Source organism: Calypte anna, chromosome 19, assembly GCF_003957555.1.
Source record: "Calypte anna isolate BGI_N300 chromosome 19, bCalAnn1_v1.p, whole genome shotgun sequence".
Taxonomy (NCBI): Eukaryota; Metazoa; Chordata; class Aves; order Apodiformes; family Trochilidae; genus Calypte; species Calypte anna.
The window spans coordinates 2,631,013-2,732,368 of record NC_044264.1 but is presented as its reverse complement, the minus strand read 5'-3'; the positions used below and the strand labels follow the sequence as shown (position 1 = coordinate 2,732,368).

Genomic DNA, 101,356 nt, shown 5'->3' with positions numbered 1-101,356 from the left:
CCGGGCTCCAACAGGACCAGGCAGCCTCCTCCCTCAGGGGACTCTCCATTTTCACACCCCTCGCTTCTCCCCCGCACGGCCCATCCCGACCTCGACCTCGGCCCCGGTCCCGCGCAGCCCCTGACCGGCAGCTTTGTGTCCCCGGGCAGCGCTGTGCCCAGCGGCCGCTGGAAGCCCCCTCCAGCCCGGCTGCCAGCTCGGCTCCTCGGCTCTCCTCCGGCGCCCCAGGTGAGCGAAAAGTGGGGGCCGTGGAAGTGTTGCAGCCCGGCGGAGCCGCTGCCAGCGCCACTGCCATCCTGCGGTACCGGCTCGGGGCCCCGCCACGCTGCCCGCCGGCCCCGCACCATCCCGCGGGACCAGCAGAGCCTGAGCTGCCCCAGTAAGCTGCTGAGGCTCCGCAAGACCCCAAGGCAGGCCCGGCCCAGCTCCCAGCAGCTCCCGCACCCAGAGCAGCCGTGCACGATCAGCGGCAGCGGATGGAGCGGCAGCCGGGGCTGTTCACCAGGGCCGGGGCTGTTCACCAGGGCCAGGACTGTTCACCAGAGCCGGAGCTGTTCACCAGAGCCGGGCAGGGAATGCCTGGGGCCGGTGGGAGGGGGGGGGGGGGGGCAGCTGGGGCTCCTCCATGGCGCCCTCCGGTCCCTCTGCCACTGCCTCAGACCCGCCGTCCTCCGTAGACCCCTCAGCTCCCCAGGTGTCCTCAGACTCACCGTCCCCTCAGCTTCCCGCTCCTCTCACTCCCCTCTGCTCTCCGGGTGCCCTCGGACCCGCCGTCCCCTCGGTCCCTACAGCCCTCGCAGCCCCGCAAATCCCCCTCAGCGCCATTGCCCCTATGCAGCTCCCGCGGTGGTCTTAGCGCTGACATCGCCTGAACACCGCCGCCCTCCTCAGCTCCCCCAGTCCCCCCTTCCTTCCCTTTCACCCCCCGATGCCCTTGGCAGCTCACGTCGGTGCCGGCAGGGAGCGGGCGGCTCAGCCCCGCAGCTCAAAGCGCTGCTGGGCACGGCTCCGCCTCCAGCCCGCAGCCGGGAGCTCCCGGCAGCCCTGCCCCAGGGTTACCCCGACAGCAGCCCCGAGCCCTGGGGAACGGTGACAAACGGGGGACGGCGAGAAAAGCGTGTCCTGAGGAGGACCCGGACAGACACCCCTGGGGGTGCGGGGCCGGGTTACATCACAAGAGTTCAACTAAATCCCGCAGAGGAACGAGCTCGGGCGGAAGGTGCTGGTCCCGGGAACGGCTCCTGCAAATCGCCCGGGCTCCTGCAAGGAGAGGATGTTCTTCATCAGCACCCCGAGGGATGTGTGCTCCTCAGGACAAAGCCACAACTTGTCCCTTTCGGCGCCAGATCACACAAGACACCATCCCACCACAGCTGGGGCAGGAGGTTGACGTCGTTTGAACATGAGGAACTAAAGCAGAAAAGCTTTCAGATTCTGAGAAGGGCGGAACAGAGGGCTCCATTCCCTGCCATCCCTCCCATACTCCATAAGCTCAGGCAGACCCCCGTCCCTCCTCTCTTTCCCCCCCGCTCCGTGCTTGGCTGCTGTTCCCCTGCGCTCCTTTACCCCCCGCTGCCGCCGCTCTTCAGAATCCACATCCATCGGGTTCTGGACAGAGCCCTGGAGCCCCCTCCTGAGTCGGCCCTGCTGCAAGGGGCCCTCAGGCACCCATCCCTGCCAGCATCGAGATCGGGTTGTGTAGATCCTTGTACATACTGGTATTTCTGTTCTTTATCCGTTCTGTTGCCTTTCTCCCGTGCCCTCTGTCTCTAATTGTTCGCAATTGTTCGCAATTTGGTTTTTGGTCCACCCAAACTGCTGAGCCGTGATAAAGGTACAGCAGGAAAGAAATGGCTTCACAGCACTGTAGGAAGCTCCCGTGGCTCTCCAAGCTGGGCTGATGATGAGAAGCAAGCTCTCTTTCCTGTAGCTCTCTTGGCAGATTGGCCTCTGACCTGCCCCTGCATCAGGCTGAATGCAGGCTCCCTAGACATGACTTCCCCTTAGTAAAGCCATGAGAGTGCTCCTGATAAGCCTCTTGTCCTTGATGTGATTGGAGATAGCACCAGGAGTAATGAGGTGTTCCATCACCTTTCCAGGGATGGAGGTGAGGCTGACCAGTCTGTAGTTGCCTGGGTCCTCTTTCTGGCCTCTCTTGAAGACTGGGGTGACATTTCATTGAGGTGATGCTCTGGTGAGACCTCACCTGGAGTACTGCATCGAGCTCTGGAGCCCTCAGTACAAGGACATGGACCTGATGGAGTAGGTGGGCCACAAAAATGCTCAGGGGGTCTGGGACACCTCTCCTGTGGAGACCGGCTGCAGGAGCTGGAGTTTTTCAGCCTGGGGAAGAGAAGGCTCTGGGGAGACGTAAGAGTGACCTTCCAGCACCTGAGGGGACCTATAGGAAGGCTGGAGAAGGACTGTTTGCAAGGGCTATGGCTTTAAATTAGAGAAAAGATTTAGAGTGAATGTTAGGAAAAAAATTGTTTACCATGAGGGCAGTGGAACAATGGCACAGGTTGCCCAGGGAGATGGTTGAGGCCTCATCCCTGGACATGAGGTGGTGAAGCTTGAGGAGGCTCTGAGCAACCTGATCCAGTTCAGGGTGTCCCTGCTGACTGCAGCGGGGATGGACTGAATGACCTTGAGAGGTCCCTTCCCACCCGTATTATTCTATGAATCTATGATTAAGATCCTAATGTACTTAAATCAAGAGAAAAAGGTAGCAAGGAACAGCAGCCTGGGAAGCACTGTGCAAGAATTCACCACAAACTAAAGAATGGATCCAGACACAGCAGCACTAATATAGAGATTTTATTTTACTGTATTGAGTTGTACAGCACATTTTGCTTGTCACAATGCTATCGAACTGATTTTAGAGTTTTTGGCCAGCACATTGTGACGCTGACACTCACAAGAGCTAAAAGCAGTTTGGACTAATGGCCTGAACAGAAGGGCCAGAAGTACCTATTTTCAGGCTTCCTTCTTGCTTGCAGTCATTCCATCATGTGCAAAAACAGGTGCAAATCCAATTCCTTCTGCCAGCCCAATGGTCACTCATCCACGTCTGGCAACGACTGCAAGGTACAAGGCAGGGGAGAATCTGAAGCAAGGTGCCTTCTCTTCCCAAGCCATGTTGGTTGTTCCCAGTACAGAAAAGAAGCAGAGTCCAACTAAGTACAGGGTCTTCAGACAGTGCTAGCTTTGCTTGAACTATTGGGATTTACAACACCAGAGGCTGACATACCAAAGTGCAGGAAAGGGTCATGATTCCATTCTCTCTGGCAGAGATGACAAACCATTAGCAAAAAAAAAACGGGGAGATCACAACAGTGTAAAGTACTTTGCCTTGTTAGTACACAGAGGGCCCTCACGGGTCCTCCACACACACACACATGAAGTCTCAGGTCATGAGGTGCAGAAAATATCTGACATTTTCATTTAGCTGGAAGGAAAACCTGCCTTTCTGCAAAGAAATACCCCATGGTCAAACCCTTCTTCCTCACCAATATCCACAGATTTCTTTGAAAGGAGGCAGGATGGATACTCCCAGAGTGATCTAGGGAGTAAAAGCCCACCTGAAGCCCCTTTTTTCCTAAACCCAGTTCCTTTTCCTTAGAATGCTACGTGATTCTTGGCAACTCTGAACTTTGACCGCTGTACAGGAGACAAAAAAAAGAAGCCAAATTCAAGAGGCATTTTAGGTAGTGAGAGTTAGAGAGCTTGTTTCCACCACTGAACAGATGCCACACATCATGTCTACCACTGTAGCTTGGTGGTACATCCTCAAGTGAAAAGCACAGACCAGTGTCCATGCCCTTCCCCACCCCTGTTTTGGTATCAATGCTTCATTCTCCCTTTCTTGGGTTACATTAAGTGCACAGAAATATATAGCAGCATTTGGACTGAAACCCTCACATACACCAGACAGCACATTCCAGGAGGTAAAACAACACATTATGGCCTATACCCTCAAGGTATCAAGTTTTCAGGATAAAGAGCAGTAGAAGTGGAGAGCTGAGGGGAGGAAAAGGGAGGAGGAGCAACACAGGAACATAAGTTCTGTTTCCATGCCAGGAGAGGATCAGGGTGCCATTCCTGTGTTAGCACCAGGCTCTGACACTACAGCAGACAAAGCAGGTGGGCAGAGCAGATGTGAAAAAGCCAATCTCCCATCTCCCCCCAGTGTTGAGAGGCAGGGGCAAAGTCAAGTGTGCCCATCAATCACAGCAGAGCATGAAGATGGGCGAAATCTGCTCGGCATGTTCTCAGCCAGAACTAATTTCTCTTCAACACTCAAGAGAAAATCAATTAGTGATGGCTAATGAGTCTTGTTCACCAAGCTGATCACAAATCACACTCATGGAAAGAGAATCTACAGAACTGCTCCAGGATGAGGCCCTTCCAGAGCACACGGTACCACCTAGAGCCTGCCCTCTTCCTCCTGCTACAGCAGCCTGCCTTTTAGGGGATGTTGGTTCTACACATGCCTTTCTATTGCTTTGGGGGTACTTTGCACAGGCTGTATCTGTGAAAATGCTGCTTTCCAGCCCACAAAAGAAAGAGGATGCAATCCCCTCTTCAGCCCTAGGTCATCAAGACTACAATGTACAGGCCTGGCAGTACCAGAGCAGGGACACACACCACTCTCCAATCTGAGCTCCTCTGCTCCAGACTGACAGTAAGACTGCTGAAGACAGTGCATTCAAGCTTGGTGTTCAAGTGTTGCACCAACGGCCTTCACAATTACAGTGGAAGCAGAGTCACCCTTCAAACCCATGAGAGAAAAGGCTGGGGTTGGACAGGTCCCTGTCTGGCATTCAGCTGGAAGCCGTGGCAATCGGTTTCTTCAGATGCTGGCTCATCAGCTCCCTGGCACGAGACACTTGGATGTGGTCAAAACAGGAGTTACAAACAAGAACAGGGTCATACAGCTGCTGATCAGGGATGGGCAACTTCAGGTGGCAGCAACCAGCACAAAACACGTTCCCACAGTTCCTGTCAAGAAGCAAGAAAACCAGTGAGAAGACAGCTGGGAACACAGCAGGAAAACTCCAGCAAATGCAAAGGATCCAGTTCATGGGCAAAGTACCAGCATTCCTTGGGACTTGTCAACATGTTTCTTAACACATACATACAGTCTTCAGTACAAGATGACTGGCTAGCACTCAAAAGGAACTAATTGGCACTACTACCCAAGAGAAGGACTAAAGGAAAAACAGAAACAAAATCAATGTAGAATGTAAATCTGCAAGGAACTTATGAGGCCTGGCAGCTGAAGGAAAGACCTAAAGCTTTCTCCTGGGACCTCTAGGGAACAAACATTGCAGGCAGGCATTTTGTGAGGTTTGTGAGAAGCAGACTGAGAAGAGTGGGACTACAAGTGAAAATATTGTTTACCTGCAGTGATGCCTCCGTTTGGCCAGCCAGAATTCACAGTCACAGTTAAAACAGTGCGAGGCCATATGGTCTGGAACCCACCGTGTGACCTAAGGCAGAGACCTCATCAGCTTTCAGTTTGCAACAGCACAAAGGGCCAGGTCCCAAAACCTCAGCATGGGTTTAGCTGTGGGGATTTGGGTCACAACAAACTAGCCCAAAGCTACATCCCACAGGTCCCCATCTATCAGACACAGCAGCAGAGGTTGCCTTATAGGACAATGGTGGCTCCTCTCTGCTGTGCTTCCAGCCCAGTCTGCTGCTATAACCACCAAAGCCAGCTGCCAGGAGAGGAACATTCTCTCCTGCTGCTGTATGGGGTCATGTACCTCTGTCTCCTTCTTATCAACAGGCTCCCAGCTTGCTTCTGAGAAGCAGTCTTCGCTGTGATTTGAGCAGAAGTCCTCAGTGTCGCTGCCATCTGATTCCTTCAGACATGTCTGCAAAATGAGACCAAGTCACAAATCTCTTCAGCTGCCTCAACAGCAGAGCCAAGGCATTCCCTGCTCTGGCTCGTGAGGGGCAGCTGGGTGGCTCCCCAGCTCCCTGCACAATGAAGCAAAGCACTCAGGATCACGTAGGAGCCATTGCTTAGCCCTCAAGAAGCAGGGAAACCTCTGGGTGGCTTGAGGACAGACCACGTGGGCGGGATGGAAATGAGGCTGAAGAAACAACCCTACCCACCCACTGCAAGAGATGGAGAATTGTAGGGGAGTGCAGGGAGCACCGCTGTTGGAGCCCCATGGCCAGACTCGGGGTTTTAGAGGCAGGTACTTACAAAGTCATCCTCGTAGTCCATGGGGGGCTCAGCAGGGGAGGCAGAGCAGTGGCGGATGTCGAGGCGCAGCTGCAGTTCCCTCACCTGCCTGCGCAGCTGCTCCACCTCCTGCTTGTACCCTGCCTCAATCTGCCGCAGCCTGTGCTGGATCACATCCGTGGGGAAGGGGAGCCCGTCGTCATCCAGGTAGAGAGGAGGCACAGGAGAAGGACATTTTGGTGGCAGATGCTTGGGACCAGACCCTTGTTTCAGGTGGCAGGGCAGCCACGAACAGCTGGGCTTCCCTGCAGGGCCTGACAAGTGTGTGCCAGCGTGGCCGGAGCAGAGCGAGGGTTTTGCCCCTTCCCTGGCAGCCCACTGGCTGCTGAGGCACAGGGCTGGTGCCCGCAGAGGTTTGCTGCTCAGCTTCTTGCTACAGCAGCCATAGGAGAGGAGGTGCCTGGGGACAGGCTCCCCACCGGGGAGGGATGTCACCATTCCTTGAAAACTGTCCCAGTTGGACCCCAGGAAGGAGAACTCACTGCTTTGGCTCTGGGAAATAGGCTTGCGCCATTGCTCTAGTGGGACTCTCCCTGGCTGGCAAGGCTCCTCACAGGGCATGCTCTTTCCAGAATCACCTTTACTGTTGGCTTCAGATGGGCAGGGGATGCCTGGGGCAGGGCCTGGGATGTCCTGACAAGGGGCACTTGGTGCCAGGGACTCCTGGCTGGGAATGTCATGGCAGATGGTGTTTCGCTTGGGGCAGCCTCCTCCATTGGCCGTCATGCCAGTGGCCTTCAGAGGTTCCCGGGGATGGGTTTCTAACTGCTTTCTGGAACTGGAAGAAACCTTGTCAACATTTTTCTGCCCGGAAGCATTTGGAGCTGCACATGTTCCACCCAGTTCCTCTGGGTCTGTTCCAGTTCCCTTCTCTGCCTCCAGAGAGATACTGCTTGCTGGCACAGAAGCCCAGCTGCTCAGTCTCTTGCTGTGCTCAGCATGGCTGTGACAAGCACTGCCAGCTTGCAGGGGAGGGCTGTCCTCTTGCTCCTCCACTTGCTGTGTCTCTCCTGAAGCCACCACGCTGTCTTCACCCAAATGCAGCTCAGCTCCCTCAGGGGAGGTGTGCCAGGGCTCCAGGCCCACCCGGACCTCCTGACAGTGGTTGTTCAGGTTGGGATCACTGGATGTGCGGGTCAGCGGGCTGCTGGAATCGCAGGCTGAGAGCAGGTCATCCATAGATCTTGTCTTTGGTAATCTAGAACCCAAAAGCAAAGTAAATCTCACAATGAAACTCCCAAAACTTCCCTCATGGAGGGAAGGGAAATGTTCCTAATTACAGATGATGGGGCAGGTGGGGAGGAGCAGTGCAGCAGCTGGAACTGAGATGCACAACACTACAGCATGGCCTGCACAGCAGGGAGCTCTGCATGATCACCAAGTGGCTGGGGAAATGCTGCAGAGCTCTTACTCTCCACAGGAAAGGTGTCAACAACAGATAAAACAGAAGACTACAATGAGCAAGGAGGGAAAAAATGCTGTGGACAGGAAGCAACTTAGGTCTGGAGCTCGAGGCTCTTACCGGTCTAAAGATCTGCCACTGAACTCCTGGCTCTGAGATCCAGAGGGCAGGTAAATGTCCATATCATCCTGTCCCAGAGGATGTGGTGAGGAAGCTGGGAGATAGACTGCTGTCCACACATGCAGTGCTCTCACGTGGCAAACTGGATGCAGCACCTGCAAGCAGCCACTTATGGTAAGAGACCAGAGCCAGAGGAAACACCTCCAAACCTTTCCCCCACACAGTCCCTGGTGCCTGGCAGGCACAGAGCCTGGAAAGCTGGGCCAGGGACTCTACTCACCTGCTCAGACCCTGGCATATAGAGAAGATTGTGGAAATTCTTATTTCCAGCCCGTAGAAGGGACCACACAGAGCAGGTCCTCTTGTAGATGTTATGCATCTCTCGCTCGCAGGGGCTGTTCCCAAGGAAGGTCCCATAGAGGCAGGAATACGTGTGCTGTACCAGCTTCACCTGCAGCATCAGGAGGGGAATTGGGAAACTGTCTCCTGTCTACAAGGGACACATTTTCCACTCCTCTGGGCTAGCTCATGCATTTCCAGCCCAGTTCATGACCCTACTGCTGTCTCTTCTGTCACACGAGGCAGGAGAGAGAGGGAACAGCAAGAGGAATCACTTAGATTGCAGTGAAATCCACAATCAACTGATACCACACTCCCCCTTCTATACCTCTAACCTGTATTATTTGATAAGAGAGATTAATAGCTATAATTTCCCTCGTTTTTTTTAAATCTTTCAGACTCATATAACTCCAGATATGCAAATCAGGCTTTCAATCAAACCAGTGCTGCTGAGGGCATCTGAATTGAGTGGGCTTGAAAAGACACAGAGAAGAAGCAATTCCCAGGAACCAGAGACTATAAACCCTTCCTCACTCTGCAGTCTGCCTGGTGCTCTGAGCTTGCAACACCCACTAGGAGGGGAAGGAAACTGGGAGCAAGTAACATCACAAAGACAGAACCAGGTCAGAATACCAAAACTGAAGGGCAGGGCTGGACCCACACAGTGCAGGTATGTCAGGAATTCCAGCAAAGAGGCCAAGTACCACTTAGTCACTTTCCCATTTTTAAAGAATTCTATCTTTGCTTTCTTTCAACTACACCACTGTAAAGTATTGAAACTTTTGCATCATGAAAATACCGTAGCAGAGGCCTTCACTCTGTCTCTGCTCACATCTGGCAAGGAATAAAGAGATATTTGCATGCATGTTTCTTACCAAAAAAGCTTCATTAAATTCAAAGAGGCAAGGAAATTGCTTCAGAAGTTGATGAACAGCATCCAACCACTGAAGGAAAACTGGGCACTGCTCGTTCTGATCTTCAACCTTCTCCTGGTGACCACAGCGATCACCAAACTTGTGACCAAAATCCAACCAATCTGATTCAACAAGCACCTGGAAGCCCTGTGAAAAAAACCAAACAAACAACCCACAACTGTAGGCACTTTGCTGTAGGCATGCAGCAGGACGAGGCCAGCCCCAGCTGCCAGAAGGGACAGGCAAACTCAAGACTCCTGAAGGGCTGGAGAGGAGACTGCACCAGTGCTTGGTTTGGGAGCAAAGCTACCAGAATGCCAGAGGTTTCCAAACACAAACACTTGTTCTTTCTATACAACAAACAGCCTAGAGAACATACACGAGAGAGTAAGAACCAACTCAACCTCAAACACAAGAGGTTATTTACCAAAGCTGGGCAGAGGAGTGAGGGACAGTTCACCAAAAACAGGCAGGAAGAGAGCATGGAAGAACCCAACACCCACAAAGTAACTCTGAAACACCACAAAGCTTATTGCCAAATATGATCCTGCTCCTTTCTTTGGAGACTCTGAAACAAAAGTGGCTTTTAACACCACTAAGACCAACTAGCAGCATAGCACAACTCATACCTCCATGGTTCTGTAGTAAGGGTCCAGAAGAATCTTTGCCAGAGCTACAATCTGTGGAGTCCTGTCCCAGCCATCTGAGCAATGAACCAGCACGGGACGTCCTTCTCTGTCAACTGCACTGGAGACCAACACTGCTGCCTTCAGCATGACTGAAAGGTGCTGGAGCCACTTGGTACTCTCCAGGGCTGAGAGCCAGCTAAGAGGTGTGCAAAAAAGCAAGAAAATGGCTGCTTACATCTCCAGTGGAAAAAAACCAAAAACCAAACCATATATATATATTTTGTGCTAAGTCTTTTTGGAGTCATTAAAATATGCTCAAGAGGAGCCAGCCAGACTGGGAATAAGTAGAAAGAATCCAACCCCTCATTTTATTTTTTCTCAGATACAGTTACATTTTAAAAACCCTCAGAGGATACAGACTCAGTGCTACCGAGGCTGTGCTGCAATCCCTTCTGGATTCCCAGGGAATAAGCAGCATCCAAACACTATGAGCACTTTCCTATCCCTCCATTTTCTGAGGTAGAAACCAGTGGTAAGAAAAAAGAAAAGACAGGGAAAATCTCAGGACACTGACAGCTCTGGTGTCAAGCTCAGCTAGAGCAGAGCACTCACTTGCTGGGGTCTGGCACCTGGCTGCAGACAGCACGCAGGTACTGGAAGCTGTTGCGGATGGAGTGGATGTTGGCCATGCCCATGAACACAACTTCACAGTTTGGGTAATACTCTGAACAGGAGAGACACAAACATTCAGAAAGAGCTGCTCCACACAGCAACTGTCTCCTTATACTTGCTTCAGCTCCCCCCACCCCTCTCCCAGCATCGTTTCTGGTGTCCAAGCAGGCAGTTTTTCTACCAAAGCCTCGCAGGCCGGCAGGGATATCCCTGGGATCATGGACTCTGCATGAGCAAAAAGTCCCAGAGACTGAGCATGAAAGTGCTGGCTGGACCCCCAGCTGAGCTATAGGGCCCACTCAACAGAGCAGGTCCAAGAGGACAATGTTCTGGGATGGGCTTCACCCTCTGTACCTTCACATTCACAGCCACCTCCCTTTGCTCTGTTGGCCACAGCCGCAGTGTAGGACCTGGCATCAAGAATCAGCAGCTTCTGAGGAGTTCCTGCATTTTCCACGCCTGAACAGGCAGTCAGGGATGAGTCTGCAGAGACAGCATGGACTGAGCTCCCAGCACCTCCCTCACCCCCACACTAGCCCCCAGAGCCACCCTACCCTGCCCACGTATGAGCCCAGAGACCTGTCCCACACACTGCAGTTGAGGTGTGACAGGGCCAGGGTGACCCATCTCAGTGTCAGGCTTAAACCTTGCCTTGCATCATCCCTCTGGGCAGCCCCAGGGGAGGGGAGGCAAGGGGAGGCAAGGGGAGGCAAGGGGAGGCAAGGGGAGGCAAGGGGAGGCAAGGGGAGGCAAGGGGAGGCAAGGGGAGGCAAGGGGAGGCAAGGGGAGGCAAGGGGAGGCAAGGGGAGGCAAGGGGAGGCAAGGGGAGGCAAGGGGAGGCAAGGGGAGGCAAGGGGAGGCAAGGGGAGGCAAGGGGAGGTAAGGGGAGGCAAGGGGAGGCAAGGGGAGGCAAGGGGAGGCAAGGGGAGGCAAGGGGAGGCAAGGGGAGGCAAGGGGAGGCAAGGGGAGGCAAGGGGAAGGAAAGGGCTAGGAAGCCTGGGGCAGGGTAGGAAGCCCAGGGTCAATCACAGCTCATTCAGCTCTCACCAAAGTCGGTGTCACAGGCCTCACTGCCATCGCTGCTCCCGTTCTGCAGCATCCCACCAGGCACCTTCACCCCGGGGTTCAAGGCACATGCTTTGGCAATGGATGTCACAAGGTACTCGTCGTCAGCATTTCTCCAGCCCCACCAGCTGATTTCAGGCTGGCTGCAGCGCGCGATCACCGCCCCGTTGCGTGCGTGTCTGCAAAGGAAGCGACAGCCTCGTGAAGCCCCCGGAGGGGTGAGCAACAACCCACAAGCAGCAGCACCTGTGCTACCCCCTCACTGCTCCATCTACTGCCCCTCCTCTCAGTCACTGCAGTCGGGTGGTGACACAGGGCAGGGCACTGCAAATGACCACATCCATAACAGCAGCCACGACACGGGGGCTGTGACCCGCGGCAGTGAGGACCAGGACAGGAGGTGGCTGAGAGCAGCACAGAAATGCTGAAGAGGTGGCAGCAGGGACTGCAGAGGAGTGGGTGGCTGCTGGCAGGCTGCCAGACAGAGCCACTGCCAGGGGACAGTGACAGCTCCTGGGTCAGCTGCAGCTCGCAGGGCCTCAGTTCCAGCATCCACAACTCTGCGCTGGGACCCGACTGCCACCAAAACAAATGGGGAGGCTGCAGAGAGGGGGAAGCTGCCAGTTTTTAAAGCCATTACCATGCTAAAATGTTTTCCTTACATTTCCCTAAAATGTTTTTTCTCACAATAGTATATAAATATATCCATATCGTTTATATATGTAAATATTAATATATTAAAATAGAGAACTTAAACTAGGGTTGCACTTTATGATTTCATGATACTGGCTGACAGGAGTATGAAATTCAGTATTAACAAAAGCATTTACAGATGATCAAAATGTAACTCCAGCTATTGATAGGGAACAGCTCTGTACAAATCAGCTGCCAAATCTGACTTTGAAAGTCACTGTGGAGCTCTCAAAAAGCAAGAAGAGCAAAAAGGTTAAGAATGTTCTAGCACTTATTCAGAAACTAAGGCAGAGAACATGATGCTCCCACACTTTCAAAATAACACCAATTTCTAACTAATCCACCTCAGAAAGGGTAATGCAGTATTCAGGCCTCTAGAGAAGGGTGGCAAGGATCAGAGGCTCAGAAGAGTTCCACAACAGTAACAACTTAAATGAACAAGGAAACAACTCCCCAGGATGGCAGAACAAGAATGGATAAGAGTCATAAAAGGTCATGAATAATATTAAAAAGTGAGTTTGGAAAATTAGGCTTATTTTTCTCCAGTAGAAACAACTGAGCACTGGAATGGTCACATTTAAGAAAAACAAGAATTAGTTTTTTGAGAGTAGACGTAATAGACAGCAGACTTGCAGCCAGAGTGTGATGTGGAAGTATAAACTAGTTCCAAAATGCATTAAAGTCATGGAAGATGATCTCTTGTAGGAAATCCAAGATACTGGCTCATCCAAAGACACACTGAGGTGGAACATCTGCATACCTGTCCTGTCTGGTACACTTCCTAAGTGTAACTCAAGGTGCTGCTCATGGTGCCTGTCCCTTCTCAGAGACAGGATAATAAACTGGGCAGCCCTGCACCTCAGTGCTTGCCTCTACCTACCCTACCACCCCTCATGTATCACCTCACTGAAGGTAAGAGTAAGAACAAAGGTGTAAATAAAGTGACTAGGAAACCACAAAGTTGTTGGTTTATTTTGTTTCTGGTTTTGATTTTTTGTTGTTTCTGTTCTGGTTTTGTAGCTCAACACCTCTGAAAAAGTTGCACTGGTGGCCAACTAGGGGAGGTAATGGGCTAGACTCTAAAGCTCACCAGCCCAAGCCTGAACTCATCATTTGGGGTCTATTTAGCTGCCAGTGAAGGGTTGCTGAAGGTATCTGTTTTTCATGACCTCAAGGAATCTGTTTTTCATGACCTCAAGGACAAAGAGAAGCAGGAGGCAGCAGGCAAACAAAAGTCAGAACTGAGCTTGCAAGGAGCTCACCAGGTCAGGGGAACACCCATACCTTGACTCCTTGCTAATCACCTCAGCATGAGCATACGAAGCATTTCAGATCTCTTCTTATTGGGGACTTTTGTTTAGGTTTTCCTCAAATTAAAAAAGCTCCTTTCTTGAAACTGAAATGGCAGAAGGTGCCATTGGATAAAACTGTGCTTTAGGGATCCTCCATTTCGTTTTTGTTACTTGAGACCCTTTCAGAATCAAAAGCTGGAGTATGTGGTGCCTCAGTAGTTTATCAGTTGAGCTTTTCCTCCCAAATTCATTCAGAGCACAAAGCACATCTGGTATTTTTAGTACATACCATCTAAGACAAAGCAATCACCCAGAAAGCATCTCTCATCTCTCAAGTCCCCTCTCTGTTATTTTCTGGACATAAAAGCACTCGTCCACTATGCAAAGTCAAGCTGCTTAGCTTAAAACACAAGAAAAGAGTTGAGAGAGGCTTTACAGAGCTGTCACCTAAAGGTTTCCAACTGAGATGATGCATGTCTGTGAGTGCTTTTATTTCCTGAGCTCTCTTGCTAACATAGTCCCAAGGTCTTCTGAAGGTGGCTGTGCAGACAGGGTACTACTGAGGAGTGCCTGGAATACAGTGCCTGTCTGCCACTGGAGTCAGATAAATAATTAATTGTATCCTTTGTGTTGTTTTAAAAGTGAATTGTGCCTGGAGGCTCCTGCATCTCTGCTGTGCATCTCCACTGGACTCAGATGGAGACCTGAATTTCTGCTTTGCTTAACAGCTAAAATACATTTTTTTTAAAGAAAGCTGATAAAGTGGTACCTTTGGTATCAGATTTTACACATCTGACTGTAACCAAATGAATTTAGCCTTGTTGACTAAAAGCTCTGAAGCCTACCAAACACTCCTGTGGTTACCATGTCCCTGGGATGCAGACACCTGAGCCCACTTGTCCACTCCCTCCTGAAATAAATGGGGGGAGGAGGAGCTGAGTGTGAGCCTTTTCATTTCCTCCTTTCCCTTTCCACACAGCACAGGGCACTCCAGAAGCAGCCATGGCCCTCATGGACCCTCTTGGCCAAAAGACTTCAACCTTGAAGGCTAAAATGTACAGGCAATTGAGAAATACATATGGGCAAGGACTTCTCATCTTTTAACATCACTCATCACCATGTTCTAAGCTGATCCCAGACTGCTAAGGGTTGGAGCTTAGCTTATAAACTACTGGGTACCACTGCAGTGATGTTATAAAGTGAGGAACAAAATCATTAGAGTAGCAAACAGACAGGGCTTTGCCCTCAGCTGGGGAGGCACACTGGGACAGTGTTTTTAGGAAAAGTAATCACAAATACAATTAGCCAGTTAGCTGACTTGGCTGCAAAGGGGGAAAGGCTCCATACAACAAGCAGTGCTCACAGTAGTTTAGAATTTAGTTCTTCTAGAAGATGAAATTCACTGTGTTTTGCCACCACCTAATAGCAAGTCCTACAACAGGAAGATACAGAGTTAAGGGACATGAATTTCACTGGGTTTGTTTCCTGGATTTTATACTTCCCAGAGCTGTCCTTTGCTGTGCTGCTCTGATATTTTCAAAGCTTTTTACATTGGGATTTAGTAACTGCTACTACAGAGTCTAAGGTTAGAAACCATTATGTCAGACTCCTATTAGACATTTTTGATTAGAAACCACCCACATGCCTTGAGAAAGCCAACTATTTGCTGCCTAACCTCCTGCATCCCCCTGTATAGATTATTTCTGGGAGGCTGATGAGGGGTAAGCACTCTGTATATTTGCCAGCTTTTGACTCAATGCAGTTCAGACACGTGCAAACTTTTAATTCTGTTGCCTAAATAATGTAAAAATCTCAGAAGTCAAAACAGAATTTTGGTCATTTTGGTCAAGGGTTCTTTTCAAACTAGCAGCTGGAGAAATACCTATCTGTGGAAATGTTGTAAACTCAAAGGAAGAGAAACATTAATTTGACATTAATTTGACATCTTCCATAGGAGGAAATTCACCCACACCTTCAGATCTAACTGAAAGCAGGGAAGAAGCAACAGATACCAGAAGGTTGCTTCTGCCTTCTGGAAAACATAGAGAATCACAAAATTGTCACAGTTGGAAAAGACCTCCAAGATCACCACGTCCAACTGGCAACATCCCCTCCATACAACAAAAATCTATACACCTCTTTTTTATCAGTATCTCACTCACTAGAGCATGTCCTGGAGTGCCTCATCTGCATGGTTTTTAAATCCTTCCAGGGATGGTGATTCCACCACCTGCCTGGGCAGCCCATTTCAGCACCTAACTCCTCTTTCAATAAAAAATTCTTCCTCAAGTCTAGTCTAAACTTGCATTATTGCACACCCAGAGGTAGATGTGTGTGCTGGGAGGGGAAGGAGTCGTACAAGTGGCACCTTTTCAGGGGGTAGGAAAAGGAATGCACATGATGAGGACCAAAGGCAGCTCTGGGTGTCCCCCCCCCTTGCTCCACATGCTCTGCTAACCTGACTTCACAGGAACAGGACAGTTGTCACAGGCTCAGGGGAGAGCACAGCTTTGGGTTTGTATTTACCTGTACACCACCACAGGGATCCTTTTCCATGATCTAAATGAAGCCACGTTCTCAAGCTCCTTATCGGTGATCCAGACAGGAACCAGCAGCTTCTGGGGGTAACTGGAACAAAGCCTGGGAAAAAGAAAGCACCAAGGCAAAATGAGGACTTGGCAATCAAAAATCTGCACCAGGGAAGATATGCAGAGATGACTGGAGGAGCTCATGTTTCCTCAAGCTCAGCATGAGGATTTGGACTCTTGATCTTCACACCTGTCCCAGTACAGTCTCAATGTGGGGAAAAGTGACCCAAAAAATGCTGTCAGGAATGAGCTGAGAGAACATAACCTCCTTTCACCACAGGCTTCATCTCCAGACCGATACTCAGTACCCCAGTACTTCCAAAGACTGCCTTTGGAACATCCTCTGAAGTTAAGAATTCATGAGGGTTTAAGGAAGCAGTACTTAATTCAGGGGTTTGGTTTTCTTGCAGCCCCTGCAACCCCAGAAATACTTCTGGGAGATGAAGATCTGCCTTGCAGAAAATGGGTCACCCCTGATCAACTTCACACATTCCTCTGCAAGGAAAACAACTCATTGTAGCTCTGTTGAAAGGGCCCTGGGGGTCCTGTTGGACAAGCTCAATACAAGTGAAAATGTGCAGCAGTGGCACACTAGAAAACCACCAGGATGCTGGGCTGCATCCATTAGGGAGTCACTAGCAAAGATAAGTAAGTTATTAGCCCACTCTGCTTGGCCCTTGTCAGTCCACACCTGGAACAGGGTGCTCAGTTTTGGTCCTCACTATACAAAAAAATATGGACAGGGTCCAGAGGAGGGCCACAGAGATGATCAAAGGGCTGGGAAGCCTGCAAGTATGAGGAAAGGCTGAGAAGTGCTGGGTTTGTTCAGCCTTGAGAAAAGCAGGCTTATTGCCACATTCCAGTACTTAAAGGATGGTTCCCAAGAAGATGTAGACTCCCTTTTTACACAGAGTACCACAGAAAAGATGAAAGATGAGGGGTAATGGCTTCAAGTTACTCCAGGAAAGATCCTGACAGGAAGCAAGAAGAAAATTTTCCACTCTGAGGACAGTATTCCAATATATTATTATTATTGGAATAATCTCCCCAGGGAAGTGGCAGATTCCCCAGCCCAGGACGATTCTAAGACTCAGCTTGACAAAGTGCAGGGACATCTCAGCTAAACCATGGTCCTACCTATAAAGGTTGGAGCAGATGATCCTTGAGGTTCCTTCTAACCTGGCATTCTATGAACTCTGCCCAGAAAGAAGGCAGTGGTGATTCTGTGTAAGCTGTAACAAAATGACAGGGGGAAGATCAAAAAGATCAAAAGATCACCTTGTTTGGTGGGGTGCCAGAAACCAGATTCCTGATACACAGCTGAACATATGCCAGCAGTGAGGGGAATGGGATGGGAAAATCCCTCCCAATCTGGTTCCAGAGAAGAAACTCCCAGCTAATCCAACTGAGGGAACCCAAGTGTAAATGGAAATTCATCTGATGGGGAGTGAGGGGGGAAGTGAAGAGTCCACAAGACTCTGAATGTTTAAGTCCAAAGTAAAATGTTAAAAAAACAACTGCAAGTGCTTCACCAGCAGAGCTAGAGGGGAGCCAAGGGAAAAAGCCAAACAGTGTGATGGGGAGAGAGTGTTAGGAGCACTGCTCGGATGCTGAACCAGCTGAGCTCCAACAGCTCTCCAAGACAAAGCAATGAGCATCAAAGAGCAGCTCCAGCTCAAAGCACAACATTTAGAAGGAATGTTTCAGAGCAGATGGGAAGCAAACTGATGGGTGTGAAACTCTACTGTAGGGAAGCTCCAGAGGGTGGCCTGGTGGTCCCCTGAATCCAGACCCTCCCCCTGCCAGCAGCAGGCACAATCCAGTGCTTAGTACTGTTTAATTTGTGTGCTAGTGGGGGCCTGCCTGCCATGTCAGAAGGTAGCACTTCACCTGGTGTCTAGACAGCTTCTCAGAAGGCCCCAGGCCAGGCTGATCCGTGGGGATGAAAACATGAGGGTGCAGAAGTGGAATCCAGGAAGCAAAATTAAAGCTGTCAGGTAAGATAAAGACCAGGACATCTGTGGTAGGTTGTCTAGTCTAGGACATCTCTGAAATGCCCCAGATTCCAAGGGCAAAGTTGGTCAGGAAAATAAGAGAACTTGTGGAATAGCTGACTCTATCCAAGATGAATGGGCTTCACTGAAATGAACACAGAATCAGTTCCCATGAGCTTCAGACAAAACATTACAGATGTTGAACTAAAAATTAGGTAGAGTCAGCACAGGAGAGGTTCAGGAGCACATCTAAGAGCCAAGCCTCTAAACCTCTGTAGCCTTAGGAAAAGAGTAAGACAATAAAATTCAGGTAGGAAGCAGGAGAGCCTCAAGAAGTTAAACCAAATTTAAGCAGGGTGCATAAAAGCAGGCAATAAGGTCAAGACAAACCTGTGTGTCTAGGCTAGAATTTTTAAAAATAAATTAGAGGGGCTGAAGAGCCAGGGCAAATGAGTACATTTGCTTAACAGCATCTTCTGAATGAACCTGATAAAAGGAAGATTATTAATGGTAACCTAAAATTCAGAGTATGAGCTTTTCAGGAAGATTGGAATAGGTTGAGCATGGTGTGTTCCAGGAAAATATCAAGGTATAAAAGCATGAGGAACATAAAACACAAAAGCATCACAGTAACACATGAGACAAAGGTGACAATTAGGATCAGCTGCTTCTTGGTTCTACCAGCCAAATAATACAGACATAGATAACACTTCCTTTGGTCCTAAGCTGCTCCAAAATTGAGTAACTGAAAACCCACTGTGTTACAGTATTCATCACACAGTATTTTTAGAGAGGACAAGCCTCCCACAGCAGTAACAATGAGTTCCAGAACAGGGGAGGGAGGGAAGCTTGCAGATGATATGATTATTTAAACATGCTATTAATATAAATGCATCAGAAAGATCAGAAAGAGCTGGCAGAGTTAAACAGTGCACAAAAGAAGGATTTTAGAATTAAAAGGACATTCTTCAAAGAGGGGAAATGCTTCCAAAGGACATAAACCTGAGAGGCACTAAAAATATACCCAATTTTTTTTTCAAAAAGACAGGAAAAAAACCCCAAAACAAAACAACAGTAAAAAGGAGACACATCATTCAGTTTTTGAGAAATGACCTGTTAAAAGATCAAAACTCCAAAAACCCTTTTCAAACACTCTGGAGGTTTTTCCAACCACCCTAAAGGTATTTGAAACACTTGCTACTGAATCTGAAGGTTTGACAGCTCAGCAAGATCACAACAAAAAAAATCAAAACTCTGCTCACCAGCACAGCACACAGGGAAGCTGCCAGAACCAACCCTGCTTCACCAGGGCAAGGCACAAGAAGAGATTAACATCAAAACTTCTGCAGGGCAAGTCATGGAACAATCTGCCAGGAACCAGGAGCAACTGAGCACCAGGACCAGATAATGCTCAGCACTTCTAGAGCAACCCAAACGTGCACAAGGTGAATGATTAACTGAGATGTGTGAGCTGTTGCTGGCACTGGCCTGGGTGCCAGAGGAGGGAAAGATGGATGATATGGCATCAATTTTGCAAAAATGTTCTGGGGGCAAACGTGGGAAACCACTTCAGGCTGACTTCTGGGCAAAGAAACCACCTGGCCCAGCTCGTGCAAGGGTAAAGAGGGGGCATGTGGGAAAGTCTTCTGTGGGGGGAGGTCACAGACCCCCTTGTTTGCTGGAAACACCACTGAACAAGCAGCTCCAGCTGATGGGCTTGACTGGATTTAGATTTTCAGTTGGGTGTTTTAAAATTTTTTTTTTGGTGGTTTTTCTTTACAGGTCACTCTCTGAAGACTTGAAGGCATGGATCTCCTCTGATGAAACAGTAACTCTTGAAAAGATGAAATATTAGAGAATTTGCAGTTGTCATTTTTCACAGCAAAGGAATTCCTAAGGGGAATCACACTTGTCCATGGGTTGTGCAATGTGCTGTCCTGGTTTGGGCCTGCATAAAGGTGATTTTCTGTCTTGTACTTTTGCTTTTAACTGAGTCTCTTTAAGTAGTTGCACTTGCTGAAATTAACAGCAAGTTTCTCAGACAGTGTGTGCATCTAGGATTGATAACACTTGATGTTTATAGTTACTACTAGAGACTGGTGTGCAGAGCCAAGGACACTGCTCAGCTCTGAGGAAAACATTTTACTGTCCAGGAGGATAAAGAGGTCCCACCTGAGCCCTCCTTTGGGGAGGAAGGGACAAGAGAGATGCCAGAACTGACCAAACAGAGGATTCCATCCCATATACGTCACACTCAGTATAAATTTGAGGGATCACAAGGGCCAAGCCAGACTTCTGGATTTCCAGATTTCCTGATTTCCTGCTTCCCTTCCTTCACCCGGCATCCTGGAAGGATCCCATCCCTTCCTCTGCCTGTGCTCCTGATCCATCCCAGCCCATATCTGTGTGTTCCTGCCTCCAGCTCCCAACTGCTGCTGACCCCAGGATTCCAGCCTGGACTTTCCCAGGCCTGCCCTGCAGCCTCGATGGTGACATGAGAGTTATTGGGGGAAAAGGGGGGAAGGAACGTGGGATCAATTTTCCTGTATATTTGTATAGATTTAGTAATTTTTCCTATTTACCATTACTGTTTCATTAAAGTTGTGCAGTTTAGTTTCCAACCCATCAGTCTCTCTCCCTTATTCTCTCTCCTTTCTTTATCAAGGAGGAGAGAGACATTAATAGAGAGCTTCTGTTATTCAGTTTAATTGCTGGGCCAGTGTTAAACCCTGACATGTGCTCACATGGCATGAGAAGAGAGAACAGCAAAGATCCACGGGCCATTGAGGGCTGGCCTGAAACACTGCTGGGACCATGCTGACCCAGAAGACAGGATGAAATATTTTTGAAACAGTGAGGTTTGAGCCCAGAAAAAGCAGGCTACACCAACACAGACACAAACTGACACAAGGATGTGCCAGATCCCTACAGAGCTGGGCTGATGAAGTGTCTTCTTACCATGAAGACCTGGCCTTGCCAGTCCAGCAAGAGAGAGGGTCCCCAGCAGGGTGCAAAACCAAGGGGTTTATCCCTAATGGCCCTTGTGGACTTCATGGCAAATACAACCAATAACACTAATGTAGTGTGGAGACATTAAAAATTAAAAATTGCCTCTTGAATCAGAGAAATTACATCCAAGCTGGCATGAGGCAGCCCTGGCTTAGTTTACTCTTAGTTTACTCAACAAAAACCTGGCTCCCTGGTTTCTGTTTACAGTGTTTAAAAAGGTACCAAACTTATTTCCACCACCAAAATCTCAGCAACAGACTCCCCCACTCCTGTGTCAGGACTAAAAATGTTATTAATACTGGCCACAAGACATCTAATGCAAATTGATAGCAAACAGAAGAATTCCAGGAAACCTGAATACAAAGGGAAGACCCACAGCTCCCAATCTGCAACCTCTGGCAATACCTGATGAAAAGAAGGAAGTTTTTACTATATAAAAAGTCATAGGAAAAATGAGAAGTGAAATCAGTGGGGAGAGGAGAAGAGAAGAAGCAAGAAAACAGGAGCAGAATGATAACAGCCTAGGAAAATGGAAAAGCTTAATTGCTCTCTTTCTATCCCTAATAGCCCTTTTCCCTGGGGTGATTAATTTGTTTTAAAATCCTGTTCTGTCTGGCACCCACTATTAACCCTTTCCCAAGACTTCTTCCAAAGGTGGTGTCATTTTTTTTCCCCTGAATAAACCACTGTCATTTGTTCAGACCATAAATCTGGTTTACTTTGCAATTTGTAGCTTGTGCATGGTCAGTGGCTAATATTTCTTTGCAATATAAAATATAATATAAGTATTATAAAATTATATTATATAATTATATGTTTTATAATTATAGTAATATAAAATACTAAGTTATGGACTGTGACACACTAATTATCACCTTTCCCTTAAAAGCAAAGATTAACACTAAAATTGGGAGTGAACTGTAACAAAATATGACAAAACATTAATTTAGAGCACTGACAGAAAGGAGTAGGAAACATCAGCTGTCTAAACACAGAAGCTCAGACAGCTTTTTCCTCATGAAGTTAAAAATACAAAAAACCACACTTGTAAAAAAGGGTCAGGGCTGAAAACAAGCATCACCACAGAGGAACAGTGAAGGTTGTTTTCTTTTAGGAGGAACTGTGTATGTACCCAACCCACCAGCATTAAGGCTGATATGAAACAACTCTTATCTCAGCATGGGTGCACCAGATGGGGAATGCCAGAATGTGCTCTGGGCATGCAGATCAGCAAAGGTGAGAGTGCTATGGAGAGATCAGTAATAATTATATTGCCATTGTATGTTGAAAGAGTACACTACTATCAGGACCAAAGGAGTGGCTGTTATATGCTTGTATTGTTCTCATTTTATGATGGCTGTCACTAGGAACATACTGGTTTCCAGATAGGGACATCTTGGAGCAGACTTGAAAGACAATTAACAAAGCCATTAACTTGGATTACCCCGTCTCTAACAACACTGTTTAGCCAATGCTGGGAAAGAAAAGATAAAAGTACTTTAAACAGTTAAATAGTAACCAGCTTCCTGTGAACAGAGGCAGGTGTTAATGATCAAAAGACAAGGCAGAATTTAAAGACACACTCCCCAAAGCAGCAAGAGAGAACTGGTTTCTGAGTTGCACAAGCAAGTTACACCACTCTTGAGATCTCATGATGTCTGCAGGAAGCTGTGACCTGACAGGATCTCCAGGTAGCAACTTTAGCAGATGAAGGAAGTAAAACCAGCCCTGCACGCAGCTCGTTGAGGTTTGTTTCAAGTTCTTTCTTCCCCAGTTTGATAGGACATAAAACATTTGTCTTGAGAGGAGCTGGCTAATTGCTGTGCATTACTGGCCAGGATAGTGCAGAGATAGTGCATCTGAGTTGAATTCTCTGAAGCACTCAGAACCACATCCCAAAACCTAGCAACAGAGAAAGCCTGACTGCTCTCAAAGACATGCAAAGACCCTACCCAGGGCAGGGACCTTCAGATTGTACACTGGAGAAGTGAGCAGTTCAGGAAAACCATTTTAGGTCATGTTAACAGTCCAAAAGCAGTGATGCAGTCAGTATGGCCAAGCAGAAACTGCAAATCAAACCCCAAAAGTAGTGCTTGCTGTCTAGATTGCTAGGGATGTGAGAGGTGATCAGGAAAACTGCAAAAGTCCATTGGGATCTCCCTAGGCTGGGGAGAAGCCTCCCAAGGCTTCTCATGGTATCCACAAGAAACCAGGTGACCTGGAGCCATTTGATCTACAGGTGATGGGGATTACTCTGAGACAGAAAAAAATTGAAGGAAACCAAGCATTTCAAGAAAAGGATTATAGGGAATGCAGAAATCAGTACATCTGTCAAAGCTTAATAAAATCCTATTGGCTTAGTGCCACCTGCTGCAAAGAATGCAGAAACACTTCTTCAGGAGCTCCTGTGCCCTTCTCTAGGAGTGGATGACAGGTTAGAACCACTCATTTACACGTGGGAAAGGCCTTCTAGAGATCTCCATTCCAACCTCCAGCTCACAGGGGACCCACTTCCATCAGCAGAACACTTGAGACTTGAAAAGCTGTAATGACAGAGAGCCCCATCCCTGGGGAGCCACCCCAGCACAGCACTGTACTCCTGGGGAATGACTTCAACTACTTCAACTACCTGTCTGTCAGAACAGTTTCACTCCATCAGTTTTGTAACTACCCCTCCAGCAGCTCCAGGCTGCAAGTAGATCAGCCTTTAGCTGCTTCTGCACAAGCCTTGCTCCTTCCCCAGATTTCTGAGCATCCCAATCCCCACTGCATTGCCCACACTTTTTCAGAGCTGAGATGCCCAACTTTATGAAAACTTTGTATTTTTCTTTTTAAACAACATAAGCATTTTAGAAAGAACGACTGATGTGAAAAGCAACCCTATGATGGACAGTGCTTGCAAGACTCCAGAACGTCTTCAAGAATGAGTTATGGCTACTAGATCAGAAATGGCCTTGATCAGCATTTACAATTGCTGCTACCTCTGATGATTGGGCTGTATTTCTTCCCCAGTTCCACAGTGTGGAAGGCAGAAAGAGGATCTGGCTCATATGCTGCTCTGCCTGAGGGTTATCAAGGCTAGGACAGAGGATCAGCTGAAGTCTGCCTCATCCACTGCTCTGCACAGGGGTAGCAAAGGTAAGAAGGTAAGGAAAGAGGAGTGCAGGGAGAGCCTGGTGGTGAAACACTCACTTGTAGTTGTTGTTGATGTCAGAGACACGCCAGACATTCTGCAAGTCAAAGCCCATCCTCACCAGCTCCATTTCAAATCGGAATCTCACGTGGTCTCCTGGAAGAGCAGAGCACAGGGACATTATGTACATCTCCAAAGAACTGATGAAATCTAAACATGTTAGTAGCAGCTCCATAGCAACTATCAGAGGCTGGAGAGAAACCACAGGACAGCTGGGTGGCTGGGATCTTGCTTCAGCCAAACAGATCTGTCACATGGGTTCCTCTGCCTGCTTTGTCTCATCAGATCACCTCTGAAGTCTGGGGGCACAGAGCAGCATGGGAATGGGATTCCTACAGCAACGGGGAGTGTGGAGGGTTAATTTAATCCATGTTGCCCTTCTGACAAACAGGGCTTCCAATGGATGTCAGGAGCCCCACAGCAGAGTTCCCTCTCCCAGGCTGTGCTCTCAGAGGCTGACTCAGGGTTTGCTCTCTTCCATTTCAGCCTCACCTTACAAACCCTGGATGTCTCTGTTGCTCGAGTGTCAAATGTTAATAAATACTGCAAGGCTCTTAATTGCATATCCTGCAACAACAATTTCCACAGGTAAGTTTATTTATATTAGAAAATAATACCTTCTCTAAAGGAGAGACAGCAAATACCTCCTAATGCTGGTGTCTGGGACAGGGTAAGAACAAATCATTTCCCTTTTCTCTACCAGCTTCTTTTCAGTATCTTTTTCAGGTATCCCATTGCACCCCATCCCTCCATCTCAACCTCTGTTGGGATATTTCATTCAAGCTGCTGCTTCTCTCCTCTAATACCAGTATATTTTTAAATCTAAAAACAGCTGCCAGTGATTTTAATCCCCCATTTATTCATGCTGAAGCTGTTTAAAACCAAAGCTTTGTGAACGATGTGTTCCTAGAGAAGGGAAACTTCCAATCCACACAAGAGCACCAACCCAGCACCAGTTTTCTCTTTATGGATTCAAAGATTTTATTTGTGCCTGTGTAAGGACGATCCAGATATCTCTGCAGACCTGATCACAGAAAGGTCACAGCATTTCTAGGAGATGCAGAAAAAAGATACAGATGGATTCATATCAATTATGCTGCCTCAAAGTTGATGATGTTTACCATCCAAGGAGAAGACTGCTTGAGTTCTCTGTCATCATGATAGAAGTACTAAAGTATGGGCTGTTTTCTTCATTCACAAGGAGGAAGGGAAAACCTGCTTATGGTTGCTGGCTCAGGAGGCTCCTTATTGTACTTATTACTATTATTCCTTTTAATGTGCTTGCTATCCAACTGCATCTGGCTATCAGCCTCATTTCTAGGCTAGGCACATGATGCCCCTCAGCAAGATGAACTTGGGTTGTGGCTACAGCAGAGCTTGAGACATAGTCAGACATCAGTTCAGGGACAAGCTGGCAGTGCTCTGCAGTGCTGCTGGAGACAAGCAGAGCCAGGGAACAGGCAGAAGCTCACCTGGACGGCAGAGATGTGCATGTTGGTCCTCCTCATCAACACAGACTCCCAAGCACCAGGCATGGTAGGCAAATGCAAAGAGGTCCTCAGGCTTAGCAGGGCGGGCAATGGCTCGAGTTAGCCTCTTCAGCCACTCCTGGCACTGCTTAAAGGTGGAAAAATGGCACCTGCCAACCCAAATGCAAACCACCATCAGTGGGTACATCCACCCAGCCAGGATACACAGACAGGGAGCTCTGTTACACTTCATCAGGCAACGGAACAAAGCACCAAGTCTTAATAACCATGAAAAGCTCAATCCCCATGGCAGCACAGAGGGAGACACCAGAGCTGACCATGGCAAGTGGCCTGCAGTGACATCCACAATACAGCAATGAAACAGATACCTGATCACTTTGGAGTCCTTGCAAATGATGTGAAGCTGGAACATATCCCGACACTCCACACTTTCCATCATCCTCAAAGGCACCTGTGAGAGACATGGACAAGACATAACACAGCAGACATAGCAGCCTTGCCTGCAGGCCCATCATGTACAATCACTGCTTTACCAACCATCACAAGTCTTTAGTTCAAACTACAAACCTACCCCAAGGTTTATGAAGCTTCATGACCCAGAGTAGAGCCTCTACTATTACTATTAAAATCTCTGTCCCTGATCAGTGTGTCACTTGGGGACAGTTCCTGACCAAATCACACCCCAGACAAGCACAGGTAACCCAGCCTAACAAAAGCTGCACTGAAAGATGGGAAGTAAGGAGTGAGAGAAAGCCTCAGGCTCCCACTGTCTGCCTCTTGGTTGCTGGTCTCCAGGTAGGATCACTCTCATTAAAGCTGGCCTGCACAAAACCCAAACAGTCTTAAAACTGCTTAATCCTTGAATTTAAAGAGAACAGCAAAGAACAGCCCTAATTAGCATCCAAAGGAAAACCTCATCCACATAAAACAGCATCTGCATGACTAGCAGGAACTACAGACAGCACAGGCACAGTTCCCCTGCCACAGACCACAGAAAGGGCTTATGCTTTCCCCGTGCCCCCCTCCCAAATACTGCAACAGATTGTTAGGGTTCAGGGCAGAGGAAGAGGCAGACCCAGACTTACATTGATCACAGAATCCTTGAATTTGATGTGAAGCCTGTAGTTGGAGATGGCAATCACAGCATCGTTTGCATGGCCAAGGTACTCCACCCCCTCACCCTGCAACACGGTGAATGGGACCTGGAAAGAAGACATCACAAATTTAGGACATATGCAGAGTACCTTGCACACCATAAATGCCAAGAGCCACCTTTCCAACTGTCTGGACATGGCATCTCCTGCAGGAAATCATCCACAACAGTGTGGTCATTGTTCTGCATGGGGACAGAGGGATTTATGGCCCTTGCTTTTTGGAGAGGTTCAGTGCAGCCCTGGCACAAGCAGGGTAACACAGGACACCCCAGGCACAGCTCAGACACAAACTGGAGAGGCTCTCTCCAGCCAGAGCCTCATATGATCCGTCTTCTGTCCCAAGGCAGTGTCACATCCATGATCCTGCTGTAACATTTAAATGAAGGCTCTGAGCAGCACCATGAGATGTACCTGTAGCCATCCAGGTAAGCAAATGAATCAAAGTTTTGCCCCATTTCTGCTGAAAAGGTTGCAAGAGAATCTCTGTGTGCAGCTATTTGTATGACTGGGGAAACTGGTACGTTGCTTGTGGTAGAAATTAATAAAAAAATAATCCAGATAATCAAAAGTCTTTCTGGTTTTCCCTATCAGCCCAGACACCCCGTGGCTATTTTTAAAACACAGGATCCTGGCAGAGGGCCAAAACTGACTTTTTTTTTCTGCATTAAAAAGAAAAAAAAACAGGGCAGACCAGCCTAAAATTCAACAGGCTCCTTTTTCCTCAATGCCACCTTATATCAGGTGATATTGGTAAGCAATTATGCAAAAATGTCATGAATATTTAAGATTTAAACCAGAGCCTTTTACTTACCAGACACAACATCTGAGGAAACAATTCATTACACTGTCACTAATACAAGACAGACCACCTTGTCTTTATTTCTAACCTGTTTCCACAGCTTGTGTATATGCTGCCTAAAAACTGAATTTCCTGGGTATCAGACCTCATATGCAAGTGACTAAGAACTTAAATTACTTGTGAGAAAGTAACAACCTTATGCTGGCACCTGTCTGAAAACTCTTAAAATGTTTATTATTTGACATCAAGATAATGTACTCTATTTTTGCAGTGCCTTTATGCATGCTTGCAGAGCTGGTTTTAGTTTACATGTGTTTCTTCTGCTTCTGTGGGTCTTTCACACAGCAACAGAAGGTAGACAGATTAGAAATAGGATGGTAAAACTGCAAGAACTGACAGAGGGAAATCCTGAAATAAAATTATGTGCCCAAATACAGCTTCACTTTATGTTAAGAGAAAAAAAAATCCACTGAATGTAAATTACCCTTTGGGAAAGGTGAACTTTATGGTCCTCCACAGATAACCAAAGCAGATTCTGCTCTTCTCCAGGTGGTCTCAGCCCTGAGTCATCTCAGCAGCTTCACCTCTCAAAGGCCCCAGTGCTGCAGCCTTGACCCTGTGCATCTCCTCAGCCCATGTTCCCTCTTTTGAGTCAAAGCCTCCCCTTGCTTCTATCAGCACCATTTACAAAGAGGATGGCAATCACAGAGCAGAAAGCCCTGAAAACATACAGCATGGGCCTGGCTCACACCACAGAAGGACAATGAGCACTAGGACAAGGTGGCAGAACTCAATGTTAAATGAAGAAACAAAATCCAGGAGGCCTTGGCTCCCACTGTTCAGAATACCACCCTTGTTGCACAGCAGCAACAGTCCCTGGGTCTCTCTCAAGGGCTCTGAGGCTGCTATCTCACAGGGTTTTCTCTTCCCAACAGCTCTGCAGCAGGGAGATGTCAGAAGCAACATGTATGAGGGCCAGATGAGCCACTGCAATTGCATGCTGTGGCTGCAGAGAGCTCAGCCTTGCCCTGATATTCAACTTGTCCCAGAGAGCATCTGCTGCAGAGCCACCCAGGCAGTGTCACCATCTCTGTCAGCACAGGCAGAGCATAGGGTGTACCCAGCATGGCTCTGTTGTGTCACACTCCAGCCGTATTTCCAAGCAGCAGATGCAATGCTGTGCAAATGGCAGCATCTTGGCAGGGCTGGGAAGGCAGGGCCAGGGTATTCAGAGGTGCTGTCAGCAGCCTGCATGGCCGCAGGACTCACAGGTCCAAATGTGACCCCAGCCCCAGCCTGTGGCCTCCAGGACATGGCCTGGGCTGCAGAGCTGCTCTCAGGTTTCACACTGCCAGAGAAGAGGCAGACACAGAGAGAAGTGGATGGTTTTGGTTTTCTTCCTTACCTGCAATGACTCTTCCTCCTTCACAAGCTCTTTTGGGGGGAACAAGTCCTTGGCCTGGATATACTCCAAACTGGGTGGGCCTTCCTCACCCTGCATTGCAAACAAAACACAGATTGAGACAGGCCCCAGCCACTACATGTTATGAAAAAGCAAAAATCTAAGCTGTTGGATACTCTTTGACACCCCAATACCTTGAAGATCTCCTGGACCTGTACATGGAAATGCCTGTGCATACTCAGCATTGCAGAACCACAGCAACTCCTCTGGCTGTTGCAGAGTAAGCACAGCACAGTGAAAATCTGAGACAGGTCTCTGAGTTCCATCTTTTCCAACTGCTTGGTATTTGGAAAGCCAAGCAGAAACACCTTGACCATCATCCACAGGGCTTTAGACTGATGTGACAGTAATTTGTTGGCCTACCCTTCCCCCTCTTACATCCACAAGGACTGCTTTGAGAATTTTCATTTTTGCTCTTAGTCCAAAGAAATCTTAGAAGAACTTGAAACTTTTTGAGAATATGTGAGTGTGAAACATAACCCTGTAATAACTGCATCTCAGTGCAGGATATTCATGACATGAGACTGGTGACAGAACCCAAGCAGGGCATTTGTCTTCAGGGCAGCTGAAGGTATCTAACCTGCTCAGAAAATAAACCCTGGAAATCACATGGAGGCCTTGGAGAGGTGGCCTGAGAGGATACACAGAACCTGGACATGCCATCCTTGGAAAAGTGAAGGGAGTGTCTCAGTCTGGGACACGAATCTCCAGCCACTCACTAAATCTCAGTCCTCCTTTTCACCAATCCTCACCCCACGCTGCCAAACCACTTACTCACTACACGAACCATCAGCACCCAGACATTCAGCTGAGGATGCTTGTCTGCTGGGAGCCCAGGATGGTGTTAATTCCACAGCAATTTGGAGTGGGAATGTTTTCTGTTTTCTTCAGAATACCTCTTGCTACTGTTCCTCTATGCTCCAGCACTTATTAGAAAATACTCTTTTAAATTGAAATATCTTTCTGGTTAAGTCACCTGAGCTGGAACCCTGAATTTTGAGTGGAAGAAATGAGAACCCAGGCTCCTCTCACTCAGCTATATTTAAAATCATGCTGAATCCCCTTCTACTGCTGAGGGCTGCCCAAGGCCCTGAAGCATTCCCTGGACAGCACAGCAGGAGCAACCAGACCCAGCAGAACCCATCTCACCCCTGGGTGCAGAGGCACCTATGCACACCCTGCCCATGGCAAGCACAAAACCTGCAACAACTCCAGCTGGAGGCAAAGGCTCTGCTCTTCCTCACCATCCACCAGGTCCCTGAGTGAGGCTGCCAGGGCCATAGAGCACACACAGCCTGTGCTCCAGCAGCCACCAGGAACTGGAGACCCCGGGGGGCTCAGGGGCTTCTCCAGCCCATGGTTCACTACAATGCTGAGGCAATCCAGGAGAGCAAAAAGGAAAGGTTTGCACCTTTGTGTGCTGGCGTGGGAGCTGGGGAACAGATACCTTTCTCTCCCATCACCACTTTGCAGCTTGCAAAGAAATCCCACTGAGCAGCAGGAACTGGAACAGGGCAGCCTGAGCTCTCCACCACCTGGGTGTCCTTGAGTCCCTCCTTGCCTGCAGCACGCGATGGGCAGGAGCTGAGCATCTCCTCCTGCCATGGCTCCATTCCATCAGGAAGGCAGGGGAGGTGTCAGGACCTTTCTCTCTCCACATGCCAGCCATCTTCTGAAGCCCTCAGAGCCTGTATGGCCACAAATCCCTCTTGGGGGTGGGGGGCCTTTCTGCATGAAGAGGCATCAGATGTCCTCTGAGCAATAAAACTCCATTCCCCAAAGGTGTAAAAGATGCAGAGCTCAGGATCCCTCCCAGTACAACCCCATCCTGGAAGCACCAGCACAGGAGGGAGCTTCCCCACCCCTGCCTTGATGCAGCCATGGCAGGAGCACAGAGCTCCCCTGGAGCCAGCTGCTCTCTCAAGGTAATTTTCTACCTCCATGCAGGGACTCACTGGAGCCCGCCTGATCCGGTCCGGTCCGGCCCGGTGCTGCCGTGCCCTTGTGCCCGAGCAGGGCGGCAGCCGTGGAGGTCACGGCATCCTCGGGCTGCAGGCGGGAGGGTGGGGAGGGGATCCCCGTCTGCAGGGGGGCTGCGGGCCCGGCCGGGCGGATCCCGGGCAGGGGGATCCCCAGGCAGCCCGGCCTCAATGACAGAGCTGACCCGGGCTTACAGCCCCGCTTGCAGGGAGGAGAGGAAGGGGGGGCGGAGGGGGGGAAAGCCACACTTACAAAGCAGTTGAGCATGGAGCAGGAGACACGGCCTGGCAGGCTCATGTTCATTTCCCAAGGCAGCAGCCGGGCTGGGCAGGCACAAGCAGCATGTCCTCCCTCCGGGCCTCCGCTCCCGCCGGCCGCGGCTCCGCTCCCGGGGCACCGGGACTGCGGCGGCCTCCGCGCTCCGCCAAGGGCAGCAGCATCCCCGGGCCCGGCCCGGCAGGTGCCCGCCGCGCCGCCGACAATGGCGGGAGGGAGGGAGGGGACGGGCAGACTCCACCTCCCTTCCCTGGCCGCCGAGCAGCGCTCTGCCATCCGCGGGTATCCCTGACAGCCCAGACAGAAAATGGAGACGCGGGCGGAGGGATCAGCCCTCCTCTCCACACCCGTCCCCGCTCGCAGGGCCTTCCCTGCCCTGCTAGGTCGCGGCTTTCCGGGAGATGCTGTCCCGGTCTCCCCGGGGGATGCCATCTCGGACCCGCTTTTCTCCTGGCCGGCCGATCGTGCTGCACCGCTGGCGCGGGTGGGAGCCCCGGGAACAATAGCAGCCGAGAGGCTTTGTGTGCCGGCATCCCGCAGCCCTCCGCCCCGCCTGATGCTTTCGGATGCTCAGCCTGGAGCCTCCGCTGCCTGCGATCGTCTCCCCGGGCTAGCGGCTGCCAGCAGCCCTCTGCCTGGTCTGGGAGGGGAGGACAAACGGGCTGCCCTGATGCTTCCATACTGGGAATATTCCAACGTCCTCCCCCCCCCCAGGAGCTCCCATGCATGCGGGGAGCAGCTGCGTGTCTCTGGCTCTCAGCCTGTGCTGGGGCTTAGCCCTGGGGTCACCACTCCCCTCGCCGACCTCCCCGAAGGTTGGCTCTGGCAAGTTTCATCAGCTCCTGCTTAGCAATCCTTGCAGACATCAGGGAAACGCCTCGGGTGAAGGAAACACTGTGAGCTGTGCACCCAGCTCCCCAGGACCTGACTTTACTGCCTGTTACTTGTCAAGACCACAAGGAAACATCAAGATCCCCACCTCACAGCCAGTCCCAGAAGCCACAGCTCAGCAGCCTCTCCAGCATCTCCACTTCTATCACCATCTTCTGCTCTGTTCTCATCATTGAGCCAGTGACAATCTCTTAAAATGCAAAATTACAGTGAGAACCTAGCCCTTCGTTAATCCTCCAAGCATGATTTTGCTCAAATCATACCAGGCTCTTTGCTCCTGGACCATCAATACACAGCACAGTCTGTAACCATTAAGCTGCCCCACAGCCACCAGAGGCAGGGCTACCTACAGCATCTCAATAGGTTTTCCTTATGCTAGATGAAAAATTTGGGCATTTTTCTGCAAAATTATTAAGGTTTAGATTATTTTGAGCTGCTTTGACCAAGGGGCAGCTTTGTAAGGTCCAGACCTGTTGGCTGTTGTCACTGCAGCAGTGCCCAGGCAAAAAGCTGTTCATGAAGCAAGCACACAGGCCACAGCTACACTGGCTTCACTCTTCAGGATAAAAGCCCTAGAAGAAAATGTGGCTGTGCTTGGAGATAAGCCATGAAATCCCATTACCACAGCTCCATCCCTCTCAACCATTTAGCTGGTGCAAGGTGGGTGAACTTTAGGCATTGCCCAGCCTCAGGTCAGCCAGGTCCAGGTGGCACCCACAAACTGAAACACATTTGCATTACAAAGTCAACACAGTGAGTGCAGAGGGCTATGGACAAGGTTACAGATTTGTTTTGGCCAAACCTGAGCAGCCAGACAGATATCCAGCTCCCCAGAGGTTTTCCTCTAGGGTAATGCCAGTGGTCTGCTGAGAAACCAGAGCAGCAAAAGGTGGAAGAATATCAGGAGATGAGCACTGAAACATCTGTTGGTAGCAGCTGAAGCACAGAAATCTCTTGGGCAGAGTCAGAACATCCATCACTGTTTAATGTATTAAGTGCCTTCAACAGAAGACCAGTATTTATAACATAAAAAAATGTGGAAAAGGCAGGGAAGAAGTCTGCTCCAACCCACAGTGACATTTCTAGGACCAGAGCTCAGTTCAGGGCCTGGCACAGGGACACTCCAGCTCAATTTGCAGAGGACTTTTACAACCCCAAGCTGCAGCTGTGCAGTTAAAAGGTGCTCTGGTCATTACTTCAAATTTTCAAGCTAATACGACCTGAACACCCACAAACAGATCTTCTACCACTTTCACTGAAATATTTTCTACTTTCAGCTTTAGAAAGACTCACACAAACTTCTGCCCAAGAGCTGAGCCTGGTGCAGAGCAGAAGCTGACCTTACTCTGAAGTTCTGCAGTTCTCAGAGGCTCACAGATTTTCAGGAGGAACCCAGATTAAAATTCCACCATTCTCACCTTTTCCTGCTCTCAGCTCCATGCAATGAACCAGAGCAGGACACGAGCAATGGCAGTGAGACCACTCAGTGCCGGGCACCCTGGGTGACCACGTGCAGGAACACTGAGTGCTCACAGCATCCTTTTAGATTTCCTAAACCCCCCATCAGATGCCTCCCTGGCTGGGATTTGCTTCATTACCACTGACCAGCACCAGACTGAACAAGGAAAACAAGGTTATTGTCACTTAGCTGGGTACCTTGGAGTGTCCTGCATATGAACTTTCATGTAGGGGAAGACAGAAACCTCTCTCATTTTCTCCAAATTACAACAATCCTAAAGGTTTTGTGTGCTTTGAGGAAAAGAGGAGGCAAGTGCAACACAGGCAGCATGTTAAGACCAGCAGTATTTAGCCCTTTTTCCTACCACTAGCAATGAGCACTGTTTATGCTGCAAGTGGCTCTATCCTGGGCTGCTCCTCCCATCCCTATTTCTCTGCTTGCATACCACAGGTAAACAGTTTGCAACTTTTCTTTAAGATCCAAAGGGATCTGGAGGCTCTAAGATAGTTCTTGGCAAAGACAGGACTGACACTCAAAGGGCCATTCTACAGCCTCCAAGGGAGATGATATTCCTTACAGATTCAGACAGCCCTTCATGCACCAGGAGCTCAGCCTGGGGGTTCACAAGGGTTCCACCTGCCCAGGGAATCCCTCCTGGTACCACTGAACAGCCACCAAGATGCTGAAGTCTCTCTTGGCCTGCAGCCAGTCAGCACCCTGAACTGCACCTTTTTGTCACCAGATACTCCAGCTTTCTGCAAGAGACAGAAGGGTGGTTCCAAGAGCAGCTATATAGGAGTATACACACACCAGTGGTGACACACAGGTGCTGCCTGAGTCCAGAGTTCCACAGAAAGGTGGAAGGAAGCAGCCAAAGGGTGAGAAAAGGAAAACTGGTCCATTGCAGGGAGGTGCCACCACCAGCATCATGGACTTGGACTTCTGAACAGAACACCAGGCATGATGTATCTTTACCCTCCATTTCTTTTTGGCACCACAACTAAAATGACTGTAAATACTCTTTCATTAAGCAGAGGGCACCATTTCCCTTCTAGATTTTAAGGGTGGGCTTTTCATCACAATCCTGAAGATGGAGAGGAGGGTAAGGAAGGGGCTATGGCCATGGATGAAAGAAAACTAAACCCACAGCCCCACCCTGGCAGTGTTTCCATTGTACAGACTGCCCTCATCTGCCTCCAGCTGGAGAAAAAATACTGGAAAATTGGCAGGAGGTGACTGTCCTGGGCAGATACTCCAAGAACATCAGAGGCAAATCACAGGAGCCAGGGCAGCTCTGCCTGACAGTCACCAAACCCCACCAGCTGCTGCAGGCTGAGATACCCCAGGCAGCAGAGGGACTGCCAGGGCACTCCAGTCCTGAATATTTTTGATGAAGATTAAGGTAGGATTGAGGTTATCTAGTTCTTTTTCCAGGTAAAGAGGGGGAGATATTTGTATCACTTATGCTAAAAGTTAAGATTTATCCTCTTTCTGCTTAGCAGGTACATACATCAGGGTAAGATGCACTGCACTCAGATACAGATTTCCATTTCCCTCTACATCTTCATAAACTGATGCAGAGAGCTGACTGGCTGTAGCCAAGATGACTTCTGATTCTGCCTTCACTATTTTTGTTGCTTCAAGAGCATCTTTGTTTCAGCTCCCTCTACAAAAATAGTTCTTTCCTCAAAATGTTAGGAGATCTTTGGGTTAACTGAAAGGCTGCTGGACAGATATGTCCTCTCAGAAATAAACCCCTCAACTTGTGCAAACAGAAGTTACTATTTTGTCCCTGGTAAATCAGGGCTAGGATGATGAGTGCCATCTCTTCATCTTTACAGGATGCCAAAAGAGCTTGTTTATCTGTAATACTGCATTTAATATTTGTTCAGAAAGCTGCCCATGGGTAGGTAACAAGTATGAAGCAAGAAGCCTTTGAGAAAAAGGACAAAAGAAGTCTAAGGCTACCAACTCTATACCTGCAAGAGAGTGAGGGATGGCTTTACCTACAAAACCTCACCTCAACTAACAGCCCCAGTCCCCTCCAAAGGGTATGAAACTGTGGAAAACCAGATGCCTACAGTCCCAGTATCCCCAGCAGTAAGAAGAGGGAATTCTGCCATGGGAGTTGTACAGGCTGTGCTTAGAGCTGAGCCCCAGCAGCACAAGGGCTTGCACCCACTTACCAGCTGGGTTAGTTTGCAGTCATGTGTTAAGGTGCAGGGTGCTCATTAAGACTTCCATTACCCAGAGTTAAGGATTAAACCACCACCATTGCTCTCTCTTCAAGGTCATTTTCAGCAGCAGGTTTGTGGGGAAGAAATGAAGACAGTCTTGCAGTCAAACCAAAGCTCTTAGCAACACTAGACCAAGCATTCATAGTAGCAGAAAGGGGAGAGCAGCTGGTGATCCACATCTGGGGTGCTGCTGAATGAGGTACAAGGCTTTTGGGCATGCCCTTGCTAACCAGAGGGCAAAGGTGCTGCACCTTCTGACAGCAGAGATGGTGGGTATTTAACTAAGCACTCAGGGTTTCCAGACAACCATGCCAGAAGCTGGCTGAAAATGTCCAGCCCCAAGGTGCCCAGCAGGCAGCATCCATCTATCAGCTCCTGACCTCCATCCCTCCCTTCACAACCCTCCAGACAGTCCCAAAAGGACCCTAAGCAGGTTGTCAGCAGTTTACAATACCTCTCTACCTTCAACTGCTGACAGAAGCTCAGGTAAGTAGGTGGAGGCAAGTGCTTATTTCTGCAGCTCACAACTATAAGTTGCTTTCTCTCCCTTGCTATGGGAAAGAAAATATGTATACTCTCTTCCCAAAGCAGTGGGTGAAGAGGTAGGGGGTTTTGTTGGTTGGTTTGTTGGGGTTTTTTTCCCCAAAAAGAAAAAAAAATCTTAAAAAAACAAACAAAAAAATATCCCCAACATGGGAACATTTTAATAAAATATGAGAAACCCATAAATCGTTTTCAGAAGGTCCTTTGAAACTGTAAAGTCATCTTCAGGTATTCACAAGGAACAGAAGATCCTCTTATCTAGAAGAAACCAATCTATGGCTACACCTAAGGGTGGACCAGGTCAGAATAAATATCTCTCAAGACACAGGAAAAGAGCACAGTGAAAATCAAAAGCTTCCATGTTTTAGGAAGTCCAAAGTGCCAGTCTATGCACCCCAAAAAGAATACAAACACAGAGAGAGGTGACAAAGATTAAAGACAGCTTCTCTAGAGAGAAGGCTTTAAAATTCTTGAGCTCTTCAGACATCTAAGGGGAACAGGACAGAGACCTAAATAACTCCCAAAGGGCACAGAGATGCTTGCAGGCAGCACCATGCCTTCCCATTGCTCCCAGTACGCAAGCTGGGGACCAGCAACCTAAACAGGGCAGATTCAAAAGCAAAGCAAGATGGGCACAACACAGTAGCTCAGATCCTTGCTGCCCATCACAGCTGCAGACCTTTACTTGGTTTTGAAAAGCAGCTCCATGAATTCACAGAAGAGAAGTTTACCAAGGGCTCATGAAACGTGAATACATTGTTTGGGGATGAGCAGGTTGCTGATCCTGACAGGTGAGGGCATGCAGCAGAGATGTTCCTCCAGGCTCTCCCTGCAGATTTCACTGGGTATCTCCCTACCCAGACCTTTGGTGGATCCAAACCAGCCTTCTCCATGTTACCTGGAGGGATTATTGATACATTTTCTATGTGTTTTTTCCCCTCTTTCCCCCCCCACCCCCACCCCTCATATCTGGATACCTCTGCATCACTCTCATCTCAATCCCACTCAGAATTGTTGGGTCTTTTCACTTCCAGTCTGACTCCAAGGCAATTCCAACTTGAAGTGCAAGGCACTGTCAGCTTACACCCAGGGCATGCTTTCATCTCTCTATCCCACAGCATATTCCTCAACCTGAAGTGTGGCAAGAAGTTCTACCAACAGAAAGCACAGAAGATCTTGAGGCAAAAGCAGGGAGCATGAGGATGAGGATTACACCAAAACCAGTGCACACCTAACTCATAGTGCTGACAGCTGAACTGAAGCAGAGAGCACATTTCCCTTTTCTACTCCAGTTGCTAATTGATCACAGGGGACAATCCCAGAGGACACATCACTATTTCCTTGAGAAGTCTTCCAGTTTATTATTATTATTATTATTATTATTTTTTAAACACATTAAACTAAATTTTCATATCCTCAATCTGAATTTCCAGCCCTTTGACTGTTTCTGCCTTTCTTCTCTGTTCCCCTTCCAATCCAATGAGACACTTCTGGCAGGGGTGAGCACCAAGCTGATGAGAATACTCAGTTACTACAGCAAAACTCCAGCTCCCTGCCCACCCACAGCCCAATCTGCAGATCAACACCTTGCCTTCAAACCCCAATTCAAACTACATCTGTAAAGACACTTGCAGGGTATCTTCCAACATTCCTGTCTCCAGCTTTCTTTGTCTCATCAGATCATATGTATTTTGGGTTACTGCTTGCTGGAGGCATTGGAAGCACTTGATGTGAGTTTATCAGCAATCTGTCTGCTCTGGCTATGTTTCAGTCTTTCCAGATTCTTTTCTAACATTTTTCTGTGACTGAGTATTGTGAAATTTCTGCTACTTTGGCAGCATTAGAGCATGTTATTAACATGGTGTTAAATCTTCATTGGGAGGTAACAAAAGAACAGAATGAGAAAGTCCAGCATTAACTTTTAAAGTAAAAATTTATCCGTTTCACAAAAACTGGATGACTGTATCAGTAGTCCAAGAAGGCAGAAGGAGATTCCAATCTTATTTATTTCTTCCCTGAGTATATTTCAGGAAGACATTTAGGGGTAAGCTTATCCTACCAACAGGATCTTGGCCACAGTAATAAAAGCTCTGTATATCATAGTTATATAGTATACACAATAGTATAGCATTCCTTTCCCATTCTTGTATTTATTCTGAACCATTTAGCAGCACTACAAGAGCTGGACACACACAGAAAGAACAAAATGACCCACAGAGGACAGAGGCAGGCCAGAAGGTGTACTCACCATCCTCAGACACAGTCCAAAATCTCCTGGTTCAGTCACAGCTCAGCCTCTTCTCCTTCTCCCACTAATCTCACCTGCAACAAAAAACCCAGAGCAGAAGTTCAGATCAACAGGAATGATACCACAGGATGAACATAGAGGGGTAAAAAAAAATAAATAAAATCCAAATCCCAAGAGGTCAGCACCCTGTTCCTATCACTGCTAACCTCTCTTTAGGGCTTTTTCTTCTAGCACTGGAAATCAGATGCAGCAGGGGGATCACAAGGGAGACAACAAATCCTTTTAGTCAGCCACTATACACAGCATGCAGGATTTGTACCTCATCAGCACACACCAACTAGTACCCCAGAGGTACAAAAAAATCCAGACCTCAAGGCAGCAGGGGAGGGAGCTGAAGAAAGATTTGATTATAATGTTCAAGGACCTGGGATCAAGATCTGCCTTCACACCAAACTCACGTGATTGGAGGAGACTGCTGTGGTCTTGGAAGGAAATCACCTCTAAAATGAAATCTTGTCCAGGAGACAGGGCAGGGTAAAAGAGCTCAAAGTGTCATGCAAAAGCTAGAAGCCCCTTCTGCCAGCTTCCCCCCACTAGCAGGGGGACTGCTCACAGAAGGCATTTTATAGGAGGGGTAAAAGTATGCAGCAAAACTTGAGCAAAGTCTTGCTCTGAGAAGATCCAAGGAAGAGACCATTCCTTGAGGTTTTCAGTATCTCCAGTATCAATCATTTTATCACCAATATTTGTCTCATCTGTCCAAGCTCTGCCTTCTGTTCTGCTCTTCCAGCTCCACACATGGGACTGAAGCCCACACATTGACAAGTTGCCATCAGAAGCAGGTTAAGAGCCCCACAGCTGCTCTGGCCCCTTCTGGCCCCAGTGCCACTCACCCAGTGGTGTAGCCCCTTCCCTCTATGCACAGAGGTTTTTAAAAAGAACTATGTTTTCAGTGGGGGTCTTCAGTATCAATATGCAGCCTCTGAAGATGGCTTAGAGCTCATCAATTAAAAGATGATTTCTGCCAGTCACCAGCAGCCTCTAGCACACCAAAGCTCCAGGAAGGCTCAAGGTCTTTTTGTCACCATTTATAGTGACCTTTTTTTCAAATGTGAAACTGGAGCCTGTCCAAACATCTGACACTACATACCCTACCTGACAATTACTGCTCCTTCTGCCATTGGGTCAGCTACAGAAGAGTTTCTGGACACCTACTCAAGGCTTTTGTTCTACTCAGGGATGTCCTTTGCTAGCCCAGAATTAAGTGAGGTTTGACACCCCCATGTCAGAAGGCCAAGCTGAATGCCAGCATTAAGGAGTCATTTTTGAAATACAACCTTCATCAGGAGCAAGCAGCACACAAACCCTTCAGACTTGCTGCATGTGTGAGTGGGAGCTCCTATAATGCCCCAGAAGTGCTGCCAGGTAGGAATAAATACCCCTGAATTTCCAGTTAATTTCCCATGTGCTGCCATGCATTTGATGAGAAAGGACAGGAGAAAGGAATGGGAGTTCAGAAAGAACCCAAAACTTGTGCACTACATTACCTTACATTGAAAAGTAGCTCATTAAGTCTCTAGAAAGTATGAAATATGAAAAAAAACCCTAGGAAATCAAAAAAGCCCAAAACTGCAGTGTCTCCTTTCAAATCCAAACCCAGCTTGTCTCTTTTCAGCTATAAAAGGCTATTCCCCTACTCTTTAGCAAAATGACCACACACCAGATTTCTTCTGCAGAAAAAACCCCAAACCCCCTAGAAGTAGCTTACCATGCCACCAGGAGGAGCTGCTGCTAACTGGGAACTTACAAATGAGGTGAAAAGCACAATTACCAAGGGAAGTCAAATGTTAAGCAAGCTTTGTTGACTAGTCTGAAGATATCTGAATTATTGATAACACTAAATGACACACAAGTACTTTTCCTGCAGTATGCTTCGTTCCAATTTATTTAATCATCACTAATGGCTACTACAGTCTCTGCTTCCTCACCTGTAGAAGTTGTTAATTGCTAGAAACTGCAGCTCTCTTTGCTTACATCATGTTTCAGGATCTTCCTCCTCTCTCCCATCCCCCAAGCTATTCTTGAAAGCCAGTTGCCCAAGAGGAAGGCAGTTCATGCAGCCAGGACTCCAGCAGATGCATTAGCTCAGCCTGCAGGAATGCTGCTGCTCCCCTGCCCCTGAGGGCTTCCTCATCCTGGCCAGAGCAGGGAAGAAGCTGAAGGGGCTCCTGAGGAATTATGGGGTGAAAGGGAGCCACGAGGTACCATAAAAAAACCATTTGCTACTTGTAACATCAAGGAAAGCCTTGGTCTCCAGAGCTACCCGAATTACACCTGTCCCAACCCACCCATCTGCTGGCATTTCTGCTCCTGCACTTGTGCAGCTCCATGTGCTCCTCTACTAGCATCCCAAATGCATCCCCCACTTCAGGGCTGGCAGTGGTCCTCCTCCTTTCAGTGTTCATCCTGCTCTGCTGCTGTGGCCTCCAGCCAAGTGCTCTGCAGCACTCGGGGGGTGGGTGGCAGCTGCCCAGCACACCCAGCACCCCTCACCCAACACTGCTCTGAGCTGGCACCCACCACCTCTCCTGCAGAAGTCATGCATGAGGTTTTGCAGCTGGTCAAGGAGCTGCTTGCCACGCAGGAGGTTGGATTCCCACAAAATCCAGGTCAGAAGCTTTCCTAAAATCTCAGTTACAGGGCTGGCCACCTGCTATGCCCAGCCACGGTGGAGCCTGGTGCTGCTGAGATAAACAGAGAGGGGAGCAGAGACAGAAAAAGACAAAAAAAGATGAAACTGGAGAGAAGACACAGGAGCACGATGTCTTTTCAGAGATGGAAATGCTGGCTCAGAGCCTCACCCTGTGTGGTCACAGGCAGCAGGCAGGGCCATGCCCGGGGCTGGGTCTGGCAGAGCAGCAGCACACTGCCCACCCCATGCACAGCTGCAGCAGGACAGCAGGGTGATGCAGGGTGATGCTCTGTCACACCTGACGTGGGGAAAGCAGAAAAAAATAACTCCCTTCACTTCAGCATTTTTACAGCCTGCATCCCACCCTCGCAGAGCCAAACCCTCAGATAATAAGGAAGTGTCAGAGTTGAGAACACTCATAAAAACCTTAATTTGCCCTCCCTGTAGTCCCATGTGACTTGTGTTATTGCACACTCTGTTACACAACCATGGTATTTCCTCCAGGGATCTTTGCCTCTCCCACTGCAAAGCAGGGTGGCAGGGACCAAAGCAGCAGCTATCTCCAAACCTCTGCCCTTGTTGGCCACAGATGCTACAAGAGATGCAAGGGTTGTGAGAATGGAGCCAGGGCAGAAAGACCAAGCTGTGCCTGCAGAGCTGGACCCACTGCCCTCCTCTGGGATGCTCAGCCACCACCAAGCCAAACATTTCAGATGGTCAGTGACTGTTCTCCATTTTCTGAATTGCAGCTCTGGTCTCCAATATCTGGTGAATGCAGTCACTGAGGTGCAAGCCAAGACAAGGTGTGATATAAGCTGAACTTAGATGGGAAAACTCAACACTCCAAGCAAACAATTAGAATGTCAAAAGAATTAGAGGAAACATTCACTCTCTGCCTCTCCACATCTCGCAGAGCATGCAGGAAAGCACACTGCTGCTTCACCAATGTATTTACAGCAGCCTCACCAAAAAGCTCCTGTAAAGCTTAACAGCCAGGCTTAGGAAATGCAGAATTATAAGGAATGGCAGGGTTGCTCCCTTGCAGAGGTCCCTTGGGAGGTGGGAAGGGTGCTGCTGGGGTGCACTGGGGTGGTTCAGATGTGCACGTGGAGCTCTGTAAAGGTAGGAAACAAAGCAAGCACTAATTACAGCTTCCATCCTCATTAGTGCTGCTGCAGCCCAGCTCTCAGCACACACCCCAGGCCAGGTGAGTGACCCCTCTGACAGCTTTTAATTGCTTATAAAACTTCACCACTTCTTTCCAGTTGGAGCAAAGGTGCTCAGCACCTGCCTCAAGCAGAGATTTGGTTTTAATTTCAGCTAAAATGCTAGTTAGTCCCCATGTACTTAGTGGGGAAAACCAAGTCCCATTATTAAATGGGGGATGTTAGAAAAAACAACCAGGAACCTTATTAGCCTTGTTTTGATCTCAAATGAAATAGAACAGACATCTCAAGCCTCTCAACTAATAATTAGAGGCTAAAAATATAATTGTCAGACCACATAGTTTCATGCAAAGTGGATTGTATGGAACGGTCTTTGTTATTTTAAGCATAATTACAGGTCCTGGAGCTGTTTCCAATGAAAGCCACTACCAGCTGGTCTTCAACAACAAAAAACATTTACTGATGAGTAACTACTAGAAGAAAAAATTGGGCTACCAGACTTTCGTCATGTCACAGGAATACCAGATAACTTTGCCAAGTTGCCAAAGTATTCAGATTGCACTGAAACACTAAACGCTCATAATTTAACTGCACACAGGTATAACCAGAGGCAAGGGATGAATTCAGAGACCCAGAATGACCCCACAAGATGAAGGGCTGCTGTTTTCCAGGTTGTGTTCCTTAGAGGACCCCACAGTCACCTCTGGGTGAGCTGAGAGACAATGAGCAGGCAAAAACTCTGCTGCAGTTAAAAGCAGTAAATGGCAAAGGTGTTGAATCGATGGCATCTGTGTCCCCAGCAGTGCTGGACCCATGGCTACAACTGCCTCCAGGTGACCAGAGCTCAGAAAGCAAGGCTGAACCCTTCCAGTGATCCAAAATAAAACAAGCTTGTATATGCAGCTTAAAAAAAAATAAAGAATTGCTCAATTTCTTTAAGTATTTATGCCAAGTATAGTCAGCTCAGTGCAACTCTGCTAACAAGGATATAACTCAATGCAATTACAGGTAGATAAAGTTTAAGTTGAACAAATTCCATCAAGCTTATGAAAAAAGCTGGCCTTTTTACTGAGATTTTTTTTTTTTGGTCCAGGTTTGAAAAGGTGAAACCCCACAGGCCTCTGATGCCCTCAGCACACTCCACCTCAGCCTGAGAGCTGAATCACCCCAGCTCAACCACAGCCACTGCAGCACCTGGCACAGATTGCACACCCCTCCAGGCCCCCAGGCTAACAGTTCAGGATTAAAATACCCTCAGAGTCTTCCCTTCATACTAAAACAAAAATAAAACGACACCAAGACCTCTTAAAGGGTGATGAGGCTTCTCTTCCAGCTGGCTGGGGAACCCCTGTGTCAGTGACTGCACCCAGGAGATCAGCCCAGGCCAGAGCAGCTCTGTGGCACTGCAGAGCCTGGGGAAGCTGCTGCAGACACAGCCACTCCTGACCACACTGCACCAGCCCAGAGGAGAAATTCACCTTCTGGCCCTCCAGAACAGACCCAGATTTGGTTTAGTGCTCTGCTAGTCCTTACACACATTCTCAGTCCAGATTTACAGAGCTGTACAGTGAAGATGTTGGAGGCCACCACCTGAGAGCAGAGTCACAGAGCCACGGGTGACATGGGGACAGATGATCCAGCCCTGCTGGCTGACAGCTCGGCATCCAGGGGCACAGAAACTGTAGATGCATGTGCCAGCTGCAAAGGAGGAGCAGAACATGTGCCTGTGGATAAGATTACACAGAGCAACAGGAGGATGGAAACCACACTGGGAGAACAAATCCCTTCAGAAGGGCTGAAGGAGTGGCAGAGAGAGGGAGAAAATGGGCAGAGAAAGTTCACGGAAAGGATCTCGGGAGCAAAACTGTCGGGGAGTCAAATCTCCTGAATGGTGATGAGGGTGAGAATGATTTGGAGATTTTGCCAAGCTCCAGGTTTTTGCAGCAGCAGTTCCAGTCCAGCAGGTAAGGCACTCTGAGGTGAGGGGCTGCAGTCTGAATGGGCTCCATACGAGGGACCTGCCAGGAAAGTGGGGAAAAAGTCTTGGGAAGTGAGCTTTGCCTTTACTGAAGGTGAAACTACACAGGATGGGGAAGGATTTAGAGGCAGGTAAGAAACTATGGAGGAAGAGAATGGCTTAAGTGAGGTACAGACAGCAGGACAAACCAGAGAACTTGTGCCTGGTGCAGGGAAATGAGAAAAGAGCCACGAGAAATGCAGAGGGGTATTTTGTCTTTTTCCCTCTAAAGAAACAAGGTCTATTGCAATAAAAGGGAAAGAAGACTGGAGAAGTCATAGGTGTGCCCAGGCTTCATGCATGACAAAAGCAAAGCTCTTGTTTAGTGAAAACCAGAGCAGATCCAGCACAAACCTTGAGCCCACAACGCTGCAGCCAGTGGAGTGCTGCAGTGGGTGCAGTGCTGCCAAAAGTGAGGATGAACATGAGGAGTTTGGGAAAAGTAAATTCAGGAGAAGAGAGATGGGCTGGAGACAGCAGAGCCTGGGAAGAGCAATGCAGATCCTGAGGGCAGAGAGGCTGCTGGCAAGAGGGGTCTGTGCTAGAGCTGGGCTGAACCATCCCATGGCAGGAACAGCCCCAGGGCACAGGACATTTTGGGGTTTGTGCTAGTCAGAGGTGCAGAAGCGAGGAGAGGGCTGAGGGTGGGAGAAACAGTGGAAGCAGCAGCCAAGGAAGGAAGGAAGGATGTGGGAATTGAGAAGAGGGTGTGGAGAGAGCTGAAGGGGTAGAGGGGCAAACCAGACTAGAGGGAGGAACAGAAGACCAGAATTTGAAAAGCTCAGTAGGCTGGGCCAGAGATGTGCAGGTAGTGAAGAGCTGCCACCCATCTCTGAGGTTTAGGCCTAGGGGACACCAAAGTAGTCAATGACAACTTGTTCTGCAGAAGACTGAAGAGAAAGGGGAGGGAGAGCAGGGATTCACCTTTATGGTGCATCCAAGCTGCACCACCACTTTATCATCATTTTGTCTGTCCCAGCCTTTCCTCTGTCACAACTCACTCAGCCAGGAGTCAGGAGAGAGACAGAGATACACAGAGGAGCCAGAAAACATTTTCCAGCACATGCAGGGCAGTGGTGCAGAGGCAGATGGGCCCCAACTGACCCCAGCTCTGAGGATGCCTCCAGCAGTGCCCCCCAGATGTCACCAAGGTGTGCAGGATTATGAGGGCAGAGTACAGAGCCCCCCACTTTGCCAGGTCCTGAATGAGCACTGCTATCCATCACCACCATGATTTTGGGCATCATGAATCTCAGCAGCCTGCCTGCCAGCTGACTCTGCTCTTTACCTTGGTGCCAGTGAAATTAAGAGTTTCAAGGGGACACCAGTAATGGGGAAGGCAACCCCACAGGCAGCATATGTTGCTTTCCTCTTATTACCTTCTTTCAATGGCAGGGGAACACTTTGCTGTGCAGGTGAGGCAGCCTGGGGGTGGCAGTGGCACCAGGTGGCAGCAGCACACCAGGGATGCTCCCTGCCAAGTCAGGCTCTGCCTCCTCCTTTATCTTCCTAACCAGCTGACAGAGGCTGGGGCTTGGCAGAGGATCTATGCCATACCACACACTGCCACCACTGCTCTGGTTCCCTTCCCATCACAGCAGAAAGTCAGACAAGCCCTTCATCCATTGCAATGATACATGGAGGAACAATAGACCTAAAGAGCCCATCCCCACCCTCCAAGAATTTCTTCCCCAGCCTGCAGAGAAAGGGCTCAAAGCCAAGGCTCCAAGAGATGAACTTCACAACCACTTAACAAACCAAGACAGGAGGCACAGCTTTGGCAAACATTTCCAAACCCCCCACTCCAGCCTGGTTTTCCCCAGTTTTGATTGCTTTTCTTTAAAAATGCAGTTGGGACAGTTCAAATGACAATTAAGTTTTTATTCAAGTAGAAACAATTGCCTGGTTCCTACAGTGCAGATAAACCCATCCCAGCTGCAATCCAGGCTGCTGCCTACCCCTGGCCCTCTGCCTGCAGCCCTGCAGGGATGCCCAGGAGCTGGGTTTCCCCTCACTCCAGCACTGCCAGCCCAGTTACCTCTCTCCTGCACAGATTGTACCTCAGTCTCAGGAAGGAAGCAGCAATGGGGTCATGGAAACAGTGCCTGCTCTGCACTCTGAGGTCACATCCCAAGTCTCCAGCTGAAGAAGTGCTGTCTAAACTGGTCCCTGTGCAAACACTTGTTTCTTCTTATGCACTGGGTGAATTCACCTTTTAAATTCCATCAAGATATGAAGTCTTTGACAGAAACAGTTTTCTTTAAAAGACAGTCTATGGTGACTGCAGAAAAAAAAGCCTGAAATAATGTGACCCAAGTGCACCAAAAGACTCAGACATCAAAAGAGAAATGGCCCTGAAGTGTGCAACTGCCCCTCTCTTCATCTCACCCCAACTTTCCCAGCCAAGCTCACAGCTCTTCAGACCACCCAACTGCAAGATGCTCATACCATCTGGGTCCTTTGAAATAACTTCATTTAAACAGCAACACAACTTCAGGTACATAAATATACTCATCCAGTATTATTTCTCAAGTTCTAAGGTTTCTAAGGTATCAGCCACCAGACAGGACAAGACAGAGGAGGAAACCACACCTCTTGGTGCAGTCAGCTGGAAGCCAGGCAGAATAACTTTGGCATCCAAACTGGCACTAGACTAAACTGGTACCTGCCTGCAAGCACCTGAATTCAACAGAAACAGTGTCTGAAAGAAGAAAATGTTGTGTTATTCCATGTGATCATACGCCCAATAATGGTCCTGCAATGCTGCAGAGTTTGAGAGCCCTGAGCTGGTCACACTTCAGCTCCAGCTCTGCCTCCTCCACACTGAAACCTCTGGGCTTGTTCTGCAGACCCCAGGCCAGAGCCCAAGTGCCACCATCATTCACACACTTCATTCACACTTCTAGGAGATCCTGCTTCCTCCAAGGATAATTTTCTTCCATAGAAAGAAAATTAATTACTTTTTAGTTACCTGTACAAACATGTATGTAAAAAGCTACAGCCCAAACTAAAGCTGGTCTGAGAGGACAGAGCATCAAAATTTCTTCCCTCGTCCCACCCAAGCCAAGTCACCCAAATAAATTCCAGTTTCCTCAGCAGCTTCCCCAGCCACATCCAACACAGAGGATCCTGAGCCAGCAACATCTCACCACTGGAAACATGGCTGGGAACACACATTTCTGCTGAACATACCCATTCATCCAGAGATGAACCCAGCTCATCTCTAAAGCTCAAAATAATTGCATTATTATAAAATTAAGTACACTAAACCAGAGTGACAAACACCTGCTTGGGGTTTCTACCATCAAGCTACAGGAAGCCAGACAACCACAAGATGACAGGAAAAGCCTTGAGAGTTGTTATTAATAAGTTCAGAGCTCACTTTCGATTATATCTTCAACTTGAAATCACTTTGTTTATGCTGAGCATCATCATCCAAAGGTCAAAGCTATCAGGTCCTGTGGGAACACTGACCTTCAGGGCACCTTCTCAGGATGGGATGTTCTACAGACAGCCTGGGTAACACAGAACCACGTAACTCACAGAGTTGGAAGGGAGCTCTAGAGATTGTTTATCATAGAATCATAGAATTGGCTGGGTTGGAAGGGACCTCAGAGATCATCTAGTCCAACCCTTGAACCACCGTTGCGGTTGCTAGACCATGGCACTGAGTACCACATCCAGTCTTTTTTTAAATATCTCCAGGGACGGAGAATCCACTACTTCCCTGGGCAGCCCATTCCAATGATGGATCACTCTTTCCGTAAAGAAATTCTTTCTAATATCTAACCTAAACTTCCCCTGGCACAACTTAGTCCAGCAGTCCCACTAAAGCAGGGACACCTAGAGCACATTGCACAGGACACATCCTCCTTCCCTGTGCCACTGTGGAGAGGAGACCTTGCAGCACTTCACATTTGTTGCTCTTCCCAAGGAGGCATGTACAGCAATGAACTCAAACCTGCATCTCATCAGACCTTTTCTGGGGGTAGCATCACATTGCTGCCTCCCAGTACCAAGCAACACCTCACCTGGCCTTTAACAGTTCCCCTTTTCCACCCCAAGACCTCCAAATCTCTGCTGTGGGAAAGACTGAAGCCTCTGATCTTTAATTTCCAGTTACCTGCAGCTTGCAAAAGTGTTTTACACTTCAGCACTGGAAAATCCTGTGATGGGGCTGCCTTGCACCCTGAGCTGCCTTCACTAATGAACTCCCTTCAAAGGATGTGGGCAAGACAGCAAGTTCAGGTGAGCTTAATTGCTACCACCTCTGTTCTCTACCATAACTGTTCCTAAAACCAGTGCTGTCCATGACATCTGCTCAAAAGGTATTCTTAGTATGGGGAATCCCCACCAATCAATAAAGAAAAAGCAATTTGATATATATCAAGCCCCCTGCATATCAATAGTGGCAAGGACTGCACAAATTCACACACAATGTCCCTTCCCTACTGCCAGGGTCAACCAGGGCAGGGGAGGAACACAACCACACAGCAAGTTAGTACTGAAAGAAGCCTGAGGATTTATACTCATCTGCTGCAATTCACACAAACTGCGAGGAACAGAGACTGAGATTTCTTACCTTAAATATCTGACTGCATTACAACTCATTAAGAATCAAATTCCTGCCACTAAGAGATGAAGGACAAAAATGAAACACACCAGACTTACTATATCTAAACAAATTTCAGGAGGCAAGAGGATTTTGATCACCTTTGCTCACAGATAGTTGCCTTCTTCCCATCAGGGCATCACAGACAAAATCCCACAGCCACTGAAACCAGCAGCTGATCTACCACACCATTTCCCACTGAATCCAGGTTTTCCCCAGCACTGCAGATTCACCTCGAGTCCTGTGTCCAGTTCTGGGCCCCTCAGCTCAGGAAGGAGATTGAGGTGCTGGAGCAGGTCCAGAGAAGAGCAAGGAGGCTGTGAAGGGATCCAGCAGAATTCCTGTGAGGAAGGGCTGAGGGAGCTGGGGGTGTTGAGGCTGGAGAAGAGGAGGCTCAGGGGAGACCTCATCACTCTCTCCAACTCCCTGAAAGGAGGTTGGAGCCAGGGGGGGGTTGGGCTCTTTTCCCAGGCAACTCTCAGCAAGACAAGAGGGCAGGGTCTCAAGTTGTGCCAGGGGAGGTTTAGGTTGGAGATGAGAAAGAATTTCTTTCTGGAGAGGGTGATCAGGCATTGGAATGGGCTGCCCAGGGAAGTAGTGGATTCTCCGTGTCTGGAGATCTTTCCAAAGAGCCTGGATGTGGCACTGAGTGCCATGGGCTGGGAACCACGGGGGGAGTGGATCAAGGGTTGGACTTGATGATCTCTGAGGTCCCTTCCAACCCAGCCAATTCCATGATTCTATGATATTCATTTCAGCTCACACTGTAACATAACAGCTCTGGATACCAGCAGGAGTGGACAACAAGCAAAGCCAATCTGCATCTGTGAAAGAAGTCAAAAGTCACAGCACTTGTGGAGGCAACTGCTGCCCCTCATCTGCTCCTCTTGGATCAACAACAGCTCTTGGCTCCCAGATTTCTGAGGGGTGAGGAAGCAGCAGAGGTGCAGTGGGATCCTGCCTGAAGGGCTCTCCAGGGAGCTCCAGCAGATTCACCTTCTGCTCGCTGGAGCTTTGATTCTGACTGCTTTGTCACGGGGCAAACATGCTGAAAATGAAACTTCCTCATGCTACAGACCTATTGAACCTTTTCTGAGAAGTCTAAGTAACTTCCTCTTTATTTCAATACCAGAAAGCAAGCCTACAGGCTGAAGTTTCTCTGCTACTTCTGGAAATTCCTCCAGCAGAAACACCTATTGAAAAAGAAAAGATGCAGGGAGGGAAGGAAGAAAGGAGTTTCACTTTTTATCAAATCTGCCTTTCACTGTAAAACAAAACTGCTACTCTGCATACAGGACTTTTGCTTCCTCTTTTGCCATATTTATCAAAGGCAATGAAAACTGCACAGCTTCCTAATGAGGCACTCAGAAGATCTACATGGAACCTCTGCATTCAACCATTTTCTATTAAAAATAATATCCATTTACTCTTCTTGCTGAACAGAACAGGCTCTGTCTAGAATCATCATATTCAGCAGCTACCCTCTTTGTGACAGCAATGCTGAGAACAGGCAGTAGAAAGGTACCAATATCTGCCCAGGGGTGTGCCAGGAGGGGTGAGACTCCCCAGAGAGCAGAGCTAGCAGACAGAATATATTCACTTTTAAAATTACAGAAAGCAGGAAGAGAAAAGAGCAGAGCAGGTAAGAAATTACCTCATGCCAGCCCAAGGAAGTGCAAAGGACAGGAGTGAGGGGTAGGAGCAGCTTGCTTGCTGGCACACAGCAGCTCTGGCACCCACTCCTCCTGGGGATCCCCATTCTGTCTGTGCTGCTCCCTGCTGGTTCCTGGCATTCCCTTGCTGGTCCTCGGCATTCCCTGCCTGCAAGATGTCTCCAGGCCACCCCATAACCAGCAGTAAGGTGGGTAACAACCTGCAGGCTCTCCTAGCAGGAACAGTCAGTGGGGTGAGTCAGCCACAGGCACAAGGAAGGACATTACCAACATTTCAGACAGAAGCACACCTGTTGATTCTTTTTTTTTTGACCATTTATTTGTTTTAAAGCACTGCAGAGCCTTCCCTCCAGGCCCAGCTCCTCTCTAAGCTCACCTGTAAACCACAGCCTGAGGAAACTCCATTAATTCCTAACTCCTGCTCCAAATCTCATCCCTTACCTTCAGTGAGCAGAACACCTCCTCTCCAGCACAGCTTTTCATGCTACAAGGCTGCTATGCTACAAAAAGAAAGCTTCTGCTTTTCTAGGGCTGGGACCTTCATAACTGTGTCACATTACATCACTGTATCACATTATATAGGAACTCAATGTTTTTATTTAATATTTCAAGAAAAGATTAATTCTACCCAGGTGACCCCTCTGAAAGACCATACCTCTCCAGAGCTCTCACTTGTTTTTCTCACCAAGCACTGCAGATGCTCACAAGGATCCCTACTAACAGGCTGAGGCACAGAAATGAAGCTGTTGCTCCTCAGGACATCAGCAGAAGCATCAGAACAAAGCTGCTACACCAACAACCTTTGCTTAAGGGAGAGTTTCCACCCCAGGCAGGGGGGCACTTGACACTGCACACTAAACTGGTCCAATCTGGCAAAGCTACAGGAGAAGTCTGGGACTTCCACTGAGGTCTCCATGGGGATTTCTACTCTTCTCTCCAATACTTGGGAGTCTCCCACCACAGCCCCTTCACTTCCAGGTCCTTGCTGTGATGTGCCCTTTAGCCACTGTCACTGCTATGCTGACACACTGCAGGAGCAAAACCCCCCAGGAAAACAGGGACTTTACAGCTTAAAGAAGCACTTCTCCTTTGCAATCAAGGTACTTTCTCTTCTGGTACTTCTGTCTGGACACAGATACATCCAAACTGGGAAGCCCATTGTAGATCAGGAACAGACATTCAGGCCCCAGTGTATTTTTTCACCAGCCTGAGGTAAGGGCAGCAAGGCCCTGATCAGGGCAGCAGTGTACAGCCTGGAGCAGGAACAGAGAGGATACAGAGCACTGGGTTATCCCAGGGATGATATCTAATAGAATTATTTCTAAAGGCACTGCACGAGCTCTAGTGTCAGCCCAAACCCAGCAGTGCCAGAGCTGCCATTGCTACCAAAATTCACAATCCCTTGGGTTATCAGACAACCAGGTCAGCTGGGCTACAATGTCTCTGCCAAGATCCACTGCTGACCTCAGCTCTGTCCCTCTCCCTGGACACAGCTCTTCCCTCTTACTGTAAAATGAAAGAGGCAGCATGCAGAGCCCTGGCACCTCCTACAAACCAGGTCCACAGATGGAGGAGTTGCCTTGCTGCATGCAAGATGAGATTTCTGTTTGCCCAGACCAAAGCTACTTGCTGGGTCTGTGTGTGTATCTATTGCCTGGGGAAATCACCAGGTTGTAGAGAAAGTGCAGAACCAGGAAGCATTGGAAGCTTTCCTTTCCTGGAGCAGCTGTGTCTTGTCAGCCGCTTGTGAAGAGCATGGATAGGAAAAACACAAGCTTGTAGCTCTCTGTCAGGGAACTCTCCCTCTCCTCTGATGGAGAATTACTGTCAACACTGCCAGTTCCTAGAAGCAGATCTCTTCTCTGTACCAGAGAGGTAATGAGCAGCCTTGTACAGATGAGAGAGATGTTTGCAGAGGACTGAGAACCAGGCACATTGGTCATGAAGGAGTCAAGTACACAGAAATAAAAGCTGATACCCCAAAAAGAGGAGACAAAGTTTATCCATCCGTCTGACCCACTGTGACTGCAGGGAAACAGCTGCCCAGCTGCACACCAGGCTCAACACACCAGAACACAGCAGCAGTTCCCCAAGAACCTGGGCTTTAAGAAAAAACAACCAACCAAACACACACACAAAACAAAAACAAGAATAAAACAAAACTTTAAAATACCACACAATAAAACCAAAAATGCAAACCCACCACTGATTATATCATCAAAGGAAGTAACTCCCACATACAGAAGATAAAAACATCAGGCAGTGGCAAACCCTGGAGTCACACCCCTTGTCACACTGGAGGAGCATGGGAGAGGGACTGAGAAGCTGATAAGGCCCAGACCTTCCCAAGAGTGCACCAAAGTTAACAGGACTCCAAAACATGAAATGTGCTTCAGCACAGAGGACACAGCATCCTCAGTGCTACAGAAAGCATGTAAAAAAAAAAACAAAACAAAACCTCTCAGATGCTTCCAGAGGATCTCACCAATCCCACTTCACTGTACATCTTCCCACCACCCCCTCCCAACTACATTAGAGCTGTACTTCCCCCACCCAGACGTGGCCTCCTGCCCCACCACACACAGGCTGCTCCATTTCACATCCCATTCAGCTTCCCCAAGCCTTGTGCAAGCACAGATCACTTCCACTTACCTAAACCTGACCTACAGGGCAGCACAGGCTCTTGGGTTTGTACCCAGACACCTTGGGCTTGCTGCAAAGCAGGACTAGAACATTTTAGCCTTTGGGAAATTCAATCTGCCATCATGGATGGAAGGCAGCAGTAAATGGCCCCTTTGGCCCCCTGGGAGCCCTGACCTGGTGGGAGGCAGGAAGGAGGCTGTGCAGCCTAGCCAGAAAGCAGAACCAAGTACAAGCCCAAATGATGCTGACTGGGGTGAGAAGCAGTGACTTTGGGGCTCTTTACATCCTCCTAAACCTACACCTGACCACCCTGAGTCACGAGGAGCCCATGGGGTGAGGATGCTGCCAGGTGCTGCAGGGAGTCTGAGCCATCTATGCTCTCCCTGAGTGCCCCGGGCAAGATGTTCTCAAAACCAGGTGTAGTTCTGTAGTTCCCTCATAAACAAGATACTGAACAGGACAACAGGTTCTCTCCTTCACATGAAAATGGTGAGACATGGAACCACCTCACTCTGTCATGTTCTGTGTGGTTGGTTCCAAGTGCTGTGTGTCAGTCATGCTCCAGCAATAAAGGACACTTCCATAGATCACTTGGAAAGATGAAAAAACAATATATTATTGTGAATCCAGGCAGTATAGTCAAAATAAGAGGCAATGAATAGTTATGCTGGGTTGCCACAAGGCACTCATCCACTCTGAGAAAACTGGCTACTTCAGCAAGTTTCTAGAATAAAAGAAAACAACAAAACCCTCTGAAGGTTCCAGATAGAACAATGCAAACTGAACCCCTCATTAGGAGCAGTCCTGTTGCAACAGAGACCACCAGAGAACAACTGGCAGAGCCTTAGCAATTGAACTGACTGTAAAGTAGAAACACTTTGAGGGTCCTTACCATAAAGCTGTCACTCACAATCAGTACCCATGTCCAAGCACGTTCTGCCAGAGAGAACAATTCTGCAATTTCATTTTGCAATGAAGAGCTGGTCAGGTTGGGAAAGGAACAGTGACTCTGCTTTCCAGTCAGTGCTGTCTGAGCCATGAAATGGAAGAAAGCAGAGCTCTAGAGAACACCCTGCCGTGAATGTGGGCTTAAGTTCAGATACAAGACTTTGCCCCCGAGCAGATAATTTGTGAGCTGTGTCTACCTATGCCTCTGCTGCCAGGACAGACTCCTCCAAAGAGGGGTGGAGCTGCAGTGTCAGCAGCCTCAGCAAAAGTCACCAGATTTGGCTTCTTGTTTAGACCTCAGAGGTGTCCAACATTCAGTTTCCACTTTGCTGTCAGAACAGAACCACTCCACCATTCCCAGGGCTCATGGAAACTTCAGCCCTCTTCACCATCCCTTCCATGCCCACCCTCCACAGCACAACCAGCTCTGCTCCCTTGCAAAGGACAGCATGTATTTCTTTTCCCCAGCAAAATAAATATTGGCAAAAGCAAAACTTTTGTGCACATCCAGGACAGCCAACTTTAGTAGGATCTCTACATCAGACCAGCTGCATCAAACATGCTGCTGAGCAGACAATCCACCTAGAAGTAAGTGATATGACCAAGAGAAGGAAGATGGGTATTGCTCTAAAGAAGAGAGTAAAAGGAGTAAGGCAGCTACAAAATACACACAAAAAAACAAGGAAGTATCTAAGGCCAGTAACTTGATACTTGTTGGAATAGAACACACAGACACCTGACTCTCCTTTGTTGGGGCAGGTTTTTCCTTCCTGAAGGAGAAATCTGAGGCCATCACTCAACCCAGAAAGAACAACAAAAAAAGTAGCAGCAAAGTCACCACCATAGCAAAGAGCAGGAACCACCTGCTCAGTTCTGCTGTTGCTGTGTCCTGTTCACACAGTCTCCCCTAGGGAAAGCAAGACATTGCTTTCAGATCTGCCATCCACAGATCCCTTGAGTCTGCAGAAAGATGCTGCAAAACAAGTCCCATGCAAAACCATTCCCAGGACCCCATCCCCAAAGTGCAGCTCCCAGGGAAGGGAAGCTGCTCCACCAGTTCTGAGGCAAACCCAAGCAGGTAGTGAGCCCAGGCAGGGCTCCCTGCATGGAGAAGGCTGAACACAAACAGGGGAGAGCTGTCAGGCAGCTGTGTCAGAAGGACCCTGAACTTCCAGGTGTCAGACCTCAGTAGCTGTCAGCCTGACCAAGCCATTTATTTAGAGATAAATGGAGAGAAACAGTTGTCAGGTATGGGGGAAATGTGTGTGCCCCAAAAGAGCTCAGACATGGAGGGAAGGGCTCTCATGCTCTCTGGCAGGAAAACAGGCTCATTTCAAACAGGATCCAACCACTGAATGCATTTCAGATTGATTTCAGCTCATGTTCCCAGTTGAAAGAGCCAATTTTCCTGTGCAGGTGAGGACTCAGGCACCACTCTGGAATTCACAGTAGCCCAGCACATTACTGCTGCCTGAGCCTTTCAAATCAATCCCCAGGTCTCAAGCTTTGCCTGCAAAACTGAAGCACCTCAGGGCAGCTTCCTTTCTCCCAGAAATTCATCATCTCCAATGGAAAGTACAGCCAGATTCCTTGGATTTGGTTCTGGGCCTCCAGGTACTGATGATGCAGCTCTACTTGTTGCAAAGCAACGAGACAGCAACCAAATGACAGACTCCAAAGGAGCCTGAAACAGCCATTTACTATTTATAAGCTAATCATATGATCCCTCCTAAGGGAAATCCTACCCTTCCAGGCTGTGCAAAGCATGTGTAACTGCACAGTCTCTGCAGGACTGCTAGGAAGGAGCAGAAGGAAATCAATTATATCAGCAAGAAGCAGCCTCAAAGTGCCTGGACAAAATTCCTCCCTGTTCCATAAAGAGCATCAGGCATCCTCCTGGAGAAAAAAACCCAGGGATTACAAAACAGGATTAATCTGACATGCTTCTTTGCTAAGAGCAAAGTTATTTTTAAATAGATCTTTTCTCCATTCATCATTATCTAAAAAAGGGCTCTCTCTGATCTACTTCTGCAAACAGAGTCTCGTGCTATCAGACCACACTGAAACCCAGAGATTCCTACAAAGCAGAACCACTGGGGCTGGATGGAGCTGCCCTGGAGGCCAGGCAAGCACGGATGGAAGAGAAAGGTATGCAGTAACTGCTAGCTAGTTAGTAACTCCTGGGGAACATTCCTGCCCTGAAAAGTTGAGTGTGATGTGCAAGTAAAAAGCACTGATTTTTTTTTTTCTGCTGTTTACTTTCCTCCCTGCAAAGAAATAATCTGGGTTAGATTATATGGGTTGATTTTCTTGTAAAAAAAAAAAAAAAAACCAAAACGCTTGCTCATTTCCAAAGCAACTGCAGACATTTCAGTGCAATCATAAACACAGCTCAGAAACAATTCCACCTGTAGCCTCTCAGGTTTTTTTTCCACTTTTTACAGAGAACAACTCTCAGATGACAGCAGCCTCTAAAGATGAACTGACAATACAGAACAGGAAGAGGAAATAACTCTGTTTCAGAAAGCAGTTTAAAGCAGCACCTCTGGGAGGAGGCAGCTCAGCTCCCAGAGCAATCCTCACCACCAGGGAGTCAAGAGCCACCCAGGTCTGGTGAGCAAAGCTCAGGAGCTGCAGGCCAGCAGGATGGGCACTGGCTGCACCCATCATCCCCTTGGTCCCACCACAGAAGGACAAGGGTGACCTGAAAAGCCCCCCATGTACAAAACAACCAAAAGCAAGCCAGGGCACATTTGGGCAGATTGAGAGAACAACAGAAGCTGCTACAGTAGCATTCCCCATGGCCTCCGCAGCATGGTAAGATCAAGCCCTAAAACTTCCCTTCAATATTTGTTTTTATTTTCAGGTTGCTACAGGAAAATCTGGCAGCTGCTTGAGTGACCCTGTTGGCAAGACAGAAGTGCTGAAATGACAGTGCCACAAAACCAACAGCAGTTATACACAGGAGGAAATCTCCCTGTTCAGGCTCTCTCAGAAAAATCAAAAAACTGGCACTGCCAGTGTAAACAGAGTCCTGAGCACAGCAAAGAAAAGGGGAAGCCAGATGTTCCCAGAAATTAATAGCTATAAGTTCTAATTTATTTCCCTGTCTTATTTCAGTTTGTTTACTTAGACATTCATTTTCCAGCAAATACCCTGAAAAAACATCACCGGCCACCTTAACAAACCCCCCAGCAGAGCAGACCACAGAACCTCCTGGGCTCTTAGCTGAGCTGCAGTATTTGCATTGTGCTTTTTTTTTTTTAAATTAAGCACATAAATTTGATGTAAAAGTTCCCATTGAATACAAAATCATTGCTGACTTTGAGTAAGTTGTTCTCATGTGCTTTGAACCTCTATCACTTCAAATCCATGCTTTGGTTTCCATGCACACAGCTGGATTATCACCCTGGGCCATACCCAATTCCCACAGTCCAAACTTCTGTCCTCCAGGAGCCACACAGACTGACCAACCCTTCTCCTTGGATCTCAGTCACCACACAGTCAGCTTTTTTCCACCTTTAACCCCACGACGCTCTCATACCTCCTCTCTGAACTCTACCCAGCTTTCCACCAGGTTTCACACCAAGCCAGCACGCAGAACCATTGAACCAGCAAGAGAGCTGAGCTGACACAACCTCTCCTCTTCTCCAGAGCCAGCTAGCCAAGACCACCTCCTCCTGCCCACCTCCAGCCCTGTGGACACGCCATTGAACCCCGGAGAACCAACCACTTCCAGGACAGGCTCACTCCTTCCTCCTTGCTCCTCTCTCGGTGTAACAGTCTGGGTATCCCAGCAGAAGTTTGTTTTCTAAAGCAGGCTGAGCAACATCAAAAGCAGGATGCCCAAACTAACCAGACCCCATCCACATCTTCATTTCTTTATTCTTTGCTCAGCACTCCGTGTTCCTCGTGTGCTCCATCTGCTTTAGCTGTGAACTCTCCTCAGGTCCCTGTGGACCGGATCAGGGATCCTTATGAGGTGTTAACACGATGTCCTGGCGAGCCCCCAGCTTTCCACACCATATCCTGAGCTCATCCCCCTCACTCCGTTCATCGGGACAAGGCAGTGCATCCAACGCTTTAGGGAAACCCGTGTTTTCAACCACAATTTTTTCCTTTTTTTTAATAAATGTCAAACCTACACCACCACCTCCGTACCCATCACATCGCCCCGGAAACACCCGGTGGCTGCTCCCCAACCAGGAGCTGAGGCACCTCCCCAAAACACCAGCACCGTGCTGGGGGACACGGGAAACTCTCTCCGAGCCTCCACGCAGGTGACAGGGATGTCCCCGGCAGGACAACCGCTTCCCGGTTACCGAGGACTCCTCCTTGGCAGCTGCCGCCGCTCGGTGGCCAAGCGGGGGGGATCCCCGCGGCTCCCGGGACGGCCCTTGGCCCAAGGCCCGCGGGGCACTCCCCTCCCGCAGCCGCGGGGGGCAGGCGGGCCCGGCTCACCCAGCGTGGGGCCGCCCGCTGCCGCCGCTCTCGGTGCGGAGGGGCGGGGACCGGGTCGAGCCGCGGAACGGAGCGGAAGGGGCCGGTAGCGCGGACGCTGCTCCGCCCCGGGCCCGAACTGCCGGAAGCCCCGCGTCTCTTCGTTAGGCGGACCGGCCCCTCAGCCCAGCCCCGCATCCCGGGGCCGCCTCCGCGGGTACCGGACACCCCGCGCCGCTTCCGGCCCGCCGCCTCCGCCCGCCCCGCCAGGGCCAGGCCTCGGGCCCGTCACCGCGGCCTCAGCGCTGCCGCTACCGTGCCGGCAGCCGTCCTGCCCAGGCGGGCCCCGCTCACCGAGAGAGGAGGGAAGGCGCCCGGGCAGGAGGAGCCCCGGGCCCGCCCGGACTCCCCGCGGGTCTCACCTGCTCCGGCCGCGCCTCTCTCGCCGCTGCCGCGTGCGACTCCCGCCCTGCCCCCCCCACCGACCCGCGGGGCGCAGCCAATCACTACGCGGCACCGCCGGTACTCTGGGCCAATCAGCGGCGAGAACGCGTCCCCGCCCAACGCCACCGGCCCCCGGGGTCCGCCCCGCTCCGCTCCCACGAGCCTATCCCGTGACGGCGCGCGGCCAGGAGCGGGGCGGGACCTGGGGGGTGGCGCCCAATAAGAAATCACAGCGCGTCCCACGGCAGCCAATCAGCGGCCGCTGAGATCCCACCAGGAAAGGGCGGGAGGGGAGAGAACGGGGGAGGGAAGGGAGGGAGGGGGCGTCGGTGTCCGTGTCCGTGTCCGTGTCCGTGTCCCCGTCCCTGCACGGCTCCGCCCGCCGTGCCGCCCCCCGCTACCCGCATCCCTCGGCCACTCCTGCTTGGGAAAGCGGCTGGGAGGAAGCCGAGGAGGCGGCCCCGACCCGCCGGGGTCAGACAGCAGGGAGCCGTCCCGCTCATTGGCAGGGCTGGAAGGAGCGGGGGCTCTCCTCACAGGGCGGTGAGGCGAGGTGAGGCTGCGGGCGCCTTCCCGAGGGTAAAAAGATCTTTCAAGCCTCCGGTTTTGCCGCCCTGCTCAGGCTCTGGGGGCTGCAGCACGCCCATGGGCGGCTGCGAGCCTCTGCCTTCCCACGGACACGGGTGTCCCAAATTCCCCACGGCCTGACCTTGGGTTTTCCCCTTTCTTGGCATTTCTTCTGCCGCTTCCCATAGGTCTCACTCCACACCCACCTGCCCTGCTGAGCAGCCCTGCCAATACAGTTTTGGGGCAGCTTGGGGCTTTCTTAGTGCCTGCGGCATGGAGAACCCTGGGTGGATGAGGCTGCAGCTGCCAGCACCTGGACAGGGCAGTGCAAGGGAGAGCAGGAGCCAAGTTCAGCCCCAGACAGGTCTGGAGATGGACAGCGAGGGGATGCAGGTGCCTGGCAGAGGACGGGAGCTGCCCACGTCTGGCCTGGAGAGCTGCAGGAGGCTGCCAGCCTCTCACCCCATGGGTGCTGTTTTTGGGCAGGGGGAGCAGTTAGATATATTTATGGTGCCCCAGTGTCGTGGCTGAGCACCCCTGGGAGGAAACCCAAGTGTGGCTGCAGGGGATGCAAGCACCCAGGCCCAGTGCCCGTGGGCTGGTGGTAGGAGGAGGTCCTGCCTTGCCCTGGGCAGCATGGAGAACAGTGCAGCACACAGGCTGGGGCTGGGGCCAGGAGCATGGGAGAAGCCGACTGCACCCTGGAGCTGACTGCCTTGGCTCCTTGGAAATACGTCCCCTGGGGATGCAGGAATGGGGGGAGGTGGGTGATGTACAGAGCAGTATTGTGGGTGGTCAGGGAGGGATGGAGAACAACCCAGGCTTGATGTGGGAAAAGGATTTACAGCTGAGAGAGAATAGGGAATATGGCAGCACCCAAGGGAGGCAACCGGGGAAGAGGAAGCATCCAGAGCAGCTACTGGGGCAGGCAGGAGCCGTGGCTCAGGGGCTCCAGGCAGGGACAGGGCTGCCCTGCATGTGCAGACAGCCTTTGTGCAGTGTGTGAGTAAACCCCCTGATCTTCTGGCTGCTGCTGACCTCCTGTCCCAGGGGGTGCTGAGCCTTGAGGAAGCAGATGAGGTGCAGAATATGTTGCTGTGTACTGGAAAGACCCACGACCTTACTGACTGTGCACCTGAAGGGCCCCAAGGCCAGAGAGATCCTCAGGAGCCACCACGGCACCTTGTCAGTGCAGCTGGGCCTGGCTGCTGAGCTGTGTGAGACAGGGGGCTGTGGTCTTCCCCCTGCCATGCTGGCCTCTTGAAGCCCCTGGTGGGTGCTGGAGCAGGGCCTGGCCCTGGCAGGCATCTGAGGCCTGAAGGGTCACCTGGGCATCCCTGGTGTCACTGCTCTCCCATTGTGTCCCATGCCCTGCAGCAATGAGAGGACTCTCAGGGGTGGCCATCCCCGTGCTCCCAAGGGGCACAGCCCAGTTCTGCTTGCCTGTCAGTGCCTTCTATCAGTCCCTTTTTGCTGCAAGTTCTTCCCATTGTAACTGTGGAGCTCTCTGCTTGCAGGGCTCCCCATTGGCATCCAGTGGATCCAGCAGTACTCCCTGAGCAAGTACCAGCACATCAGGGACACAGAGGGAGATCAGGTGCTGAGAGGAGACAAGGGGAGGGCTCAAGCGTGGCCTGGCCCACCCCACTGGGAGTGTTCAGGGGCTAGCTGAGGGAGCCAGGGTCCTCACTGACTCAGTGTGCCAGACGGGGAGAACATAGAAGATGCCCCAGGGACAGGAGGATGTGGTTTATTACACCCAGGGTGTAACCTCTGCAGTCAGCTGCCTTCCAAGGAAAAGCCCCCTGCTCCCACTCACCACTGAGCACAGCCTCCACAGCTTCTCACAATCTACCCATCCATCTCGCATGGGAGACATAACCCACAGGCTCTGCTCATTGCAACATCCAGTTGGAGCACCTAAATCATGGGATGGGGGCTGAAGGAGATGTGGAAGGGGATGATGGAACTGCTGGAAGGGTTTGGTTTATGTGGTGCACTGTCCATTGCAACTTAAACTTCCCAGGCAAGGGACTGCACAAGGCAGCTGCCCTCTGGTGTGTGCACTGGTGACAGGGGACTCGACATCTCTGTCACCCATGGCAGCTGGTGACTGGGATCTCCACAGAGCTGGTCACAGGTGGCTAACATTCCTTCCTTCTGCTGGTTTGTAGGGGATGGCTACAGTCATGAAGGATTTGGCAGATGGCAAAGAGCACTTACACCTCTGACAGCACCTTCCTGGTCTTCATGTCCCACGGGGTTGGGGCTGGGCTCTGTGGGACCAAGAGAACAAGCAAGATCACAAACATCCTTACCCTCAATACCATCTATGAGAAATTCAACAAGCACTGCCAGGCAAACCCAAAGAGGTCATTATCCATCCAGTCCTGCTGTGGAGGTGAGTTCCTGCTACATGGAGGCGAGTCCCTTCCCTGGGAGATGGGTGAACCCAGGGAGAGCACGGGAGCCCCAAGCACAGGGGGTGGAACACTCCATCACTGATAGCTGCCCTACCTTCCTGGGCAAAGTAGGGTCTGGGAGGATAAGGGACTCTGCAGAGCCTGCTATACCAACCCCAGCTCTGCTGACACCATCTCTGCAGGACTGAAAGATGATGCAACCTGTGAGGTCCATCTGGAGAGTGATTTTGCCACTTTTAAGTCCCTCCACATCTGGTAAGCCATTTCTGGAGATAGTTGCCCTGCCTGAGGGCAGGTGAGGGTGACAAGACTCTCATTCCTGGTGCCATGAGTCTCCTTCACAGCTCCTCCCCCTTGGGAAGGCCACTGGCTGTGCCCTCCATCCAGTGCTTGGGCACCACTTGGGCCCAGTACTTGGGCACCACTCCAGCACAGCCTCTGGAGAAGGCAGTGTCCTCTGATGCCAGGGCACAAGGCTGCAACACACAGAGCTCTCTTAGCAGCACCAGGGCCAGAGCTTTGTGCTCCTGCCTGGCTGCCTTCCCGTGCCTCAGCTCCGGCCCTTCCCCACCAGCTCTGCCTGCACTCCCTGCCCAGCTGATTTACCTCACTGCAGTGCCTGGCTGGGGGAAATTGTCTGCTGGGTAAGGTGGCTCCAGGCCATCTGGGACCATGGGAGATCAGAGAGGCTTGAAAAAAGTATTCTCATCCCTTCTGTCTTCTCTGGGATGCCCTCTCCTTGTCCAGTGCTGTGGGTTGGACAAATACAATGATCTCAGAAGAGGTGCTCCAGTGTCCTGCTCCAGTGTCCTGCTTCAGCATTCAGCATTAATCACTGATGCAGTGAGGGACACCAGTGAAATGCCTTTTGTCATTCTATTTCCCCAGATACTGTCTCCAGGAGAAAGCAAGCCACAGCCTCCCTTTTCATCAAACCACACCTATAACAGCAACCTACAGGAGCACTTCCAACAGGTAAGGCTTTGTAGGTAACCACAGGTGTGTTGGCAGATGCAGCCAAGTAACAGCCAGAAATATTGCTCAGAGCAGAGCTCAGGGCAGGCTCCTCCAGAGCAGGCTGTCAAAAAGGGCTCTGGTCTGGCCTGGGAAGTTAGCTGGGCCTCTGGAGGGATCAGCACCCTGCCACATGGTGGGCATGCAAGAGCCCAGTGTCTTGGCACAGCCTGTGTCATCCCCTGTGCCACCAAACACGTGCTTGGGGATGCCCCTGGAGGTGTCTCCTGACTCCATGCACCCTTCCCATGCTGGGAACAGTGCTCCTCTCATTCCTCCCCTCTGCCTCTCTCATCCCAGGTCCAGTATTCATTTGGTAAATTCCCTTGGCAGTTACTATCACAAGAACAGACTACAGTGTTCAAGAAGCTCTACCTCTTCCCAGGCCACTGATCTCCTGCCCACTACTAGTCCCTTCTCTTCCCACCTCTACAGCAGCTTTCTGTCTGTGCCCCAAACCCAGCACCCAGCCTGTGAGGAAGAGCAGGGAGAAATTCCCCACCACTCCTGGGCTCCTCAATCTATTGTTCTTCACAGGTGAAAAAACAATACATGGACAGAACAAACGTGACAGATGCTCACCTGTCACCCCCTGAGCCACTTCCACCCCTTCTCTGCCTTTTCCTGTCATCAATAAAGGGATTTCAAAGCAGGCAGCATTGCTCCTCTGCCTGGTGGCTCACCAGGGGTGTGTGGGGGTTGTGGCTGGCAGCAGAGGCTCTGATATCTCTAATGCTCTTGATATTGCTTTTGGGGATGCTACATGTAGCAGGGAGGTGGCTCCTCCCTGTCCTCCACAGCCATATCCAAACCATTTTCCCCTTGGCACAACTTCAGCTTTATTGCACATTCTAGAACGTCACAGCCAGATCTGCAAGCCAGGTGATCAGTCAGCAGGAAAGCAGAGAGGGCTCTCCTGGCCTCTCTGAGTGTCTTGAGAGCCTCCAGCACAAAGCACCACAGGCAAGTGTCCTGGCTGGTGCCACCCCCACATTCCTGCCCCACCACTGCAAGGGTGGTGGGAGAGCTTAACTGGGTGGAGGTCCCTCTGTGCTCAGCTCCAGGAGTCCCGGGGTGGGAGAAGGCCATACAGACAGGATCAGACTCCACAGGAGCCAGCCAGTCCAGGCTGAGCCATTCCTCACAAATTCCTGTGTCACTGCTTGGAACTCCTCAGGTCCCACGTGGTTCTTACAAAAACCCTGCTCCCCAGGGCTAGGGCAGTGCCAGAAATTTTACAACAGCAGTGATGAACTCCTCAAATTTATCCTGATGGACTATGTGGCCTGCACCCTCGATGTACTGCACATCTGCCTTGGGGAAGAGGCGTTGGATCTCGGGGTAGTCCTGGGAGCTGCAGGACAAGGGAACACCAGAGTTAAGCATGGTCAGAGGCCCATCCAGGTGTCTTCCCTCACCCTCCCCAGGTAGAGGGAGATCCCAGGTCTGACCACCTCCCTTTCCCTGCTGGGAAATCCCGGGGTTGTCCCCAGATTCTCCTTTGCTCTCCAGCCTTCTGATGTCACCAGAAGGAGTGCTGGAGGCACAGAGCTCCAGGAACTTCCCCATGGTGAGGGCTTCCTCCCACCCCGGAGAGCTGCAAAAGAGCACAAGGGGCCAAACCCCGGACTTGGAACAGCTTCTTTCCAGTCCCACCTGATATAGGGGGAGTTGGATCCTCCCAAGAAGAGGGCAGGGCCAGGATACGACTTGTGGAAGACAGGAAGTTCATGATATCTGACAAGTGGTGGGAAATGGCCTCCAGGGTTCACCCTCCAGACGCAGCGACCTCCACCTCCACCAGGTTGGTGAGGAGGAACTGTCTCACTTGTGGATGCTGCCAGAGGAAGGAAAGGTGCCATAGAAGTCATACAAGATGCCCTGATACCTTCTGTCCTCCCCTCTACCTGGTTCTGACCATCTTGAATGCTGTCACTTTCCCATCCTGCAGCCTTAGTGAGATGTCCCCCAGCTGCCCATGACAGCAGGGAGTGAGCAGGGGTAAAAAGAGTCCTCTTGGGACCATGACCCTTGGGTGCTAGGGACAGGCTAGGAGTGCAAACCCCATCCAAAGAGGGGGATTTCCTACCTGGACCACTGACCGCAGCTGATCATCAGCCATCTGGCGAGCTGCAGACCGTGAGAGACCATCTGGGATCTTCACTGACTTCATGGCAGAGATGTAGGCAGAGAACTCAGAGACGGGTGTGGTTATGGCAGGACTGATGTCTACAGAGATGAGGCGCTCCACCAGGTCTGGCTGGGGACACAAGCAGGGCAGATAGATGCCAGCCAAGACCTCTCAGTGGGACTGGGCACAGGGCTCTGCTGGAGACTCCAAGCTTCCTCCTGCCTCAGTAAAGGCTCCACATGCCCTTCCTCAAGCTCTTGTTACCCTGTGCCTGGGCACGGGAGACCTCCAAGCTCCCTTGGAATCAGCGGGGAAGGACAGGGCTGCCAGACAGAGGCTCCTACCCCTAGAGCAGGGCAGTACTCCTGACCCTGATGGAGAAAATTGACCCCCTGGGGGACTATGGGCAATGTCAGCACCGGTGACCAGCTCCTGCAGGTGCCACCCCATCCCCACAGACCCCCGAGGTCTGCCCCCACCAGCCCCAGCAGCCTTGCTCCTGCCCACCTGCTGCAGGGCCAGCGTCATGGCCGTCTTGCCCCCCATGCTGTGTCCCAGCAGGATGCACTTGGTGATGCCCAGGCGGGTCAGGAGCTGCTGCACATCCAGGCTCATGGCTTCGTAGGTCATCAGCGGGCTATGGGGGCTGCCGCCGTGATTCCGAGCATCCAGCGTCAGCACCTGCCTGGGCCGGGGCACCGGGTCAGCCCCTGCCCGCGGTACCGCCCGTCCCTCCCGCGCCCCTCCAGTGCCTCACCTTGCCCGCGCCGCGCTGCACCAGCGCCTTGGCCACGGTCTGGAAGTTACCACGGTTACCGAAGAGCCCGTGGAGCAGCACCAGGGGCGGCCGGTTCCGATCGGACCCAAACTCCGCATGTGCCAGCGGCACCGCGCTGCGAGAAGGGGAACGGGTTGGGGGCTGGGGGCGGGGCCAAGCCCCGGGGGCGGGGCCAACGGAAGCCCCGCCCCCCCCCGCGGGGGAGACGAGGTTGGGATCCAGCCCTTCCTCTCGGGACCCTCGTCCCCCTCTGTCGTACCATCCCCTTCTCCCCTCCTCCCCCCCCGTGGCCGGGCCCTTACGTCACCACGGAGCGGGCGCTGGCGGGCAGCGAACCGGGGCGATGCCAACGCGCCGGGGCGGGGCCGGGGCCAGGGCCAGGGCCAGGGCCGGGGCAGCGGATCAGCCGGCGGAGCATGATGGCGGCGGCGGGGGCGGCGGGGGCGGCGGGCCGTGACGTAGCGCACGTGGGTGGCCCCCCCCTTCCCTCTCGCAGGCGCCCCCTGGCGGCGGGAGGGCGGCGCGGCGGTGCGGGCGGGGACAAGGTGACACCGGTGTCGCGCGCTGCCCGCCCCCTCCCCGCCCTGCCGGGTGCCGGGTCGGTCCCGTCGGGTCCAGCCGGGCGGCACCGCCCTGCCACGGCCCCGCCGATCCTTATCGCTGCTAGCGGGAGCGGGGTGGGGAGGCTGGGAATGCGAGCGGGCAGACGAGCTGCCCGCCGGCGGGGCCAGCAGCACCTCCCCGGGCAACGCTTATCCGGCCGGGGCGGGCAGCCCCCGGGCAGGCTGCGGCAGCCTGGGAGCCGCTGCGCCCCGCGGGCTGCGCAGGATCCGTCCCTGCCCCTGCGGAGCCTCCGTCCCCTTTGTCCCTGCCCGCTGGAGCATGGCGGCAGGCGGGGGCTGGGCTGGGGAGCGGTTCCGACGGGCGGCCTCGCCCCAGCTTCTGCTCCGGGGCCAGGGGGAGCGCCCCGGGCTCCCCTCGCCTCAGCCGGACTTTGGACCCGGCGGGCCGGGAGCGGTGCCGCCTCCTGCCCGCCGGCTCCGGACACCTCTCCCCTAACGGGAGAGACCCCTGCGGGGTGAGGCGGGGCTGCTGCGGGGAACCCTGTCCCCAAAGTGCGTACACGGGGGGGGCCCTGGGGGGGCTGCAGCCCCGGCCACCCCTCTTCGCACCCGCTGGGATTCTGCCCCCCCCTCCAAGGATACTCGGGCTACCAAAACAGGACACGTTTATTGACAAATGTAACCGGTACAGACCACGCGTAACAGGGACAGACGGTGCCCGGCCGGTGACCGGGGGGGGAGGGGAAGGGCGGCACTGTCCCCGTCCCGCCAGCAGCCGCTTCTCCCGACGATCCGAAACCGCCTCGTGCTTAACCGAAACCGTCTCTATTTACACAGCCCGGCCCTGACCCCGCGGCCGGTCCCGTCTCCCCCTTCTGCCCCCCACCTCCCCCGCTGCCGCCTGTCCCAGCCCCGTGGAGGGTGATGAGGGTCCCGGGACAGGGTGGGGGTTTGTGGGGGATGCCGGGGGGACCCGGAGGGCTCAGACATAGTTCCTCTTGTCGTAGCTGGTGACGGCGGAGCGCGGGGCGGAGTAGGCCACCTTTCCGGTGGGGTACCTGTCGTCTTTGGGGGGGCAGGAGCAGCAGAGCAGGGCCCCCCCCAGCATCAGGAGGGCAGAGGCCGCCCAGCCCACGTAGAGCGAGGTGCCCAGCTCCCGCTTCTGCGCGTCGATCACCAGTGGGTTGTAGAAATCCCGGATGATGGTGTTGGCCGACCAGGAGACGGGGATGAGGTTCATAACGCCAGAGAGGAGGAAGATGACGCCAGAGACGATGGTGATCTTGGCCTTGGTGCTCTCATCCTCCACGCAGCGGGTGCACTGGGCGCCCACGATGGCCACCATTAAGCCCAGGACGGCCAAGACGATGGCTACCACCAGGAGGGCACGGGCGGCTTGCAGGTCCTGCGGCAGGGCCAGCATGGAGTCGTAGACCTTGCACTGCATCTGCCCCGTGCTCTGCACCACGCAGTTCATCCACAGCCCTTCCCAGATGATCTGGGCCGTCACGATGTTGTTGCCGATGAAGGCCGTCACCCTCCACATGGGCAACGCGCAACAGATAATGCTGCACAACCAACCCAGCACCGACAAGGCCACCCCGCCGATCTCCAACCCCATTGACATGGTGGCCGCTCTGCTGCCGTGCTCCAGGCAATGGCGGAGAAGAACCCACGGACCGAAACTGTTGCCGTCACCCTTCGCCGCTTGCAGCCCTTGGGGGATCAGCTTACACCTGGGTGCACCTGCGCTTATAAGTGCTGGCGGGGCCAGCTCCAGCGCCCGCCCGGGGTGGGGTTTCGCTGCTGGACGCTCCTCTCCTCCGTCACCCACGTCCCACACCCTCCCCTTTGTTTGCAGAGATGGCGCCGGTTACCGGAGAAGGGCGTGAGGGGGGAGAGAGGCCACCTGCCACAGCCATCCCCTTCGTTTAGGGATGATGGGTACCAGGAAGCAAAGCCAGCATCTCACTAAGACCCACCGAACCCTGATGAGGACCTGGAAGTCCCTCAGCCTCACCATTCCTCCCCTAGAGGTGCCAGGGGGTCAGGGTTTGGTTTATTTCTGGAGCGTCTTATCAGCACTCACGTTTCACTGGGTTTCGGTGAGCAGCCGGGCACCTTTGCATCACCGTGCAAAGTACAACCCCTTTGCCATGATGTGATGCTCATTGCTCCAGAACCACCACCCCAGGGGACCCGTGGGTTCTCCCTGCCCAGCTGGGTGGGAGCAGGAAGGAGGGGACCAGGTTGGGGGGCTCCCTTGCCTTGCCCTTCCTGCTCCCTCCCTGCCGGGCAGGGAGCGCCAGCAGAAATCCCCTGACCGGATGATAAATATCTTTACTCATCCTGCTGAAATATTTTGGCCTTGAAGGAAGCAGATAATGCACGTAACTACCTTAGCAGTGTCACCCTGTCTACCTGAGTGAGCAGTCAGCGAAGGGAGAAAAACAAAAACAAAAGAAACAAAGCAGGTGAAGGCAATCTGCCCACAGCCACGCTCAGACCTGGCAGCAGCAGCCCCATGGCTGTAGGGTGTGTGTATGTCCCCTATCAACTGTCCCCCCAGCCTCACGTGTCAGAGGTTGTGCCATCGTTTCCAGCCCCCAGCCCCCAGCCAGATGCAGGCTTAATCCTGCCTGTTCCCTGCCTGCAGCAAAATCTCCCCTACAACTCATTAACTACTCAAGCACAGTGGGATGCTCTCAGATGGTGCTGCAGAGGGGAGCGCTCGAGAGCACCCGAAGGCTGTGAAGGGAGAGCCCTGTGTCTGCCTGACTGTACCCCCACAGCACCCCAACAACCCATAGAGTGGGCTTCAGATCCCTCCCAGCACTCTTGTGCAAGCTTGTACCTGGCTGGGTCAACTTCTGCTGCCCTACACCACTCTGCCAGTGGTGTCAGCCCCTGACACAGCAATAACACCTCAACACCCCAAATCTGGCTGCTCTTGTCACCCCGTGACACACCCAGCACATCATTCCCATCTGGGTTGGCCTCCATCCCCTTGCAGCACCCTGTATCTGACCTCTGCCACCCTGTGACATGCTAGCCAGGCTAGCCTCTGCCAACACATGGCATCCCAAAAATACCCTGTGGCTGGCCAGGTGAGCTTCTGTCACCCCACTGTACCCCCAGTCACCCTACCAAGGGCACTCTGAGCCTCTCACACCTGCCCAGGGTTGGTGGCTGTGGGGGTCACCCAGGGTGACCTGGTTTGTGCTGCTGAAGGGGCCATGCAGCACCCCAGGGCCTTGTGCCCTTGTCACTGAGGTAACTGGGGGGGCCTTGGGGGCACCTTGGGGTTCTTGGAATGCCAGTGCTGCTGGCAGGTGATAGTGGATCCGGGCTGAGCCAGGGCCCCGCAGGTCTGCAGGCAGTGATGCTGGGAGCACACAGCTCAGGGAGGGCTGTGCCAGCACCCCGGGGTGCAGGTGCACAGACACGTAAACTCACACCCCCTCTGCTGGCAGAGACACCCCGACATGCTCAGACAGACAAACAGACACACAGGCGGAGGCAAACAGGCACTTGATGGCAGTACCGGTGCACACACGTGCACCCACGGCTGCCAAGACACCCGTGGCTGAAGGGCTGTGGGGTGGTGTGTGTGGGCTGTGGGCAGGGCAGGGGGACACCACAGGTGCATGTATAGGGCACGGGGGAAATCTCCTGCAGGGTGTGGGATGGGGAACACAGCAGGCAGGGCTATGGGGCAATGGGGATACCCTGGGCAGGGCTGTGGGGGAGAAGATCAGGGTATTTCCATCAGGGCAGCAGGATACCCCTGGGGTCGAGCCTACTGGGTCAGCAATGGGGTGAGACTTGTCAGGTAAATCACCACAGCCCCCAACCCTGCAATCAGAGCCCCACATACCATGTCCCCACTTTGTCATCCCAAATTGTCCAAAGTACAGGCTGTGTGCAGCACTGTGCCAGCCTGGGGCAGCAGCTGCTGCCTGACTCATGGCTGAGGCAGGGGCAATCACTGGTGTTTCGGGGTGCTGGCTGCCATTGTGTGCTGCACAATGCATTCTTGTGGCAAGCAAATCAGCTTGCTGATGTTCACCGAAAGCTGCAGAATAGGGCCAGCATCCCTCAGGGGTTCTGGAAGCATCCCCATCCTGCCTGCTGCCATGTCCTCCTGCCCTGGTGAAGCCCTTTTACTCCCTCTCTGCAGCTGGGAAGAGATGGGGAGTATCCCCCATGGCAAGTTGCCTGGGATGGGGACAAGGTGGGGTGGCCACACAGATCCACCAGTGATACGGGAACAGGTTTGCCACCACCCCACCCCCCTCCCCCCGTGATGTGGTGACCCTGGAACAAAGGTCAGCCCCAAATGTCACCAGAGCATCTCTGGTTTGGCATCCCGAGCTGTGCTGAGAACACCTGCACTTGGAGGTGGGGGGAACACACATCACGAGCATCCCCCTGTCCCCCCCACGTATCCAGTGCCCTGGGGGGGAGCAGGAGGTGACAGCTGAAACCTCCCCGGGAGCCGCGGGGCCGCGTCCCACTCACGTGTGGCCATCAGAGTTTGGGGTGTTCCCTCTCCCCTGCGGCCTCGGCAGTGACGGCACGTTTACCCTGGGGGACCTGGGCAGGGACAGTAAATGCTGCCTCGGCTGCTTATATTTCAGGAGCGGGGCTGCTGGCTCTGCCCCGGCCAGGGCACACAGGCAGCCCATTGTTGAAGCCCCTTCGGCGGCGGCGGGGAGCAGGTGAGGCAGCTCCGAGCATCAATGGCAGCTCTGTCCGCGGCGGGTGGGACGGGGCTGCCCGGGGAGCAGGGGGCGGCGGGGGCCACGGGCTGAAGGGACCTGGCAAAGGGGCTGGCAGCTCTCCTGGGGGATGCCAGGGTGCCCAAAATCTCAGCATGGCCGGGGCATCCCCATCCCGATGGCTTCGGATCGATTCCCCCGGGCTTTCGCAGCATCTCACTTCCTCTGTGCATCACTCACCAGGCCCCCCCATCTCACGCCCCTTCCTGAGCCGTGGCCATCAGCTCCCCCATCCTTTTGACAGCCACCTCGGGCATATTTTTCCCAGTTCAGAGCCACTTTTTTCTCAGCAATTTAGGCAGCACTTCTATTTTCAGAGTGCCTTCAGGCCAAAGGTCCCATTTCTTGCAGCAGCCCTCGCTGCCTGCCTGCTGCATCCCCGCCCCCGGGGACCCTGCAGCTCCCGGCACCTGGCTCCTCTCCTGCCCAGCCGATAAGACTTTGCTTTCCCATAGCAGGGAACAACCTGACTCTGCATATTTGAGCCAGTCGGACAGAGGGAGGGGGGGTGGGAGTGTGGGGTGGGTTTGTTGGGCAAGGACTTTTTTGGGGAATATTCATTCTCCAGCCTGTCAATAACTAATCCCCGGCTGTCCAGCTCTGTGCTGGCTGAGTGGGGGAGAGCTGGTGGCCCTGCCTTGCTGTGTTGGATGTGAAGCTGGAGATCCTGGTGGATCACATCTCACTGGCAACTCTTTGGGACCTCAAGGTAGCTGGGGCAGCGAGCTCGTGTGCAGTTGGGTGTGTGTGAGAGGTGGGAATGTCACCCATGTCCCCATTGGGCATGTCCCCAAGCTCTCTCCCTGTGTGGTGTCCTCTGCCCTGAGGAAAAGGCCAGGGTGGCATGGCCTCCTCCATGCACCCAGCAGTGTCTGGCATCACAGTGACACCGGGTTTCCTGCCACTTTCCTGCCCAAGGGTGGCCTCACTGCCCAGCCATGAGGCTGCAGCATGTCTCCATCCCAGTGAAGGAGGGATGACTGGTGGAGAGTGTTCCTTGAGCCACAAAGGGCTGGTGACCAATGCACTGGGACTTGGACTACTTACTTCCCTCTCTGACCCACCCAGCAGGGGCTGGATGGACCTATCCTGCAACTCCTGCTGGACTTGGGGCAGGGCTCCCACACCTGCCTGGGTGCAGGGACAGGTGCTGGGTGGTAAAAGCTTGGGATGAACTCTCAGTTTTGGCATGCAGGAGGTCCCTGCTGAGCAGGTGGGCTGCGGTCCCATCACAGCATGTTCCTGTGCTAAGTCCCCTTGCAGGTGGCACTGAGATGAAGCCAGGGCTGAGGTTCTGCAGGATGATCCAAGCATGGGCAGCTGGGAAGGGGCTGTGAGGATGGTATCCATGTGGTGACAGCCCCAGACGGTGAATGTTGAGCATCCTCATGCTCAGCACAAGTTGGAGGCAGGGTTCTGCCCCGGGGACCAGTGGCTGCCCGTCCACTCACGGCTGAGCCTCTGTCCTTCTGTCCCTCTCTCCTGCTGGCTGGCAGTGCCGGGGACACAGGGCTGGCTGTGCTGGCCAGGCAAGTGTGTCACTGGGAGACGTGGGGAAGGGCACAGGGGCTGTTTCGGAGTGGCAGCCACCAGTTTGAATATATGCCATGTTCTGGCTTTAATTACAATAATCAGCTGTTGGAGGGCTGTGCTGGCGCCTGCTCTGGCTCCCAGGGGGACTGAGAGCAGCTCAGGCGTCTCATGCTCTGTGCGTGGAGGAGTTCCTGTCTGCATCTTGCTATTTGTCCCCAGCCCAAAGGCAAGTCCCCACACGCCTGCAGGGACACAGCCCATTCAAGGTGCACACACACGTGGGCACATGCCTCTGTCCAACCTCAAACAATTCCGTGGTTACAGCAGCCAGCTGGGAGGTGAGAGCCATGCTCAGCCTCCGGCAGAGTCCGGCACCTGCAGGGATGCTCTGGAACCCCACAGATTAAAGGGAGCCCTTGACCACAAGGCTCAGGCCCAGGGTGGGCACGCTGGTATGTGAGCAATGCAGGCACAGCCAAATGACCCAACCCAGCAGAGTTGGGTGCCTAACAGTCAGGATCCTGTCTCATCCCCCTGGGTCAGGGTCTGCAGCAAGACCTGAATTCTCAGGTGCCTGGGCTCTGCCCTACCTGTTCCTGCCATGCCAGGCACCAGCATCCCTGGACCAGGTGCTGTTGGCATTTATGGCACCATAGGCTGCCTGTCTTATGGCAGAGTGTTAGGACAGGATACCTGGAGACATCCCAGTGTGAGCAGTGGCAGCTCTAGAGCCCTCCACACCAAACAATTAGCACAAGTGGTTGGATCATATCAGTAACCCCCGTGCTCAGGAAAACTAAGATAATCTCAGACCCTCTTATCTTTCCTGAGGCCTGGGATTAAGGTCAGGTGGTGAAATAGTGCAATGTCCATCTGTCCGTCTTTGTCATCTGTCTGGTCTTGTAATGAGCCTGCGTGGATGCTAGAGGGGCTTTAGAGAGATTAGGGAGGGGGTGTGTGCAGAGGGGCTCATGGAGTCACGAAGGAGAGAGGTTGGGCAGTGCCCTAAGCATTGGCATCGGTATTGGCACTGGCACTGGCATCAGCACAGCCTGGCCAGTGGGTATGGCCAGCTGTGGCAAAATGCTGGCAGCTCTACGTGGCACTGCTGGCCCTGCTGTCCTGCCTATTGCTGGCAGCCTGGTCCCCACTGGGACACTGGTGGCACTGGGACACTGGGGCACTAAAGGCCACCTTTGCTGCCAACCCACCAAGGTAGCACAAGGCACTGCAGTGGGATGCTGGCAGGGCTGGGACCAAGGGCTGCCATGTGAATGCCAGATCAGCAGCAGAGAACAAGGTAGGGTGGGTTTTGGGGATGTCCCCCCCCCCTTGCCCTGGGCAGTGCTGTCTCTCCTTCGTAGTGAGCCAGCAGCCACTCCAACCGGTTTGTGGGTCTGGGTGGTGACACCTCCTGCCCCGGGCCTGATGAAGGGCTGGGAATTGCTGGCATGGATGCCAAGAAACAAACAAGAGCTGCTTGTGTCCTGCCAGGCATGGAGCCCAGCAGCAAAGCAGGGACAGCAGGCATCTTCTCTGCCATGGGACTGCAGGGGGACAGAAGCTGTAATGCCACAGGAGCAGATGCCCCACAAGCTGGGGGGGGAAACTGAGGCACAAAGGCAAAGAGGATCCCCATATGGGTGTTGGAGCAAGAGGTGCTGGCAGTGATGGCAGGCACCCTGATTCCTGGACCACAGCTCTTCCCCTTCAGCCCAGCAGCTGCCCTCAGCATCTCCAAGCTGCCTCCAGAGGGATGCACTCCCGCACTTGGGTGGTCTGATCCCAGTCCGCTGAGAGTTCTCCATGGGAGCAGCCAGGATATTAAGTGTCATTGCTGCAGGGAGAAATGCAAGTGGAGGAATCCCGGGAAACTGGTTTTACCCCTCTGTCCGGTGCAGGCGGCAGGACGGCGGCTGCGGCAGCGCTCCTCCCTCAGCGAAGGCATATAATGCCTGCCATGGCCCTGTGGGACAGCACTGCTCTGCGGGAGGTGGGCAGGGGTGCTGGCAGCGAGCAATGGCCTCCATGGGGCTGCAGGTGCTGGGCATTGCCCTCTCTGTCATCGGCTGGCTGGCCTCCATCCTCTGCTGTGCGTTGCCCATGTGGCGGGAGACGGCCTTCATCGGCAACAACATCGTGGTGGCCCAGATCATCTGGGAAGGGCTGTGGATGAACTGCGTGGTGCAGAGCACGGGGCAGATGCAGTGCAAGGTCTACGACTCCGTGCTGGCCCTGCCGCAGGACCTGCAAGCCGCCCGTGCCATGGTGGTAGTGGCCATCATCTTGGCCATCCTGGGCACCCTGCTTGCTGTCACTGGCGGCAAGTGCACCAACTGTGTGGAGGACGACACCGCCAAAGCCAAGGTCATGATCCTCTCTGGCATCATCTTCATTGTCGCCGGCACCCTCATCCTCATCCCCATCTCTTGGTCAGCCAACACCATCATCCAGGATTTCTACAACCCACTGGTCACCAACTCCCAGAAGCGGGACCTGGGGTCATCCCTCTACGTGGGCTGGGTGGCCTCCGCACTCCTGCTGCTTGGGGGGGTGATCCTCTGCTGCACCTGCCCACCCCGGGCTGAGAAGCCCTACGCTGCCAAGTTCACGGCTGCTCGCTCACTGCCAGACAGCAACTACGTCTAGGAGCCGCTGTACCCGCCTCAACTCCCCTCCCAGCCGCACGATGGAGCCGGGACCTCCCGGGGCTCCCCTGGCCCACAGACCCCCCCTGGCTGGGCTGGGAGCTGGCGGGGAGCCAGGGCAGGGAAGGCTGTGGACGTGCGAGAGAGAGCAGACAGAGCTGCCTTTGTTCACCGTGGGATTGAAGCTGGTTCTTTAATCTCGGTTGAGACAGGGAACAGGGAGATCCTGTCCTGGCTGCCTCCCTCCCCCCCACCCCCCTCGGGCAGGGGTCCGCTCCCCCGTAGCGCCCAGCTGCAGCTTCTTCTCTGCCAAAACACCTGAGCTTTCCTGGGGTATTTCCTGGCTACTGGTATCGGGCTGTGCTGTGCGGTGATGCAGCTCCCGGGGGCCCTTCCCGCGGGTGGCACTGGGCTCTCGCTGGGTAACCCCTCCTCCCGGAGTGGGCATCGGTGCCGGTGGGGACACTAAACCTGTCCCACACGGTCAGGGGGAAAAACCAACTCTGCAAACCCCGGCAGGGTCTCTCCGGGGCACGGGCTTCGTTACCCTGGGAATGAGGGGGCAGCGGCCGCTCTGGGGGGTGGGAGTGGAGTGGGGCTGTGTGCCCGCACGGGACCGGGATAGCCCCGGAAAGGGGATGTGCCCAACTACCTCCTCCCCCCCCCGGCATCCCCCGAGTGGGGTGCTCGGGCTGCGGCAGGCGGAGTGCCCCGTCCTTCCCCCATTAAACGGCCGCTGCTCTGCCCCGCTGTGCTTTGCTGTTCTTTACCCTCCCCAACACCCGTCTCGGGTGGGAGATGGACAGCCCGGTGCTCCTGTGCCGCAGCCCCCACCCCCGGAGATCCTCAGGTCTGCTCTCTGGAGCCCCCGTGACCCGGGCCGCACCCCGACCTCTATCCCAGCATCAGACATCGCTCTCCTCCCCGGGCCACCCCGGCTCCCCGAGGGGATGGCAGAGGTGAGTGGTGGCAGCTGCGTCCCGGCTGGGCTGCCCCACGCCTGTCCCACCCGAGCAGGCAGAAAGCGCCGGGCGGTGGCGAGGGCGGGTCGGGGCACGCTGGCCTTGGGGCCACCAGCAGCCCCTGCTGGGAGCACCCTGGGGCCGGCGTGGGCAGCGCTGGGTGTTTTGCCTATCTTGTTTCCGGCATGGCAAGATGTACTGGGGCGCAGCCGGTGCTACACCCGCTTGGGAACGTCCTTCCCTGCACACCCCAAGTTGTCCTTCCCTCACAGCTCGGGGTGTGCAAGGGATGGTGGGTGGCACTGGCTGCCTGGCGAGTGCCAGGGTCTGGATGCCTCACCTGAATCAGGAGCCTTCGGGACTCCTCTATGCCTTTACGGGGAATGGGAATGGTGGAAAGGGCATGTGTGGCCGTGTGGGGCTGGTGGCCAGGCTGTGAGTGCAATGCTGTGGTGAGCATCCCTGCCAGAACATGGAGGGAACACCTGTCCCTGCTGAGGGCTGTTGTGTGCCCTGTTTTTGCTGGCTCTTGTCCTGCTGGCCAGGAAGGGTGCTTGGCCAGGATGGCTTTCCGTTGTCCTGCCCCCTCTGAGCTCCCAGGAGGCTGGTCTCTCTTTCTCTGGGAGAGGGAGTTTATGTTTGAGCCAAAGATACCTTCATGGACCAGGGTTGGGTCTGTGACCCAGCACCAGACATCCACTGGGATGCTGACGGGTGAAACGGGAAGGAGCAGGGACACCACAGGGCAGAAGTTGCTGGAGAAACTGAAACCAGGACGAGAGAAACCATGGTGAAACCTCCTGCGTGCCACAGGGTGTGCCGGGCACAGCAGATACTACGCTGCCACTCGGGGCTCATAAAAACTCAGCTGGTCCCTGCTGCCAAGCATGGGTGCCAGAACCCATGGGTGCACTCTGACACCTGGCAGCATGGGGGCTCTGCTCCTTGTGGGGCTAAGCAGCAATTTGGGCCATGGCAACTATGTGTGGAGTCATCAGTGGGTCTCCCCTCTTATCCAGGGGGGACCAGTCACCCCTCTTATCCAGGGCTTACAGGGGTGATGCCTGTGGTGACCCCAGGCTCCCAGCCCCTCGCTGGGGGTTTGCCCTTGTCAGTGCTGCTCCTGGTGCAAAAGTGGAGTGGGTATCACTGAAATTGCTGAGCACCACAGCGTGGTGGAGGCAGACCTGACTCATTTCCAGCACCCCAGAGAGGAAATCCTGGGTCCAAAGGGTGCTGCAGTATGGCTGAGAGGGCAAACCAAGCCTGCCCTGGAATGGGTGCTACAGGGATGGCAGGAGCTGCCTTGCTTGCCCAAGCCCCCAGCACCCATGGCTGAGGAGGGCAGGGAGGCTACAGCATCAGGTGGGGGGTGGGTGTGGGTGATGGGGTTGCCATGGCAGTTCATGGGGGTAACAAGGGTTGTTTGCACTTTAGAACATGCTGTGATGGGCACCACAAGCCTCTTGTTGTGCTCCCTAAAAGCCATCCCCTGCCTCACCATGCACATGGCCCAGCTGGGTGGGCAATGGGGGAGGACAGCCCTGTGCCACGGGGATGTTGCAGGGGCAGCCTTGGGGCTTGGGTGCTCAGTGCCACACGTGTCCCCACGCCATCCTGCAGCACTGCTGCGTGCCACTGTGTCCCCATGCTGGTCTGAAGCTGTTCCCACCCAGGTGGGGCATGGGACACACCAGCATGAAGCCCCCTGACTCTGGGTTGTGCCTGTGACTCTGTGCCCTGTCCCTGCAGGTGCTGTCCATGGCCATGATGACAATGCAGCTGGGTGGGCTGATGCTGGCCATACTGGGCTGGCTGGGCTCCATTCTCACCTGTGCACTGCCCATGTGGAAGGTGACAGCCTTCATCGGCTCCAACATCGTGGTGGCTCAGGTCTTTTGGGAAGGGCTGTGGATGAACTGTGTGTACGAAAGCACGGGGCAGATGCAGTGCAAGGCCTACGACTCCCTGCTGGAGCTCACCTCTGACTTGCAAGTGGCTCGTGCCTTGGTGGTCACTTCCATCTTTGTCGCTGCCTTCGCCTTCCTCACTGCCATCTTGGGTGCAGACTGCACCCGTTGTGTGGACGACAAGGGCACCAAGACCAGAATCTCCGTTGTGGCAGGTGTCATCTTCATCCTGGCCAGCATCATGCTGCTCATCCCCGTCTCCTGGTCTGCTAACAGCATCGTCAGCAACTTCTACAACCCCATGGTGCCTGAGGCCCTCAAGAGAGAGCTGGGGGCTGCCCTCTACATTGGCTGGGCCTCCAGTGCCCTCCAGCTTTTTGGTGGGGGCATCCTGTGCTGCTCAGGACCCCCATCCCAGCAGGACCCTTACCCCAAGAAGTACAGAGCAGTGAAAACCTGCAGCTCGATGGGCTACCCCATGCAAGACTATGTGTGAGCCACTGTTCCTGGATGCCAGCTCTAAGGAGAGTCCCATTGTCCCCCTCCTGCTTCCACGTGCTGTCCCCCTGCCCACATATTGCCTCCTCTTGCCTGTCCCCATGCTAGCTGCTCCCCTGGCATGGGCCTCTCACCTGCCTGTCCCTGGCACAGGGGCTGCACTCACAATCCATGATAAACATCTTGGTGCCACCAAGGCTGCCTGGGCTCATTTCAAAGCGGCGTGGGGCAGGGGGGATGGTGAAGTGTCCCATGGGTGTCACAGCCCCAGCTCCTGGCACGTGCTCACATCCCTACAAGGATGCAGTGGCAGGGAGATGGGGCTGGGAGTCAAGAGGGCCATGAAGGGGGACACCAGGCTCCCAGAGCTGGGTCATTTGAGCCCCCAGGGACCACAAGGGTACACCAGAGAAAGGCCAAGACCCCTCTCCCCAGCTCCTGGTTGCCCTTCCCTGCCCACCCCAGTGTCTTTACTGCCCCACTGCCCTGGAAGCCACACACAGAGAGCAGGCAGTGGGGACAGGGGGTTTATTCAACAGCCAAGTGCAGGGGACAGCCACGACACCACAGCTACCCTGTACTGGGGACAAATGGGGTGAAAGGGAAGCAGATAACCCCCATGGGTGCAGAGACCCCAGGACCTGGGTGGCGATGTTGGAGGGTGACAAGAGCCATGGGGAGGGTGAGTAGGAGACTCGGGATGCCTGAGGTGGGGGAACAGGATCAGATACAGCCACTGACTCTTATCAGGGAAGGAAGTAACTCATTCCACAGGGCCACGGGAATGGGGCGAGTAGGAACAGGTCTAGAGGAAGAGAAAAGGAAAAAAGGAAATATCCCAGCAAGAAATTTGGGTAAAAGACTTCCCATGGGAGTAGTGGAGGAGGGGGTGTGGAGGCAGCATAGCAAGAAACTTGGGGAACAGGCTGGGCCAGCAATGCCAGGTGGCTTTCTGGGTGGAGAGCAGCCACCAGCTCCTAAAGTCCTTTCCAGCTCTATTTCCCACCAAGACCTTTAACTACAAAGCTGTAGGAAAATAAGAGTTAAGCAGGGATTGCAGGATGAAAGGCTAATATGGATGTTGTGCTGGCACAGCTGCTCCTGGTTTGGCTGGGGAGGTCTCCTGCACCTCAGGGTGCACAGCTCACTCCTGGGGAGGATGTGAATGGGGGACTACAGGACATGGTGATGGGGATCCATCTCCAACTGTCCCCAGGTAAAGACCACAGGGGTGTGGGGTGGGGAGGATGATCTAGATTTTGACCATGATGGGTTGAGAGGTGGGAATGTTAGGGAGAAGACATCCCAGACAGGAAATGGCACTGAATAGCCGGGTGGGTCTGCAAGATGTCACAGCAAGGGCTTAGGTGTGAGGGACAGTACCTGAATGTCAGAGCTAATGGTGGTGAAACCAGGAGACCCACCCCATGCCGAGGAGCTGTCAAGGTCCCCAAGGCCCAGATCTCGCGGGGGAGGAGCTGGGGAAGGCAACAGGGATGTTCACTACAAGGTACACACCCACACCCCACCCCGACCCCCTGAGCCCTGCTGGAGGGCGGGCACGGGGCATTTCCCATGGATGTAAACCATCCCGGAGATGCAGCCAGTGCCCTGGGTGCTCTCCTCCTCGGAGGTGGCCTTTTCCCAGTGCTCCACCTCCTGGGCCAGCACCTTGTGCCAGGCTCCCTGCCTCCCCAGCGCTGCCTCCAGCTCTGCCCGGTACCGCAGGCTGGAGGGGTTGCTCCGGCTGGTCAGGCAGAGGGAACCTCCAGTAGGGAGAGGGGACAGGTGACACCAGTGCTGTCTCCCGCTGGGGATGGCATTCCCTCGGGAAGGAGGAAGCAAAGAGAGGCAGTGACACCCTGCCTGGAGCCAGCTGGCAGGCCACTGGGCAGGGGACAGGCAGGGCAGGAGGCCAGCGGGCAGGGGACAGGTCTGAGCACCGGCTGCCATGGCTCAGGAGTGCCATGGTCACCTCCTGCTGCCTTCCTCTGCCTGACCCCTGCCAGGGCCTGGGATGCCACTGCACGTCCCTGACTATGCCTGGCAGCAGGGACAAGGTCTCACCCCAGATGTGCCAGCGCCCAGCAGGGGACCCACAGCCGCCGGGACTCGGTGTCCCTGTCTGGCCGGTTTGGGGACTGGCAGGGCAGGGGACAGCAGTGTCCCTCTCACCCGGGCTGTGACCCGCACCTGCCCCTCGCCTCGGGCCCCAACCACGGTCACGGCATCGCAGTGCTCTGCGTGGACACGCATGGCGTCACGGGGGGGGGCAGTCCCCACGTCCCCGGTGCCGGCCCGCTCCCTCTGGGCAGGGGCACTGCCGCAGCTCCCGGTAGAGCCCGGTGCTCCGCGCCCGCTCCAGCATCCCAGCGCTGCCGTCCACACCGTGCAGGCAGCGGAAGCCGCGGCGGTGGAGCTGCGGGGACAGACGGACAGACGGTGCCGTCACCTCACGGCCCTGCCGGGAGACTTCCCCCCCGCTCCGCCCCCGGTATCTCCCCGGTGCCACAGGCCACGTGGAGCAGCCACGCCCGGGAAGGCGGAGGCAACCGAAGCGGCGGCCAGGTGCGGTGTCCGATAGCCCAGTGCCGCCACATCCTGCGGAACCGAGCGGAACGGAACGGAACGGAACGGTCCCGGTGCTTCCGGCTCCCCCAGGTCCGGTACCTGCTCGTAGCAGGCGGCCCAACCACCGCACACCAGCAGCAGATCCGCAGCTCCACACCCCCATGCACCGCCCACACTCGCACCGCCAACACCCGCATCATCACCAGACCCATACCCACACCCGCACCGCCAACACCCCCACCCGCATCCCCCCCGCAGCGCCACCGCCCACTGGCATGGGCACCACTGGCTCCGCCCCTCGGCACTGCTGGCCCCGCCTCCCGCGCTCCATTGGCTCCTCGCTCCTCGCCCCGCGCTCCATTGGTCCGCCCCCGCCAGGCCACGCCCCCGGGTCTGCCCCCGCCCCCGTTAGCGGGAGGGGCGATCGGGGCGCGACCACGTTCGGCGGGCGGGGGGGGGCAGCGAGCGGCCCAGAACCGGGTGTCCGAGTGCCCCGGGGGGGTGGTGCCAAGTGTCCCAGGGGGATGATCGAGTGTGTTGGGTGGGTGACACCAAGTACCTTGAGGGGGATCAACGCCAAGTGGTCCAAGAGGTGACCAAGTGTTCAGGCACGGTGACATGTAGTTCCCTGGGGGGTGACAAGTGCCCCAGGGAGGTCACCTCCAAGCCTGCACCTGCATCTCCTGCGGTTCAGACCCAACACCCAGAGCTGAGTGAGTGGTGACAAGGTTTTTCCACCACCAACTGAACACATCTCGTCCCTCCACACGTGAAGGTGATGTCCTCGGAGCAGCTCTCCCGGTCCCCACCACCTGAGCAGGTCCCCCCGGTCCTGATGTGCCCACTCGTCTCCACTTGCCCAGCCACTCCACGGAGTGGTCATTCTGCACTGAGCCCTGCACATGGACACGATGTAGAGCAGCAGACAGGGGGTGGGGAATAGGGGACTTGAAAGTGAGGGGGAGGAAAAAGATCTCGGCTGTATCAGGTTTGGGGTTTGATTACGGAAAGTGGGACAAGAAAAATCACTGAGTGCCAACAGGCACGGGGAGCTGATGCCTTCTCTGTGTCATCTCTGGAATCACAGAACTGTCAGAGTTGGAGGGGAGCTCTAGATATGATCTAGTCCAACTCTCCCACTAAAGCAGGATCACCTGGAGCACATTGCACAGGGCTGCATCCAGGTGGGGTTTGAATGTCTGCAGGGAAGGGGACCCCACAACCTCCCTGGGCAGCCTGTTCCAGTGCCTCATAGTAAAGAAGATTTTTTCTTATGTTTAAATGGAACTTCCCATGTGCCAGCTTGTGCCTGTTGCCCCTTGTCCTACCATTGGGAACTCCTCAGAAGAGTCTGGCTTCATCCTCCTTGCACCCACTCTTTAGATACCTGTAGACATTAACGAGGTCACCCCTCATCCTTCTCTTCTCCAAACTAAAGATTCCCATCTCTCTCAGACTTTCCACATAAGAGGTTCTCCAGTAATTTTCATCACCTTCCTCTGGACTCTCTGTAGTCTCCCTGTCTTTCTGGAGCTGGGGAGGCTGCTCCAGGAGCCCAGCACTTGCGACTTTCTGGTTAATAAGAGACATTTGTTACTCCTGGGTACACAGGACCTCAGCTGGAGGAGCTCTCCATGGGACGTTGCACACTTGGTGCTTGGTGAGTGTTTGCTGCACTGGGAGTGATTTTCTGCTAAACCAGCCTCTGATATTTGTAGAGAGGACATGGTACAGGTTCTAGTTTATGGGACCACCCTCAACTCTTGTGATCCATTCGTTTGCTTCTGGCTTTTTGTCAGGAGAAAATGGGACCAACCCAGCTGCTAATTCATGACAGAAAGAAAACCAGCGTGCCCAGCTGGAGCAGGTGGCTGTCCCGGGGCCGCGCTGGTGGCTCTCCTCAGCTGGATGATGCTACTCTTTTGTCGCCGTGTCCCTCTCCTGGTCACCATTCCATCCGCGGTGGCTCCGGGCGCTGCCCTGGGCCCTGCATCCCCATGAGGCCGTGTCGAGGGGCTGTGTCCCGCACGGGTGGTGCTGGCCGGGGCCTCGAGAGGGAGCCCTTGTCCCGCGCTGGGAGCGGTGCGGGGACACTGGTGACACCTGCGGAGCGTGCGGGGGGTGGTGGTGCAGAGGGACGGTGCGGACAAGGTCGGACCCGGAGAACAGAAGTCGCTTCCCCCCCCAGGGCACGGCGGGTTCCCGAGGGTCGTGTCTGTCACAGCCCCTGCCACCCCTCTGCAGACACCAGCGAGGGACCGATCCTGCCCCGAGCTCCGCACCCCCGACCCCCGCAGCACTGCTGCCACCTCCGGACAGCTTTGTGCCACTGGCCTGTAATTAACGGCTTTAATTAACTCATTGAAGACCGACCCAGATAAACCGGAGGCAGGGAACGGGCAGCGTGTCCCTTGTGACAATGCTGAGATCCCCGGGCTGTGCCCCAAGGATGGAAGGGGGGACACTTAGGGGGGTTGGCAGCAGCCTGGGACAGGTTGGAGCTTTCCCGCGGCCAGGCCTGGGGCTGGGCTTTGTCCTGACTCTTGGTGCAGCACTGGAGGGTCCCACTCGGGCACCTGCTGTCCTGCTGCTCCAGGGCAGTTCCCTGAGCTGCGTTCCTTGTCCCTTGTCTAGGGACAGGGCGTCTGGGTGTGCCCCAGTTGTGCTGGCTGCATGGGGTGCATCCCTCCCTCCTTCCTTTCTGCTGGGACCCTGGAGCTGGGGCTGGGTGAGGTGTCCCCAGCTCTGGTGAGGTGTCCCCATCACCCCAGAGCAGGGAGGCTGGGAAGATGCATGTCCCCAAGGCAGGTTGGCCCCCCTGAGCCTACTTATGTCTGGCATGACCTTGATTGACCTCCCACCCCAAGAAGATGGTGCAGTGATGGAAGGGCAATTTAGGGGGATCTCTGCCCTTAAATCTGACACTGAGCTGAGACAGGTGATGGGAAAGACCAGCTCTGAGCTGGGTTTGGATCCTCTGTGGGACAAGGCATCTTCAGGCTGGGCTCTGCAAATTCTATCAGCGTTATCTGCCTCCCCACTTGCCTGCAGGTCCCACACTGGGCCAGTCCTGGATTCATGGGTAAAGCATGCTGGGCTAGTGGGCTTGCATTTTCCAGGGCTTGTGCAGAACATCCCGTGGCCCTTGGGGTGGGACTAATGATGGCCCTTGGATGAACCAATGCTGGTAGGAAGTCCCTAAACCTGGTAAAACCTGGTCCCTAAAACTGGTAAAGCCCGTGTGGAGCCACATGATGCTGGGTCCCACAACCTTGTGCGCCCCACAAGAGACTTGATGGTTTGCCCACGCTGCAGTGTGTGAGCTCAGTGGCATCATTTAGTGAAGATCAGCTGGTTCCCAGCAAGAGCTGACTTGTCCAGGTGCTTTGGGATGATGTCCACCACAAGTATGCCCCAGACCGTTGGGCTCCATGACAGCTGTGCTTGTGGGGTGATGGATGGGACACAGGCTGGGGGCTGTGGTGAGCATCCCTCTCAGTTCCCTGTGTGTGTCCAACTCCTGCTCCTGCTGGCATTGCCTATTGGGAGCTCAGAGGAGCCACAGGCAAGCCAGCCATGCCACTACCAGGGCTGCTTTGGAACCCACACCATCCCCTGAGTTTATAGAGCAATTGCACCCCTTTTGCTTGTACTTTGCCAGCACTTGCAGGTGCCTCCCCCCCCCTCACCCCAGCACCACAGCCTGGTGCATCACCCCCCTCCAGAGTTGCTCTGCCCCACGCAGCCCCTTGGGACAAGGCCTCAGTAGGTCCTCGGTACCACAGTGGCCACAAGGCACCCCTGGAGTGTCATGATGCTGCCTTCACCAGCAGAGGAGTGTCCAGCTTCTCCATGGAGGCTTCTGGCATAGTGACAGAGTGGAGCGATGCACTGCAGGGGCTGGTGTGCCTGGGTGGCTCTGTGCTGCAAAGGGCTTTGGCACTTGGGTGTTTTCCAGCCATGGGGTGGATGTGATTCCTGGGGTTGTGCAGGGGGTCAGATGCTTGAAGGGGCAAAATGCAGCTTCTGGATCAGGGGACTGCAGTGACAGTCATGGTGACTGTCACTGAATGATGTCAGGGCTCTTCTCAGGGCACCCTTCTCTCATCCTCCAGGTCCTCCTGGTGCCAGTGCCAAGGGATGTCCCAAGAGCTCCCCAAGGAAGGCACAGCTCTGGGAAGGGGCTCATGCTGCACATCCCAAGCCTGGTGGAGCAGGGACATTCATCCTGAGGGGACCTGAGCCCCACAAAGCATAGGACTTGCCTCTCTGAAGGCTCTGCAGGGTGCAGAGCTGGGGTACAAACAGGGCATACTAATCCTATGGGGTGTCAGCCAGGTGGGACCTGCAGACCCCCTGTTGGGAGGCAGAGAGCCCATCTCCCCTTGGCTGGGAGGCTGCAGGGGCAGGATGGACAGGGCAGCTTGTGGGGTTTCATGCTCACATGCTTAAATAATAGATTTTTCCTTTCCCAGCACCCAAACATGGTTGGAGTCCATCTGCTCCTGACCTGTCCAGTCCTTCCCTAAATCCCAGCTCTCTGGTGTTCAGGGACAAGTGGATTTTGCCCCCTAACACATTGCACTTCAGCACCACAAGACCCTCCCCCCAAAATCGCTGGACTCCTGCCCGACTTCACAGTTTGTGTCTGTGACTGCTGGTGGCCTGGGCACCTCCTGCCCTGGCACTGATGGCCCCATGGTAGCAAGAAAAGGCTGACACAATTCAGTGCAGCACAGAGCAGGCTGGAGAGCAGAGCCAGCAGGGCAGGCAGGCTGGGGGAACAGCTCACATGGATTGTCCTCCCTCCAGGGAGCCATGCCACCCCTGCCACATGCAGTCCCCAGGCTGTGGCACTCAGCATGGCTGCTCCCCAGGGACAGGTCACAGTAAGATGTCCCCACTGCACTAAGAACATCCAGAGGTGCAGCACTCCCACATCAGTCCCAGCCCCTGTACCTGTGTCACCTGCAGCTCACCCCCCCATCACACCCCCTGAGCTGGTGACCACAGCTCAGCCCTGTGAGTCGATGTCCCTGCAGGGACAGCACCCTGTGACCCAGTGACTCAGGGTCAGCACCCTGTGACCCAGTGACTCATCCCACGAGTGGAATTCCTCAAGGGTTGGTACTGCCAACCATGACATGGAAGGTGAGGCTGATGCACACTCAGCAAGTCTGCTGACAACACCAAACTGTGTGGGGAGGGGACAGAAGTGGGAAGGGGACTTTGTAGAGGGACAGAAGGCCATGCAGAGGAATGGCTGGAGAACTGGGTCCACGACAACCTCGTGAAATTCAGCAAGGCCAAGTGCAAGGTCCTGCACCTGAGTCAGGACAATCCCAAGCACAAATAGAGGCTGAGTGGAGATTGTATGAGAATGGAACAAGCCCCAAGGAAAAGAACTTGGAGTTGTTGGTTGATGAGAAGCTCTACACAAGCAATGGACACTGAGAGCCCACAAACCATCCCCAGCAGCAGCAACAGGAGGGGAGGGAGGGGATTGTCCCCCTTTGCTCTGCCCTGGTGAGACCTCCCTGTAGTGCTGGGTCCAGCTCTGGGGTCACCAACACCAGAAAGACACGGAGCTGTTGGAGCCAGTCCAGAGGAGGCCCTGGAGCTGCTGGGAGGGCTGGAGCAGCTCTGGAGCCAGGGGGAGAGAGTTGGGGGTGTTCAGCCTGGGGAACAGAAGGATCCCATGGGGAGACCTTAGAGCACCTTCCAGTGCCTGAAGGGGCTCCAGGAAAGCTGGGGAGGGACTTGGGACAGGGCACAGAGTGGTGGGATGATGGGGAATGGCTTTAAATTGGAAGAGGGAGACTGACATGAGATCTTAGGAAGAAATTCCTTGGTTTGAGGGTGCTGAGCCCCTGTCCCAGGTTTCCCAGAGAAGCTGTGGCTGCCCCATCCCTGGCAGTGTTGAAGGTTGGATGGGGCTTGGAGCACCCTGGGCTGGGAGAGGTGTCCCTGACCATGGCAGAGGGGTTGGGACTGGATGAGCTTTAAGGTCCTTTCCAATCCATACAACCATTCCAAGGTTCCATGGTGACTCTGTGTCCCTCCTGACACAACACCCCTGTGACTTGGTGCCCCTCCCTGGGCACACCTTAGGAGCTGTTCCTACTGTTCCTGCCCTGGGATGTAGAATGCCTTGGTGATCATGTCCCTTCCCCTTGGTGTAAATCCTGAAGCGTGTCCTTGGGATGCCAGGGAGGGCTGCAGACCCCAGCCCCATCCTTCTGTCCTCCTCCCAGCCACCAGCCTGGCTGCCTTGATGGCACCCATGGGACTCTGCCCACCTCCAAGATCTGATGCCTGAGACTCTCCTGGTTTGCCTGTGTGCCTGGGGAACTGACTACAGCCTCCAGGGAAGTGTCAGAGACAGGCTGGGTGAGATCCAGGGGGCGGAACCTGGAATCAATGAATTCCAGCTCAGTAATAAGGTGCAGACTTTCACTGGAGCAGGAATTAATGAGCAGATTATTTGCTATAAATAAACAAAGGATTTCTTGTGACTTGTGAGGGATGACTCAGTGCTTTCAGTGAGGCTGGGTGTAGCCTAAGCAGACAGTGTGGTAAGTCCTGGGCAGTCAGAACCTTATCTGGTAAGGTCCATCTTGTTCCTAAAGCACTTCTGGACATTTGGTGAGGTCAGCTCATGTCAACACTGTCTGTTCTGGGATTTAGGTATATCATTTGAGTATCTGAATCTTAAAGAGCAATTAGTAATTCCCTCCAGCTCTACAGACACTCAGGAAGAAGGATGGGCTGCTGTACCCAGTTGACCCTGGTTTTTTTTATCCTCAGGATTTAACATTATCTCCTGGAGCCCAGGACTTTCTTTTGTGGGGCATTTGTGAATCTCAGCTCTGCTGGGGCCCAGCAGCTCACCTTTGGTAGGAGGGATGAATGATACCTTGATGCTTTACCCCCTGCTCATACTGCCCAAATGAGGATTATGGGATTCCCTTATGGAGTGGAGAAAAATAGTTCAAACCATTTTTTTTTTTCCTTGACTTGAGCTGAGCTTTGCCAGGTCCAACAGGAATAGAATCACCAGACATGGATGGTGTAACATATTCAGGGCAAGCATGAACAGAAGACACAGAAAAAAAGTGGTTTTGAGTCTGGATTGATCTGCAGAGAGCAACAGAGCAAGAAAATGACCATAATTTGGGTGATGGTGAACACAGACTGACGGTCCATCCATCCTAGAGCTCAATGACATCTTCTCTCATGGGTGAAACCACTTCAACCAAGCACTCCTGGCTCTTGAGTCTTGCCCTGCCTTTGACAGAGGATTTCAGGGCTGGAGGATTTTGCTGGAGGAATTGCATCTCTGGCTTTCCTGGCTTGAGCTGCTTCTCTGAATGCTCTCCAGCCCGTGTGGATCCAAATGACCTGCTTAGGCAGCCTGGTGGTGGGTCTATCCTAACGCACAGTTGCAGCTGGAAGAGGATGTGCAATTAATGTCTTGGAAAAGGGAGGAGGGAGAGCAGCAAAAGGAAGAGTCCAGCCTGAGAACTGCTCTGTAATAACTCCAGGGAAGCACGTGTGAGGGAGGATCCCACAGGGAAGCTGCCTGGTCCTTCAGATGGAACTTTAAGGAAGCAAGTTCAGAGAGGGATCTGGCAAAATGGGAATCTCTGCAATGATCTCAAAACCAAGAGGAGAGGCCCAGGAAGCAGAAACAACGTTAAATCATTGGAGACATGGGTAACATGCAGCACAATCTGCTGGAGATGGCTGATTCATTTCCAAGGGTCTACTGAGAAGGTGAAGCTGGTCCACACTGGTCCTGGGGAGGTGTGATCATGGCTGGCTCTGGGATGGCTGGTTGGTTATTTTCCTTTTTTTGCTTTGGTGCTAGGTGGGAAGTGCAGCTGATGGCTTCCCAGCAGGGCTGAGAGCTCAGTCTGGGGTGGGCTGGGGCTCTGGGCAAGGGGTGTTTGGTTAAACCCTGGTGTTTTCAGAGCCTGATGATGGCTTTTGTCTTGTGGTACTTCAGACACTGGCTGAAGAAATCTCATCTGTGGATTATTTTTGAGGCAAGTAAACTAGTACCTCATATGGGTTCAAAGAGTGGGTTCAGCTCAAGTTCATGGAAGAAAAGTCCACTGGGGATTATCACATTAAAAGGCTCAGCTCTGGCTCAGGAGACCCACGAACTGCAAAACCTCTGTAAGCTGGGAAAGAATTTGGGATGTGTCACCCTGTGTGTGTCTGTGCTGCTGCTGTGTCAGGGACAGGGGTGCTGGGTGCTTTGGAGCACTGCACCCACCTTGCAGCCCTGGGGAAAGAGGCAGCAAAACTCCTCCTGCAGCAAATGAAAGATTTGTGGAAAAGGCCCATGTCTGACCCAGAAAGCACCTGAGGCTTCTCACCTGTCATCAGGGAGCAGAATTTACCTGGGAGGGTTATAGCCTGGGTGCAAATGTGCTTTTTGAGGAGCAATTCTTGTCACCCTTGGATGAAGACCATGTGTTCTCTGCTTGTGGACCTGGGATATTGGGGTCAAGATGGCAGAGGTGAAGCATCAGTGTCAGAGGAGACTTCTGTGCCCAAAACTCTTGGACAGTCTCTTCAGGTTCATCCTACCCCTGTTCTTGAGGGTTGGTCTCTTGCAGTACTGACCTCATATGCCAGAGGCAACCTTCCTCTTCCAGACCAGGCTGTGCCCATGTCTGATCTCTGCTGGAGCTGTCCTGCCAGGAGGTTGAGGCAGATACATCCTTGGTACCACAGCCAGGTGACCTTCACCAGGTCTGGTGTGCCAGCAATGAAGCTCTGCCTGGCACCATGGACCTTGAGGGAGGGTGTCTGGTCTGGGGTTCTGGTCTGGGGTTCTCCATGGGGTGTCTGAGGGACAGCAGAGCTTGATCTGCATTGGTTCTGGGACAGAAATGACTGCAGAGCTGGCTGGAAGACCCCTCAGAAGGTCCCCAGTCCAACTTCCCCTACTGCCAGCACCAGAGCCCAGCATGATGTGTGCTGGGGACTGGGGGGGCCATGGGCAGCAACCCCAAATGCAGGGGCAGTGTCACAGCTCCTGGTGAGATGGGAGGACACAAGGGCTCTGCAGCTCCTGCTTTCAACCTCTCTCCTATGGTCTCCACAGGCTGCAGAAGAACCTGGTCCCTTCCTAGGCTGTAGGTCAGTAGATAAACCAGATGTTTGGGATGTGAGGTGGTGCCTGAACCTGTCCTGAGGTAGGAGGCTGGCTGGGCTTTGTGTGCTTGCTTGCAGCTCACTGGAGAACTTCACCCAACACCTGAAAACTGCTCCCTAAGCCTTCCCAAACTGCTGGCCACATGTGGGGGTACCCCAGTCACCCCAGTCACCCACTGCTCCCCTGCCAGCCACTCAGCCACTCACACAGAGCCCTGGGTGCTTGCAAGCTGTGTGCAGTGCAGATGCTCAGGGTGATGCCAGATCTTCTATGTTTCTTGGCCCCTGCTTCCTTGGCCATCTTGCCAGGTATGTAACTATCCCAGCTATTTCCTGCTGTACTGAAAAAAAAAACAAAAAACCCAAACCCAACTGAAAAAAAAAAACCCAAAAAAACACAAACCAAAAAAAAAAACCCCAACCCTTCCCCCTGTCTGATATAAATACCCCGTGCAGCTGCCCAGCCCCTGGCTGGACAGGCCAGGCAGCATTGCAGACAGATTGCGTCTGGCAGCAGCAGAGCCAGCACCCCCGTGCCCGGCTTGTTCCCTTTGGCAAGGGGAGCAGCAGGGGCTGCCATGGCCCAGGCCCAGCTCCTGTCACAGCTGGAGTGATTCATGGGCTGCTTTCCTCCTCCTGACAGGCACATCCTGGGAGTCTGGTGGCCCCAGGGTTGGGGGTACCTGGGGAGCTGCCCTGTCCCCTTGCAGGGGCTCTCAGGCAGAGCCTGAGGGGTCAGGAGTGAAGAGAGACCCCCCCAGCCTTGTGTATTTCCCCAAGATCCAGTTTATGAGTTTTCTGTCTCATGATGAGAGTGCTGGGGGTGCAGCACCCCAGGGTTACACCCCATTAGCCCCCTTGCTGCCCTGCTTCCAGGCCAGGGGGAGAGATGCTTCCCAGCCCACCAGGGACACCCCCTACCCACGGGCAGCTCAGCTGTGACTGCTGGGACCCTTTTTATGTGCTGGGTGCTGGGGATGGGTGCATGGGCCTCAACGGTGCCAAAAGTGCATAAAACCACGGGGGACACACAGCCCAGGGCAGGGGGGCTGTTCCTCTGGAAGCAAAGTCATCCAGTGGGTCTGCTGGGCTTGTCCCTCTGCAAGGGTGTGGGTAAGGGATGGGTTGGTGCTGGGATCCAGCAGTGGGACCATAAGCCAGACACCTGATGGGCACTGGGGTTGCTGGTATTTTGAGCTCTCTGGAGGGGCTGGGAGTGGGAGATGCCTGCCTGCCCATGGTCCTGCCAGCCAGCCATCCCAGCCTGAAGCAGCAGGAAGGCCAAGGCAGGCTGGGGCTCATGGCTGCATCCCTGGGTGCTTCTGGTCAGGGTCTCTTCTCCGTGTGCCTTCATCTCCCCCCTGCCTCCTGCTCTTGCTGGTGGGGGGCTTGGTGCCCTGTCTCTCCTCTGCTTGACCACTTGTGTAGGAGAAGTAGCATTTTGTACAGTTTTGGGGTGCAACTTGGGAGAGAGAATTGCCTCAGCTCACCCCCCATGGCAAGAGCTGTGAAGCATCAGGGATGTGTGCCAGGGCTCTGACTCCAAGAGTGCAGATAGTTTTGTGGAAAAAAAGAACAACCCAAATCCCATCTGTTAATTAAACGAGCGAGGTTCTGGGCACAATTTGCAGTCCTGTTATGAGGGACAGTGCTGGGAAAGAGTTCCTCCCCAAGGTCATGAAGAGTTCCTGTCCTCTCTCACTGACCACCTCCACTGAGTGTTGGGGGGTATCAGGACTGGTGCTGGCCCCATGCTATTCCTGACCCCTCTTTTCCCACCTGAGGCATCCCAGCAGCCCCAGACCCAGGGAGGGATGGGATGTTTACCCATCCCCCAGGCGTGGGGGATCCAGAGGTTGGATCCCATATGGAGCCCCATGAAAGCATCCCTGGGTGCCACCAGCCCTGTGGGCACGGGCCCCTGCTGAGGGCCAGTTCTCCGGGATGGTGCCCAGGCTGTGTGTGTGGTAGGGTCTGTGGTTATTTTGTCTTGTCTTTTCTGGGCTGAGAGCAAGCAAGCCATGGTTTGAATTCCAGTTTCACTGTAATTATTCTCTTATCTCTCCCCACCAGGGTCTGGTTTCACTCACACTTTCGGTCGCTGTCTGCTCTGAATGGATTTCTCCCTTAGCAAGGGCTGCTCCAAAGCTTGCCCTGCCTCCCTTTTCCCTAGCAGACCCCTTGCTCCCCTGTAGCCCTGAGCCCCAAACCCTGGCAGCAGGGGCACAGCAAAGGCCCCTGGGGGGCACAGCACCCCCAAGCCTGGAGCTGCCATGAGGACAAGTGCTGCCACCAGTCCCCTTGGCAGGACACGGGTCTGTTTGGGACAGGGTGACATGGCAAGGAGGAAAGCAGCAGGGAAGGGGCACCAGGGGCTGCACTGTTCCCTGCCCCACATGGTCAGGTGCCCTCTGCTTGCTGGGGGGCAGCAGGAGAACCCCAGGTGATGGGTAGTGGTGGCAATAGGGGGAATTGTCATTAGGATTTTTCCTGCTGGAATTTTTTTTTTTGCTTGTTAGGGTGGCCAAAGATGGGGATGAAGTCCCAGAGAGGTGGTGAGATGTCCGCTCAGAGACATTCAGAACTTGGCTGGACATAGCCTCAGGCAACCTCCTCACATTGAAGCTACTGTACTGGGGGTGCTGGTCTGGTCTGGGTTCCCCCACAGGACCCCTCCTACCTTCATGACTCATTTATTTTCAGATAGTGGACAGGGACACTTCCCCAGTGAGGTGACAGTCATTCCTGAGGGGCTGAAGGCACTGGAAGATGGCACCACTGAGAGTTGTCAGAGCAGGAGTAAATTACAAAGGAGGTTTCCAGAAAAGGAGTGGAGGAGGTGCAGGATGAGGGCTGCTTGCCCAGAGTGTCCCAGGACCCTGACCTCATTACTGAGCCCTGGACTGCTCATTGCAGCCTCTGATTAAAGCTGGTTTTCCAATGCACTCATCTGGGTTGTGACCTTCCTCCTGGCTCCAGCACCTCGCCAGACACCAGGCTGGTCCTGACCATCCTGACCATGGGGCTGCACGTCCTCTCCCAGCTACCAGACCCAACTGGGATGGGGCTGCTCCTGGACATGGTGCCTCTGAGGAAGGTCCTGCTGCCCCATCATGGTACGAGCCTGGTTTTCATCACTGTCCCCTCCAGCTCTCAGGGACACTCTCCACAGTTCAGTTTCCCAGACCCTTCAGTGGATGTTGCCCATGGACTCGCTGTGGGATCCTGCAATTCCAGGGCTCTCACATCTCTCTGTACAGCACTACTCTGGTCCCTCTGGTCCCTGGAGGCTCAAGAATGGACCCTGCCCCCCCCCCCCCTCTCCTAAGGACAGCTTTTGACCACCCAAACCAGGAGACTTCTGTGCCAGGCACTGTTCCCCAGGCTGTGCCAGCACTGATGTGACCCTGCTGAGGACAGGGGGATGCATGTGGGTGTTAGGGGCCATCAGACCATCAACCAGAACCAAACCCCAGCTGTAATTTGCCCAATAATTCTTCCTGACAAAACAATTAACTTTCTCAGGCAAGAGATGTTCCCTGCAAATGGTCTCTGCCAGATGCTTTTGCTTTTTTTATCTGTGGTATTTACAGATCTTTTCCTAATACTCACTCATTACTTTATGAGGCACAGACCGGTTCTGCCTGCCCTTCTGAAGCTCAGTATCACACTCATGTTCCTTTATTGTCTCAGGGCTTCCCTAGCTCCACGAGAGGGTTGGGACTTAAAAAAAAAATATTTAAAATAAACATTCTTGATTTGTGAAGGGCTGGGCCCTGCGAGACAGGGCAGGGAGTGGGACCAGCTCCAACCCTCCCAAGCCTGTCCAGGCTGCATGTACTGCAGCAAGAGTGAGGTCCAGGCTGCAGGAATCTGCAGTGCAGATGTCAGAGAAGCCCCCTGGCAGGGGATGCAGTGTGCAGGATGGGCTGAACAGGGGAGGGCACCAAAGCAGGGGCTGCAGTGAGTGTGCACAGGCTGGCCATGCCCACTGCCTTCATTATCTCCCACCTCTGGAATCATAAGGCTGCTGAGGGGCTGCTGGTCATGTCCCCTCACCTGGGAGTTTTACAGCCCCAGTCTCTTCCTCATCTTTCTGACATCAACTTTTCAATCAGCCCTTTGTGGTGGCTGTTCCCCTGTTTCCCCACCCCAGCTGCCCAGTGAGGTTGCACTAATATGTGTTAGCATCCTGAAGAGCTGTTTCCTGCCAACACCTTCTCCTCCCTGGGCCCTTTTTCTGGTAGTGGCTGCCCCCATCCCTCTGCCCCTTCCGCACTCAGTACTGCTATTCCTGACCCTGGGAAAAGGAGGGTGCAGCTCTGGGGAAGTGCACCCCAGAAGAGGATGCCAAGGCTGGCACCTCTGGGCAGCAGTGTGGTAGCAGAGCTAAGGAGTATCTGGGAGGGAAGCTGTTTTTTGGGGTGAATCTGTGCTCTCTGTGGGATGCCTGGGCACTAGCACTGCATTTGGGCTTGTCTGCACAGCCTCTGACATCTCACTCAGTGACTTCAGCACTGCTGGCTGCTCGTGGTAGAGGATCTGGGATGGGGTAGGTGCTGCTTGACTAGTGATGTCCCAAGTGTCACCTTGCTTGGCCTTTGCTGGAGCCAAGAGGGGCGTGAGGGGCTGGGAGGATGCTGAGGGAGGGTGGGAGAGATGTGAGCTTGGCACGAGGAGCCTCGCAGCAGGTCCCATCCTCCTGTGCCATTAATGTCCTCCCTGGTGAGGGGACAGCCCTCCTCAGTGCGTGTCCATCGCTCCCAGCCTGACTTTGTGCTGGAGGGAAAGGGAATCCAAGCAGACACGGCTGTGGCTGGTGTGCCTGCAGCTCAGGATGACCTTTCCCAGTGGGCTCCATCCTGGAGATTCAGTCACTTCATAAATCTCCTTCCCTCTGCCTCACAGGCCACGGTGAGGCAGCCCTGACTCGGGGCTGGGAGTGTCGGGCGGAGGAGCCGTGTGTGGGGATGCCAGCGTTTCCAGGCAGGAGACAATCAGGCTTTATTTCCCTGCCACAGAGTGAAAATAATAAACATTCCTCGGGTTTGTTTTCAGGCTGCTTTGTGGAATAAATCTCAGACTGTTGTTGTCTCCCTGGGCTCCCACAGAACTCCCTGTTCCCACTCCATGAGTCACCCCCACGCCTGCGCTCCCGCTGATGCTGTCTCTGAAGCCCCCACGCAGTGGCCAAGGGGCTGTCCCGTGTGGGATGTGCCACGGACACCCGGAGCAGAGCTGCTCCGTGCCCTTGGGGAGCTCAGGTGGGCACTGGTGTCTGTTTGGCTCGATGAACCCCTCCAGACATCTCTCTCTCTGCTAAACCCCCTTGCCACCTTGTTCTCTAGCCCTGGGTTTCCCTTCCAGGGTCCTGCATCTGACAGAACAACAAACTGCAGATCTGCAAGGCAAAGGATCTGTCCCAAGGGACAAGGACACTCCTGGAGCAGAGCAGCATTGTGCTGGGGTTTTTCTCATCCCCTTTGCCTGCATGGAAAGAAGATCCCTTCTTCCCTTCCCTCCCCAAGAAGAGGCTCTGGCCTCTGGCTTCCCACTTGATGGGAACATCTTTCAGCAGTGCCCATTTTGGTGGGGTGGGATCTGGCCCTCTTCCCACATGGTGCAGAAAGCTTGGCCTGATGTAAAGCTCCTTGGAACAGGTCTGGAGCACCTGGGTGTCAGAGCGAGCCCCAGGAGGTGGGATGGCATAGAGGAGCTCCATGACATCAGTGTGTTCACATATCTGGATGGCTGTGGCATTGCTAAAAGTCCCCAAAATAGCCACTTTTAGAAACATGAAGGCTTCTCATGCTATTGCCCAACACACAACACAGATGTAATGGCAGCAGCCAGTACAGTGAAACAATTGCCAGAAACAGTGCGAGTTATGGCAAAAAACCCATAAAAGCAAAAAAAAAAACCCACCCCAAAACATCTCTGAAGAAGGAAGGTGGCTGTGAGGGACTCGTTTTTGGGGCTGCCAAAACCATGGCAAGGTACTAGTCCAAACTCAAGGCATTTGCAGAGCAGTCTGTGGTGGATAATGAATAAAAACAAAACCCAAAGGTATTTCACTGCCTCTCACGGAGGGAAAACGAGATGAGGAATGAATGAAGGGTGGCTGCCAGGAGGGGTGTTCAAGCACTGATAAAAAAGCTGGAGCAGTCCTGTGACCCTGGAGACAGCAGGAGAGGAGCAGACACCCTCTGGCACCCAGCTGCTTAATTAGAGGTGGGAGTTGGGTCATTTAGGGGAAGTGTGACTCCAGGAAAAGCTTGTGGAGGGAAGGAGCTCTTCCCTGGAGATGCCTGATAGAGGCTTAACAGATGTGAAGCCAGAAATGTAACTGCTCAAGACTTTCTACAAATCACAGATAAGAGCTGGTCGTTACGGAAAGCTCTGGACACTGTCAGGGTAAGAAGAATGTGGGCCTCCTGCTGCTAATTACAAGCTAATTGCTGGGCTGGGGGGGACCAGCAGGCACCAGAGATTGGCATTGCCTGTGCAGAGCTTATTTGGACCTCTACAAGGTCAGTTTGCTAAAATGTGAAACGATTGCTGGCTGTGACTGTAAGTTTAGAGTAAGAGGTGTTAGCAAAACCTGGGACTTTTTCAAGGACACCCCAATAGTGCCCCAAAAGCCATTAGTTCACAGACCAAAATAATTCTCCCAGGGAAGAAGCTGTCAGAGGCAGATAGGACATGAAAGTGGAGGGGGAGGACCACTGCCCTGAGCAGTGCAGGTGGGAGGCAGGAGGAAGCCTGGCCAGCAGCTGGGGTAGAGGGAAGGAAGCAATATGAAGGCTGAAATATTTTTTCTGTTTCACTGCCACAGAGGCAGTGTGTCTTCCCCTCTTCCACATCCTCTTTCTGCTGCTTTGACCATGCATTTTGGAGGGGTCACGTTGAGCAGCCAGAGTCAGATGATGGAGTGGTCACCAGACAGGGAAAGAGACCTTTGTGGCATCCCTTGGGACCATGGGACAATGGCAGCTGGTGAAGACCTTAGAAAGGGTCAGTCCTTAGACCTAGCAGAGCAACCAGTCTCCTGGCTGGGTTGCTCCATCCCAGCAGGGAAGTGGGATCAGACGAGGAGGCTGTTGGCTCAAACTCTTGTCCACCTTGGGAAAGCCTCTGTGGGCAGACAGAGGGGCTTTCACTCTCACAGGTTGTTACTGAGCAGTGAAATGGTGCAAATCAGTTTCTCAAGATGCCTGAAAATTGGGCACAACTCTGCTGCAGGCTAGGAGGAGGCTGTAGGTGCAGCAATAAAATAGGTATTCGACAGATTCTTCCAACTGTCCTGCCACCTCTTGTGAAGAGCAGGCAGGAGAAGGTTTCTTGCATGCAGAAGGTTTCCTGCCAAGAGCCTAAGATGTTTTGAAAGCCAGGGTTATACCCATGGGCTGGAGAAGCTGCAGCACTCCAGGGAGGGTGGTTAAAGCCTGCACGTGGTAGAAGGGGAAGCCAAAAAAAAAATCATTGAGCTATGGCAATACTTGAGCCATAAGCCATTGAGCTATGGCTTACTTGCCACTGCAAGTGGCAGTAAGAAGGCTTTGAAAGTTTACATTTAGGGTGACCAAACCAAGCCAACCTCCAGTCTCAGCCCTGCACAAAACAAAACCATAAGAATACAATATATGACTCCAGCCCGCACTGGGGTCAAAGCACAGAGACATGGTCAGTCCTGGGGGGTTAAGAAATTAATCTCTGTATCACAGGAAGCTGTGCAACCAGAGACCAAAGGCCTGGATAGTTTACAGCCTCAAGCTGGAAATGAGCTGCTGGAGAAGTCCCTAAAATAGTGACACTGCCATTGAAGTCTTGGAAAGAAAGGACAATTCCAAGGGCTGGGAGACCTGCCAGGTGCCAGGTTTGGATGGGCCAGGGAGGGGTTTGTGCACCCAGATGTGGTGTCCACTCATACAGACCTCTGGTCTCACAGGCTAAGAAATAAAATGCAGGATGTGAGGTCTGGTTTATTCTGCTCACTCTGAGAAGCCAGGGAGCTGACATGATAACTTTTATAGGTATTTCCACATGAAGATGTTCCTTGGTGGGAGAGGCTTTTGGGAGTGTTGGCAAATGCAGGGATTATAATCCACTGGCTGGAAACCTAATTTAGACAAATCCAGACTCAAACCAAGGTACTGTGTTACTTTCCTCAAGAGTGACCAGGCACTGGAGGAGATTTTTGGATGCTGGGAGGATTCAGCACTGCCTGGAGTTCTGGTGCAGCAGCCCAATGTCTTCTTGCATTCCAGGCTTTGGGCCAGCTCCAAGGAGGACCTTTTGCTATCAAATCATGGTGCTCACCCCGTTGCTCTGTGGTCCTTGTAAGGCACTGGTTGGTGTGTTCATGGTGTGCAGAGCTTCTGCTAAAGGAGGTTTCTGATCAACCTCAGGGCTCCAGGCAGCATCAGGGTGGAAGTCATAGGGAGAGTGTTGGGGAATCTGGGATGATGTTTCAGCTTCCAGAGCTGGGAGGACACTTACTGTGACCCACGAGAGGAGGGGACAGAGGTTGTCATCTCTCTGCTGTCGTGGCTGAGGTGCAAGGCAGTGCAGGCACAAGAGCTAAAGGGGGCAGGATCTGGTGCCTGTGTTGGGAACTGGAAGAGAATGGAAGTGCCTGGGCCAGGCAGTGCAAACCAGAGGAGGGGAGGGATGCTGTAGTGCTCACAAACCACAGCAGCTCCAGAGCACTAAGGGCCACTCCAGGCTGTCCAGCAAGGCCCTGCATGGAGGAGATTTCCAGTACAGAGCAAGTGCCCTCTTGTGTCCCCTTCCTCAGGCTTCTGAGGGGGGACAGAGCAGGGAAAGGTCCCTAGGGCATGGGATACCCAAGTGAGCAGAGGGGCAGGAGAATGGGGCCAGGTACAGATCCAGCAGCAAAGCCAAAGCTGCACCCAGAGGACCATGAAAACAGGATGGCAGTGGACATTGGAATGATGTAGGAGATGGACAGTGTGGAGGAATGGAGGATGCCACGTGGTAGAGATGTCTAAATACTGCACATGCTAATGTAGACAAGCAGCAGGTGAGGCTGGGGAGAGGATACATGGAATTTAATGTCAGAGGGAAGCCCCTCATGCTCCTGCCCCATGGCTCTAAGGACAGAATCTCTGGGGTACCACTGTGCAGCCACCTGGAAAAAATATCTTGAGTGTCCTGGCACCCACTCAGAAGGAGGGAGTGAGACATGGAAATAGATGCTGATGAGAAACCAGATCCCAGCATGGGGTCAGAGCCTCACACCTGAGCCCCATTAGGCACTGCTATGGGAAGTTCACAGCACTGGCTGGCACCAAGTCACCACAGCACTGGGACAATGGCATGAGCCTCTACTGCCAGGTTGTGGCCCTTGGGCAGCATTGGAGGGGCTGGCAGTGGGACTGAGTCTGCAGGGGTTCATCCCTCCAGCCAGACTGGATGGTGGTCTCAGGGGATGTGTTTTGGGGGAGCTCTCCTTTCTCCAGTGCTGCCCAAGGACTGGAAAGGACTCCTGGGGTAGTGGTGGTGGCATCTGTGGCAACAACTTGCTGACATGTCTGCAGGCTCCTGCTGTGGCTGTGACCTGGCTGAGTGGAGCTGGGACACCCTGACCTGCTGCTTGGCCTGGGATAGGCCTGGGGGGATCTGGGTGACCACCCTGCCCAGACATCCCTGCACAAAAAATGCTGCTTTGGGCTCCATCCCCTTGTCCTCCCGGGGGAGCCAGCTCCACAGCTCCCATTCATCCCTGCTGAGGCCCAGGGAGAGGTGTCCACTGCCCACTCTATCTCACTGTCTGGGAATTTCTCCTGAGACTTTGCCTGCATTTTGCTGTCCTTATTTGCACCTCTTTAGGCTCATTTATACCCTTGCATCCTTTCCTCTTCTCCTTCGTGCATTTCCTTCCCTCCACCAGCTGCCACCCAGGCCTCTCTTGCCCCTAAACCCTTTTTGGTGGCACTGGGGCCATTGTCCCACACCAGTGGGCAGGACTGTCACCTCTCTGCTCCTCCAGAATCAGTCTCTGAACCCACAGAGCTGTCTCCATACCCAACCAGCTTCCCTCTGCCCTGCTGCAAGCTGCCCACCAGCTCTCCCCACCCTGCCAAGCCCCCACCTGGCCTGGCCCTGCTCGTAGCCCCTGCTTTTGAGGCTGCTTTTTGCTTTTCCTCTCTTTCTGAGATAAGGAGCCAGATGATGGGTACCAGGAGAGGTGCAGCCTGCACATGGTTGCCTGCTGCTCATCTTCCCTCTAGCTCCAGGGTAATGCAGCACATCTGGATTCCTTGTATCCAGCCCCTGTCTGATGTGCCACATCTGGATTTCTTGCATACAATCCCTATCTAACAGGCTGTGTCTGGCTTCCCAGCGTGTGATTCCTAGATAACAAGTTACTCCTGGATTTCCTACATGTGATTCTTGGATAACATGGCATATCTGGATTCCTTACATTCAATTCCTGGACAATA

The 101,356-nt window shown here is 52.9% G+C and overlaps 7 protein-coding genes across 12 annotated transcripts; 3 read left to right on the top strand and 4 right to left on the bottom strand.

Annotated features, from left to right (window-relative positions):
* Positions 1 to 2,802: 2,802 nt before the first annotated feature.
* MTMR4 (myotubularin related protein 4) lies at positions 2,803 to 59,386 on the bottom strand. Of its 4 annotated transcripts, none has more exons than XM_030462713.1 (19): positions 59,322 to 59,386; positions 38,709 to 38,782; positions 29,018 to 29,107; positions 26,745 to 26,861; positions 26,028 to 26,110; positions 25,642 to 25,808; positions 24,169 to 24,265; positions 15,912 to 16,025; positions 11,383 to 11,579; positions 10,690 to 10,818; positions 10,276 to 10,387; positions 9,664 to 9,859; positions 8,996 to 9,181; positions 8,062 to 8,232; positions 7,782 to 7,936; positions 6,221 to 7,457; positions 5,772 to 5,882; positions 5,404 to 5,492; positions 2,803 to 5,001 (listed from the first exon to the last, which is right to left on the bottom strand). In XM_030462713.1, exons 2-19 carry the CDS (start codon positions 38,709 to 38,711, stop codon positions 4,824 to 4,826), a joined length of 3,432 nt encoding a protein of 1,143 aa, XP_030318573.1. In that variant the 5' UTR covers positions 38,712 to 38,782; positions 59,322 to 59,386; the 3' UTR covers positions 2,803 to 4,823. The 4 variants fall into 4 exon arrangements, with proteins under 4 accessions (XP_030318573.1, XP_030318574.1, XP_030318575.1 ...); XM_030462714.1 differs by having other exon boundaries at positions 59,254 to 59,333; XM_030462715.1 differs by lacking the exon at positions 59,322 to 59,386 and adding an exon at positions 54,404 to 54,601.
* A 797-nt stretch (positions 59,387 to 60,183) lies between these two features.
* Positions 60,184 to 63,968, top strand: LOC103535847 (caspase-1-like). The gene is given in 9 exon segments (XM_030462662.1): positions 60,184 to 60,379; positions 61,428 to 61,507; positions 62,085 to 62,132; positions 62,134 to 62,311; positions 62,516 to 62,588; positions 62,696 to 62,811; positions 63,222 to 63,264; positions 63,266 to 63,308; positions 63,648 to 63,968. Coding segments are annotated over 9 exon segments (870 nt in total). The 3' UTR covers positions 63,741 to 63,968.
* Positions 63,969 to 64,167: 199 nt separating this feature from the next.
* ABHD11 (abhydrolase domain containing 11) lies at positions 64,168 to 66,635 on the bottom strand. Its single transcript, XM_030462761.1, is given in 7 exon segments — positions 64,168 to 64,701; positions 65,004 to 65,139; positions 65,142 to 65,184; positions 65,437 to 65,607; positions 65,986 to 66,159; positions 66,236 to 66,371; positions 66,559 to 66,635. Coding segments are annotated over 5 exon segments (612 nt in total). The 5' UTR covers positions 66,109 to 66,159; positions 66,236 to 66,371; positions 66,559 to 66,635; the 3' UTR covers positions 64,168 to 64,562.
* A 1,076-nt stretch (positions 66,636 to 67,711) lies between these two features.
* LOC103535819 (claudin-3-like) lies at positions 67,712 to 68,582 on the bottom strand. Its single transcript, XM_008501921.2, has one exon. The coding sequence runs from the start codon at positions 68,444 to 68,446 to the stop codon at positions 67,802 to 67,804; it is 645 nt and encodes a 214-aa protein (XP_008500143.1). The 5' UTR covers positions 68,447 to 68,582; the 3' UTR covers positions 67,712 to 67,801.
* A 2,894-nt stretch (positions 68,583 to 71,476) lies between these two features.
* On the top strand, positions 71,477 to 79,341 carry LOC103535817 (claudin-4-like). 3 transcript variants are annotated; one of them, XM_030462754.1, is made up of 2 exons: positions 71,477 to 71,540; positions 78,496 to 79,341. In XM_030462754.1, exon 2 carries the CDS (start codon positions 78,505 to 78,507, stop codon positions 79,147 to 79,149), a length of 645 nt encoding a protein of 214 aa, XP_030318614.1. In that variant the 5' UTR covers positions 71,477 to 71,540; positions 78,496 to 78,504; the 3' UTR covers positions 79,150 to 79,341. The 3 variants fall into 3 exon arrangements, with proteins under 3 accessions (XP_030318614.1, XP_030318615.1, XP_030318613.1); XM_030462755.1 differs by lacking the exon at positions 71,477 to 71,540 and adding an exon at positions 72,190 to 72,309; XM_030462753.1 differs by lacking the exon at positions 71,477 to 71,540 and adding an exon at positions 76,472 to 76,740.
* On the top strand, positions 75,153 to 75,782 carry CLDN4 (claudin 4). The gene has a single exon (XM_008501919.2). The coding sequence runs from the start codon at positions 75,153 to 75,155 to the stop codon at positions 75,780 to 75,782; it is 630 nt and encodes a 209-aa protein (XP_008500141.1).
* Positions 79,342 to 80,626: 1,285 nt separating the features above from the next.
* Positions 80,627 to 82,342, bottom strand: METTL27 (methyltransferase like 27). The gene is given in 6 exon segments (XM_030462661.1): positions 80,627 to 81,038; positions 81,327 to 81,391; positions 81,450 to 81,623; positions 81,671 to 81,752; positions 81,822 to 81,868; positions 81,871 to 82,342. Coding segments are annotated over 6 exon segments (1,224 nt in total). The 3' UTR covers positions 80,627 to 80,654.
* Positions 82,343 to 101,356: the final 19,014 nt, after the last annotated feature.

Bases quoted from the DNA above. Each gene is read 5' to 3' on its own strand.
- MTMR4 (XM_030462712.1), bottom strand. From the start codon at position 31,357: ATGAACATGAGCCTGCCAGGCCGTGTCTCCTGCTCCATGCTCAACTGC. The intron at 10,819-11,382 runs GTGAGAGCTGAA...CTGTCTCTGCAG, and splicing joins GGCCTGTGACACCGACTTTG to ACTCATCCCTGACTGCCTGT. The intron at 5,493-5,771 runs GTACATGACCCC...TCTCTGCCTTAG, and splicing joins TTGATAAGAAGGAGACAGAG to GTCACACGGTGGGTTCCAGA.
- LOC103535819 (XM_008501921.2), bottom strand. From the start codon at position 68,446: ATGTCAATGGGGTTGGAGATCGGCGGGGTGGCCTTGTCGGTGCTGGGT.
- CLDN4 (XM_008501919.2), top strand. From the start codon at position 75,153: ATGGCCTCCATGGGGCTGCAGGTGCTGGGCATTGCCCTCTCTGTCATC.